The sequence below is a fragment of the Podarcis filfolensis genome (assembly GCF_964270895.1).
Source record: "Podarcis filfolensis genome assembly, chromosome: 3".
NCBI classification, from domain to species: Eukaryota; Metazoa; Chordata; class Lepidosauria; order Squamata; family Lacertidae; genus Podarcis; species Podarcis filfolensis.
The window spans coordinates 102,902,201-103,018,055 of NC_139606.1; the positions used below are offsets into that span (position 1 = coordinate 102,902,201).

The 115,855-nt window shown below is 44.3% G+C and overlaps 3 protein-coding genes and 1 long non-coding RNA gene across 11 annotated transcripts in view; 1 reads left to right on the top strand and 3 right to left on the bottom strand.

Moving 5' to 3' along the window:
* Positions 1–13,201: 13,201 nt before the first annotated feature.
* LOC310758846 lies at positions 13,202–64,127 on the bottom strand. 5 transcript variants are annotated; one of them, XR_014546001.1, is made up of 7 exons: positions 63,374–64,127; positions 60,467–60,550; positions 49,690–49,772; positions 48,101–48,277; positions 44,295–44,352; positions 16,388–16,498; positions 13,202–15,107 (listed from the first exon to the last, which is right to left on the bottom strand). It is a non-coding gene; the product is annotated as an uncharacterized lncRNA (long non-coding RNA). The 5 variants fall into 5 exon arrangements; XR_014546002.1 differs by having other exon boundaries at positions 16,377–16,498; XR_014546000.1 differs by lacking the exon at positions 60,467–60,550 and having other exon boundaries at positions 16,377–16,498.
* On the bottom strand, positions 17,498–18,241 carry LOC310759016 (putative CENPB DNA-binding domain-containing protein 1; the record flags this gene model as incomplete). Its single annotated transcript, XM_083605776.1, has 2 exons — positions 17,498–17,782; positions 17,813–18,241. 2 exons carry the CDS (start codon positions 18,239–18,241, stop codon positions 17,498–17,500), a joined length of 714 nt encoding a protein of 237 aa, XP_083461902.1.
* SOCS5 (suppressor of cytokine signaling 5) lies at positions 31,568–40,933 on the top strand (the record flags this gene model as incomplete). The annotated part of the gene is made up of 1 exon (XM_083605274.1): positions 31,568–40,933. One exon carries the CDS (start codon positions 31,568–31,570, stop codon positions 33,164–33,166), a length of 1,599 nt encoding a protein of 532 aa, XP_083461400.1. The 3' UTR covers positions 33,167–40,933.
* Positions 64,128–114,764: 50,637 nt separating the features above from the next.
* The window catches only part of MCFD2 (multiple coagulation factor deficiency 2, ER cargo receptor complex subunit), a 5,579-nt gene continuing 4,488 nt past the window's right edge, over positions 114,765–115,855 (bottom strand). For all 4 annotated transcript variants that reach the window (XM_083605627.1, XM_083605630.1, XM_083605628.1 and 1 more), the window contains exon 4: positions 114,765–115,855. This exon is cut by the window's right edge and continues 350 nt beyond it. The gene's annotated coding sequence lies outside the window, so the exon portion shown is untranslated.

Below are 115,855 nucleotides of genomic sequence, written 5' to 3' on the forward strand. Positions count from 1 at the left end.
GCTCAATTCTATACGCGCTTAGTCCTACTGAACTCAGTTGGACTTACGTCAGAGGAAAGGTGTATAGGATTGCACCGTATATGGTATTATTAAGTGTGCTGTAACAGTTTGTTGAGAAAATCACTATATAGCCTGCCTCACAGGTTCAATCCCTAGCAGGGCCGTCTTTACCCGAAGGTGCAAGGGGTGCGGGGCACCCGGGCGCCAAATTCTGGGGGGTGCCAGGAAGCCACCCAAACTCTTAACTATCTACCTGTTGTGAAATAATAATTTTAATCAAGCTAGAAAAACAAAATACATATATACCTAGGTATTACTGAAAAGTATACCTAAAGGTAAAGGTAAAGGGACCCCTGACCATTAGGTCCAGTCGTGACCGACTCTGGGGTTGTGGCGCTCATCTCACTTTATTGGCCAAGGGAGCCGGCGTACAGCTTCCGGGTCAGGTGGCCAGCATGACTAAGCCGCTTCTCGCGAACCAGAGCAGTGCACGAAAACGCTGTTTATCTTCCCGCCGGAGCGGTACTTATTTATCTACTTGCACTTTGACGTGCTTTCGAACTGCTAGGTTGGCAGGAGCAGGGACCGAGCAACGGGAGCTCACCCCGTCGCGGGGATTCGAGCCGCTGACCTTCTGATCAGCAAGTCCTAGGCTCTGTGGTTTAACCCACAGCGCCACCCGCATCCCTCAAAGTATACCTACGGTTTCAGTAAAGGACTTTCGACTTTGTGCGCTCATTTACCAAAGACGCGCCACGCCACCAGCAGCGCTAGTCATTCACAACAGCACCATGCACACGGAAATAACTCTTACATCAAAATATGATGTTACGTATTGTATTGAGCTGCTATGCGGCAGCGGGGTCAGCGGCACCTTTGACACGACTGATGTTTCTCTTAAGTAGGTGCTTAAACAACACTTATAAGTTTAAGTGTGGTGTTGTTGTATATTTAAGTGTAAGTGTATCGTAAATAAATGAGCAAATAAAAAAGTTTTTCTTTTTTCTCCCTTCTTTCATAAACAAGAGATAAGGCGTAAGCGTGGTGTCTGACATAAGCATAATAAAAGTGAATTTGGGGGCTAAACTAAATTTGGGGGCACTGGGCGGATCTTTGCACCCCGGCGGCACAATATGCTAAAGACAGCGCTGATCCCTAGCATCTCCAGGTGAACTGGGACAAGTTCCTTGCCCAAAACTCTGCAGAGCCACAACGAGTCACAGCAGTTAGTACTGAACTAGTTGGACCAACAGTCTGATTCAATATGAGGAAGCTTCTTACATTCCTATGTCCATGTTATTAAGAAAAAAGCACTAGAAGTGAAAAGGGTGAAGGCGTATTTGCTCATCATCCCTTAGTTTTCAATTCAAGACTCCAAATTAGCAGATTGATCTTCTGCAGCATCACTGCAAGTGACAAAAACGAAATGCAGTTCCCACTCAGTTTTCACTAGATGGCGCAAACAGTAGCCATCCTAATTTTTGGACAGGTTGGGTTAGAACAATGAGAGTGGAGGAATAAAAATCTATAAATCTATAAAAATCAATAGAAGACCGGCCTCTTCTTGCGTCTGTGTCGCAATGAACACAAAGCTGCTCCTTCACAGGGTGGGAGAGAAATGTGGCAAAGTCCCCAGAAACTTTGGTATAGTGAGCATCTGCAGTAGTGAGCTTTCCCCAAATGTCTATTCAGCCAATTTTTGGCCAGACACTCCTGCCAACTGCAGTCTTCCGTATTTGTCCAGGAAATTCTGGATGTATGGCAACCCTATGGGCATCTCATCATGTCTAAGGGCAGAGGCCAAAGCAATAACTTATGTGCCACTAGTCAATAAGACTTGATTTAAATCATTTTTTTACAGAAAGACTTGTTCTTCCTGGTATAATCTTAATATTTACAACCAGCTGAAGGTTTCATTTTTGGAATAATGAATTTTCAGAGTAGCTTTTACAGTTATATCAAAAGTTACTGGTATAAGCTTCCGTGTGCATGCACACTTCTTCAGATACACTGAAACAGAAGTCACCGGACCCTTATATCTAGTGGAAGGGTGGGGTTTTTGTCAGAAGGGTAGTAGGAGATAGGTGATTAACTCAATGGTTATGATAAAGCTGTTGACGACTGTTAACGACTGCAATTAGTCCTACTGGAAAAAGCAAAGGATAGTATGCAGATGACCAAAAATAGCCTTAAGAAATGTAATGAGACAAGAATGCAATATTTCTATTCAGACCAGGTTTACTCCATAGTTTTCAGTTTAGTAATACTAATGCTTGAAGAGGTTATGGCAGGCATGTCCAAAGTCCGTTTCGGGGGGCCTAATCTGGCCCCTTTGGGTAAAATCCTAAAAAAACCCTCAACAACTTTAATCCTAAAAAAGGAAAAAGGTCAACAACTTCACTTCATCAAATCTGGCCCTCTTTGGAAAAAGTTTGGACATCAGTGGGTTATGTGTCTCACCACTGTGGCAATTCGTTTGTGGCTGAATCACAGAGCCTCTCCGGCGTGACACCATCCCCACGATAAACGGGGTTGCAACGTTTTCGAAGAGAAATAGGTGTCTTTCCTTCCTGCCAACCTACAGTTCAAAAGCAAGTCAAAGTGCAAGTAGATAAATAGGTACCACTCTGGTGGGAAGGTAAACGGCATTTCGGTGTGCTGCTCTGGTTCGCCAGAAGCGGCTTAGTCATGCTGGCCACCTGACCCGGAAGCTGTACGCCGGCTCCCTCGGCCAATAAAATGAGATGAGCGCCGCAACCCCAGAGTCGGCCACGACTGGACCTAATGGTCAGGGGTTCCTTTACCTTTACCTAGTTGTCTTTTCTATTTTTCGCACCTTTAAAGCCTGCTTCCCCCGTGCGCACAGCATCATGGGGCTATGCAAATAAGCACTGAGACTCTCCTGGCAGCTACAGCAGAAGTGGAGGCGGAAAAGAGGCTTGGCGAGGGAGGAGGACCTTAGTGCTGCAGACAAGAGGAGAAACGCCACAGCGAAAAGGAGGCACTTTTGAGTAAACTCTGCCCCCACTGCCACTTCTGGTGAAATAAATTCCCATAAACTTTCAAGAGCTGTGCACTTTTAAAGAAAACAATAAACAGGGCTGCAACAACACCCAAAACTATTAAGCAGGAACAGAACTGGCTCCCTTCCTGCAGAGTTTCCAATGCGCATAGTTGTGCATCCATTTCACAATAATTCAAGGTAAGCAAGCCTTAAACTAACTCCTTCTGAGCACTGCTAACACCACGGAGACTAATAAGCTCTGCTGTACCTTTCACAACCATTGGCGGCCCGCTATTGGGCCTCCAAAAATTTAGGATAAAAGCCCATCCAAACTGGACATATCGTCCCATTCATACACCGAGAGACTTTTCTTTGCGAACATGGCTACAGAACCCGCGACTCTTCTTCATGTTATGATGACTCCTATCCCGGTTTGCCCATTGCACACTGAATCCAGGAGCCACGGAAGCAGAATATGGCCCAGCTGTTCGCAAGCGTGAAAGAAATCTCCAGAGAAATGCTGGGTTTTTATCCGGCTTCACGGGGCGCGCAAGGAATCCTGGGCAATGCAAATTAGCCTCTGCGACCCTCTGCGCAGGTCCGAGGAGACGCGCGGGTGGGATCGGGGTGAGGAAGTAAAGGCTCCTCCCTGCACTGGGCTCGACTGGCAGTTCGGTGGGTTTTAGACTTCCCGGATGTAGAGGAGCTTGTTTTAGAGCAAGCGTGCGAATTAAAACGCCGCACTCATTATTGTAGAGTTGAGACACCCCAAGCTGAATTTATTCATTTAGCTGAATCCCCTACATTTCTCTCTCTCTCTCTCTGTTCATATATATCTATATATATAGAGAGAGAGAGAGAGAGAGAAATTAATTCTGAGTGAACTGGTGCATCTTCGGGGGAGAAAGCAATCTTGGGCTGCAACACTACCCAAATTAACTTAACAGGAACCCAACTCGCTTCCTCCGTGCAAAGTTTCCAATGCACACAGGCGGAAGGAAGTCTCACACGCGGAATGTCGTTTGCAGAGCACCAAGACTGCAGGCGGGGACGATACCTTTATGCAGGCGCCCTCTCGCCACAGTTGGCGGAGGGGAAAGCGCTTTCTAAATTACAGAATTAAAGGGGTGCGCGAGGATGAACTCCGAGAAAACTGGAGAGCAGGCAATCGGGATTCTTACACTTTGACAAGAAGCATCCTGCTAAATGAATTGGAGTGTTATAAAATATAATTTCTTGCTTCCCCAACAGCCGCTAAAATCAAATTTAAGTGGAGCGGACGATCTTTCTCGAGAGCAGCAACCTTCCACTCAAATACTCAACTTTCCAACTCAGAATTTTCCAAACTTCTCATGTGGGTAACCACTTCTACTATCAATTCCAAGATTAAAGGCCCCGCCTTCTAGGCCTACTGAAAGCACGAAAATTACAAAACAGTCTACCCTATTGCTAGCCCCCCATTGGACCGCCAAAAATTGGCTAAGAGGAGAGATCCGAACCCACAGACCTCAACGTCCCAAATTCACAAATCGCAACCGTGTCGTTTGCGAACGTAACTACAAAACCGGCGACTGTTCTTCATATTATGGTGACTCAATTTTTGGGCTTTCTCATTCCACACTGACTCCAGGAGCTACGGAAGCAGAATATGGCCCAGCTGTTCGCAAACGTGAAAGAAATCTCCAGAGAAACATTACTATTGGTTCCCCCCCCCACGGGCGCGCAAGGAATCCTGGGCAATGCAAATTAGCCCCTGCGACCCTCTGCGCAGGTCCGAGGAGACACGCGGGTGGTATTGGGGTAAGGAAGTAAAGGTGCCTCCCTGCAATGGGCCCGATCCGCAGTTAGGTGGATGTTAGAGTCGCCGGATGTAGAGGAGCTTGCTTTAGAGCAAACGTGCGAATTAAAACGCCGATCGCTTCCCCGTAATCCTTGCAGGTCATTATTCCTATGTACCTTACAATCGGTGTATTTCTAATGCATGTTTTAATATTGCAACAATACTTGTTTATTCACGCACCGAGGCTGCGCTTCGCCCGCTGCCAGAAGGGGCTTTTGAGGGCTGGCCCTCTTTTGCCAGCAGAACCCGCAATGGCCACCAATTTGGATGGCTTTAAAAGAGGATTAGTCTAATTCATGGAGGAGAGAGGGATACTAGACGGACCATTGCAAGCACTTCTTACGTAGCGGGGGGGGAGGGGGCGCTTGTTCTTTCAGGGATGCCTAATTAAAAGTGCTTAGCTTCCTCGCTGTGTCCTTGTTACAATTATTGTGTTTCCAGGAGCACGGATTGATACCACCGCTTTCTTATCCCTTTTTTAAAGGGAAATTCCCTTATTCCGAATAGGATTCTTCGCAAGAGAAGGGAAAAGTTGACAACTATGCTTATATTTCATGTTAGAACAAGGCATGGCCCACACTCTGGCTTCGAAAAATTGGGCAAGTCCTACAAAGGAATGTCCTCCATCCCATTTGCCAACTAGCCAAGTAGATTTTTGCGGGTGCCTCCGAAGAATGAGGGTCGCTTGTGCAGGGTTTCAGATTTTTTTTGGGGGGGGGGGCTACAATTCCCATCATCCCTGAGCACTGGTCCTGCTAGCGAGGGATGGTGGGAGTTGTAGTCCGAAAACTGCTGGCGACCCAAGTTTGGGGCACACTGCATTATGGCAGTTTCCCCACGGTAACTGCTCGTTTACCACGTAGTCGCGCCCTTGATAAAGCAAGACCCCGTTCCCACAAAACGCGGTCTTCCCGCTGGCAAGAACGCAAAAAACTATCGCCGGAATCGTTTCATTTCACTTTCCCCGTCGCAGAGCATCATGGGATATGCCAACGATTACTGTGCAAGACTTTCCGGGCCTCTCCAAGAGGGCAGTAGTTCGCATTCAGGTCATTTACGAGGCTTACTCCTTCGTAACCATGGATAGGGATCCGTTTCTTCTTTTAAAAAATCATTTAAAAAATCGCCGTCCTTCCTGTCAGCTGTGCCCCATTCCAAAATGGGCGCTGAAGCGACACCGTCCTACTGCCCTGGCAATCTGCCCTCAGCCAAGATGGTCGCTAGGGGGGCGGAGAAGAGCGCGATTAAGAGAGAGAGAAGGGGAGGGAGGGATGGGCGTGGCTTGCATATTACTTATTCCCACGATCGGGGATTGGCTGCCTCGCTTCTAATCAGGGGGACGTCGAAGAAGGCCGCGTTGCTACGTTTCTCTCCAGGCCTGCTCCCCGCCTCAGCCGAGCTTAACGGTTGGCCGGAGGACGCGAGGCTGCCCTTTCGTTGCGATTGGCTTCGGCGCCGTCACTCCACCCTTCCGCCCGCCCCCTGTCTCCTTCGCCCCATCCTCCTCCTCCTTCTCTACAGTGTCTCTCGGCTCGCTCGCTGGCTGGGCCTGAGGCAAGAGCCGTTTCGCAGGCCGCGTGAGGGGAGGGGGCTCCGCGTTGCTGCTGCCGCCGCCGCCACCGCCGCCGCCTCTGCGACAGGCCGGGGTGATGCTGGAACCCAGGAGGGAGCCGGCGCGGCGCTGAGGAGGAGGCAGAGAGATGCGCCGGCCTTCCAGCACCGCCAGCCTCCGCGGCCGCCTCCAACGGCCCTGAGCCGCCGCTTAGTAGGTGAGCCCGGCTGGGCGGACTAGACCGAGGGGGGGGGGTTCGCCGTGAGAGGAAAAGGGGGAGCGGGGAGGCCTGGCCGGCCGGCCCAACAACCCACCCTTCCCCCCCCAGGAAGGCCCCGTCGTGGGAAGGGCGACCTGCCTGGGCTGGCACTTCCCTCCCCCGCAGGGAAATGTTAACGGGACGGGAGGGAGGCGGGCAACACCGCCCCCCCTCCAAAAAATAAAATAAAAAATGCAAAGGCTTTGCAGCTTTAAGGGGCGTAATGCTCCTGACTGTACCGTGGCCATGGAAGATAAACTTTATACTGCAGACCGCCGCCTTTCATTCATTCATTTTGCAAGTTGGAAAGGTGAGGAGGGGGCTTAATGTGCAATTGCCGCCTTGCTGCCTCTGGTCTTGAGCACGAAGGGGCTGGAGGAAGACGTAAGCTGAAATAATGTCAGCGGGGTGGGCGGAACTGCACAAATATCCTTTCCTCCGTTTTGCAGACTGGCGAGTCCGTTTTTGTATTATATTTATTGGTGGTAGGTGGGGGTGGCCGTTATTTTTGTGGCCTCTGAAGACTTGATCTGACATCTGAAGGCAGCCCTGTTTCGGGAAGTTTTTAATACTTAATGCTGTGTTGTTTTTAACACTTGATGGAGAGACTCAGCCAGATGGGCGGGATATAAATAATAAATAATAATAATAATAATTATTATTATTATTATTATTATTATTATTATTATTGATCTGCATGGTCGGTGTGGGAATGAGTTGCAGTCAGATGCATGTCAAGATTTTAGCAGGAGTCGTTAGTAGGGTTTTCTTAGGGCTCTCCTATAAATGTCCAGGTTTTCCTTGCTTTGAAATTCAATATCGGCAAGTGTGCTCCAGCCAGTTTCTTCAGAGCTGGTAGCATGCTTTCCCCAGAGGTGGTTATGGTTATTCCAGGGGTGGGTCCTGCAGTGAATGGGTGCCCATTCCATCCTTAATAGTAGCCTGCTCTTTCCTTAAAATCACCCCAAGCCTTATTGACCTGTTCAGATACTGCATTAGATGAGTTCACAATCATTGCAACTGATAACTCAATATGCAACATTGTTACCAAGTAGGGTATGTAAGAAATGGTTGTAATGAGTAGATAGTACAAAGGAATGAAAAATCCATCCGAATGTAAGAAGCTGCTTTATGCTGGTTAAAGCTATTACCCTGTCAAGCCCAGATTTCTTATTCAGCCTAGCAGCAGCTTGGAGAATTTGTCCCTTTCCCAGGTTTGCTGAGATTATTTAGCCAGCACTTTAGTACTGTACACACAAAGCATGGGCTTTGGCACTGAGATCTAGTTGCCCCCTATTGTGGTTCTGTGCTTGACAGGATTGGTCTTCTATTGTATTCTTCTCAGCCATGGATAAACTGAAGGTGACTTCAAATGTGATGGATTTTGTGCCCCTAAGCCCTGCGGTGTAGGGAGAAATGTGCATATAGCATGCATATTTTTTAATACAGTGATTAGATATAACAAACTGGATGTGTATGAACTTGAATGGGGAGGCTGCAGCCATTTTCAATGGCATGGGTCTGTGATTGTTGCACACCGCTACATGGAGTTTGTATTATAGTACTGCCTGTACAAAATTTGTCCTGCTAGAAGCAGTCTTGGATAAGTCACTTTGTTCAGTCTGTCCCATTATCTGTAAGACTGATATCACACCATACCTCAGAGCAGGGTAGTATCTTGAGAATGACAGAGTTGTTGTGTTCAAGTTCTCTGTACATGGTGCTGTATTAAAGACTGCTGTATTAATGCTTAATGCAACTTTTTTTGTACTATGCTCTTTTAATATGTGTTTTTTTTGTAGGTGGGTTACTGGGTTGTTGCTGTTTTTATTTTTATAATGTATTTCATGGTTTTATATTTTGATTTTATTCTGTAAAGCGCCTGGGACCTCCGTGTATAGGGTGGTATATAAATTAAAACATAAATAAATAACCCTACCCAGTATTATGTGAACTTTTAAACTGAGTTAGCATGTAATCTCACTTTAACATGAGCCTTAAAGTGTGATGAAATACAAATTTATAACCAGTTTACTAACTATGTGATAGGAGAATCTAATTCTTCTGTTTGATTGTAAATAAATAAAAGTTTAATCTGAAGTACTGCTATATTCTCTTGGTCATGTTGCCAGGTATGTGTATTGGATAACAGTCTTATTTTTTTAATAAAAACAAACCTTGTGAAGTAGGTATGTTCTCTCCCCCCACCCCATTTAATCAATCAGTTTTTTTTATTTATTTATAGGCCTTCTTCAAGGTATTTCAGAATGCATTAAAATGACAAAATATTGCAAACATAAAATAATGATGTACAGCACAACTAAAAATAGAATTGCAGCCTTGGGTTTGGAAACCAATTACGTATATGATTATGCCTGATGTCTAGATCTAATTGCTCAGAGCCTTATAAGCCAATATATTTACTCAGAAGCAGGTTCATTGATTTCATTGTGACACACTTGCGTATGAACACATGAACCTGCCTTAAACTATCAGAGCACTGGTCCACCTCACTGACTATTGCCTGCTGCTGACTAGCAGTGACTTTCTAGGGTTTAAGTGTACATTGGCCTTAGAAAGAAATAAGTAAAAATGTTGTGTCAGGAAATATGTTCCATTATAAAACCTTTGCCTTAAGACACAGTGCTTAGTCAAGCAAAACAGCTTTCCTAGTTCAATTTTATCTTTGTAGTGTATATGCATACAATACTGACTTTGGTTTTAGGTCTCTTTCACACAAGATGGCTTCACAGGCATAACCAGGAGGGAGCATGATGCATGATATTTCTAGGATAAAAATATCCAGGAAATGCTTTCACCCCAAGACAACCTGAACGCTTAATGAGGAGCATGAGGATTGCTTTTCTTGCAGATTACCATGCAAAATAAATTGTTCATTCTGGGTCACCTGTAGGACAGTGAAATAGAGCAATGTGGAAGTGCCCGGAGGAAATACCCATTTGTGCAAAAACACATCCGGCTTTTTAGTCACTAAGACTTCGGCCAGGAAATTCTTCATGTGAGTGCTGGAATGTTTTACAAAATTTCATAAATTGCAAACGAAAAATGTTCATAGACAGTAATATCTGTAGATTTGTGGAACACTTTTAATATCCTTAAATTTTTATATACACAAGCGTGTCACAATAAATTTAGGACATTAGATATTCTTGAATGAAGATCTCCCTGAAGAAGAGGAGGAATCTTTCACTGTGGATCTGTCATAGTGAAATATCTTGTAGATCACCTTCCTGTGTATATATTTCAGTTTGTGAGAGTTTAGTATTGACATAGTTTTTCATTAAAACTGTCAAAGGGGAACAGAGCAGGGCATTCTCTAAATTAACTAGGTTGCTGGGAGCCTTATTAATACTTAACACAGTAGAAATTGCATTGTTTCCCTTTGTTCTCTCTGTTTACCGCATGTATGTAGTTGGAGACTAGTACTGAATTAGTCCTAGAAATATTGTAGAGAATTCAGTGCAGCCATGATCTAAGATTACTGAGTTGTTTTATATAACATTGGACAAGTTGTATGCAAAGTGTTTCAGATTATTTTCCTTTCAGAATTAAAACAGTATTTCCTAGAAGGCCAGGTAATTCTGAGGAAGAGATGTGTTCAGTGGCTTGGCACTTGATATACTATATTTAAATTTATTGAGGTTAGGCAAGTAAGTCTACACTGCTGTCCTTTTATGGTCATGTAACAGATTTTCACTCCAAATACTAAAACTATTGTGTTAATACTTAGTTTTTGGTCAAGACCCTAACTGTGCTAGCTGGATAGAAACTTAAAGGACATGGGTTGTTAGTGTTTGGCTGTTCTCATCAAAACATTCTGACTGAAAGTTTCAGGCTTAGTTCAGCTGTAACATTGTAACTTTGCTATTAAATCCTTTCTATAGCTCACATAATATTTTAAGCCTAGTCAGCCTTGTAACAACATTTTATCAGTATGTGGCAAGCTAAGTTCATGTCTCTTCATGGCTGAGAATGGATTTGAACCCAAAGCCAACATACTAGCCACTGATTGGACACAAAATGTGATCCTGAGAGTAGTTACAGACTTTGATAATAGTTCTTAAAGCCAGTGTGGGATTTACATTTACATTTACCTGGTAATATTGGTCAGCAGTTTGTTATTAGCAGACGTTTGGGTTACAGAAGTTGCACCGACAGCTGACTTGGGTATACTTACTACATTTCTACTTTGCTCATTCCTAAGTCCTTCACTGCTGAATTGTCATATTTCATGATCCTTAGTTTGTCAGAAGTAGACTGTATTTTAAAAAAATACACTCTAAATCACCCTTCTCCAATGCGGTGTCTTCCAAATGTTCCAGGCTCAATTCCAGCCAGTGTGGCCAATGGCCAGGGATGATGGAAACTGTAGTTCAGAATATCTGAATGGCACTGTGTTGAGAAAGGCTTCTCTAAACTATTTACTCTGCATTGTTACTTTAAATTCTGTGTGAGTTTATGGCTCCTAACCGTACTTCTTCCTAGAAAGTTAGGCTGCAATGCTAACCCCATTTATCTGGGAGTTAGTCCTGTGGATTTCAGTAGGACTTAATTCTGAATAGATACGACTAGGACTATTCTGTTAAAGTCCTATTAAAGACAGATGTTTAGAAAACAATTTCATATTAGGTTCTAAAACATTTGTACTCATTGAGCAGGGACATATACCACACATCTTCTTGAGCTGCAGCATAAATTTCCAAACCAAAATGTTAATTTTGAAGTCCTAAGGCCAGTATTTCTGTTCATGCTCATTCTGACTTTGCATTTGGATCAAGCTGTAAGGCCTTCTAAAAAGTAAACTGCTGATCTGCTGATAGTTTAAAGCCACAAATCCAGTGTACACTTTGAAGCAAATTCCATTGAGTAAAGCATTTCCCTCTAAAACAGGTATGTGGATTTTGTGTTAATTTACCTAAAATGCCTGTTTTACAGGGCCAGATAACATGACACCATATATGTTCATATTTTTGTCCCTTGCCATGAAGCAAAGGCTCAAACCACTGCTTGTTGTCTTTTTTCATTCCTATTCTGGATTCTTTCCTCCATGTCCTTTTTTGGCTTTGGAAATGGCCCTGCAGCTTTCTCTTTTCCTACCTTTTTAAAACAAACTTTCACTATTACTTGTCCTACTTGTTTAGTTGACCTCTGTTGGCAATTCAAACAGTGTTTTATACTTTTTGGTTTGACTTACACTACTGTGTAACGAGCAGTTTGGATTATCGAAAATTCTGCCTAAAGGCAGAAACATCCAGTCATGCTTGGTTAGTGCCATTGAAATTGTTATGCCTAAATAGGTGCAACATGGCAAACCTGCATCTTTAAATTGTATTTTCCTTATTTAAAAAAGATGCTTGAAACTAATAAACATTTAGACTGCCTTGGTAATACATTTAACTATATGAAGCAGACAGCTTTTCCAGTGACTGTTGGACAACCCAAGTAGTTGGATTCATTAGGACTGGTTGTTGCAGTTCTTTCTTCTGGGTCATTCCCCGCCAAATCACCTGGTGCCATATGCTCTCACGACTCAGATTTTGCTCAAATTTTTAAATGAGATAAGCTCAAAATAATATTTTAAGATTTTTTTGCTCCATATTAAATATCTTTTGGATGATAGGTCTAATGATATTACACTGGCCGTGGCAAAGTTTCTTTCAGAAGTTATAAGAATCAAAGATCATCATGTTTGAGACAAAACAAAATGACCGCCTCGGTTTCTCTCTCTTTTGTGGTTGGCTGTCTCAATTGTATTTTGTTCTGAAATTGTTCTACGGGTCTTTGGACCGCAATAAAGATTTATATATATAGAATATGCAGAAATGGCGAAACTCACGGGAAGACTCAGAGACAATGATAATGAAGACGTTAAAAAAGACTGGGAACCGTTTATGATGTATCTACAGAAATATTGTAAAGAAATGGACTCAATAGCAGGGTTTGATTAAACACTTAAAAGTAAGAAAGTAAGTTTAAAGGTCAGGAAATAATAATATGGAATAATTCAGTGCAAGATATAATTATGAAAGAAAATTTGGTATAAAAATGATAAGAATTTAAGTATATTGAGAGGTATAAGGTCGTAAAAATAGGACAAAAATTAAGCAGAAGTAATAAATAAAGAACCAGAAGGGGAAGTTGAGGGAAGTCATGGTTTTTATTTCTTTTTTGTTTATATGACAAATGTTACATTGTGTTATTTGGTTGAATATTAAATTATAAAATCCAATATATATCCATCCAGCATCATTGACCATATTACATGTATGGGAAACAAAATAGCTTTGACCATATCATTGCAGGAGTGTTTTACACAATAAATGAACAAGGGCCCTGAGACGTATTTTGTTTTTATTAAATAATCAATAAAACTTATTTTTTAAAATATATTAGATGACATTGTAACATAAGAGGGTACAGTTTTAACTATTCTCATGAATGTGTGAGTTATTTCAGGCTCAGAGAGACATTAAACCTGTACAAAAATAAATAAAAATTGTAAAAAATTATAACTGCAAAAAACACCCTCCTTATTTTTAAAACATAACAAGTACATGGTTAGCCCATTCTACAACAAAAGTACGAAATATATGTTAGTTGTGGTTTGCGTGCTGTGGCTTATCGAACCTACCGGGAATAAAATAACAAAAATTCACTTTGAATGGTTGGTGACCCTTTTCTGTGGCACTTAAGATCATTTTTATACCTTATTTTGAAAGAGACCACAATTAGCTTTATTTTGATACCAAAATAAGCCAAATTGGTTGAAAAATAAGCGAAACAGGAGGTTTTTTCTACACTGACGCAGAAATTCCGTTAGCCTAAATTGCACAAAAATTGAAATTTTCAAAAAATTCTCCTGCGCCCAAAATTTGGTCCAAAATTTGGACCAAAAAAATCTTGAAATATTATTTTGAGCTTATCTCATAGGTATCTACAATTTTTTTAAAAATGGAGAAAATCTGAGTCGTGAGAGCACAGTCGACTATTAAAATCAGGTGATTTGGCATGGAATGACCCTTCCTATAAAAATGGAAGAGCTGGTCCAGTATTGTTGACATCTATGGGATAGTTCTTCAGTTTATTTACCCGAGTGTCTCATTCTTTATGGGTAACTGTTATGTCATCCATAGCAGACAAGTAACACCAATTAATATTTTATGTAAAGGCTTTGTTTTGGTAGTAATGGTTGAGCACTAGGCCTAAATTGAGCCACTTATAGAAAATGTATGTTCTTTAAAATGTGATTTATTTTGAATTGAATACATTTTAATTTTAGTAATGCAGTGACTGCAGCAGTATTCTGGAAGGTAGTATTCAACTTAAGTTTAGCTCAGAATAGACCATTGAAATTAATGAACATTACTAAGTTAGGTCCATTAGGTTTACTCTGATTAAAACTCAGGGTGACAAATGCTGTATTTTGGGTCAACCTGGAATTCTGGTGTGCCAAGTCCACTGCAGTTTTTAATATATCTCTTATCTGCTGATGCCAAAAAGAGGCTGTGCCACTCTATAACCTTTGGGCAATTTAGAAATTTTTGGCTCCGGCATGACCGAGAAATCTGTTCAAGCAGCAAATGTGAAAAGCTGAAAAGAAAGAAAAGGGGTGGGGAAAAAAGAAGTAAAGGGACTGAGGGGATGAGAACATAGAAGGGGAATTGAGGGAATGGAAAAATGAAACTTAAACATCCAGCTTTAATATAAGGTTTCCATTTGAGTTGCTCAGCACTTTCAAATATATTGAAATTAACTAACAATAGTGTGTACGATTACTGGTCCCAGCGTTCAAGTAAACTAAACCATTTCTAGCTACATAAGAAAACTACTCTACTTAATTGAACAGCAGCTTCAGTATTTGAATGAAACCATATAAAACTCCATCTTTCCAGGTCATCTGTTCAACTCTTTGTAATAAGAATGGAGGTTTAAGCCATACTTTAACAGATTAAAACCCAATATGCTCTTAGAAACCTCCAGAGAAAGGGCGTCTATAACTTCTCAGGGCAAATTGCTCTGGTTTGCTTGGTTTTAAATTTCCATAATGCTCCTTAGCAAAGCTTTATTATCTGCATTCTGGGCATAGATTTTTATTTTCATGTGATTATTTTTGTTACAAGCTGCCCAGAAGGTTTTGTTATAGGGAGCCATACAAACAATAAATCAGTAACAAAAATATGTCTGAGCTTTAAAAAAGAAACTTTAGGTAAATAACTCTAGTTCGATTATATTAAGAAGCGCAGCAGCTCTTTCTATACACTGAGTATGATAGAATCAGTAGCAAATTCTAATATAATCTTAGCTGGTTTAATCAAGTAAACTATGTGGGCATTCTCCCAGCAGGTGAGTTCTTCCAGCAATCTTGTCTCCATGTAGATGCTGTTGATTCACTACAGTGCCAGAATATATTCTTGAGAAGAAAATTTATCTCCTGTCAAAGTAAAATAATACAATTTTTGATGAGGAACCTCTCCTCCAAAACTATGAATTTTTTCATGATAGGGTAGTAGGTTTTTAAAAAAATGAAAATGGTTGACTGATTTGGAAGTAGCTGTTTGAAAGCTTTTCACATTTATGTGTTTGAAAAATATTTATAAGCACTAGCCTGGGAGTGGGATCCTGTCAGATTTCTCTGTAAACTTGTATAGGATGGGGATGCAAGGCTTAAACTATAAATTAGGCTTCTAAATAGGCAGTAGTCTGGCCATCATGCTGCGATAAGTAAGAATTAAGCTTTAGAAAAACATAATATTTTTTTGCTTTCAGTCCACAAATGACTAATACAGGTAAACCGTGGGCAGGTAGGCTAGTAAAAACAGTGGGCTAATATTTTTTTCCACAACTCTACGGTTTGTTTCAATCCACAAAAGCTGCTAGACTAAAAATTGTAGGCTAATTTTTTACAAGTCTTCCATATGATCACAAAAGTTGCTGGATCACCAAGTTTTACTAGTCTTTGAATACCCATACTCATTTTTTTGCATATCTAGCATCATGAAAGAGAAAATCAACTTTACAAAACCTTTCTGATTGGGTAGCAATTTTCTGTTTACTGGTGGTTATTTATATGACTTACAGCATACAATATACAATATGTAAAACATATATTAAAACATCAATAAATAGAAACATTGGGACACGGGTGGTGCTGTGGGTTAAACCACAGAGCCTAGGACTTGCCGATCAGAAGATCGGCGGTTTCGAATCCCCGCAACGGGGTGAGCTCCGTTGCTCGGTTCCTGCTCCTGCCAACCTAGCAGTTCGAAAGCACATCAAAGTGCAAGTAGATAAATAGGTACCGCTCCGGCGGGAAGGTAAATGGCGTTTCCGTGCGCTGATCTGGTTCTCCAGAAGCGGCTTAGTCATGTTGGCCACATGACCCGGAAGCTGTACGCCGGCTCCCTCGGCCAATAAAGCGAGATGAGCGCCGCAACCCCGGAGTCAGTCACGACTGGACCTAATGGTCAGGGCTCCCTTTACCTTTAAATAGAAACATTAAAACATCCTGCATAGTAAAAAGGCCTTCTGAAATAAAATGGTTTTAGCCTGATACCTGAAACTTAACCCAGACCATCTCTGCCTGATTCCTAATGGAAGGGAGTGTATAGAATTGGGTCCACTACACCTAAGGCATGACTTCTTGATGACACGAGTTGTGCGGCTGATCTACAGGGGAACTGCTGATAGGGTACTCACTCACTGGATTATCACCTTGTCGTGGTGAGTGGACTTGCATGTTCTTATGACTCTTGTGAGCGAAGCCGTCAGGAATCTCGTACTCCCAGCAGGGTCACCCAAGGCAGTAATGTCAAAGGAAAGGAGCTAGACAAAGATGTAGCCTACCTTGATCTCAGCAAGGCATTTGACAAGGTGCCCCATGATATTCTTGTAAAGAAGCTGGTAAAATGCGGTCTTGACTATGCTACCACTCAGTGGATTTGTAACTGGCTGACTGACCGAACCCAAAGGGTGCTCATCAATGGTTCCTCTTCATCCTGGAGAAGAGTGACTAGTGGGGTGCCACAGGGTTCTGTCTTGGGCCCGGTCTTATTCAACATCTTTAGCAACGATTTAGATGATGGACTCAAGGGCATCCTGATCAAATTTGCAGATGACACCAAACTGGGAGGGGTGGCTAACACCCCAGAGGACAGGATCACACTTCAAAACGACCTTGACAGATTAGAGAACTGGGCCAAAACAAACAAGATGAATTTTAACAGGGAGAAATGTAAAGTATTGCACGTGGGCAAAAAAAATGAGAGGCACAAATACAAGATGGGTGACACCTGGCTTGAGAGCAGTACATGTGAAAAGGATCTAGGAGTCTTGGTTGACCACAAACTTGACATGAGCCAACAGTGTGACGCGGCAGCTAAAAAAGCCAATGCAATTCTGGGCTACATCAATAGGAGTATAGCATCTAGATCAAGGGAAGTAATAGTGCCACTGTATTCTGCTCTGGTCAGACCTCACCTGGAGTACTGTGTCCAGTTCTGGGCACCACAGTTCAAGAAGGACACTGACAAACTGGAACGTGTCCAGAGGAGGGCAACCAAAATGGTCAAAGGCCTGGAAACGATGCCTTATGAGGAACGGCTAAGGGAGCTGGGCATGTTTAGCCTGGAGAAGAGGAGGTTAAGGGGTGATAGGATAGCCATGTTCAAATACAGTGGTACCTCGCAAGACGAAATTAATTCGTTCTGCGAGTTTTTTCGTCTTGCGAATTTTTCGTCTTGCGAATTTTTCGTCTTGCGAAGCACGGATTCCCATAGGAATGCATTGAAAATCAATTAATGCGTTCCTATGGTCAAAAAAAGTTTAAAAATCACCAAAGTGTACAGTACTGTACATACATTTTCTAAGACTCTGGGGACAACTCGAAGAAGGTTCCTCTTCCACTCTTTGCTTCTTGCTGAAGAACCTGTCCATGGTCTGCTTCTTCATCCGCCTTTTCAGCACCTCCCTGAAAGACGACATGACCCTCGTATCAAAAGTGTTCGCAAGGTCACGTGTCAGGTCCTTGTCAGGGTGGTGCCGCTGTGCAAAAGCCTGCACATCTTTCCACTTCTGGCAAATGTCCCTCAGTTCTTTGGAGGACAGCCGCTGTGGAACGTAGACCTCCGTCGTCACAACCTCCAGGAACTCCGCTGCAAAGTCTTCAGCCGCAGGAACATCAGAACTGGCAGCCTCTCCATGCCTGACCACGCTGTGGATTCCAGATCTCTTCTTGAACCGGTCAAACCAGCCTCTGCTTGCCTTGAAGACTTCTGGCTCGCCTGAGGTTCCTGGCTGTTGCTGGACGAGGTCTGCATGCAAGGCCTTGGCCTTCTCACAAATGACGGCCTCAGTCACTGTGTCCCCTGCACACTGCTTCTCTTCTAACCAGATGAGCAGCAACTTCTCCACCTCCTCCAGAACAGCTGGGCGGTTCTTCACGATCCTGGTGACTCCCTTGGCTACATCAGTCGCAAGGATCTTCTCCCTCATCTTCAGGATGGTCCCGATGGTCGATGGATTCCTCCCATACTCCCTGGCGAGGTCTGTCACGCATTCCACCGTCATGCTTCTGGATGATCTCCTTCTTCATTTCCAGTGTAACCTTCTCCTTCCTCTCGCTGGCCTCTGCAGCAGCAGTCTTCTTGGGCCCCATGGCAGCACAGCTCCTACCTTCGCAACCCCCCCCCCCCAAAAAAAATCAGTGCTTCACATCCAAAAAATTCAAAAGCACCAAACCTCCTAGAAAACACCCCAACCCAAAATCCAAAAACCCCCCAAAAAGTTTTAAAAGTTTAACTTACCAAATGGCTGCAAAAGAAGTTTTGGAAAAGCTTCAAAAATCACCAAAGTCTTCAAAAACCTCAAAAAAGGCTACCACACCGCGTGCTATGAGTTGCTCCTCGAAGTCAAGTCGCAACTGCACCTCTTCAAGCAATGCATCCTGGGTATTAACGGTTTTAAGAAAAAGGAAACAAACTTGCAAGATGTTTTTGTCTTGCGAAGCAAGCCCATAGGGAAATTCGTCTTGCGAAGCAACTCAAAAAACGAAAAACTCTTTCGTCTTGCGAGTTTTTCGTCTTACGAGGCACTCGTCTTGCGAGGTACCACTGTATATAAAAGGATGTCACATAGAGGAGGGAGAAAGGTTGTTTTCTGCTGCTCCAGAGAAGCGGACACGGAGCAATGGATCCAAACTACAAGAAAGAAGATTCCACCTAAACATTAGGAAGAACTTCCTGACAGTAAGAGCTGTTCGACAGTGGAATTTGCTGCCAAGGGGTGTGGTGGAGTCTCCTTCTTTGGAGGTCTTTAAGCAGAGGCTTGACAACCATATGTCAGGAGTGCTGATGGTGTTTCCTGCTTGGCAGGGGGTTGGACTCGATGGCCCTTGTGGTCTCTTCCAACTCTATGATTCTATGACAAATGATCCAAAAAGTCCTCAACGGCAGAACAGGCGGATAATAACAAGTGGTATGTTACAACGGCTGTGAAGGCAGATGAAGTCTGCAACAGATAGCAATCTACAGGTTGTCGTGACTACTCATGGCATCAGAACAGAACCTTACTGCTAAGACTGTGTGTTGGTCAGCGTGCACTGATCTACACACATAAATCAAATTCATGCACAGGTGTCTTCCAAAAACCAAACCTATACCCCAGAAGTCCCATGGCAATCGGCAAATGGTAACGGGGGCAGGATCGTGAAATCTGGAAGCCCCTAGTCATGAACCGGCACATGGGCGGTGGATACAGATTCAGTTGTTCTGACTCAAGGTACGAGGCAGTTGAGCAGCTCGGTAGCTGTATCCATGACTGAGCAGCCCTTTTTAGGAAATGCCGTTGGGTGGTGGAACCCTTTTTAAAAAGAGAGAGAGAGAGAAGCAGATGCCGAATGTTGAAAGTTGAGGGTGGTAAGACTGTTTAATAACTTTCCATTGCAAGTGTTTTTCTTTTCAGAATTAGTTCCATTACCCCTGTTCTCCCTGTGAGCAAAAATATTAGGGGTGTCTGTATTCTTTCTTCTCCCTCCTCCTTAAAAGTGAGGCAGAAACCAGAAGGGTAGTGATTTCTTAAAACAGCAAATATAAAAGAACTACACAGCTCCTCCCCATCCATACTCTGCTTCTAATTCCAACCTCCTCTTGCTGCTTTTTGCTTATAAAATAAATAAGTCATGAAGATGGATGTGGGGCTGCTCATCACTTGTAGTCTCAGGGCCATTTTTCAGATTGGTTGGAAAGTTATCTTAGATGGTATCTTTCCAGCTATACTCTGTCATGAAGCCACTGTGTTTTAAGTAGTTGACCTTTTCAGTAGTTAATTGATAGCTCCTTGATTTCTCCCCTGCCCGACACTAGGAGACAATGTGAGTCTGCTGCCTAAGGCAATTGGAGCAAATTTCATGTTGTTGTTTTGCCTTGATTATAAGCGTTCCCATTTTCTACTGATGTGGATGTGACCATTTTGTTTGTCTGTTTTTAAACTACAGTAGTTGGTGAATTGTATGTTATGAAGCTAGCGGACGCACTATAGGTATTTGGGAGGCTTTTTTTAAACAAAGTACTAAAATGAACATTCTTGCAGTGCAATCCTATACTTGTTTCTCAGCAGTTCAACTATTCTCAGTGGGGCTTGCTCCCAGTTAAGCATGCATAGGATTGCAGCCTGATTGCACTTTATTGTCAAGTAGTAGATGAGTGAACTAGAACATACTTGCTCTCAAATTATTGCTCTCAATAAAGAGGTCATCAAGAGTTCCGCTATGCTTTGCTTGCAGGCTGAATGACCCTCTTGACTCTGCCCACCTGTTTTTTATTTTAACCATAGCAGCTTACAAGCTAGGAAACTTAAATATAGCAGTACAAAAAACATTATTTCAGTGACTCATGCACAACTTTCTCGTCCAGAGCAGAATATATCTTGAGGTGTATGCACTTCCACGGAAGCAGAAAACCTTCAAGTGGGGGAGGGGGCAGACTGAAGATAGTTGTGTTTCTGTCAGCTACTTTCTGAATTCTTGGATTAAGAGTTTGGCTTTAAATCTTTTAGATAGATAGATAGATAGATAGATAGATAGATAGATAGATAGTTTCTGCTAGTTCTGTTATCAACATTTGTCCTGATAGCTTTTGGGAAGAGGTCACATAGGCAGTAAAAGGCTATTCACAGTTGTCAGGTTTCTATCTTGGTTGGTAGAGTTCAACCCCTAGCATAGAATTCTGAAACATTGCTTTGAGTCCACATAGCATTTACTGAGTTCTCATTCTTATAGATCGAAACAAGAGCTGTAGTTATTTCTCACTTCTGTGACATCATTGCAGCTCATCCAATAGAAACAGGCTGATAATCAGTTTTATTTAGTGGAATTCAAGGAAAACTTTCCTTATATAAATAAAAACATCACTTTTTGGAAAAGGTCCTAGAAATAATCATTTTATTATTTTCTGAAATTACATCACAGGTGAGGAACTTCGTTGAAAGATGGTATCTGGCAAAGAATTAGAACATTGTCATATTGGTGCTTACAGCTCTGATCACAGAAGACTGTGTGTGGAAAATACTGTTTTCCAAAAAAAAGTTATGCTAAATTGAAGTAAGAATATTATTGTCTGAGAGAGTTCCTCTCCTCATCCTGTGCTGGTTGCCCTTTCCTTCCCTGCTTATTCTTCATATAATAGTTGTTATGTCTCTGCAATGGTGTAATTTCAGTGATCACACATCTAGAACATTGATCGTTTTAGAAAAATGGCCACCTGTTGACTGACAGTAAACAAAGTGCTAAACTTTCAGTAGCCAAATTCTTGCCTCTCTTTTTTTTTTAAAAAAAGCCAGCAGTTCCCAATTTTTTGGTCTAAATTTCTTTTCTGATGAACATGCAGCGTCAATACTTTGTGGGACAGCAGAAGCCAGGTTGCATCTGTTCCCAGAACTGTCATGCTGGGGACAATTGATGCCTATGCATCAGGCTGATAAGATGCATATCCTTGTTTACACTACCATAGCCAATTTTATCAGGTAAGGATAGCATGTTGTAGGGTTTATATGTGCTGGCCATGATCCCTGTCTCCATGTAAGAGACAGCTATAGGGCACTTATTGGAGGGAGGTGATGAGCAGTTCTTCCCTTACCTTGTGTGGGTGTGAGCGTGTGCTTATATAAATGTGTGTATATGAGGGTGTACTTGCAGGAGACTGGCAAAAGAAAATAACTTTTTCCACTCTCTGCCCCTGTGCCTCCTGCAAATTCAGGCGCATTCTGTGCCAACTTTTAAAAGCCTGCTGAAAACTTTTATATTCTGCTATGCCTGTGCAGGCAGTTAAGAATACACCTCCTCCCACACACAATGGTCCATTTATGTTTGTTTTCAATTTCTTTTCACTTTTCACTTGTTTTTAATTTTTAATGATTTTATTATTTGGCTTTGTGTTTTTATATTGTTGCAAATCACTGTGATATATTACAGTGGTACCTCTAGATATGAACGGGATCCGTTCCGGAGCCCCGTTCGCATCTAGAGGTAAGCGTATTTAGCGATGGCACGTCTGCGCACGCGCGTGTCTCTTTTGCCACTTCTGCGCATGCGCGTGATGTCATTTTGAGCGTCTGCGCAAGCGGCGAAACCCGGAAGTAACGCGAGGTGTGATTGTATTATGATACAACGGTATATAATTTTTTTTAATAAATAAATGTGGGGCCCTATGTATATATAAAAAAATGTAATCTAAACACAGACAATTGGAAAACACTGGCCTGCAAGTGCTCCAATTGGAGAACAGCCTTTACCAAAGGTGTCTTCTTCGCCGTCGCTATTGCCACTTGGTAGGCTCAACGTTGAGCTCTAACCTGTGTCCGGTCAGATTCGGAGTGAGTTTTCTGCCACCGACGCTCTAGCCGTCTCAGCGATTGTTTCATCGCCCTCAGCTCCGAATAAAACCACGGGGCTGTCCGGGCTCCATGCAGTCGGAGAGGGCGCTTTGGAGCCAGACAGTCGATAGCCCTGGTTAACTCCGCATTCCAGCGGGCCACCAGGGAATCAGCTGAAAGGCCATCAACATGGGATAAAGCATCCCCTACCACTCTCTGGAAACCATTTGGATCCATTAAGTGGCGGGGGCGGACCATCCAAATTGGTCCCACCTCCCTGCAGAGGGGAAGGGTCGCGGAGAAGTCCAGTTGCACCAGGAAGTGATCTGACCATGGCACTTCTTTTGTTTCACGTTTACTTAGTGTCAGATCACCCACGTCACTAGAGGTGAACACCAGGTCTAAGGCATGTCCATGACTATGAGTTGGGCCAAACTTATTCAGGGGCAGCCCCATGGAGGCCATGCTTTCCACGAAGTCCTGAGCGGCCCCTTGTAAGGTCGTGTTGGCATGGATGTTAAAATCCCCTAGGACAACCAAACTAGGTGTCTCCAGGAGAACATCCACCACGACCTCAAGCAGCTCGGACAGGGAATCCTTGGTGAAGCGGGGAGGTCGGTACACCAAAAGGAATCCTGTACTGCCCCATTGCCCAACTTCCAGAACATGCACTCAGAAAACTGGGTCTTCCCAGTAGGACGCCTGATGCAAGCTAATGACTTCCTAAAAATCACTGCAACCCTCCCTCCCTGCCCACATGACCTGGGTTGCTGTGCATAAGAGAAACGTGGTGGGCAAGCAGCGGCAAGGACAGGCCCATCTGCTTCCTCTAACTAGGTCTCTGTCACACATGCCAGGTCAAATCCTCAATCCACAATCAGGTCATGGATGGCAGTGGTTTTATTCATCATTGACCTGGCATTACACAGCAACACCTTCAGGTCATGTGGGTTTCCCCTGTTGATTCCAGTATCCATCCGGTCAAGGCCAGACCCGGAGGCAGGGATAGTCCTCAAACAACGACTAAACCTGCCTCCTCGGTAATGACATGGTCTGGTCTTAGCGTAACTCCTCCTCCTGTCCATGATCACCGAGATCGGATGTCCCAGTGCTTCCCCCCCTGTGGAACTTGTCCCAGCCATCGTGTTGGCTGGGACCCCACTCCCCGGCAGCCCTGATCCCACCCCTTAAAAACAAAACACAAACTATACAGAACCAATAAAAAAACACAAAAAACAGAACAATTATACTAAAATTAATCCCCAACCAAATAGCCATCCCACCCACCCACCCCCAACAAAGGGAAAAAGGAAAAAAAGAAATAAAAATTTAAATTGCCACCGACTGCTTGAGGACATTTTAAAACACATTAACCACTTGGAACAGGGAAGCAATGGCAGAACACTTCCCACACTTCCCTAAAAGTTTGTTCCAAATAAGGGCCTGGGCCAGTTGGAAAAGGCCTTGGAAGGGAGCAGGCCCTGCAGTCCTCCCCACAGCCGATGGTCTGAGGCTTCCCCGCAGCAGGAGTCCCTTTATAGCTGGGAGAGTGAGGGCCTGGGCCATGCCCCCTGGGCCAGTTGGAAAAGGCCCTGGAAGGGAGCAGGCCCTGCAGTCCTCCCCACAGCCGATGGTCCACAGAGTATGTTCATTTGCAACACAATGCTGAGTGTCTGGGGAGGAAGGGGAAATGGAAAACCTGTGTGGGTGGGGATTCAGTGGAGTATTCTGGAAAATGACATGACTGATTAAAATCCTGCAAAGGTACCGTATTTTTCGCTCTATAGGACGCACTTTTTCCCCTCCAAAAATGAAGGGGAAATGTGTGTGCGTCCTATGGAGCGAATGCAGGCTCCCTGGCTTCAGTGATAGCAACACGAAGCCTCAGAAGCCTGCGCTCCGGAGGCTTCGCGTTGCTTCCGCTGAAGCCAGGAGAGTCTGCTCTTTGAGGCTGGCGGTGGGGAAAGCAGCGCTTCCCCCATTGCCCGCCCCAGAGGATGTGGGGCAGCAGGAAGGCGCGCGACGCCTTCCCGCTACTCTCCAACCCGGCTTCGAGGCTGGCGGTGGGGAAAGCAGCGCTTCCCCCATCGCCTGCCCCAGAGATTGGGGGGCAGCAGGAAGGCGCGCGACGCCTTCCCGCTACTCTCCAACCCGGCTTCGAGGCTGGTGGTGGGGAAAGCAGCGCTTCCCCCATCGCCAGCCCCAGAGGATGGGGGCAGCAGGAAGGCGCGCGACGCCTTCCCGCTACTCTCCAACCCGGGTTGGAGGCTGGCGGTGGGGAAAGCAGCGCTTCCCCCATCGCCTGCCCCAGAGATTGGGGGGCAGCAGGAAGGCGCGCGACGCCTTCCCGCTACTCTCCAACCCGGGTTGGAGGCTGGCGGTGGGGAAAGCAGCGCTTCCCCCATCACCAGCCCCAAAGGATGGGGGGCAGCGGGGAGGCGCGCGACGCCTTCCCGCTACTCTCCAACCCTTCTGCGGGCTTTTGCGGGAGATGGGGGAATTCCCCCACCTCCCGCAAAAGCAGGCAAAAGCCGTGCGCTCTTTAAAGGCTGCGCGGCTCTTGCAGGCTTTTCTGCGAGGTGGGGGAATTCCCCCACCTCCAGAAAAGCCTGCAAGAGCTGCGCAGCCTTTAAAGAGCGCGCCGCTCTTGGGGGCTTTTCCCCAAGGAGGGAGAAGGGACTGACTGGCCGTTTCAGTCCCTTCTCCCTCCTGGTCGAAAAGCCCGCAGGAGTCACGCGGGGCTCCTGTGGGCTTTTGCGGGAGGTGGGGGAATTCCGCCACCTCCCGCAAAAGCAGGGAGAAGGTCTTGGAGTAGCGCACAGGCTGCGTGCAGCCTGTCCACTGCTCCCAGAGCTGCGGGGGGGGGGTCATATTTTTTCCTTGATTTCCCCCCCTGAAAACTAGGTGCGTCCTATGGTCCGGTGCGTCCAATCGTGCGAAAAATACGGTACCTTCCGCACTGCAACATTAATTGCAGGTCCCACCTGCACAGTTATGTTAGTGAAAGTCACAGCTGTGAGGTCAGGGCAACTGCTCTTGTGAGAGGAATGAAAGTTGTGTTTTATTTTCCTGGTTCAGATATTTATTGACTACATTCACATAAGCAATACTAGACATTATGTTACTTTTATTTTTGTTATATTAAATGTTATTATTCCAACCACTAGATCACACTGGCTTCTAGGGTTCTTCTGCTGTGGGGCAGCTGTATAAATTAAGTAGCTAAATAAGGATGAGGAAAGCAAAATGCCACTTAGAGAAGGATCTGAAATATTTTCCTTGCAGTTTGCATTTGTTTTATTCTGGATTGTTTTATTTGATGTTCTGATGTTTTGTAAACCACTTTGAATTTTTTTCTTTAAAATATAAAGCAGTACAGAAAAGAATTAAATAATAATAATAAATGCCACTGCAAAAAAAAGGGTGCCTAGACATATCATTGTGGCAAACATAATATGGGTTTAAGGTGCCATTTGGCGATTAGCTTATATATCTGAGTTTCTAACAGTGCTCGAAATTATGAAATATAATGAGTGAATTGGTCTACTACTGAACTACTAGTGTAGTGGCAAAGAAACTGAGCTTTAATCAAGACTCATACTTGAATTTTGCTTCTGCCATGAACTTACTAGGTGGCCATAGGCACGTTCTCAGCCTTATTTCCCCCATATACAGTGGGGGCAGGGGATGTTTCATAATATTGAAAGCCAAATTGTCTGCTCTAGAGTCCTTTAGGGTAGAGGTTAACATTTTATATCTAAACCAAAAATACTGTGACTTTGGAAACAAAAACTCTAAAATGCAAGCCGATCGAATTTTTAGAAAGGTTGCCCATAGAAGAGTGCAACACAAATATTTTGGCATTTTTAAATACAAAGAAAAAGACAAATGTGAATTATTTAAGACATCTTATTTGGACTTATACAGTTCGCTGTCAACGTCTTTGTTTGCTATCAATGAATATTAAAATAAACTTCGTCTACTACAGTTAGAAATGCAGTCTTTGAATAAATCAATTGAACTGGAGGAAGTGCAAATGACTATTTAAAAAAACTAAAAGGATACAAAGTACTGGGAGGGGACGGTTTTACAGGAGCATTCTTTAAACATTTTTACAATGAATTATATCCCCATCTAGCCAGTTGTTGAATGAAGTTCTTTCAGGGGAACTTCCAGGCATCAATCTATAACAGTACTACTGAAAGTTGGAGAAAAACCTTGACCTAGTGGAATCATCTTGTCCAATTAGCCTGTTAAACCAGGATGCTAAGCTATACTGTATACAGTGGTACCTCAGGTTAAGTACTTAATTCGTTCCGGAGGTCCGTTCTTAACCTGAAACTGTTCTTAACCTGAAGCACCACTTTAGCTAATGGGGCCTCCTGCTGCCGCTGCACCGCCGGAGCACGATTTCTGTTCTCATCCTGAAGCAAAGTTCTTAACCTGAAGCACTATTTCTGGGTTAGCAGAGTCTGTAACCTGAAGCGTATGTAACCTGAAGCGTATGTAACCTGAAGCGTATGTAACCTGAGGTACCACTGTACAGGCATTTTAACAAATTGGTTAAATACGTTTATTACAGGTTATATCTCCCCAGACCAGATGAGCTTTATGCCTTGCTGGCAGATAGTGGTTCCAAAGTGACACCTATTGAATGTCATTCATTATAGTAAAAAGAAAGGTAACACGCTTGCAGTAACCAGCTGTTTACAAGGCCTTTGGAAAGGCCGAGTTCGACATTTTTAAAAGCACTGATACATAGACTTAACATGGGAGAGTGATTTATTAATTCAATTTTTGAAGTATACATTTTTTGAAGTTCTTATGCTACTGTCAGTGTAATTTTTCTCGACTCAGAAACCCCTATAAAAAGAGGAGTAAAACAAGGGTGCTCTTTGTCCCCACTTTCATTTGCCTTGTCTATTGAACCATTGGTAATAGTAATTAGAAACAATGTGAATGTAGAAAGTGTAGAAAAAATAAAAGTAAAATGCATACTATTATCCTTTTTTTGCCAGTGACATAGCTCTCATGTTATCAAAACCAGAATTGGCATTACCTGAAATTATCTAAGAATTGAATAATTTTGACAGTGGCAGGCCTACACATAATGAAACCAGATATGAAATTATGTATATTGGGGTCCTCACACAGTCTCAAGTTTTCATACAAAGCATTGTGGGAGCTCAAAAGCTGAAATACCTGGGAATATTCATAACAGAAAACTTGTACTCTTTAAGTAAAGCAAATTTTGAGCCCTTGTTAGGCAAGGAACTGAAATCCTGGGAGGGTCTAAACCTTTCTTGGTTGGGCCACATTGTGGCTGTGAAGATTTTAATCCTCCCACGTTTCACTATTTCAGGTCCTGCAAATAACTATAATAGGAACGCGGGTGGCACTGTGGTCTAAACCACTGAGCCTTTTGGGCTTGCTGATCGGAAGGTCAGCAGTTCAGATCCGCACAATGGGGTGAGCTTCCACTGCTCTGTCCCAGCTTTTGCCAATCTAGCAGTTCAAAAGCACGCCAGTGCAAGTAGATAAATAGGTACCGTTGCGGCGGGAAGGTAAATGGTGTTTCTGTGAGCTCTGGCACTTGTCACGGTGTCCCATTACACCAGAAGCGGTTTAGACATGCTGGCCACATGATCCGGAAAGCTGTTTGTGGACAAACGTTGGCTCCCTCGGCCTGAAAATGAGATGAATGCCGCATCCCCATAGTCGCCTTAGACTGGACTTAACCGTCCAGGGGTCCTTTACCTTTCGCCTTTCACCTTAATAAGTATAATGCTTTAACAACATTTTATGGGGTAAATTCATTCATAGTTGAAAGAAAGCTTAGTTATGGGTAGTGGCTTGTTTCTGTGTTTTGCTTCATAGACTCTTAGAGCTCCTTAGAAACAGAAGAGAAATTCCAGGGTCCTGCAGGACCTTTCTTTTTAACTTTGGAGTAAGACAGTTTGGCCCCATAATGACTGTGCTGTACTTCCAATGCACAGTACAGTTATGTGAATAACCCCTAGCTCCAAGGTTAGGTGGAAGACTAGGGCTTACGTTTGTGGTTGGTGGCCAGTGGCCCCTGTGAATTGTGGACCCCTGCCAGTTGACATAGCATATTGGGCACTAATATCTCTTTTCAAGCCGTGCTCTGTCAAAGTATATTACGCCTTTACAGTTTCACATTTATTTCAAATTCATTGTTTCTAAGCTGAACCCATAATATCCATTTTCTTCCTGTGTTTTCCTATTGGGCTGAATTCTCTGAACTTGGGAAATCTATGTTCACTTTACAGCCATCATTATCTCAGTCATCAAATAACTACTCTTAGTGTGCTGTCAAAGCCTAATGTGGTTGGGTTGTAGTGGGGAACCATTTTTGTCTGTCTGTGTGTGTATTCTAGGTGTTTGTATGATAATCTTAATCTATTATATACTTTTTTTAATAGTTTAATGTATTTATAATTATTGTTTTAAATTTAAGTTGCTTGGAGACCTTTTAGGGAACAGGCATCTAATAAATCACAACGTATGCACTACTCACAAGTAACAAGGAAAAACTGACTAAGTGCTGGGGAGGGAGGATGAATGGTGAATCACACAATGGTATTGATTAGACTGACTCAATAAAGAGTTTGTCTTTGAAATGGCCCTGTTGCTAGGGGGATGCTGCCTGCTCAGCCAATACCTTAATGGAAGGTTGATCACAATTTACAGTTGCAGAAACTAGAAACGTTCAGCTCTAGTTTTCATTTTAAGAGCAAGTATTGGGGTAGATAGAAAACCCTGTCAAAGCAGCAGCAAGTTTGTGCCATCTGCCCATCCAATGTGGCTCCCCGGTTAATTTGTGTTTTGTGGGCCCCAACCATACAAAAATGGCATGCATGATACACTGATGCAGATATCTGGCTGACACACTGTGCTCCTCCACCTTCTGTAAGCAACTTTGACATGTTGGCAGGGCTGCCTACCTGTGAATTCCCTGACATCACCACCACCATTTTGTGTACGCTGCCTTTCCATAGTTATAACAATGCCCAAGGCTGCTTACAACATGAAAAGATTTACATAATCACAAACACAACAAAAGTCATTTATAAATAAAACACATCAAAAAGTACACAACCAGGCAATTTTCACATAAATCATAAAAGATCTGAAAATAAAGATACAAAGAATTAATACCCATAACAGTGACACAAGTCCCCAAGCAATACCCCAAACCAAGAGTCTGTTCAGCAGCCTCAGCTTTTGTGACTGGAATCAGTCCGGGCCCCACCCTGTCAGGCTAGGTGGGAGAAGTCCAGCAAGACGACAGGGATCAGGAATCCCAGGACTGGCAAGGCACCAGGTGATCAATTTTACCTTTGCAGTGCAGCTTGCATTCAAGCAGCTTTGCAAAGGAAGGTCCCAGCCAATAAAAGCGGTGCTTGGAAGTTACAGCTGATCAGCACTGTCCTTCAAGCTCCATTTTTGGCAAGGCTTGGCTGCACTCAAGAGTTTCTGATCAGGAACCCTGGAGTGTAGCCAATCGCAGTGGGACATGAAGTCACTAGTGATCAGCCTGCGATTAGTACTGACTTCAAGTCCCCCTTTCAACATGGCTCTGATTGGGGGCTTCCGAGTGGAACCAATGCCACCCAAAAGGGGTTTGCATTTGGTGGCAGATCTAAAAAGTACCAAATACAAGACTTGCTTGCCAAGGAGCAATTGGGAGCACATTTTCAGGCTCCCCGTGGTTCCTTTGCACCACCCGTGTCTTTATCTTTACATATATGATGTCATGTGGGGTTGATGGATGTGACTTAGGGAAAATAGGATTGTGGCCCAAATTAGGATGCCTGCTGGGCCTAATTAGGCTGAAGGCTCCCCGCTACTGCTCTAATGCATAAAGTGACTATAAACAGATACTAGATGAGCATCTGTCAAATAACAGTGTTAAGCGTGGGACAACCTGATGGTGTAGTGGGTTGAGAACAAAATCTGCTGTATTACAATGTTATATCATTTTAATGGCAACTACAAAAATTGCTTACCTGGAAAACTAATCTTAGAAAAGGGGTGTATATTTAGTAGTATTTTGATGTTGAGCAGCAGCTGGGGGAGAAGCAGGCAGCCAGCTCAAATGATCAGCCAACTCAGATCACCAACTGCTTTGTGGGTCATCGTTCAGAATTGTTGCTTCAATGTACTTGCAGATTGACAGGAATCTTTTCGCAGAGTTTGCTAATACTTTCAAGAATATTATGGATCCTGTTGTTTTTAGCTCTGCCATTGCATTCTTCTAGCTTTGATATTTTCTACTCAAAAGTCCAGTGTTGCAGAAAGATTATCATTTTTTAAAACATAATTTTTTGTGGTACATTAGTATGAAACTTTCTGTTAGTGAACACCTAAAAAGCTAGTAAACTGAATTTTAAAAAGTACTAGTCACAGATGATCCAAAAATCTTCCTCTTGTTCTATAACTTTATCCTTTACTAAAGATGGGAAATCTAAATGAATATGAATGCTCAGTTTAATTGGGAACAGTAGCTGAATAACATCACCATGGAGGTTATATGAGCATGCATGTTATCCTACATTTTGTAGCATTTCTATCTATTTGCAGAAAAGAAGGCCTATGAAATGAATATTTTAATAAGGAAAGGGTGACACTAATGTTTCTTCCTCAGTTTCAACCTTATACATACACCTGTCCAAAGCCTATCCTATTTCTAAAATTATAACTGAAACCTCTGCACTCCATTGCATAGAATCTCATAAAAGCTGAAGTGTTCATTATAAATAGAAAATCCTAAATATTTTGGGTGTAGAGTATTTAAACAATTTGTTTTATTGTAAGCTACCATGAGGGCTCCATTGGGGTATATAAGGGGGAGCGATAAAAATATAAACTTTCCCCCTTAGCTTCTCATTTTGTTAATGAGTTGTCTTAATAAGTGTTCAGAAACTCATTTTGAGTCTCTCTATTCAGCAGATGACTTGACTAAAATATTGTCTTCCTGTGTTTGAAATTTAGGTAACCTAATCCATGGGTAAAGTTGGGAACATGTGGAACAGCTTCAAGTACAGATGCCAGAATCTCTTCAACTCTGAAGGTGGAAACAGAAGTGAAAATGTAGATGTAAACTCGAATTGTTCTTCTGTTAGAGATAAAAGTGTGTTTGTTCCTGATCCAACTGCGCAACGACCCAGCAGCCCTTTAAGAGATGTTTCTTTACAACTGAGTCTAAACCCTTCAAGAAGCTCTGCAAGGAAAAATCAAAACTGTGCCGCAGAAATCCCACAAATTGTGGAAATAAGCATTGAGAGAGAGAGTGACTTGGGTGTTGGCACAGGAGCTAGACTTGCCCGAAGAGATTCCTACTCAAGGCATGCACCATGGGGTGGGAAAAAGAAACATTCCTGCTCGACAAAAACCCAGAGCTCTTTGGATAGTGATAAAAGATTTGGCCGTTCTCGCTTGCAAAGGAGAGAGAGAAGATACGGCGTGAGCTCTGTTCATGACACGGACAGTGTCTCAAGCAGGACCATTGGGAGTCGCTCTCTGCGACAAAGACTTCAGGATACTGTTGGCTTGTGTTTTCCTATGAGAACGTACTGCAAACCATCCAAACCTCTCTTTTCTAACAAAAGGAAGATCCATCTCTCTGAACTAATGCTAGAGAAATGTCCTTTCCCTCCTGGGTCAGATCTGGCTCAAAAATGGCATCTAATTAAGCAGCACACAGCCCCAGTGAGCCCCCACTCAACTCTCTTTGATGCATTTGATCCTTCTGTGGCTTCTACAGAGGATGAAGAGGACAGGCTCAGAGAAAGACGAAGGCTCAGTATCGAAGAAGGGGTTGACCCCCCTCCCAATGCTCAGATACATACTTTTGAAGCTACTGCACAAGTTAACCCGCTATATAAACTGGGACCAAAGTTGGCCCCTGGCATGTCTGAGCTGACGGGAGACGGGAGTTCAACGCCACAGGGAAGTTGCGACCTGGAGGAAGACACGACTACTCTCTGCTTGCAGTCGCGTAGGCAAAAGCAGCGCCAGGTATCTGGAGAGAGCCATAGCCACACCAGCAGACAAGGAGCTTGGAAAGTACATACTCAGATTGATTATATACACTGCCTCGTCCCAGACTTACTGCAAATTACTGGCAATCCTTGTTACTGGGGAGTGATGGACCGCTACGAAGCAGAAGCACTTCTGGAAGGAAAACCCGAAGGCACTTTTTTGCTCAGGGATTCTGCTCAAGAAGACTACCTCTTCTCTGTGAGCTTCCGCCGTTACAACCGGTCTCTGCATGCACGCATTGAACAGTGGAACCACAACTTTAGTTTCGATGCTCATGACCCCTGTGTGTTTCACTCCTCCACTGTTACAGGGCTTCTAGAACACTACAAAGATCCTAGTTCTTGCATGTTTTTTGAACCTTTGCTTACAGTCTCCCTAAACAGAACTTTCCCTTTCAGCTTGCAATATATCTGCCGGGCAGTAATCTGTAGGTACACTTCGTATGATGGGATTGATTGTCTCCCTTTGCCATCAATGTTGCAGGACTTTCTAAAGGAATATCACTATAAGCAAAAGGTCCGAGTGCGATGGTTGGAGCGGGAACCAATAAAGGCAAAGTGAACAGAGTTCAGAGTCCCCAGTAAGCTCACTAGAAATATGTGCTTTTTTGTGCAAATACAGTATAACTGTGGTTAGCACATCAGTGTCCAGCTGCTTCTTCATCTTCTTTTGCAATATGGTACTTTAAGCTTAATGTGTTTCTGAGTGTGTTCAGATGCTGCCTGCTATTAATCAAGCTTAGTTGTGAATATCTCTTGAAACAATATGTTGAACACAGATTCACACGTTTTTAAACGTGGGCTTGCAGATTATAATTGTCTGGTTCTGAAATACACTATTTTCTTTCCGCATTTCCTATAGTTATTATGCAAAGCAGCCATTGAGTATTTTCTAAGTTCCATTCAATTTCAGGAGTCAGAACAAAGTGAGTTGCTGACCTTTTTTTTTCTTCATTTTTGAACATTTGAACACCAGCAGTTGTGTTCCAGTGTAGTTGCTTTCTTAGTACATTTTAAAGTTCAGTTTTTCCCCATGACAATTTTCACATTAAAGCTATTCTAAAATGAAATATCATGAGCAACTAGGGAAACTGCTGTCACCTAGCACTTCTAAGAATTGATCACGTACATTAATGAGCACTTATATGCATCTACTCGGCACCAAACTCTGGTTTTTAAAAGGACTGTATCCTAATTAAGTATACTTTAGTGTATGATTGTTTGAGTGCTAATAGATTAATCAGCCAACTAAGTTTGCATAAATTTGCATATCACTAAAATAGTAATCATATGCAGGAAAAGGAAACACATACTTTATTTTATAATGATGCTTACATGTGCCTGCTGTGATACCTTGAAAGAGGCATCTCTTATAGCAGTGGTCACCAACCTTTTTGGATCTGAGGGCACATTCTGAATTTTGAGAAGATACCAAGGGTACCAGTTAGAAAATGGCTGCCACTGGGGGTGTAGCCTAACACATAATGGCTGCCACCTTCAAAAGAGAAGAAAAAGAAAAGAAATGGGAACATAAAATAGTTCGAATATGGGGAAATCAGTTCAGGTTTTAAATATATATATATATATATATATATATATATATATATATGCGTAATCAGAGATAAAAAGACATAAAGCTGACTCACGAGTATTTTTCCCTATCTTTTGGAGAAGAAAATAATAGAAAAACACAGAAAATACAGAAAGGACTCACCAGAGAAGTAGATGAACAATACTGTTGCAGAGTAGTGTGATTTTAAGGCTGACTCATCTACAAGCATCTCAAAACTAGGGGTGTATGAGGATACGATGATAATGATTTTTCTGCCTTTGCACTGAGCCCTCCTCTCTCCAGACAACCTGGGAGCAATCCCTGTGGGCCAGGCAGGAGGGAAAAGTGATAACACTGATTTCTCTGAAATGACTCCCTCCCCAAAAACAACAACTTGGAAACAATAAGGAATAATGTGGTGAGGATGGTGATGTTGATCATAATGATGCCTCTGCATTACCCCACCCCCACCATTATGATGTCTCTGTACTGGGCTCCCCCCTTCAAACAACTTTGGGACAATCCTTGCTGTAGGGCATGTAGCAGGGAGGAAAAGGGTTGCCATATCCTTACCCCCTCCCCGAGTTCAACAGAGGCTTCTCTCAAGCAGCTGTGTGGTCCACATGCCGGCAGGCAGCAAACAAGTATAGCAACAATGGGAGGCTTGCCATCTTGCTCCCCCCACCCCACATTTTCAAAAAGTTTCTTAAGCATCTATCCGCAGACTGCTTCATGTGGCCAGCAGGCAGCAAAACTATTAATTCCTGGGCTGCTTCCCCTATTCCAAACATATTTTTAAAAGCCTCTCAAGTAGCAGCCTGTCAACTGCTCTATGTGGCTGGCAGGCACCAAGGTAAATGTAGCTGCAAACCTTCCAGGGACTAGGAAACAAGACAGTAACAGGAAAAGTGCAGGAACCAGGAAACGGCACCTCTTTGGGACCCTTTGCCTGCTGTCCAAACAACTCATTTATCAGGCACAGCTCTGGCTACACGCATTGACTAAAAACACTGGCAGGTGGGAGCAGCCAGGCTGGTTCATTTCACGTCGGTTGCTTAGAAGAGCACCTGCACCTTCTGCTTCATAACTTCTTTTCTAGGATGGCTAGAGTCCTGTAAAAGAAAGAAAGAGTTGTGGGTAGGGGCAGCCTGGAGGCACCAGTGAAGACCATCTCAGGCACCCAGTTAGCAACACCCCTCCCCCAAAAATTCTACAATATGACTCAGAAGGATGAGTTCCTCTTCTAAGATGTTGCACAGTTTGTGGAAGTGCTTAAAACTTGCACATTTTCTAAAAGTCTGCTATACAGTTAATCGGGGTCACCTTAATCAGATGGATTGTAGTCAGTTGTATTAAGCAATGCAGCCCTAGTTCAAAAGCAACTTTTAAAGTAAAGTTTAGTACACACAGCGTTTCAGTAACTTCTATCTAACACTGCAAGCCTTCACAGAAGTAAGATTCATTAAATTCAGTGGGACTAAACTCCTAGATAAGTGTACGTAGGATTGCAGTTTAAGTCAACCGCTGCTGGTAAGTCGTGATGATGAACTTGACTCAACTGTAAGAAACCTTACAAGTAGTAATTGGAGCTTTGCATTAACTGATTTTTGAATGGTTCAAAGCAGTATTTTTAACTGTCTGCTAAAAACTAATGGCCATCTAGCTTAGTTATGACTTAAAAGCTGATCCAGAAAAGATAATGTTCTGTTCTGCTTCTTTCCCTCCACCCTACTCAACGCATCATATGTAAAGTTTCAGGCTTCATATAGGTACTGTTGTATTTGTGAATGGTGTAGCACCTTCTTTTGGTAAGTTGTAGATTGTGTTCTCCTTGAGCAAAAAACTTTTGAAACTTGCTCTTTTGCTTCTGGTTCTCCCTGCCCCCCCCCCCTTTGTGGACAGAACATAACCTGTTTTGTCCTAGTTGTGTTTGCACTAAAATTTGTGTTGGAGTACAGAGTCCCTTGTTTTTTGCTTGTGTATCAATGTACCAATGACTAGTGCTCCCTAGGTTCTTAACCAGTTGACAGTGACTGTGAGGTAGGAAAACTTCAAAGCTGAGTATACAAGAAGAGTTATACTTGTATGCCAACACTAACCAGTTTATCAATGTGTGTTTTTCCTCCGCTTGCTGTGCCTTGTTACAGCTTTTTTGTGCTAATAAAGTACAGTATTTTCAGTGTTATACTTGTATATTTGCTCTTTTATATTTGCAGAGCTTCTCTTGTAGCAGTTAACCTTTTTTTAAAAAAAAGCTTTATCTTGCGTTTAGTTTAGCTTGCACAAATGTACAATTGAATGATTACTTGACATGTCACCAAATTTAAGCATAAATGAAATTCTCTAGAACACCCAAATACAGATGTTTCCAAGCATTTGGGGCCATTTCACACATTGCATGGAGGCAACTGTGGGTTTTCCATGGGATACACTTGACAACTGGCGCAAATCCCAGCTCTCTAGTGTGGATCTGAATGGGGTGTGCTTTTTACACCTACACATTTCATTTTTCGATGTGTGCTTCTATTGAAGGTGTGTATCTTAAAAACAACAATGTAATGCTTGAAGTGGCCTTTGGTTTTCATTGCAAAACCATAGAATAGTGGGTCTGCAGTTTGCAGTATCTGGCCACTTCAAAAAGGCAATTATATATAGAAAACCCTTCTAGGTAAGAAGTATAAACACTATGTGTACATCATCTCTTGTACACAAGCACAGGTTTTGCCTGTTACACTTGTGTTTGTCCATACATTTCTTAAGCTAAATATAGATTCTTCACAAGATGCATTCATTCAAAGGCTTTTTGGCACCTTGGAATGAAATGCAATTCATTTTTTATTTTTGCTTTCTTTTATTATATAAAAGAGTCATAAGTTATTGTGCATTATATTTGAAGTTTGACATAATAGCTTATCATTTTTGAAGTGGACCTAAGATCAGGTGATGTTTCTGGATATAATTGGTTAGCTATTTGCCATGTGTGGCGGTGGTAAAGGGCATTATTTATACCCTTCCTCAGCGCCTGGCAAAACAATTGCATTTTTATTTTTGCACTAATGAGTTTGCAAGGAATGGATTGAATAGATGCTACAGACTCAGTGGTTAAAAAAGGGTTTTGAATGCTGTTCCAGACATCTTTTATGGTAGATGGCTAGGCTACAATTCTCTAATGTCCTTCCTGGGAGTCCAACAGAACTTGGTGAGTTTTACTTTTGAGGGATCATATATAGGATTGCACTGTAAATTGAGTTAATATTTCAGTATTGTCCACCTGCGAGACAAGTAATCCATATAGAAACTTTTGCCTGGTATCCTATTTTGTGTAATTTTTCTTTCAGAGAAGAACAGAGAGGAAAGAAAGCGTGCATCAGGCCGCTGCATAGATAAGATTCGCATGTCAAGTGCCCCCTGTATTTTAGATATTGGGATGGCAAAACGTGTGTAGCTCACAAGGATTGCTGCTTGTAAGTGTCTGAACCTGGCCAGATTCTTTTTACCAAAGAGGTTGAAGGAACATGTTGCTGCTTATAATCCAAACTAAAACAATTGAACCAAAGTATCTTCAGCATAAGCTATTTGGGTATAATATGCAATGCCAGAGATCATGAAAATGTATATAATTTAGCAGCAGTTACTCATAATTTTTTTAATGCAGTGTAGTTTCAATATACAGAATTGTCCAAAGTCTGTCTACTTCAACACCAGAAGATCTATATACACCAGAAAGCTATTGAAAGGAGTTTATTTAGACTCCCAAAGAGCACTTTAAATGGGCTAGTTTGGAAAACTCTCATTAGGCTAGGGCTGAGGAGAACACAAAAATGTATAGGAGCCAGCATCAAATTTGAAGTTTCCGGGCATTTAGGATTATCCAACTTTGCATTAATTGTATCAAATGTGCTTTCAAATGTCAGATTTCCAATGTGGAATTTCTTTTTGCTCTGAACATGTAAGTACTTTTCACTAATGTTAAATGTAAGCATGTTATAACTGTTGGGTTTGTGTGTGGGTCTGTATTACTGAATATGCAAACTTTTGGTTTATGAACTGCTCTAAAACTAGCTGCTTACATTAAAATGGAAAAAAAGTAACCAGCATGAAATTGTGCCCAAGTGTACTTTCCCTGCTTTTTCACGCTCCGTCAATTTCTGTTAAATTCTACAATGGTTGGGTTTTTTCCCCTGTTGGTGAATGTGTGTTTAGTGTGAATTCCTTCAAAACGATTCAAATCAGGGACTTGGTTTTTGTACTACAAGAAACATGTTAAAAGTGTCATTCACATTCAGTGGAAATAATTGCACTTATTTTGTGTAGGAATTTGTTGCTATTTTACTTGCTGCAGTACCCTTCTTGTGCTTAGCCCAGTGGCTCACAAACTGTGGGGAGAGGGCCCCCTGGTGGTGGGAGGGCAGAATTCATGGCGGGGGGAGGATCTTGCAGAATGCAGAGCAACAGACAGAGGTCTTCTTCCAGGCAACAGGTTTTAGCATCTCAGCTGCTGCCAAAACTGTCATGCAAACTCTGGAAGCTACAGAGAGATGGGAAACAAAGGAATGCTTCTGACCATAGCAACTGCTCTGCCTCCTTTCCTGGCTGGCTAACTTTTATGTGTGAGTCTTGAGATGCCTTGTTTAGTTCTCTAATAATGGACCAGTGCCCTGACCAAAAATCCTTTTTATTTTATTTTATTGAAAATACTCATGCACCACCTCTCTGCTATCTCCAACTCTCCCCACCCTCCAGGTAGCTTTCAGTCACACTTAAAAACAGCTGTCATAATAAACAAAATGGACGCGGGTGGCGCTGTGGTCTAAACCACAGAGCCCAGGACTTGCTGATCAGAAGGTTGGCGGTTTGAATCCCCACGACGGGGAGAGCTCCCGTTGCTCGGTCCCTGCTCCTGCCAAGCTAGCAGTTCGAAAGCACGTCAAGTGCAAGTAGATAAATAGGTACTGCTCTGGCGGGAAGGTAAACGGTGTTTCCGTGCGCTGCTCTGGTTCGCCAGAAGCGGCTTAGTCATGCTGGCCACATGACCTGGAAGCTGTCTGTGGACAAACACTAGTTCCCTCGGCCAGTAAAGTGAGATGAGCGTCGCAACCCCAGAGTCGTCTGCGACTGGACTTAACAGTCAGGGGTCCCTTTACCTTTAATAAACATAAAACAGTGAATATAAAGCTAAAAAGTCCAAACAGCCAATAAAATTAATAAATAATGTCACCAAACATCTCAAATGGTGCCAAAAGCCCTGGTGAATCAAAAGAGTTTTAACAAGCACCCGAACATCAGTTGTGTGGGTACCTGACAGATTTTTCTGGAGAGAGAAACCTGACTGACGCATGAAATCAGACATTGGTAGGGGAAAGGAGGAGAGCTCAGCAGTTGCAGCTGTATGCAAAGATAGCATTTGCTTAGCTGTGGGATGTGTGTGTGCACTCATTGGTCGGGATTTAGAAGGGGGGCCCCGTGTCCAGAAAGTTTGAGAAACACTGGCTTAGCTGTATACAAGCCCAGCTGCATTTTGATTGACTTTATTTCTGGTGCTGCACTGTAAATTTTGAATAACAAGAAAACGATTAAGGCAGTGCTCAGAAGGCTGTCCCATCTTGTGAGAAGGAATCTAAAGTCGAGGCCTCTTCTGTATATGCAGTGCTTCAAAGTTGGTTTTGGTCTGCTATGTACACTTTTTTTTTCTACAAGTAGTTAATGTTTTCTTCTGTGGTCTTGAAGCAGATCACACCTCACCTTGTTAATCAGGACAAATTGGGCATTACTATTTAGTCTCTAGTAAATTAGGGGCCAGGATGAATTGTTCCTTCTGGAACAATAAACCATTAGCAAAACTTTTCCTCAGATTTTTGGAAGGAGGTTTTCTGCTCCCTCTCTCTGTGCTGTGTCAGAAAGAGGTAGAAACAAGTGTGGCCTAACTCCTGAGAAGTCTTTAAGAATACCACAAAGTAGGAAGTCTCACTGAACTGCAGATACCGTATTTAAAAAACAAAATACAATTTGAGGCTAATGTAACATTCTGTTGATTCTTTTTGATAAATATGTACAATATGCACAATGGTGTTTTTTTAAAAAATGCAGACCTACTTTGGCTTCTTGCTGCAGGTAAGAATTTGGGCTCAGATTAATAGAAACCCCTTCATTTCTGCAGAGATCTGATTCCTTCCCCTATAAGGTTATGGTGCTCTAGAGGTGTGGAATCATTATTCCTTCAGATAAGTTAAGTATGGATAATAGGTCTGGCAAAAGCTGACTTCCCTGCCCCACTTCTTCCTGTTGGAAGTCCCCTCCCAATCAATAATTTTTGGGGGGGAGGGATGCTACCATCGGAGGAAGGGAGGAAGTTCTGCCAGTCTGCTTATGCAAATTTAACTCTGTTTATAACATGATGGGTTTTTAACAGCATCGTGCCTGGTGTTTGAACTAGATTGGTACAGTTTTACCACATGGGAATTGCAATCTCAGGCTGGTTTTGAGGTGTGTAAGATGTGCATTATTGTGGATGAACTGTGATCTTTATTGTACATGATGTCAGAAAAGGGGATTTTACACTGTTGCATTGGAATGCTAGCCTTATGAAAGCGTAATTGCTAAAGGACAATGCATATTTTTTTCTATCTATAAAAGCAAAACTTCAGAACATGCACTCACTCACCCACCCAGACTATGCAGTTCTATTGTGAAGTTCTGGCAATAACGTCGTTATGAAATCGTCAGCAGCTCTGATAAGCTACTTATGCATTGAAACTCATTTCCTAATAAACAAATAAATGAAAATAATTAAAGTTGTTTGAACCTCTATCACAACGACAATTTTACTATCAGTATGCTTTATTCGAGTGTGCAGGTAGATGCAGTAATTGTGGTTTTTATATTGCTCCTGTATTTATTTATTTATTTTTCTTTTGGTCAAAGGTAAATTTTGAACGGTGACATTTTCCTCTTTCTCCATTTCATAGCTACAGCTTGTATTAAGTCTAAACTTTTGCCAGACATGGCATTGGCCTCCAAGCAATATCATGGATTGCATTGCTCTTTATTTTTGAATACATAGTTCCATCTAGCACATTTTTAAAAGTCTATGCAAACCACACATACATTGTGTTATTTCCGTAGTGCAGATTTGGGAAAGGATGGCATGGAGGGATTTCCAAAGACTACCAAGTTCATGATGTTAGATGGATTCCAAACTTAATTCCTAGTTCATCACTCTCTGAGACAGTATACTACACTAGCACAGTATGGAAGCTAGGCTCTAGGATGGGGAAGTATTTTGCGGGAGGAGATTTCCATTCCATGAATAGTAGAATTGTGGGCAAGGCCACCTAATGATTTGGTGACTGAGGTGAGCTTCAAGCTAAGGCCTTTTTGGCTCACACTCTCAGTCGCTCCTTTCTGGCAGTGTTTTATGCCAAAATGACATTGGTAGAGAGAGAGCCACTTTATTGTGTACGGTATAAACAATAAAAATATCAAAACACAACTTTGGAGAGAGAATTCTTACCGCGTTGTAGTAATTGTCTAAGATTACATTGGTGTGAAGACCTTAACACAGTAGCAAAGTGGCTTGAGAGTTCACGGTATTATTTAATAGGGTAATTAAAAGTTGGATAATCGCATGGTTGCGGGTAGAGAGGGCATTTTGCTCTGCTACCGCTACCATCGGCAGCAGCTGAACTTTACAATTGGTAGGTGATATTTAGTGATTCCATCTGGACGCAGGAACTTCTTGGCAATAAGCAACTGGTCCTTTCGTTCAGCATCTTTCTGTTTACTTCATGTCATTTTTAACAAGTTCATTTAATCAACTTTTGTTGCCTGGATATATTAAGGTGCATAACAAGTTTTAAAACAAAGTGATCTCTAGCCCTTAAAAAAATTGGGATCTGATCGTAAAACGCCGTATTTCCTGAAAATTAATCAAGTTATTACTAACAAGTTTTCTGAATGGTAGAGCTGCTGCTGTTGCTGTCCCTTTTAAGTTAAGCTGAGCCTGCAATCATCATCATGAAAAAGCCCCACTGAACCCAATAAAACTATTTTGCAGCGAACATAACAAAGGATTTCATTGCAAAATAAGTGTGAGGTGATGCACTGATTGAGCCTGCTATTTCTGTTTGGAAGAATTAACTTTAGTTGCTGGCCTACTTTGATTGCCAAAGTGATCTAGGAAAAAATAATATCCTGCTTTATCATTAACAACCGATTATGAGCCCTACTCATAAAAATAAACTATGGGGAAGCAGATGCATTAACTGCTTTGCTCAGTACGAGATGACGGAAGAGCTGGTGACTGGTGTACATGGCTGCCAAGTTGGTAGAGCCAACTTAAAAGATGCTGGAAAATGAACATAAGAATAGCACTGCAAGATCAGGCCAAAGGCCTGTCTGTTCTCACAGTGGCCAACCATAGATCCCTGTGGAAAAGCCCACAAGCAGGACTCGAGGGCAACGGTGCTCCCTGCAGTTTCCAGCAACTGGTATTTATTAGATTTACATTTCAGGATCACAGGGCGCTTTACAGTAGAAACAAAAAACAAACCCACAAAATACGTAACATCCTCCCACCATTCCTCTTCCGTGAATTCCTCTAATCCCCGCTTCAAAGCCAATTGAACTTTGCCACAAGCTGACTGGGATGGCTTTAAAAGGGACCGAGCATATTTATGGAGGAAAATAGGGCTATCGATCTTGGCTAGCCGTGAACGCCAGTTTCTGGGAGAGTTCTGTTGTGTTCTTGGCAGCAGCAGCAGCTGCCAATTGGTACTAGTAGGGCAAGTGGCATTTGACCCTTGAGATGGAGCACAAAGCATTGTGGCATGTAGCCATTAATTTCTCTTAATTCTCAAGTTGGGAGCAACGATTACATCTTGTGGAAGCCATTTCCGTGAGCTATGTAAAAAAAAGATACTTCTCCCTAATCTCCCAACAGTCAGCTTTGCTGCATGGCCCTGAATTCTCATATTAATGAGGGAAATAGAAAAACTTTCTATCTACTCTTCCCCATGCCATGCTTCAGCCTTTGCATAAATGCACTTACAAGTGGAGGTGGGCGTTCAGTCTGCAGGCAGGTATACAAGATAGTAGGAACTTCAGACCACTGTGTTTCCCTGATTATTGGCTGGTTTTCTATTTGTTGGAGGCAGAGGCAGCGAAAAGTCTATGCCATCATCAATAACGATGGTCAATCAGCTTCTCTAGTGCACTTCCTGATTGGTTTATCTGCAAGTGCTTCAGTTTGATATTATATATAGTGAGAGCTGGACCATAAAGGCTGATCGCCGAAGAATTGATGCTTTTGAATTATGGTGCTGGAGGAGACTCTTGAGAGTCCCATGGACTGTAAGAAGATCAAACCTCTCCATTCTTAAGGAAATCAGCCCTGAGTGCTTACTGGAAGGACAGATCCTGAAGCTGAGGCTCCAATACTTTGGCCATCTCATGAGAAGAGAAGACCCCCTGAAAAAGACCCTGATGTTGGGAAAGATTGAGGGCACAAGGAGAAGGGGACAACAGAGGATGATATGGTTAGATAGTGTTCTCGAAGCTACCAGCATGAGTTTGACCAAACTGCGGGAGGCAGTGGAAGACAGGAGTGCCTGGCGTGCTCTGGTCCATGGGGTCACGAAGAGTCGGACACGACTAAAAGACTAAACAACAACAACACACACTGTAATGGGAATTGGGGTTGCTTGTGCGTAAATTCCAAACTGCTCCCAGCTGTTGGGGTAGCTAAACCTTTCCCTGATTTGACAGCCCTTACAAGCCGACTGTCTCAGTCACTGGCAGAATCCGTCAGTGGGCGTTCCCTGAACTTCTTCCAACATAAAAGCTGTTTGACGCCAAGTCTCCGCCTAGCCTCCCTGCGCGGAAGTCTCCTGCGCAGAGTGGGCGTGGCCAGCGGAGGTCCTGGGCTCTCCCCGCTGGACCCTGTGGAAGGGTCTTGGAGCCCTCTCTCTGAAGACCTTCCCTGCTCCCCTTCCTTCCTGGTGTCACGCCGATTTCCTTCCCCAAGGGAAGTGTTCTCCCTCTCCCTGCTGGTCCCTTCTCCTGCATCGTTGGAGAGCCCTACCTCCACTCTTGGCTCCGATGTCAGTTCCCTGACACACACCTATCATAGTTTGCAACATACCTCCTGTCTTTCTGGCAATGGTGTATATTCCACCTTCATTTTTCTCCCTCAGGAGCTGCTGCTTTTTTTAAAAAAAAAAATCCTCACTTTTCACCATAATTGGGGAAGGAATACATATTTCACCCCAAGGTCAAGATTAGCTAGCAATCAGTGGGTGGGTTGGGCCTTAATTATGAAATATATTCCTGAGTAATGTGCTTTGCAGCACATTCACTATGGCACAAATCTGTCGCTTCTGCTTTCTGTGGCCTGAAGTGTCGACTCAGTTTAGGGAGAGGTATGAATTATGCACTTTGCAGAAGCAAGGAGATGCGGGCTTGGATCTTTTTAGCTTTCTCGTGCAAAATCATTTGAACTTCGATTTTGTACTTTTGTAATTTAGATAGTAGTTATAAACTCATTTTGCTAATGGCTGCTTCAAGTCCTAGATTATGTAAGTAAGCATTACTTTTACTTCTTCACAAAACAATGTGTTTGTAATTGTTATTTTTAAGGGGGGATTGGTAATGCCAGGGAAAATTCAGTCTGCCTTAAAGCATCCTAGTTTATTGTTTCTAGAAGGTTAACCCAGCCTTGTCTTAGTTTCCAAGTTTAAAGCTGCAAAGTATGGTATTCTGCCGATCTCACGAGGGATAAATAACAACAATATAACCTCTCCTTGTGCCTAAATCCATTCCTACAAAGAGCACATTCCAGCAAGGCAAAAACACGGGGGTTGAAGCAGGCGCCAGTGACGTTGTGGCCTTGGGAAGGAGATGTTTCCTGGAGATAATTCTGAAGGCCAGACAGAGAAATCTGCAGGCTTGGGGTTCCCCATCCCTGAAGTCCATAATATCTACACATTTCATACGAGATCATCTGCCGAAGCTACACATGCTTTTGTAGCCTCTACGTAGTTTGGTTTTTCAGTTTGCTTCATTTCAAAAAGAAGAAGCTTTCATCTTTGGTCTCTCCCCCGCACCCCAACCCAGCCTTAGACAAAGATTGCAGTGTTCCTTCAAAGTCTGAACATGAATCTACATCTGGAAACACTTAACTGTAGTTTTTTTAAAAAGAGCCTTATTCCAGAGAGTCAACATTGAAAATGTGCTTGGTGCTTAAAATGCAAACTAATAAACTGAGATTTCCAGTTAGCCTCCTTGAGCAGAGCTGCAAGCCAGGAGCTTTCTAGGGAGGTGGGTACAAAGTCTGCCTTGAAAACCAAACCACTCCAAGCTACTTCCTCGGGAGACTAATAACCCGCCGTTGATTAAAACTGCATGTCTGGCAATAACTTTATTCTTGTCCTTATAGAAAGCAAATAATGTGCTGTTTTAAGCTGGCTTGAGAGATATGTCTATCATCAGAAAGTAAACTTTGTCCTTTAGGATGCACAGTGACTTTTGTGCCCTAGTGGTCAGTTTCTGCCCTGGTCACTGACACCGTATAACATTTGCACAGCGCAGAAACAGGCATTTGGGTTGAACCAAATAGGGTGCTGATTACAAGAGATTACTAGTTTCATCCCAGCAGGCTTGCAGCTGTATGACCCGAGTTCAAATCCTGACACGTCCCGTAAGCGAGTGGACAGTGTGCAGGTTGTCAGCTTTCAGCCTCTCTTTCCACTTGACACCATTCTCCAAGGAACTTGGCAAGCTTTTCCCTAGATGGCTGAGACTCCCCACCTTAATAATAATAATAATAATAATATTTTATTTATATCCCGCCCTCCCCAGCCAAAGCCGGGCTCAGAGCGGCTAACAGCAATAAAATAATACAGCATTCTAAAATCAATTCATTTTAAAATCAGTTCAAATCAAATTAATGGCAACCACTGAGCTAGAGTTCTGTGAAGAATTACCAAAGTAGGGGGTCAGGCTGTGCCTTGGCCAAAGGTCTGATGGAACAGCTCCATCTTGCAGGCTCTGCGGAAAGATGTCAGGTCCTGCAGGGCCCTAGTCTCTTGTGGCAAAGCGTTCCACCAGATCGGAGCCACAGCCGAAAAAGCCCTGGCTCTGGTTGAGGCCAGCCTAACCTCCCTGTGGCCCGGGACCTCCAAGATGTTTTTGTTTGAAGACCATAAGGCTTCTGCACTCTCATTTAGCCAAGCGCTGCTCAGGAACCCTGGGAGGCAAGTTATAAAAGTCTCTGCCAAGTCACTGTGTTCAGGCAGCAGTGACGAAGCAAGTAAGCCCATGGGATGGAGAACCGGTTCTTTTGCAAGAATGACAAAGGCCCACACTGAAGTCTGGAGGGTCTGAAAGAGCCGGTCAGATTGTATTAGGTTCAAGGGGCTTGGTAAAGGGTAAGATCACGAGGGAGGTGCAGACATTTCTTGGAGACTATTTACATTTTAAAATAAGGCTCCAGCTACTTTTAATGGGGGGCGGGGTATATGGAGCTGCTTTGGGAAAATATTCAGAAGTGGCAACTGGTGGGAAATGCAGTATCAGACCTCCTGTAGAATATTGGGCCAAGAAAGCAAGCTGGGCAGGCACAGTGTGTTGCCAATCTCTGTCCCCCCTCGCCCTACCCTTTCTCCATTTATTTGCCTTTAGCCGCGCTGGGATTTGCAGCTGTTTGCAAAAGTTACAGCTTATCTCTGCGCTGTTGGGAAACTTCCTGTGCCGGTTTTGCAGACCTCTGGAAGAGCTGTGAAAGGCAGAGGAATGGGTCGAGCTGTTCTTCCACACCCGACAGCTCTCCTGTTTTTGCTTTGGATTAATTTCAAGAAGGCTAGGCATGTCAATCTGTTGCAGTAGAAGAAACAAAGGGGCTCACTGATGTCTTTTTGTGAGTTCAGCTGTGGTGGGCAGGGGAGATTGGATTGGATGAGCTTTCAGAGTCCCTAAAGGTAAAAGTAAAGGGACCCCTGATCATTAGGTCCAGTCGTGATCGACTCTGGGGTTGCGGCGCTCATCTCGCTTTATTGGCCGAGGGAGCCGGCATACAGCTTCTGGGTCATGTGGCCAGCATGACTAAGCCGCTTCTGGCGAGCCAGAGCAGCACACGGAAACGCCATTTACCTTCCCACCAGAGCGGTACTTATTTATCTACTTGGTGTGCTTTCGAACTGCTAGATTGGCAGGAGCTGGGACTGAGCAACGGGAGCTCACCCCGTCACGGGGATTTGAACCGCCGACCTTCTGATTGGCAAGCCCTAGGCTCTGTGGTTTAACCCACAGCACCACCCGTGTCCCTTCAGAGTCCCTACAACCATCTGATTCTTTGATTGCAATGGTGGGATTTACAAACCTGGTTGAACCAGTAGGCCTGCTGGGGGATAAGGCTTTCAGCGGCTACAAGCTATAATGGCTCCATGGTCAGAGTGACATAACACCCCAGAAGTCCACATTTCCATCAAGTGTAGAAGTGAACATGGAAAAAAACCAAACTTTTACCATAGCACATTACTTTGTTTTATTCAAAACTAAATATATATTTTATGCAGTGCTTTTTTTCTTTAAAAATGTTTAGTGGGTACTCTCATTTTGTCTCAAGAAAACCACCATTTTATAGTTTAAATCGGGGAAAATAAATACAGTAAATTGACAAAAGTACAAAGATTCACAAAATGTTTTGGGGTATGCGTCCCCCCAGAAAAAAAACACTGTCTTTATGGCTTTTCTTCTTAAAAATTGAACAACTAATATGAAACAAAAGAAACACTCCCTCTTCGTAACTATGACACACCACGGAATGCAGCCGTTATATAGCACATCAGAGAAAAGGGAGAATCCAGATGATCCAGCACAAGAAAAGAAAAATAACAACACAATGTCAGAAATCAAAGCAGCCAAAATATTTTATATGCTTTAGGAACCCACCTGTGGTTTGCCTGGTTCAAATGTGAAATAAAACAGTTCAGTTCCACCATAAATTTGTCCGTGGATGTATTTTGGATTCATCTTCATCTCTGGGTTTCCAAGAAGAATTCAATTTGGAGCCACCACAGTACTTTGGAGGTGGTAAAAATCCATTGGAAACTTGGTTGTTTGACAAAGCTATAAAAAACAGATTATGAAGTACTCAGAGGAAATAAAAATGGAGTACATGATTGCCTCATGTATTTTAATTTTAATTTTTTGGATGATTTCCCCTAGATTTTTGTGTGGTTAAATCTCATCTTGCCGTTTACTGGAGACAGCCGTTGCTATCTTTGTCCAGCATGTGTCTCTTGATTTGCCGGTAGCATTTAAATCAACGGCACTGATGAGCTGAACTCTTGAATTGAAGTTGCTCCTTTTGGAACACCTGAGCAACCTGCTGTAACAAAAGCACCAAATATCTTAATTCATAGAATTGTAGAGATGGAAGGGTTCCCAAGAATCATCTAGCCCAACCTCCTGTGGTGGGGAGGAGTGTGAGGTGCTCTCTTTGCTGCAAAAGGTAACAGGCAGCTCAGAGCATCTGGGATTAGCTGAGGCTGTGCCATCAGCTCTGTGCGTACCCCAAATTACAAAGGCAAATTGGGGTGATTCAGAGCAGGTTCCTGGTTTTCTAAGCCAGATCTTGCCATTAGCAAGGCATCTCAAGGCAGATCAGGGGCTTCTGCACTTTGGAGTGGCTCTGTGCCTTTAGATTTACCCAAAAATGCATGGCTGTCTTTGACCCTTTAAGCAGCAAAACCACAACTGGCGAAGGAAATGCTTAGAGGTCAGAGAGGCGGTAGGGATCTTGCATAGTTAGAGGAAGGTCTAACTTCCTTAATCGCTGTAAATTACTTTCCGATACCACTCCAGTTGCTGCAATTAGGGGCAGGGATGTTGAAATGAACATAACCCAAGTTGTTCTTCCCATGGGTTCACATGTGACTTCACCAGTTGTGTACTAACCAGGGTTAAAATCACCTAGCACAATAGCTGCTGGCCTATTTGTCTGAAGTTTGGCAGGTTTCTCATCCGGGGTCCACCTCCCCTTATGTCTATGTTTCAAACTGATTGCGCACAAAGAACTAAGGGAGGGAACGAGATGCTTGCTAGGGCTGATGGGAGTTGTAGTTCAGCAACAAGGGGAGGTCCAAAGCACCCACACCCACAACCTGCTCCATTGGAACATCAGATCTCCCTGCAAAAGACTTTTGGTACTGTGGCTGCATCCTCTGATAAGCTGCAGGATGGGCTTTCGGCGACAGGTGACTTGGCTTTCCTATTTATTTTGCAAACTCACTTTTTCTATTTTGGTATAAATATTTTGCAGACACACTTCACTAAACATACTCTTTACTGTTTGAACAAGCTAGTCTTGGAGAGGCAGCTTGTTTCTACCCAATGAGCAGGTCTCATCCGTCCTCCTGTTAAGGTTACCAGACGTCCCCATTTCCCGGGGACAGTCCCCGGATTTACAAATCAGTCTACATACAAAATCAATTGAAGTTGAAGAGTGTCCCCGGATTCATTGAAAAAAATCTGGTAACCTTATATTAAGTGCCCGTTTCCTCTTCTTACATATTAGGTGGATCTTATATATTTTCTCTGCTGCTGCAGTGTGGAGGCCAGGCTGCATAACAAGCCAACAAACAACATGTGAGTCCGATGCTCTTAGTTCTCAGCAAGACCGGGAAAGTTCCCAGAGCTACCCACCCACCACCTTGGTTTTATGCTCACTGTTCAGGTTCCCTCCGTAAGTATAAGAAGAAAAGCACAGGAAACAGCCTTACACTGAGTAAGACCATTGACCCTTCAAGGATTGTCTACACTTGACTAGCAGTGGCTCTTTTGCAGTAGATCTGATGACCCATCTGTTTTTCCCCGATTTTTTTTTTAAAGAATAGGAAATAACAATCTTTGAAAAAGACAGTCCTTATAGACTTTAAAAAAAAATCTTTATTGATTTGCACTTTGCTTTGTATATCCAAGAAGATGCATATTAAAAAAACAGAGAAAACAAACAACTCCCTATGAAAAAAGGAAAGCTCTGTGATATCAAAAATGGAAACCACATCCCATACAGCTTAGAGAGACAAGCAGTAGTGGTGTTAGTAGTGATACATAAATCCAGTAGCCTCCTAAAAGTCACTATTAATCCATATGTAATCAGAATTGGAATCACTGGAATTATTATTCATTTCAAATCCTTGCTTAATTTGATGGGAAGGGGTTTCTATTATTTTCTTTTTCTTTTATTGATGCAAGTACAGTGATACCTCGGGTTAAGAACTTAATTCATTCTGGAGGTCCGTTCTTAACCTGAAACTGTTCATGACCTGAGGTACCACTTTAGCTAATGGGGCCTCCTGCTGCCGCTGCACGATTTCTGTTCTCATCCTGTAGCAAAGTTCTTAACCCAAGGTACTATTTCTGGGTTAGCGGAGTCTGTAACCTGAAGCGTATGTGTCAGGGGTTCAGGAGCAGAGGGAACGGATGGCGAGGAATCGGAAGGAGAGGTTAGCGATGATAGCCGTCCGAGATCTCTAAGTCTGTCCAGCGAATCGGAGGATTCACAGAAAGGGGCTCCCGTGGGCAGAGCTGGGGGGTTACCAAGAGGGGCACCCCAGGAAGAAGGGACCAGAGGGGATTCAGAGAGCAGCAGCTGGAAATCCGGACCAGCTACTCCACCAGAGAGCAGCAGGGGGGAGGAGTTCCAGGCACCAGCGACAGGCAGCTCTCCGGCAGCAGCCACGCCTGCGTCAGAGAGCGAGGAAACGGTAGAGAGGAGGGTCGGAGACAGCGCGCGCGCGCCAAGTTCAAATGTACCAGAGGGAGGCGCAATGAGCAGCCCGGAAAGGGAGCCAGGTCCTAAAGCCCGCCGAAGGGAGGGGGAGGAATCCGAAGGGTCCGCATCCGAGGCATCCAGGAAGGAAGGAACCCCGGGGGGTGGTAGGACCCAGAGGCGAAAGGAGAGACGCAAAAGGTGGAGCAAGGCTAGGGTCTTGAACTGGTGTACAGGAGGCGGAGATTCAGATGGGACTTCGCCGATCTAGGGAATAGACGTAGAGACGCACGCTAAGATGTGGAAATGGAAACTATACTTCAATAAAGACTTTATTCTGTTCTACCGGCTAGCGTTGGTCCTTTGTGAGCCGGGACCTAGAGGCAGTCTCTGACAGTAAGTCCCATCTCTGTGAAGTTTTCATCAGTTCTCTTTGACTCAAGCGGCGTGTGGGGAGCGAAGCAGGGAGGAAAGAGGACTGGTGCCTTTGGAGCTCACAAAAGTCAAGCGACATGTCTACTGAAGAGCAAATTGCTTCCCTGCGAGAAGCGGTAACGCAGCTCAGCGCAGAGATAATCGCCTCCAGGAAAAGAGAGGATGAAGCGGCTGCTGCATGCCGAGATTTCCAAGCCAGGTTGGAAGTGCTTACTAAGCAGGCACAAACGGGTTCCAGATCCGAGGGAATCGGGTTGGGAAGGACTGGAGGCAGCATTGTATCTCACTTTGATGGGAATTTGCAGCAGTACCCCAATTTCCGAGCAGACGTGCAGTTTGCGCTGAAACTGCTGGAGAAAGAGTTTAGAGATGAGCAAGAAAAAGTGGGGTTTATCTTGTCTCATTTGCATGGAGACGCGAAAGCATGTCTGCGCAATCTGTGGAGAGATATGGACCCAGCGCTCCAGAGTTCAGCTGCATTCATTAAAGCGATGGATTCTTGCTTTCTATCGAAAATAGACATTGACATTGCCCGTAAGGACATATTTGAGCTGAGACAAGGGAAAGCCAGCGTGAGGCAGTATCACTCCCGCTTTTTTGCATTGGTCAATGCCTTGGGGTGGGACAAGGATTCCCCCCCCGTTAGAGATCTTTATTGGGAAGGATTGAACCCCCAAATCAAGGATGAGATTGCGCGGGGGGAGAGACCCAAAAGCACCCAGGAAGTGGTGGACAGATCGCTTGCAGTGGGGGTGAGGCTGGAGGACCGCCCTTGGGACAGAGGAGAAGGGCGTTGGGGACGCACACCAGCCAGAGTGCCCTCCCTCTTGCCCAGGGATGTCGCGCGTGCGCAATCAACGCCTCCGCAAGCAGGGGGGGAGGAGCCAATGGAGATCGGCGGTGCTAGAGCTCAATCAGCCACCAGAGCCTTAACACCGGGAGCAGTCAAAACAAAGCAGCCTAGAGGGAACAGGAAGTGTTACATCTGTGACAGTTCGAAGCACATGGCGAAAGAGTGTCCCCAGAGGCTCCACAAGCACACTGCAGCTTCGATGACAGTAATGGGAGCAACTCAGCAAAGTGAACCACGGCAGGGAAACGGAAGCACTGGGGGCCAGCCAGGCGAGTCAGTGAAGAAGTCCCCAGAGATTTTGAAGCCCACGGATCCCCTCCCGCCCAAACCAGTGGTGCAGCTCACCGCAGCGCTCCAGCTGCCCAGTGGTCTCACTTTAGAAGTGCCGATTACGATTGACTCTGGCAGTAATGCGGACTTTATCGCACTGGAATTCCTTCAACAACACAACATAGCGCTACTGCCAGCCACACTGCCCCTGAACGTGGTCACAGTGGATGGCAGGGAACTGCTAGGGGGGCAGGTGGTGCAGCAGACACCACCTATGGTGATGCAAATTGGGAATCACCGAGAAGTCATCAGCTTCAACGTCACCCAATTGTCGGACACGCCCATAGTGTTGGGCATGAGTTGGCTGGATAGGCACAGCCCGGCATTAGCGTGGTACCAGCGGCAATTGACCTTCTGCTCTTCCTACTGCGCAGCGCACTGCATCCAGACCTGCCAGGAAGGAGAGGGGCGAGAGGATGCACCGCAGCTACACCTAGGCATGGTGCAAGCGGTGCCCAACAAGTACAAGGAGTTTTTGGAGGTCTTCTGCGAGAAGGAGGCGGACAAACTGCCCCCCCACAGACCCTATGACTGCAAGATTGATCTCCTGCCGGGGGCAACGCTGCCAACAGGGAAACTGTATTCCATGTCTGAGGACGAACTGCAGGAACTTAGGGAGTTCATAGACCACAATTTGAAGCGCGGGTTCATTCGGGAGTCGAAAGCTGTAGGGGGCAGCCCAGTATTCTTTGTGAAGAAGCGAGACACGCCCCAGAAGAGGCTTGTAGTTGACTTTCGAATTTTGAACTCGAAAACCAAGCCCTCGTCCTTCCCCATGCCCAAAATAGACGACCTGCTCGCGACGGTAAGGAAAGGACGCGTTTTCACCAAGTTGGATCTGCGAGGCGCGTACAACCTGATTCGTGTGCGGGAGGGCGACGAGTGGAAGACGGCCATGTTCACACCACTGGGCACCTACGAATACAGAGTTATGCCCTTCGGATTACAAAATGGCTCTCACTGTTTTCAAGCCTTTATGCATCACGTGTTGGCGGGACTCCTTTACAAGAAATGCGTATGCTTCCTGGACGACATCCTGATATTTTCTGAGTCGCGAGAAGCGCACGAGAGGGATGTCAGGGAAGTTCTGCGGAGACTAAAGGAGCACAGGCTGTACGCCAAGCTGGAGAAGTGCCAGTTCGACGTGACGGAGGTGGATTTCCTGGGCTATAAACTGTCGGACAAGGGGCTCGCCATGGACAGCGCCAAGGTTCGCTCAGTATTGGACTGGAAAAGCCCGCGCAATAGGAAGGAAGTCCAGCGGTTTGTCGGCTTTGCCAACTTTTATCGCAAGTTCATCAAGGGGTTCGCTATGCAAACGGCGGCCATCACCGACACGCTCAGCTCCAAGAAGAAGAAGTTTATCTGGACGGAGGAAGCGGAGCAGTCCTTTCAGAAACTCAAGCGTCTCTTCGCTTCTGAGGAGCAGCTGCTGCATGTGAATCCCAGCAGACCGATGAGGGTGGAGACGGACGCCTCAGACAGAGCCGTGGGAGCTGTACTGTTGCAACAAGACCAGCAGGGGGACTGGAGGCCGTGCGCCTTCTACTCAAGGAAGCTCAGCAAGTCGGAGCAGAATTACACCATCTGGGACAGGGAGTTGCTAGCCATCCATGCAGCGTTCAAAGCGTGGCGGCACTTCCTTATCGGAGCCAGACACACAGTGCAGGTCCGCACGGACCACAAGAATCTAGAGTACTGGCGCACGGCGAGGTTCCTGAATCAGAGGCACATTAGATGGGCAGAGTTCTTCGCGGACTTCGACTTCAAGATAGAGTACATCCCGGGTGACAACAACATCATGGCGGATGCCTTGTCCAGAAAGCCGCAATACCTCGAGGAGGAGGCACCGTCGGCAGCCAAGCACATTTTCGCACCGGAAGCGTGGGCTTGCGCCTCGGCGACCGTGGATCTGGACGCCGTACGTCGAGCGTTGCAGGAGGACCCCTTCGCGCTAGCCAAGATGGAGGAGGTGCACAAGGGCACGGTGAAGGACGACGAGTTCCAGATCAGAGACGGTTTGCTCATCCGCAAGGGAGCACTCTACGTGCCGGGGAATGACCTCCGCGCAAGGGTGCTGCAGCAGCTACACGACGCCCCCACTGCCGGGCACTTTGGCAGAGAAAAGACTGTAGAACTAGTGACCAGAGACTTTTGGTGGCCCAAGATGCGGGGGGAAGTAGCGGATTACGTCTCGAGATGCGACACCTGCCAAAGGGCCAAGTCAGTACACAAACCGCCGGCGGGATTGCTGGAACCGTTGCAGACGCCGTCTGAGCCGTGGGAACGGGTGGCCCTGGACTTTGTCACGGATCTGCCCAGTTCGAGGGGAAAGACGGCAGTGCTTGTGGTGGTGGACATGTTTACCAAGATGGCACACTTCATTCCGTGTGCGAAGGTGGCCACGGCAGAACAGACCGCCAAACTGTTCATAGACCACGTGTTTAAGGTCCACGGTCTGCCACGATCTATTCTATCCGACCGGGGGCGGCAGTTCATCTCGAACTTCTGGCAAAAGTTGATGGGCATCCTGAACGTCAAGATCAATCTAGCGTCGGCGAGACACCCGCAGACCAACGGACAAGCGGAGAGGGTCAACGCCATCATGCAGCAGTACCTGAGATGCTACGCCAATCAGCAGCCTAACACGTGGGTGGACTACCTGCCCCTCGCAGAGTTCGCTTACAACAATACGAAGCACGTGTCGACGGGGGTGACGCCGTTCTTCGCCAACAACGGGAGGCATCCCAGAACCTTCCCAGGTTTAGAGAGAGTGGGGGAGGGGGAGCCGCAGGCAGCGGAAGAATTAGCGTCAGAGTTGCAGGAAGTCCACGAACAGCTTAGGAGGCAGTTGGAACTGGCAAAGCACGCATACAAACTGCAGGCTGACAGACACAGGAGAGTAGGGGAAGACATACAGGTGGGAGACTGGGTTTGGTTAGCAGCGCAAGCAGTGCCGACCAGATCGTTGGCCAAGAAGAAGCTAGGCCATAAGCAGCTAGGGCCTTACCAAGTCCAGGCACAGGTCAATCCAGTGGCCTTCCGGTTAGCGCTTCCGGAGGGTTCCAGAATGCATCCGGTCTTCCATAGATCGGTACTCACGCCCTACAAAGCACCGCATAGATTTCACGAGCCAGGCACAGCACCAGATCCGCCCAGAGAAGGACCCAGGGAAAGGGGGTCGCCAAGAGGGGAGCGCATCAACGAAGCCACAGAGATTTTAGACTCGAGATGGGGGGAAGAGGGAGTAGAATACCTTCTTGCCAGAGAGGATACCCCGGCCAGCGCCAACAGTTGGGTGCCGGGCTATGCCTTGGACGAGCCTCTTCTCAAGGAAGAGTTCCATGCCATTTTCCCACACAGGCCCATGCCAGCCGAGTATTTCGACGACTGGCTCTTCACACCCACACTTTCAGGCAGCACGTTCCAGGGGTTCGACTCGGACGAGGAGACGGCACCACACATACGCTCTCCGGAAGGTTCACCCTCGGGTTCTGCCTCAGACCGCTCCTATTGGTGGGATAATCAACCAGAGGAGCAGTGGCGCAGGAAGTGGCTGGGGGGTCCCTGGCAGGCATCACCCTCAGAGGGGAACGGGGGAGAGATGGACATGGACGTGTTGGGGGAGGACGTGGGATTTGAACACGAAGGCAGGGAGATGGAAGCAGAGGAGATCGACGTCGACGAGCGCACGGAGGACGAGCCAGACCTGCCCGATGTGATGTACGACACGAGGGAAGAACTGTATCCGGCACTCACCCCTGCCACGACGGAGCACCCAGAACCCACACCGGAAGGAGGGGAGGGGGGAAGGGGGGGCTTCGAGGGGGGGATGGATGTCAGGGGTTCAGGAGCAGAGGGAACGGATGGCGAGGAATCGGAAGGAGAGGTTAGCGATGATAGCCGTCCGAGATCTCTAAGTCTGTCCAGCGAATCGGAGGATTCACAGAAAGGGGCTCCCGTGGGCAGAGCTGGGGGGTTACCAAGAGGGGCACCCCAGGAAGAAGGGACCAGAGGGGATTCAGAGAGCAGCAGCTGGAAATCCGGACCAGCTACTCCACCAGAGAGCAGCAGGGGGGAGGAGTTCCAGGCACCAGCGACAGGCAGCTCTCCGGCAGCAGCCACGCCTGCGTCAGAGAGCGAGGAAACGGTAGAGAGGAGGGTCGGAGACAGCGCGCGCGCGCCAAGTTCAAATGTACCAGAGGGAGGCGCAATGAGCAGCCCGGAAAGGGAGCCAGGTCCTAAAGCCCGCCGAAGGGAGGGGGAGGAATCCGAAGGGTCCGCATCCGAGGCATCCAGGAAGGAAGGAACCCCGGGGGGTGGTAGGACCCAGAGGCGAAAGGAGAGACGCAAAAGGTGGAGCAAGGCTAGGGTCTTGAACTGGTGTACAGGAGGCGGAGATTCAGATGGGACTTCGCCGATCTAGGGAATAGACGTAGAGACGCACGCTAAGATGTGGAAATGGAAACTATACTTCAATAAAGACTTTATTCTGTTCTACCGGCTAGCGTTGGTCCTTTGTGAGCCGGGACCTAGAGGCAGTCTCTGACAGTATGTAACCTGAAGCGTCTGTAACCCGAGGTACCACTGTAATAAAGCCATGCCACACATTTAAACATTTTCAGCTATCGAAAGGCTTTTTAATACCCTAAGCAAAATGTGTCTTCCACACCATGAATAATTTTATAAACTTATCAGGTCTTCTCCTTGAAGTTCTCTCTCCCCCCCCCCTTAAAACTATCCCTTTATTTATTACATTTTCCTCCAAGTTGCTCAAAGTGGCATCCATGATTCTCCCTGTTCTCCTTTTTATCCTCACAACAGCCCTGTAAGGTAGGTTGGGCTGAGAGACAGCCTGAGGTCACCCAGTATACTTCATGGCTGAATTTGGCCTAGAACCATATAATTGTAGAGTTGGAAGGGACCCCAAGGGTCTAATAATAATAATAATAATAATAATAATAATAATAATAATAATTTTTATTTATACCCCGCCCTCCCCAGCCAAGGCCGGGCTCAGAGCGGCTTACATGCAATAATAAAAACAAATTATAATATAATAATAATAACACACACACACACACACACATACACTGCAGTGCTGGAATCTTTGGCCCAACATGGGGCTCAAACCCAAAAAGTCTCATCTGGCTGCCCTTCAGATAAACTTGGAAAAGATATGCCTTCTATTTTTTGAACAGAAAGACAATAGAGCGATTGTCATGTGATAAGAATGCACATCATCTAAACTGTCTCTGAACAAGGCCTCCTTTTGGGTGATGGGCAGCAGAAGCCTGAATCTAAATTTAAGCCTTCCCCGCCCCCTTTCATTTCTATCTGCCCCAGAGGAGTGAAAAAATGGACACAGATTGGAGGGGGTGGGATGACCGAAGGCCTTGGCACAAAAGCGACGTGGCTTATTTATGAGAAAACAGTGAGTTGTCTTCCTGAAGCCCAAATTTTCTTGGAATTAAACCCGCAAAGCAGGACTGCTTTAATGGACTACACACATGGCTGGCTTCCCCCCCCCCCGCCCCCATGAAGGATTGATGGCTAGAAGATCATTGTCCTTGTTGCTGTGCAAAATACAGGAACTTGGAAGCCGACATTCCCTGCTGTTGGTGAAGAAATGAGCTGAGTAAAACAAGTGGAAGATGCAGTAGGGTGACACTGTGGTCTAAACCACTGAGCCTCTTGGACTTGCCAATCAGAAGGTCAGTGGTTCGAATCCCCGCGACGGGGTGAGCTCCTGTTGCTCCATCCCAGCTCCTGCCAACCTAACAGTTCAAAAGCACACCAGTGCAAGTAGATAAAGAGGTACCGTTGCGGTGGGAAGGTAAACGGCGTTTCCGTGCGCTGCTCTGGTTCGCCAGAAGTGGCTTAGTCATGCTGGCCACATGTCCCGGAAAGCTGTCTGTGGACAAACACCAGCTCCCTCGGCCTGAAAGCTAGATGAGCGCCACAACCCCATAGTCGCCTTTGGGTGGACTTAACCAACCAGGGGTCCTTTCCCTTTCCCTTTACCACCCTCTACTTTGAAGGGCTGTCAGAGGACTGCCTTTACTTTGAGCGTGTCCTCTTGTTTGAAGAGCTCTCCATAGAGAAAGGACTCTAAGAAAGGAGAACAAGAAGGGCTTAGAAATTGCCCATCAGCACATAGCACCTAGGGAGCAGACTGAGCAGGTGGGCAGGTCAGTGGCAGCTCACAGTCTTCACCAATAAGGAGAGATGTACAGTGGTACCTCTGGTTACGTACTTAATTTGTTCCGGAGGTCCGTTCTTAACCTGAAACTGTTCTTAACCTGAAGACCACTTTAGCTAATGGGGCCTCCCGCCGCCTCGCGATTTCTGTTCTCATCCTGAAGCAAAGTTCTTAACCCGAGGTACTATTTCTGGGTTAGTGGAGTCTGTAACCTGAAGCAACTGTAACCTGAAGTGTATGTAACCCGAGGTACTACTGTATTGTTTTGGGCAGCATATGACAAGGTAGAATCCCCAACAAAGATGTGCTTTCCCAAGCCCTCATTCCTCGCGTGTTCGCACTCCTGTCTCAGCGACATCTACGCTGCCTTGGTCATGTCCACAGAATGGAAGATGGCAAGATCTCCAAGGATGTGCTTTACAGAGAGCTGGCTTCAAGCACCAGGCCCCTTTGCAGACCAACTCTGCGTTACAAAGATGTCCGCAGACGTGACACGAAGGCTCGCAACATCAGCCCCGTCGTGTGGGAATCCCTTGCAGACGACTGCAGTGCCTGGAGACAGGCAGTCAAGTCATGTATCCATAGCAGTGACCAGAGGGAGAATGATGGCTGCGAGGAGCGCAGAGACAAAAACACCATGGGGCATCCACAGCAGCACAACCAGACGCCTTCATCTGCCCCAGCTGCAAGAAAGCAGCAACAGGAAGTTCCTGACTCCACCCAATGCAGCTAAGTCCAGTGCCACCTAGTGACTAAACTATATAATGTCATTATCCACACAAATTAAAGAAATTGGAGTTGATTAATTGCACAAGTTTTTCGTTGATTAATCTGTTTTAAATTTGCACACAGGCAAATGAGCAAAGCATGAGACATATTTTTTTAATATATATAATACATGTATGTGTTATAACAGCCAACTTAGAAGAGGCATTCTCTGCTATATGAGAGAAGGGGTAATTCCTTTTTAATATGGTCATTACCATCTGTAGTTTTTTTATAAGTAGCTGCATTAAAAACAACTTTTTAATGTGAAATCTGCTGCCTTAATTAAATTGGTGTACTATTTTAATCAGTTAAAGCTTCTTTAAGACTGCACACTTATTCCCACTAAGAAAGCCTCACTGAATTCCACGACACTTGCTTCTGAGTAAATACACACAGTATATTGGCTAATATAACTTTTAATGATTATTTGCCATAGCCTTGCAACGAAGTTAATTTACATTTGATAGCCACGTGTGTGTATTTTATGTTTTTAGACAAATGGAATCATGGTTTTAATCACTAGTTTGCTTTTAAGTATATCTCCAGGATGATGTGAATAATTTTAACAGGGCTCCTGTCTCTTTAATTGCTAAAACCCCATCTGCTCCAAGACACACCTGTCCACCTGTGCCAAAGTGAATGAATCATGATGCATTTCAGAAGACATGCTGGGCTACATCTGCAGACTGATGCTGCTGGAAATAGTTTTGATAGCAGTTCTGAGCCTTTTGCTCTGCAAGAGAAGTGCAACGGTTATACTCCTGTGGCTATGAAACCTAAATGTAAAACTTGCTCCGCTCCTATTTATTTTATAGCAACCTGGTGTCCTGAAACCAGCACATCGAGCTCTCCAAGCTGCAGAGATAAGTGTTATGACTTGCTAGCATCTGATGATCAAGCTGCTCCTAAAGGCCCAATAATTAAGTTATTTTCAGGTGGGATTTACTCACATACCTGAAAATTCAGGTTGTGCAGTTATAGTCAGTTGGGTGGTCTTGCACTACTCCTGTTTCCCCAAAATATCAGACATTTTGTGACCTGGAAAGTGACAAGAATATGCAGTGGAAACTGTGGGATAACACTTGGGGTTTGACACAGTGTCATCTAACCTCCCCAAAAGCATATCAGAATAAATTACAATTAAATAGCCAACACCATCTAATCTCCCTGCAAATGGATCAAGAAACAGGTTGTCTGGAAAGCACCCTGGATGTCCCTATAAGAACATAAGAACCCTATAAGAAGCTTGTATTGATCTTATAGGGACATCTTCCTGAAACCAAACTTTGGTTCAGACAATAAATGGGTCTGCTCCTTCCATACAGCACCCTGAAACCCAGAAAATAAATCTAAAAAGGACACAGTGAACACATCTTCTAAACAGCCACCAAAGAGGTTACTTCAATCCAAGCAGTAATTCTGAATGTCCGTTCTGCGCTAGAAGTTAAACTAACTCCTGTTCCTACAACAGAGTGAGCTTTTCATGCCGCTGGTGTGTTTCTTTAAAGGTCAAGAGATCTCCAAATACTTGTCTCTTTTCCTTCTTGGTCTGACCTAATTTCCTCTCTACTTGACTGGCAGACTCAACAAAGAGGAAGAGTCATTTCCTTTCCAATCACTGGTGGCGCGGTATTTTGTTTCATCACTGAAAGTGCTGGATGATTTCACACTCAGAATTTTCCACCTCCACTGCAAAAGCCCTTTGAGCACAGGTAGGCAAGCTAAGGCCCAGGAGCTGGATCCGGCCCAATCGCCTTCTAAATCCAGCCCGCAGATGGTCTGGGAATCAGCATGTTTTTACATGAGTAGAAGGTGTCCTTTTATTTAAAATGCACCTCTGGGTTATTTGTGGGGCATAGGAATTTGTTCTTCCCCCCCGCCAAAAAAAATATAGTCCGGCCCCCCACATAGTCTGAGGGACAGTGGACTGGCCCCCTGCTGAAAAAGTTTGCTGACCCCTGCCTTGGAACTTTCCAGGCAGGTGTGCTCTGTAAGTTTCTTAGCTGGTATCCCAAAAGGTAATAGGAAAAAGGTGAAACTATATTTGTTTCACCAGGTGCTGGTAGGTGACTGAGATGGTACCCGACTGCCCTATGAAGACATCAGACATCTAGACATGCTTGGGCTATAACTCCCACTATCCCTGACCATTGGCAATGTTGGCTGGAGGTGATGGGGATTGTAGTTCACAGGTCTCCAACCCCAGATTTAATTTGTGTCCTGCTAAATATATGACCTACCTCTCTGATATCCCAGTCTAGATGCAACGCTGCTTGAAATTTATGGCCCAAAGTCGAAAGAAAGTTAGTTATGCTAAAGCAGGCACCCCCAAACTCAGCCCTCTGGATGGTTTGGGTCTACAACTCCCATTATCCCTAGCTAACAGGACCAGTGGTCAGGGATAATGGGAATTGTAGTCCCAAAACATCTGGAGGGCCGAGTTTGGAGATGCCTGTGCTAAAGTCACTCCAAAATTGGTTACTACCAACTGGCCCTCTGGAACTTAAGTGTGGCTTATTTTTCTCTGGATTGCGGCCTGCAATGTCAAGTAACCTTGTGAAATCATCGCAATTCTTTTTCACATACTTGTTGTGGGTTGGGGTGGGGTTTGTGACTAGATAGGGCTGCCACCTTTGGTCAGGCAAATTATAAGACAGGTTGGCAGGGTGGGGACTGGAGGACACACACACTCCCATGACACCATGGGAGGGGGGTTTCCCACATTCAGCCTCTCACCACCCCAGCCCCACTTTTCCCCTCTACTCACATAGATGGGCAGGGGCCAGGGGTAGACGGCCAGTTCTCATGGGCAATTTGAGCTGCTGCTCCAGCCTCTTGCCGATGCTGGTGGTGAAAGAGACTTGAGCATGGACAAAGAAGAGGGAGGAGGAGATGTCAGATTGGGGCAGCAGAGGGGGCAAAGCAGCGCTGGGCCTGCACCATGCTAACCTGGCAGGTAGCAGCTGTGGAGGAGCACCAGTGAGAGGGAAGGAAAGAGAGAGAGGAGGTCTCTGCTGTCGCTCACACTGGTCCAGGCTCCTCATCAGCTGCACCAACAGCAACGCAGCCCTAGGCAGAGGGCCTTCTTGGTAGTGGCACCCGCCCTGTGGAATGCCCTCCCACCAGATGTCAAAGAAATAAACAACTATCTGACTTTTAGAAGACATCTGAAGGCAGCCCTGTTTAGGACAGTTTTTAATGTTTGATATATTTATTGTGTTTTCAATATTCTATTGGGAGCTGCCCAGAGTGACTGGGGAAACCCAGCCAGATGGGTGGGGTATAAATAAATTATTATTATTATTATTATTTATTACTACAGCCATTTTGGGCTGGCTGAGCTGGAATATGGGAAGAAAGGCATCCAGTTTGAAGTCTAAACGGTACCGGGAACACTTTTGTCCCAAAACGGGGCGATCCCATTTTTCTAGGGACGGGTGGCAACCCTAGATCCAGGTAGATAGCCATGTTGGTCTGATGCAGTAGAAATATATAAAAAAAAATAAAATTGTGCAGTAGCAAGCTCATACCAAGAACAAACTTAGTTGATCTCTAAGGTGCTACTGGACAATTATTTATTATTTTTTATATATATTTCGGGTGGCAACCCTTATGACCTCAAGATCCCACACAACTCTGTATATCTATTCTTGTAAGAGTTTGAGCTGGGCAAAGGGAAGACAATCTGGACAAGTATGGTCTAAGGTAGCCACTGACACATTGCCAATAAAGTGGAAATGCATCACTGAAAAAAAGACAAGGGGACATTGGTTACATAACAGTTGCGCATGCTGAGTTATATGTCCACATGCAACCTTGTATTGTAATATTACATGCCGTTAGAGTGGAGGAAGCTGTTACCTGGTGAGCTGTGTGGCTGCTCAGCTGGTGTCCAGTTGTGGTAATAGTTGATGTGCAGCGTAAAGGCCTCTGCTCTCCCTTTGCACTATTCTTCATCTTTAAACGGAGCTTGGACCCACCAGCCCTTAAAATGGAGAACTGGCAACCCTTCAAACAGAGGACTGTAAACTAAGATACATGACTAACCTAGTCTGGCCTGTTCCATTTCTTTCTTAGGCAAAGGCCAGTGATACGTTGCCATGGGAACCAATAGGGCCTATGAAACCCTAGTTGGTAGACAGGGCCTTGGAAACATCTTAGGGTACTGGCCGCCTCCTCGGAGATTGATGCGAGGGAAATGGACTTTGGATGCCTGTTGGCGTGTTCCAGCTGTTATGATTAATTAGAGGAATCTTAATTTTATATAGCTAGATCCTAGAAAGTTGGGTATGGATGAAAACCCCCATTCAGTTGGCAGGAGAATGCTGATTCCCTCCCCACCTTCTGCATTTGCCTGCCAAAACGAAGGATCGGTTTCATGAAAGCATAAATCTCATTTTCCTGCTTTGTGTGTGTTGAACTTATTCCCAGTCGTGGAAAAGATGTGGCTTCTTGTAACCCCAGCTGGTGTTTTATTTTTAAAGTGGTGCATTGATTTTTTTATTTTTTTGTTTTTTGTTTAATTGTGGTTTTAATTTGGTGCTGTTGTGTTTTGAGTATGTCTCGAACGTGCCTTATGCCTTTTGTAAGATGCTTTGAGATCAGATAAATAAAAAAATATCTTAACCAGCCAAATCTGTGCTTGGTTGCAATCTCCAAAAACTGTTTGTAAGTTGCGATTCATCTCAAGCATGTGTAATTATTTGTTTTGTTCCTCAGTAATAATGATCATAATGTAGCACGCTACCCCAATGCCTGACTGATGCTGTCTAGCCTCCCTGCAAAAATTGTGCAAACAAATCAGGATGAATACTTTATAAACAGGTCATCTGGAAGTGACCTTACTTAAAAAGTACATAACCTATGGGGGCCGTGGTTGGTGCGATGGTTGATCTCAGTGTTTCACTCATGCCCTCAGGTTCCCCAGGTTGGTGGTGGTGGTGGTGGTTAATAGCCTAATACAGTTTAATAATAATAATAAATTTTATTTATACCCCGCCCTCCCCGGCCAGAGCCGGGCTCAGGGCGGCTAACACCAGTAAAATTACAGTAAAAACATAATGGGGGGGGACCATTTAAAATACGGGTTAAAATGCAATTTAAAATGCAGCCTCATTTTAAAAGTAGCCCATAGATCAAAACCATAAGGGGAGGGAAACATAAGGGTCAGACTGAGTCCAAACCAAAGGCCAGGCAGAACAGCTCTGTCTTGCAGGCCCTGTGGAAAGTTGTCAAGTCCTGCAGGGCCCTAGTCTCTTGTGACGGAGCGTTCCACCAAGTTGGGGCCAGTACTGAAAAGGCCCTGGCCCTAGTTGAGACCAATCTAACCACCTTGCAACTTGGGACCTCCAAAATGTTGTCATTTGTGGACCTTAAGGTCCTCCACGGGGCATACCAGGAGAGGCGGTCCCGTAGGTATGTGGGTCCTAGGCCGCATAGGGCTTTAAAGGTTAAAACCAGCACCTTAAACCTGACCCTGTACTCCACCGGGAGCCACTGCAGTTGGTAAAGCACTGGATGAATGTGATCCCGCGGCAAGGACCCCGTAAGGAACCTCGCCGCAGCATTCTGCACCCGCTGGAGTTTCTGGGTCAGTTTCAAGGGCAGCCCTGCGTAGAGCGAGTTACAATAATCAAGCCTGGAGGTGACCGTCGCATGGATCACTGTGGCCAAATCAGGGCAAGAAAGGTAAGGGACCAACTGTTTAATACGGTAGAAGGAGCCATATTAAGCCATTTACAGAAGGAGCTCATGCTCATTCCTCCTTTCCTACCCTATGTAATTCAGGGTGGTCCTCTGACTCCACAGAGTGAATAAAAGTTTGTGGGGCTTCTTTCTTGTAGCAATTAGCGAGCCTCCGGCCAGTGAACAATACAACCATTGTGTCCTCATTTGGGAGTCAAACTTGACAGTGACTCATCTCCCTCTTCTTAATTGGTTGCATTTGCCAAGGAATGTAGCTCTTCATCTGCCTCAACGCGACATTTGGGCAGGTCTCTCACACATCCGTAATTAAAGACATTGCAGGAATAAAAGCCGCGCTTCATGCGTCAAAATCATTTACATGTGTTTATGTTCTTAGACATGCATGAGTTTCGTTTTCATGTTGCTCCACACAGGACAAACAGTTCTCATGCGAAGGTTGATGATGAGCCTGATGAGTTTTGAATAACTCCTTGAACCGGCTGCCGAAGTCTGATGGTCTCAGATAAAGCAGCTGCTAAATGAACGCTTGCATTTTGCTTTGTTGGGTGCCTTAACCTTAACCAGAGAGTTTTCCAAGAAAATTCCTATGAATAGTAGCAGGCCAAGCTCCAAGGGTGCATGAACAGAAGAAGATTCCTGTGGCCTCGTTCATACACATAACTGGCAGCGTAGGAGGCACGGCTGCGGAAAGGGAATCAAGATGCAATCCCGCAGGGGGCGGGGATTGCTCATTCTTACAATGCGCTGCCTCATGTGTTGACTGCCATTCCCATGTGCAGCCCAGGATTCTCCACAGCTGCTGTGGAGATGGGAGGGGGGATCTGAGTGGGCTGTGCCACAGTGGGCCACATCTGCCACATTGTACACTTGAAGTGCTCTTCACACTGCTTTTAACAGTCATAAACAGCAGATTGAGGTTGAATCCTGACAAGACAGAAGTACTGTTTTGGGGGACAGGAGGCAGGCGGGTGTGGAGGACTCCATGGTCCTGAATGGGGTAACTGTGCCCCTGAAGGACCAGGTACGCAGCCTGGGAGTCATTTTGGACTCACAGCTGTCCATGGAGGCACAGGTCAAATCTGAGTCCAGGGCAGCTGTTTACCAGCTCCATCTGGTACACAGGCTGAGACCCTACCTGCCCACAGACTGCCTCGCCATAGTAGTGCATGCTCTGGTTATCTCTTGCTTGGACTACTGCAATGCGCTCTATGTGGGGCTACCTTTGAAGGTGACCCGGAAACTACAAGTAATCCAGAATGCGGTAGAAAGACAGGTGACTGGGAGCGGCCGCCGAGACCACATAACACCGGTCTTGAAAGACCTACATTGGCTCCCAGTACGTTTCCAAGCACAATTCAAAGTGTTGGTGCTGACCTTTAAAGCCCTAAACGGCCTCCGTCCAGTATACCTGAAGGAGCATCTCCACCCCCATCGTTTAGCCCAGACACTGAGATCCAGTGCCGAGGGCTTTCTGGCGGTTCCCTCATTGCGAGAAGCCAAATTACAGGGAACCAGGCAGAGGGCCTTCTCGGTAGTGGCACCCGCCCTGTGGAATGCCCTCCCACCAGATGTCAAAGAGAACAACAACTACCAGACTTTTAGAAGACATCTGAAGGCAGAATCTGCCAACTTCATTGGATGACCCCAGGCTGTAGTGTAACAAGAGAGGGAGAAAAACGTCTCCCTGGTCACTTTCTAAACATCATGCATAATTCTATACACCTCAATCACAATTTTATACACCTTACTTATCTCCACTGTCCCACCCATTCAACTAAAATATCTCAAATGCTGTCATGTTTCCTCATAGCTAGAGTTGCTCCAGCCTCTTGATCATTTTGGTCAGTCAAGAGCTCGGGGAAAAGAGAAAGTGGGGTTTTCTTTTTTGTCCAAATCTGGTGCCTTTGTCTCAAAGGAATTAGTAGGGTACTAAACGTGAGGAAGAGAATGATTTAATTTGCCAAAGGTGACACGGGAAGGAGGTTAGCCATGTTACAGAGGACTGTCCTCTATTAGAAAGTGCCCTTTATTCTAAAGGAGTCAAGGTTCTGGAAGATGCAAGCAATTTTATCCTCAAAACGCTTTGCAAACAAGTCACAGAGAGTTACCATCGGTTCTGTCAATAACCGCACATACATTGTATGAGAATCAGTCTCGTCTCCTTTTTAGTGACATGTTTCCTCTTTGTGGGCGATGCAAAACTGACCGCCACCTAACTGGAAGTCTGTTTCATCATTTCGCAAGGGAACAGTGGGTGGTGGGTTATTCCTACCCTTTAGGAAGGGGAGAGGGAGTGTCCCTGATCCCCTCTGTCGTGTTTCGAATCTCATGCAAGCAAGCTTGAGGAGAAGCAAGATAGAGATAGGTTTTCCTGCTGGTTCTGCAGCTCCAGAGAGAGTAAGTGGCATCTCTGTCACACTTGCCATTGCACCCCAGTGGAATGTGAAATTGAGTAAAGTTTGCCATAATTATGGGCATTTTTTTAATGTAAGTAATTTTATTGGGCACAAGTGACTGTGATCAGGACAGAATGGGTTTCTTTCTGCGCATCCCCCACAGATGGCAGAGGTGACACTGCTGATTAAGACAAGAGATCCAGCCGTGCTATATTTTTACATTCGTTCACTTTAAATGTCTTAAGAGCAGACACAGCGAGGGACTCTTCTGAGAGTCTATGGTCGAATCCACTTTTCTTTTCTTGCTTAGCTTGACTGCGAGTGCTCCGTTCAATTTAAGGGTGGGGCACATCAGGCCTCAGTATCTAATGCAAACCTCCATGGCTCCATTCACACTATGCATTTAAAGGACTATGATAGCTTCCCCCAAAGAATTCTGGGGAATGTAGTTTGTTAAGGGTGCAGAGAGTTGATAGGAGGTCCTATGCCCCTCACAGTGCTACAATTTCCAGAGTGATGGGCAATAATAATAATAATAATAATAATAATAATAATAATAATAATAATATGCCGCTCATCTGACTGGGTTGCCCCAACCACTCTGGGGGGCTTCCAACAAACTGAAACATCAAATGCAGTAAAACATCGCACATTTAAAACTTCCCTATCCAAGGCTGCCTTCAGATGTCTTCTGAAAATCAGAAAGTTGATTGTTTCCTTGACATCTGACGGGAGAGTGTTCCATAGGGCAGGTTCCACTACCAAGAAGGCCCTCTGCCTGGTTCCCTGTAACCTCACCAGTGAGGGAACCACCAGAAGGCCCTTGGAGCTGGACCTCACTGTCCAGGCTGAACGATGGGGATGCAGACGCACCTTCAGGGCCTCTGGGGACTGTAGCTCTGGGAGGAGAATAGGGGTTTCCTAACAATGCTCAGCACTCTTCACAAACTACCGCTGCCAGAATTCCTTGGGGGAAGCCATGGCTGTTGCTTTAATTGTGCTTTAAACTCTCCCATGGCCACATGCCTCGCCAACCTAGATTCACACCTCAAGTGTTTCTGCCTGGCTGGAACATGTCCCCATACTCTGACAATGGAGAATACAGAAGTGTTTGTGCATAGAAACTAGCCTACTGTACAAAGTGCAAGTGTGCATTTGTTGCTCCACCCACTTTGCCTCTGGCCCCGCCCACCAATGGCATGTGGTTGTCGGAAGCTTGCCCAGAAGGAAATGCGACTCTCCGGCTGAAAAAACGTTCCCCACCCTTGGTTTAATTGAACACACACCCAGATCCATGTCCTCTTTTCACTCTTGGTTCTCCACAAGACTCTGGGGGATTCTTGCCTTCTTGCAACGTTGCCATGGGCACAAAACAAAAGAGCTTTTAAACAACAATCAGATCTTCTGAGAAAATAAAAGCCAGCTCTGGTACAGTCTCTGGAGGAGCCTCTCATGGTGCCTTAATAATTTTCTATAAGTTTTGCAGGGTAATGCTTGCAAGGATATGGAGAGCTGGTGTTATGTACTGAGTTGAATAGGATCCAAAAGGCAGCAGTCTGATTGGTCCTAGAACAATAGGATTCAGAATGCAGCAGTCTGATTGGTCCTAGAACAATAGGGTCCAGAATGCAGCAGTCTGATTGGTCCACAGGAGCCACCCAATCCAGCTTCAGGTGGAAGTGAATCTGCAACCTGACTGGCCTACAGGTGAATCCCGGAATTAGCCAATCGCGTGGGGCCCATTGTGTAAATAATGTATATAAAGCAGACATTCTGGGGGAACTTCCATTCCTCCTCACCACTATGAGCTGAATAAAGAGCATGAAATCCACTCTTGACTCTGAGTATATTTCAGCCAGTGTGCTGCAGTGTTTAGAGTGCTTGACTCGAATCTGTGAGACCTGGGTTCAAATGTGAACTCAGCCACGAAGCTCACTGGGTGACCCAGAGTCAGCCATTGTCTCTCAGTCTATTTCACAGGGTTGTTGTGAGGATAAAATGGGGAGGAACAGAACCAGGCATACCACAATGAGCTCCTGGGTAGGATATAAGTGGAACAACAACAACAACAACAACAACTTATTCCCCAGCAATCACTAATGCCTCTGAACTAATTTGTTCACATGTCTATGTTGGCGAAGTTAACACAATGTGCAGGGCAGGAGGAGTTACACCTCAATGACTACTATTTGGCTATATTCTATTCTCAATGCTGGCTATGCTCTACCTACGCACTAGTCAGCTTGACACTGATACCAGGAAAGGTCCTAGAACAGATAATGAAACAGTCTGTCTGTGAGCACTTAGAAAAGGATGCAGAGATTACAAATACCCAGGACGGGTTTCCCAAAAACAAGAAATGTCAGACAAACCTCATTTCTTTTTTTGGTAGTGACAAGCTTGGTGGATCAGGGGGATGCTGTGGGCATAGTGGATCTTGATTTCAGTAAGGCTTTTGGCAAAGTCTCCATGATATTCTTGTGGAGAAGCTGGTAAACTGTAGGCTAAATAATGTTATTAAGTGGGTTTGAAACTGGTCAACTGACCAAACTGAATGAGTGCTCACCAGTGGTTTCTCATCACTCTGGGGGAAAGTGGCAAGTGAGGTGCCACAGGCTGCAGAGAGCCAGTGTGGTGTAGTGGTTAAGAGCGGCAGTCTCGTACTCTGGGGAACCGGGTTCGTGTCTCCGCTCCTCCACCTGCAGCTGCTGGGTGACCTTGGGCCAGTCACACTTCTCTGAAGTCTCTCAGCCCCACTCACCTCACAGAGTGTTTGTTGTGGGGGAGGAAGGGAAAGGAGAATGTTAGCCGCTTTGAGACTCCTGAAGGGGAGTGAAAGGCGGGATATCAAATCCAAACTACTTCTTCTTCTTCTTCTTCTTCTTCTTCTTCTTCTTCTTCTTCTTCTTCTTCTTCTTCTTCTTACTGGAGAACCCTTCCAGGGCACCTCAGAGTCTTTTAGAACAGTCTGAAAACTAGTCTGAACAGTCTGAAAACTCTTCTTCTTTTATAGCAAAAGAATGAAAAATTGACAACCTTAGAATGTGTGGCAGTTGCCCACAGGAATATGACAAGGAATGCCCACAGAATGATCCCAAACAATGCTGGCTTCAAGGTTTTGACCTCCTTGACCAAGGCAATATCACTTGTCCCTCTTAATCTGGATACGGTTGGGTGTGTGAACTGAAAGTTATCTCGCATCACTCTGCTCAGTGCAAAGTGAGCTCCATTGGTGGAATGGGTCTTTGGAGCCTGGGCAAATGCCCAAATTTACCTTCCCCTGATTCAATCTAGGCAGCAACATAAAACATACAGTTGTAGCCTTAGCCTTCAGGGCCTTCTCTGTGGTGGTTCCCAGGTTATAGAATGTTCTCCTCTCCGTGGTACATCTTGGGCAATTATTGAAAAGCATATGATGATAGCGCAAGACACACTATCTTTGGATAAGTGGCTGTTTTCCATCCTCCTGCTCTGTGTTACTATATTCTGTAAGTTTTATTTTGGCTGGTTCTGCAGTTTTTAATTGTCCTATTCTAACGATACTTTATCTTGCTTTTAATAGTGATGTTTTTCTAACCTGCCCTGGGACTATTCAGTGCAGGCTACCCGTATAAATAAAGGAATAATATCCACAAAACTTGTAAAAAGTGTTGGTCAGGGCGGTTTTCTTCGCATCCTTTGTTTGCACATCAGAGGCTTGAAATGAAGCCCAGATTTCTTGAGATTGTTAACAGTGAGATTCTTAACAGGCAGAGCACCATCCGAAGACAAACCAACCTTTGCTCTTACGCCCACCAATTCAGCATATCCTCATTCCATTCGCCTTTCCCGTTTGCAAAAATTCTTAAAATGCATCTTGAAGCTCCATCTCTGTCTCCCTTTAACTGAGAAACCACACCAGATATGGAAACAGCTCATCCACTTGCTCAGCTCTAAGCAGAGGTTAGATGGCCGTCTGTCATGGATGCTTTACCTGAGATTCCTGCATTGCAGGGGGTTGGACTAGATGACCCATGGGGTCCCTACAATTCTATGGTTCTATGAGGCATGGGGCCTGTTTTTTTCAGAGCAGATGGAGTACACATGGGTGAGTGTGATAAAAACCTTCCCCTGCCTGTTGCTCACCTCCTTACAGGCCATCTGTGGTCCCTTCCCCATACACTTTTCTCCTCTGCTAGGCTCCACTGCCAGACGTTGACTCAACTGAGAGAAAAGCAGTTTGGGGAAGAGGCTACAGGACCCTTCCTCAACCTGGTGCCCTCAGATGCTTCAGACTGCAACTCCCATCAGCTGCAGCCAGCCTGGTCAATGGTCAGGGATGATGGGAGCACAGGGCAGGATGAACCATTAAGCAAAATAAGCACATCAAGGGAAGGAGGGCACCACAGAAAATTTCCATTGCCAGATTTTTAACATTCATGGTCACAAATTGCTCAGCTGAGCATTCATCTTCTCAGCTGAAGCATATTAAAAATCCCAACAGAACAAATGTGCAACAAGGCAGGGCTGGGTGACTTATTTCTCCTAAGTACAGAAGCAGATATGTTACGTAAGATTCATTTTGAGGATCAGATCAAAGACCTTGCAATTAGAAAAAGTCGGAGAAAATTTTTCAAATATAGTGGAAGCATACAAAAATAGATATTATTTTTCCATCCTACTTTAGGTTTCGTTTCATTTCGAAAAATTAAATTTTATTTTACGATTTATTATTGTTTATACAGTGGTACCTCGGTTTTCAAGCGTCTCGGAAGCCGAATGTTTCGGTTTTCGAATGCTGAAAACCCGGAAGTAATTGCTTTCATTTTTTAACACTTTTCAGAAGTCAAATGGCTTCCGCTGATGGTTCCCCCCGAGGTTGACAACCAGGTTGACAACCGAGGTACCACAGTATTTTGAATTACAGTGGTACCTTGGTTTGCAACCATTTTGGATTGCAACCACGTCAAACCCTGAAGTGTGTGTCCCTTTTTTTGGATTAAAACCCTTTTTTTTCCTTTTCCTTTTTTTTTTTTTTGGGGGGGCCCCAATGGTGAAAGTGCGCCTTGGGTTACAACCTGTTTTGGTTTACAACCAGACCTCCGGAACGGATTATGGTTGTAAACCAAGGTATCACTGTATATATATCTATGAGGGGCACCAAAATCTTTTAAGTGCTTAGGGCTTCTAAAAGTCTTAATCTGGCCCTGTGAGAGTAGCAATCCAAAACTTAGGGAGGCCACCAATTTGGGAAATGTTGGGTTATGAGGAAGGGGCATGTGGGGAGGTTGCAGCTGCCCTCACCTTTGAGCTTCTGGTCTTTTGCTCCAAAAATCATATTCATACATCTCTTCTTCTTATGCTCTTGGAGCATACCCAGTTTTAAACCAATGGGTTTGCTGCTGTCATGCCTAGTTTGGAAAAGAGCTTGAAATCTGGCTTGCAGCCAACCACAGTCGGTTGATTGCCATCCTGGCCGGCATACAGCCCTGGTCTGCCTGCCCCATCTGCTTCTCATAAGCTTCCTGAATCCTCTTTGCAGCAAAGACAGCTCTGCACCTGAAGTTCTGGACCGTCTTCAGTCGCATGGCTGTTCCAACCGTCCGGTATTTTATTAGCCTTATTAAAGCATGAATGTCAATTAGGTTTGTCTTTTCTTTTCTTTTCTTTTCACTTTCTCCCATCCATCAGGAAACTATCGCAAGAGAAGGAGAGGGATGAAGTAGTCGAAGGACTTCAAATACATGTGTCCTAGTTAAACAAGACTTCCACTGTGATCTAATCAACTGCTCCAAAATGAAAATCATTTAAAAAAAAAAAAAAGCCAAGTTGCTAAAAGCCAGCTAAGTGTGGTGGCTAAGAAGGAGGGTAGCATTGAAAACAAACAAACAAACAAACAAACAAACAAAAACAAGTTCCATTTCTGAGTTTGGCCAAGGCTTTTGAACTTTTAGAATAAGACATTGAAAACATTTTTTGTCTTTGCTTGTGTTTTCTCTTAACAACATTGAAAAGCAGTCTGTCAGACAGAATGCTAGAAAACTGTAATTAAAGCCATGAATAAATATGAGCTTGTGTTCCCTTCTTCCCCCGCAAATTATTTCCAAGAATGTGAGCACAATTTGACTTAATAATTCAGAAGTACAATCTTCCATGTACATAGCATGTGGCATGTATGTGACGGAAAGGTGAAGACAGACCAACTTCTTAAATGAGATGGAAGTAGTCTGAGCACATTCATTTTCTGCCCTGAACAAAACTCTTTGAAGTTTCAAACTCAGAACCACATCAACAACCCTGTAGAATGTCTGCCGGTCTTCACTCACAAGCCTGATATATATTAATAGGGACATATCCAATCAGAGGAAGGCTCTTATTTTTTCAGTTTTACGAAGAACACAGAGATGGCCCTCAACAGGTGGGCAATTTTTAAAGAAACACATTTTGGTCCAAGCACACCTTAGAACAAAGTAACATGATTGGCAATCACCAATCATTAATCACACATTTGTGAGGATCATGAGCTGTAGGTTCTGCACATGTTTGCTGATGTTCTTTTAATGTAAAGGTAACAAGCAGAAAGTTCACATTTGCAGGGAAATCAAACTGCTTGTTTGTACTACCAACCTTACTGTATGCTTGTGAAACATGGACCATTTATAAACGCCATTTCCAACTCCTCAAAAGATTCCATCAACCGTGTCTACAAAATTTTTTACATATCACTTGGGAAGGCAGGCAAACTAATATCAGTGTACTGGAAGAAGCAAAGATCACCAGTGTCAAAGCAATGGTTCTTCAACATCTACTTCGTTAGACTGATCATGTTGTTTGGATGCCTGATTATCGTCTTCCAAAGCATCTACTCTATTCCCAACTTAAGAATAGAAAGCAAAATACCGGTGGACAACAAAAGAAGTTTAAAGATGTTCTCAAGGCAAATCTTTTAAAAATGTAGTTTTATGCACTGATAACTGGGAAACACTAGCCTGCAAGCGCTCCAACTGGAGAACAGCCCTTACCAAAGGTGTCATGGACTTTGAAGAAGCAGGAACTCAGGGCGAAAAGGAGAAACAAGCTAAGACGAAGGCGCATTTGGCTAAACCTCACTGTGATCAACTCCCGCCCGGAAACCTATGTCCCCACTGTGGAAGGACGTGTGGATTCAGAATGGCCTCCACAGTCAGTTATGGACTCACTGTTAAGACTGCGTTCATTAAAGACAATCTTACTCAGCTACAAGTGGTCGCCAAAGAAGAAGAAGGCAAGCAGAAAATTCTCCAGATGTTATTGGAGTCCAACTCCTACTAGGCAGAGCCAGCATAACAAATGGTGTTATGACTCTGGACCAGGACTTGTCAGAGACAGAGTCTTCAAGCAACTGCAGCCCAAGAAAGAGATGGATCTACTCCCCAGTCTGTCCCTTGTGGGTCTGCAGACCCCTGAGTCTCCCTTACTCGCTTGATCTCTGACTCATGGGAAGCTGTCTTACATCTGTTGAGGCTACATACCCATCTTCCCCAGTATTGTCATCTTGGACTGGCAGTGGCTGTCCAGGGTCTCAGGCAGACTCTACCCCATCGCTTGCTACCTGTTCCTTTAACAGAAGGTGCCTACATGGAACATGGAATCTTCTGCATACAAAGTATGCGCTCTACCATTGAAATGTGGCTGCTCATCATGGAAGGCCTTTACTCAAATGAAGCTCCAGGACTTACTCCTTGCAGGTGACTTCTGTGAAACCACTCATGTGGCTGAAAACTACATCATGAGATGTTGCACAGTGGCTGAACATGCTGCCAGCCCAGCCACCCTTGCAAATTATTATTATTATTATTATTTACCGCTTTATCTGCTTAGGTTCCCGATTTAAGTAACTCACAGGGATGGGGGTTGGGTTGTAAGATATCAGTGGTGTCCAGTTAAAAATGGGATATATGAACTGTCTCCCTCATTTTTTAAAAGAAAGTTCATCTGTAGTTTCAAAGGCATATTCATCTTCTGTAACTAAGACTCAGCTCCCATTGGAAGTGATGCAGTCCTAAAATAGACGTGGAGCAAAAGTTTTGCCATTTGAGATTTTTGCAAGGATAATATGCCTTCTGGAACATCTTCTGGCAGAAAGCCTCTCACAGCAAGGCCTTCACTAGCACGGGGGGGTGGGGGGGGAGCATGTGCGCATTTCCTGAGGAGAAAATGTCATCTTTTCCCTGGAGGGACCGGTGCCATTTTTCATCGCGAAAAACAACTCTTGCCTTTTTTCATTTTGTAAAAAATGTTAAGTTTTAACTTGCAGGTGTCTGCCAAAATGGAGTCTTACATTCATGTGTGTCAGGCAGGATGTGAAGGGCTCTGTGTTAGTGGAGAGTTTTTAAATATATAGATGCAATCACAACCAGATTTTTTTAAAAAATTGTAAACCTTGTTGAAGGTTCGACAGAATGAAGAACGAGGACAGAGGGTGGGGTGGCAGGAATTGGTTGCCGACACAGGCGTTGGTTTGGCTACGGGAGCAAATCGTGGCAGGAAGCCTGCTGTGAAAAGGCACTCGCTGTGGCCCCATCTGCACTAAACACTGAAAGCAGTATCACACCACTTTAAACAGACATGGCTTGCCCCAAAGGAGCATGGGAGCTCTGTTTTGTTAAGGGTGTTGAGATTTGGTTGGAGACACCCCTATTCCCTTCACACAGCTGCAATTCTCCGTGGTTTAACGGTCAATACCTCTTCCCAGGGAGCACTGAGTATTGTAGCTCTCTGAGCGGAATAGAAACCTCCCAACAACTCTCAGTTTACATAGAATTGTAGTAGTTGGAAGGGATCCCCAGGGTCATCTAGACTTGTCCGTGCTATGCAGGAATCACAGCTGAAGAATCCCTGACAGATGGTCATCCAACCTCTGCTGAGAAACCTCCAATGAAGGAGAGTCCATCACTTCCCAAGGGAGTCTGTTCCATTATCAAACAGCTCTTACCGTCAGAAAGGTCTTACTGATGTTTAGTCAGAATATCCTTTCTTGTGATTTAAATGCAGTAGTTCAGGTCCTACCCTCTGGAGCAGCTATAAACAAGCTTACTGCATCTTCCTTGTTACAGCCCTTTAGATCTTTGAAGATGGCATCATATCTTCTCTCAGTCTTCTCTTTCCCAGATTAAACATACCCAGCTCCCTCAACCATTCCTCATAAGGCTTGCTTTCCAGACCCTTTATCATCTCCAGCTTATCAATATCCTTCTTGAACTATGGAGCCCAGAACTGGACACAGTAGTCCAGATGGGATCTGACCAAGGCAGAGTACAATAGTACTATTACTTTCCTTGAACTGGATACTACACTTCTGTTGATGTAGCCTAGAATTGCATTACCTTCCTGCTCCGCCTGCTGCATCACACTGTTGACTCATGTCAAGATTGTGGTTTACTAAGACACCTAGATCCTTTTCAGATGTACTGCTGTTAAGCCCGTGTGTTCCCCATCCTATATTTGTGCATCTCATTATTCCTACCCAAGTGCAGAAGCTTACATTTGTCCCAATTGAAATTCATTTTGTTAGTTTGGGCCCAGCTCTCTAATCTACCAAGGTCATTTTGAATCCTGATTCTATCTTCTGCATTACTAGCTACCCCTTGCAATTTGGTGTCATCTGCAAATTTGATCATTTGCAAATTTCCTTCATCCAAGTCAGTTATAAAGATGTTGAATAGCACCAGGCTCAGGACAGGAAGAAGAAGAAGAGTTTGGATTTGATATCCCGCTTTATCACTACCCGAAGGAGTCTCAAAGCGGCTAACATTCTCCTTTCCCTTCCTCCCCCACAACAAACACTCTGTGAGGTGAGTGGGGCTGAGAGACTTCAAAGAAGTGTGACTGGCCCAAGGTCACCCAGGAGCTGCAGGTGGAGGAGCAGAGATGCGAACCCGGTTCACCAGATAATGAGTCTACCGCTCTTAACCACTACACCACACTGGCTCCTAGTAAGCTCTCATGGTCCAGGACACTTTCAGAGGAGAGGGTCTGATGATACAGAGAGTAGGGAAAGCTACATTCAGGATCCATCCTTGGAGATCATCCCTGAAGCAAATACTCTGGCAAGTGCCTCTCACAGAAGGGAATGTGCTGCAGCCAGTGTTGCCTGCATACTCTCTGCTTGAGGAAGTAACTCTGCCCTGCTACTCTGACCCACAGAACTTATCACCTGAACTAACGTGCCCAGAGGCAGCAGGAAGCTTTCCAACTCCACTGAAACATGCTCCTGAAAAATTAAGCACCAGCGGTTTCCCTTTGAGGAGGAAAGAGATAAATTACTTATTTCTCTGTGCCACTACACGAGCTCACGGCTGACTCCAGACTATTGCTGGAGCACCACTTCAAAGCTCTGTGTCTGGCCTTCCCCTCAACTTGACCTTGAAACCAGGTGTCATAGTGATCTGTCCATGGTCCTGAACGTCTCCAGTCGATCCTGGACAGCTGCCATCCTTAGCTGGTAAATTCCCATGGGCTCCAGTCTGGTATAGAACAGAACATCAGCAGATGCTCAAAACAATGACAACAGACAGGTAGCTTATATGCACAGGCACACACTACTGACTTTCCTCTACACGAAGGGGTTCAGGGGAGAGTTTTATAATAATAATAATAATAATTTTTTATTCATTTAGTCGTGTCCGAGTCTTCGTGACCCCATGGACCAGAGCACACCAGGCACTCCTGCCTTCCACTGCCTCCTGCAGTTTGGTCAAACTCATGTTGGTAGCTTCTAGAACACTGTCCAGCCATCTCGTCCTCTGTCATCCCCTTCTCCTTGTGCCCTCCATCTTTCCCAACATCAGGGTCTTTTCCAGGGAGTCTTCTCTTCTCATGAGGTGGCCAAAGTATTGGAGCCTCAGCTTCAGGATCTGTCCTTCCAGTGAGCACTCAGGGCTGATTTCCTTAAGAATGGAGAGGTTTGATCTTCTTGCAGTCTATGGGACTCTCAAGAGTCTCCTCCAGCACCATAATTCAAAAGCATCCATTCTTCGGCGATCAGCCTTCTTTATGGTCCAGCTCTCACTTCCATACATCACTACTGGGAAAACCATAGCTTTAACTATAGGGACCTTTGTTGGCAAGGTGATGTCTCTGGTTTTTTTTTAAAAAAAGCAGAGATAATGATGATGATGATATTTTTTATTTATACCCAACCATCTGGCTGGGTTTCCTGGGTTTTGCATGTTTCTCGGTTAGATTCACACAGGTCTCAAGTGGGGCCCAGAACAAACTAAGTGTATGGCCCAGAACAGGGGTAGGGAACCTGTGGCCCTCCAGATATCGATGCGCTTCAAAGTCCAGCATCCCTGACTACTGTCTATGCTGGTTGGGGCTGATGGGAGTTGGAGCCCAACACCATTTGTAAGGGCATAAGCTTGTCATCCCTGGTCTAGGACAAGCCCTGGAATGCTCTGCAACAGCAAAGGATTGCTTGACAGCCGAGCTGATGTGGGAAGTGTTCCCTGAAAGCTGACAGTCCGGTTTAAAGACAAAGAGCCACAAGAAAGCAGAGGAGGAAGTTGAGGTTGACCATCAATGGTGAGCACCGTGCAGCAGACTGAGCAGGCACAGAGCTCACTGGGTCACAGTCTCCCCCTCACACCATAGCAAGATGTGTCATATTTATATTCAAATTAAAGCGATTCTCTAAAAAAATATATCTATACAAATAAATTGGCTTGTGCATTTTTATTTTTGTAAACTCTGTCCTCTTTTAATTGCTATTCCCCGCTTTCTTCCAAGGAGCTCAATCTTGTATGCATAGTTTTCATCCTCCACAAGTAGATAGGTTAGGCTGAGAGATGGTTAACTGGACCAAGGTCACCAAGTGAGCTTCATGGCTGAGTGGGGATTTGAACCCTGGCCTTGCATGTCTAACCACTGCACCACACTGCATCATTAGCCTCCCTACCTCAGAGGTGAAATGCTGTAGTTGCAATGAACTTAAGATCTCAGTTTGGGACTGGTGAATAGCAGTCTACCTATTGATGTGAATTTCCCCTCAGTTTCTTTCTCTCCTTGTGGCTCAAACTCACGCTTTTTTCTCTGTCCCTGAAAACTGTACGAGGAAGTGCTTTGCTCCCTTTGCAGAGAAACTACTTAGTACAGTGGTACCTTGGGTTAAGAACTTAATTCGTTCTGGAGGTCCGTTCTTAACCTGATGTACCACTTTAGCTAATGGGGCCTCCCACTGCCGCTGTGCCGCCACCGCGCGATTTCTGTTCTCATCCTGAAGCAAAGTTCTTATCCTGAGGTACTATTTCTGGGTTAGTGGAGTCTGTAACCTGATGCGTTTGTAACCTGAAGCGTCTGTAACCCGAGGTACCACTGTACTTGTCTAGCTGGAGGAAACCATCTTGCTTGGATTGGACTCAGACAGAAAGTCCCAATGGGAGCAGGGGACCTTTCTTCACAAGCCCATTTAGTAATGTTGTTGTTGTTGTTTAGTCGTTTAGTCGTGTCTGACACTTCGTGACCCCATGGACCAGAGCACACCAGGCACTTCTGTCTTCCACTGCCTCCCGCAGTTTGGTCAAATTCATGCTGGTAGCTTCGAGAACACTGTCCAACCATCTCATCCTCTGTTGTCCCCTTCTCCTTGTGCCCTCCATCATTCCCAACATCAGGGTCTTTTCCAGGGAGTCTTCTCTTCTCATGAGGTGGCCAAAGTAGTGGAGCCTCAGCTTCAGGATCTGTCCTTCCAGTGAGCACTCAGGGCTGATTTCCTTAAGAATGGATAGGTTTGATTTTCTTGCAGTCCATGGGACTCTCAAGAGTCTCCTCCAGCACCATAATTCAAAAGCATCAATTCTTCGGCGATCAGCCTTTATGGGCCAGCTCTCACTTCCATACAGTACATCACTCATTTAATACTACATCCCATCCAACTGGGCAAAGGGGGAGAGATCCAGTTTTCAAGAAAGGGTGGCATTTGTGTGACATCAGTCTGGGCACGACACTGACAACACTGCCGCCTGTCACAATGATCAACAGTCAGGGGTAACGGAGGCTGGAGTCTAATATCTGGAAGGCCACAGGTTCCCCATCCTTGATACAACATGTAGTTCAGTGGGCATAATCCAGCAAAAGGCAGGTACATTTAAGTAATATTTGTTCCAATGGGAGGGTTAAAAAATGCAGGCTTGAATCAAGGCAGGCTGAATATGCTTCACTTTGGCTGGATATCACGTGGCCAGTCATTGGGTCACAACCCAGCCCAACTAAGCCATCACATCTGCAGCTGCTCTGGTTTCCTCCTTTTCATTCACCATTTCTTTGAGATCAAATGATCAGAAATTGCACAGAGAGGTATTAAGTCCATGCTATGCCTTGCCTGGCACAAACCTGCAGCTCCTTTACAGAGCTAGCTGTCATATATGCAGGAGGCAGGGGGCCAATCAGAAAGAACAATGCCTATATTCATAAGGAAAACATGTGACCCGAGTAATTACTTTGCGAGTGTAAAGTCACTCTCGGCAACTGCAGCTGGCTTGTGTTATTCCAGGAGTCCTCATGAAGTCAATTAGCCACTGGAAAAGTTGTCTCATTTCGTGGCACTGCTCCAAGTTCAACAAGGATGATACAGCAACGTTTTAGACCACAGAAAGAGCACACTTCTTTCATCATGGCTCTTGGCCTGGAGAGGTAGCCGTTTGTCAGCAAAGACTCCCAGCAGCCTTTGCTAAAGACGTTGACTATAGCTGTGAGCTCGTTGACGCTCCTTGCCATCTCAGGCTCTCTACACCAGTGAAAAGAGACCCAGCGTGGTGTGGTGGCCAGAGGGGCAGACGAGGACCTGGGAGACCAGGGTCCACATCCCTACTCATCCATGAAGTTCAGTGGGTGAACCTTAGGCCAGCAACTGTCTCCCACCCAAGCCTACTTTGCAGGACTGTTGTGTGGATAATTGAAAAGGGTAAGAACCATATACACCGTCTTGAGTTTCTTGGACAAAAGCTAGAAAGAAATGTAATAAACAAGTAAATAAGAAAGAGGCGCACACTGTAAACAGAAACACATCACAGGAAGTTGGGCAGCCATCAGGCAATAAGTGATGGAACGAAGGAGACAAGAGGCACTTCATCAGTAGAAGCAGAATTGTATATTAAACAGGCTCCGTCTCTGTTATCCTTTTGGCACCAACTGAAGACCTTCCTTTCCCAATGTTTTTTTTTTTAAAAAAAGTTGAGATCTTTCCCAATCTGCATCTGCACTGGAATTGTTTTAAGATGTTTTAAATAGTTTTGTTGTTGTTTCAGCCCTTGCTGTTGCTGCCCTGGGCTTCTTTGGGAGAAATGGCAGAATATACATTTAACAGATATAAATGAATAAATGTTGTCAAATTCAGGCTCTGTCATTTCCGTGTATACCCTTACTGTCATGCAACTGGCTCTCTTCCGCCTTTGGAATGTAATATCCATCAGCGGTGAGGAAGGGACAGAGAGAAAATGAGAAGCAATGTGTTTGCATTATACGGTAGTTTAAATTGTTAGAGGACTGTGAGTGAGTTTAGGTGGTCGGGAAGCAACCTGAAGGGCTGTAGAGGTTGAATCAGTTGTTTCTTCAGAATCCTGATGCAGGGCCTGTGATTTTAACTGCTTCTGGAAGGTGTTTACTGGTTTCCATTATGCTCTGCTTGTATATTTGTAAATACAGTGGTACCTCGGGTTAAGAACTTAATTTGTTCTGGAGGTATGTTTGTAACCTGAAACTGTTCTTAACCTGAAGCACCACTTTAGCTAATGGGGCCTCCCGCTGCTGCCGCGCGATTTCTGTTCTCATCCTGAAGCAAAGTTCTTAACCTGAGGTATTATTTCTGGATTAGCGAAGTCTGTAACCTGAAGCGTACGTAACCTGAAGTATCTGTAACCTGAGGTACCACTGTAATAAAGTACCACTGTATAAGTTATTGCAAAGACACCTTAACTCTTCTGGTATTTCCAAAGGAAACTGTACGTATTAGGAACACAGAGCTACAGTGCCTAGGACCCTTAACAAACTACAGTTCCCAGGATACTTTGGGTGGAAAGTCACGTGATTTAAGTGTGTGGTGTGTGCACTTAGCCACTGTGTGTGTGTGTGTGTGTGTGTGTGTGTGTGTGTGCAGCTACGTCAAACAGCAGTTTTCTGTTTCAGCATCAGAGTGAGGATGTCACAGAAAAAGCAGTGCAAACAAAACAGTCCTAAGCAAAGCCAGAATCCGGTCCATTTCCAAATGCAGAGCCAGCAGCCGTACATGGTGCAATCAGTATTATTTTACTGATCTGTTTTCCACCGCCCTTCCCCTTCCTTTGCCTCCCTCCCCACCGGAAAGTTATCCAAACTCAAGAATTTGCTGCACCCTTGGTAATTTTCCATATGCATTAACAAACCTGGCGCTTATCATAATTTGTCAGAGTGACACTCTGGCCTTTCCGTTTGGCAGCCCCCGCTATTCAGTCGAACGCTGAGAAGTTTCACCCAGTGTCACCAATACAAACAAGAGGATTAGTTTTGTCTGGGGAGAAATATGTGCGCTTTCTTCTGATCCTTATAGCTAAATATGCCCTTTTGACTTTGGCAGTAAAATGCAGGACATCCGTAAAAACAAAACAAAACAAAAATGGGAAAAGTGATGCTGGTGCAAAATGGCTGCAATGCCCTCAATTAAATCCTCACACAAGAGATGAAGGAGAACTGTAAGTGAGAGTGATGGGGATTTGAGGTTTTCCATTTGTGCATCTATGGAGATAAAAATCCGGTTCCTAACCTTCCAAATGTGTTCTAAGAACCAGCACCTGCATTGTATGCAGAAGATCCTAAGTTTCATTTATTTCAGTGGTTTCCAAACTTTTTTCAAGGAGGGCCAGATTTGATGAAGTGAAGGGCCGTGGGGGCCGACCAAAGTTGTTGAGCTTCTTTTAGGATTGAAGTTGTTGAGGGTTTTTTAGGATTTTACCCCAGGAAATAAACTGCCACAGGGGCCGGATTAAACTGACCGGCAGGCTGGATTAGGCCCCCCAAACGGACTTTGGACATGCCTGATTTATTTGATTCATTCATTCATAAAATTTCTATATGGCTGGATTGTGGAAGAACAACAAAAACTCTCAAACCCAGCCATTTCCAAGTAGGGCTGGGCAAGACTCTAAATCTGGCCCTCCAGATCTCTCTGTCCTGGCCCTCCAAGCTTTCCCCAGGCCACCCCACCTCACCAGACCCCCTTGCTATTCACCCTGCTTTGCAGTCTCCTTGAATGATTTTGCACTTCTGGAACGTGTCATTAAACTCTGACTCTTGCTACCCCGGATAGAGGAGAGGGAGGGGTGTTTAACTAGAAGCTTGCCTACTGTAGAGAGGTAAAATTTACTGCTCCACCCACTTTTGACTCTGGTCCCGCCCACCACCAGTGCATCACCCACTCGCTCCCAGAAGGTTGCCATAATTAGGCATAGGTGTTTTCCTTCTGTCTGCACAACACAATAAGTTTTTCCCAGAAGCACAGGCTATGGGATGCTGCAGAGCAACACAACGGGGCACAACAATGTGGAGAGGCATATTCAATGCCTTCTATATTGCTTCCCTTCCCTCCTCTCCAAAAACATAAGCTCCGGAGTGACTCAGGATTGCATAAGTAATCAAAACATGCATGGATGGAACCTCAAGCTGCATTAGTTACCATCAATTTGCAGTGCCCTGTTATTCAGAAGATGAAGACAGACACACAAAACCATAAGCAGGGGCACAAATATGGTTTCTGTTGTTGCAACTATAGGATGGAGGATCAGTGGGACTGGATGTCACCTTTGGGTCTCCTCCAAGCCTCCATGATGGATTCCGCAGAAGGAAAGGAATATAAGGAGGTCAAACCAGTCTCTCTGTTAAAAGTTAATGGCTCTAGCCAAGTCTGTTAAGGATCTCATTGCATGACTAATCAGCTGGCTGGTTGCCATGGAAACTACTAAGCTGGAGATTCTTCCCAAAGGGGGCAGGCCTCCCCACCACTTGGGGTGGTAATTGGGAAATCTAAAGAGAATAGACCTGTGCCAGTATCGTCCAAGGATGGGAAGACACAGAGGTTGGACTTTCTCTCTGAGATGCACCTCAAAAAGGATATTGGCAAAGGTTGAGAAAATGGCCTCCAAGATGATTGAGGGGATGGAACGACTCCCCTAGGAAGAAAGGTTACGGCATTTTGGTTTAGAGAAGAGGCAAGCAAGAGCTGGCATGAGAAGGGGTTTATAAAATGATACACAGCATGAGGAAAGTGGATGGAGAAAAAGTTTTCCCCCTCTTTCGTTACACTAGAACTCATGGACAGCCAATGAAGTGGAATGTTGGAAGACTCAGGAGGGATAAAAGAAAGGACACAGCACATAGTTAAAAAGGAAATTCAACGGGAGGCAGAGATGGCCACCAACTGAGATGGTTTCAAAGAGGATTGGACCAATTCATGGAGGAGAAGCTGTCAATGGCTAATAATAATAATAATAATAATAATTTATACCCCGCCCATCTGGCTGGGTTTCCCCAGCCACTCTGGTCAGCTTTCAACAAAATATTAAAATACAGTAATGCATCAAACATTAAAAGCTTCCCTAAACAGGGCTGCCTTCAGATGTCTTTTAAAAGTCTGGTAGTTGTTGTTCTCTTTGACATCTGGTGGGAGGGCGTTCCACAGGGCGGGTGCCACTACCGAGAAGGCCCTCTGTCTGGTTCCCTGTAACTTGGCTTCTCGCAGTGAGGGAACCGCCAGAAGGCCCTCGGCGCTATGCTCTGCCTCAATGACTGCAGTCAACAATGCTTCTGAATACCAGTCACTGGAAACCACAGAAGGGGAGAATGTTCTTGTCGTCAGGTTCCGCTTGCAAGTTTCCCACAGGCAAATGGTTGGCTACTGTGAGAAAAGGATGCTGGACTGGATGGGTCATTGGCCTGATCCAGCAGGTTCTTCTTATGTTATCAGGAATGGATTTGGGGTGGAAGCGATTGATAACCTTATCCTCCATGAATTTCTTGTAACTTTCCAACTTACTTTGTTGTTGTTTAGTCGTTTAGTCATGTCCAACTCTTTGTGACCCCATGGACCAGAGCACGCCAGGCACTCCTGTCTTCCACTGCCTCCCGCAGTTTGGTCAAACTCATGCTGGTAGCTTTGAGAACACTATCCAACCATCTCGTCCTCTGTCGTCCCCTTCTCCTTGTGCCCTCAATCTTTCCCAACACCAGGGTCTTTTCCAGAGAGTCTTCTCTTCTCATGAGGTGGCCAAAGTATTGGAGCCTCAGCTTCACGATCTGTCCTTCCAGTGAGCACTTAGGGCTGATTTCTTTCAGAATGGATAGGGTTGATCTTCTTGCAGTCCATGGGACTCTCAAGAGTCTCCTCCAGCACCAGAATTCAAAAGCATCAATTCTTCGGCGATCAGCCTTCTTTATGGTCCAGCTCTCACTTCCATACATCACTACTGGGAAAACCATAACTTTAACTATATGGACCTTTGTTGGCAAGGTGATGTCTCTGCTTTCTAACTTACTTACTTACTTTTCTCAAAGGAGCTGAAGGTGGCATGCATGGCTCTCCCCCTCAACATCTCCACAGCATCTCCCCTCAACATCTCCACAACAACCCTGTGAGGTAGGCTTGGCTGACAGACAGTGAGTGGCCCATGGTCACCCAAAGAGCTTCATCATCAAGTGGGGATCTGAACCCTGGTCTTCCAGGTCCTATTCCGACACTACACCAGGGTTGTCCTACTCCTGGGCCTTAAGCCTCTAAGGCCCTCATAAAATGAGCACGGGAAGCTTTTCCTGACACGCGGCTAAAACGGCGAAGAATCTTCCACCCGCTTCGTTTCTGAAAGCCCAGCTGCTGTTGAGGGCAGAGTACTGCCAGTTCAACCAAGTGGCCACCTCAGATTGACTGACGGGAAGAGATTGCTCTGGCTTTTGCTTGGCGGCGGCACGCTGCATAGTTTTCATTTTCTTTCTGTCTGCTGAACTTCTTTTTCCTTCAGAAATCTTGGCTACTGCAGTGGGAACCACACAGAGAGGCTAAGTGAACAGAAAGCTTTTTTTTGTTTTGCTTTGTATCGGAATGCTGTGTCACCATTTCCTGTGACCCGAAGCACAGATTTATATATCTCGCAGTCTTCTGTGTGAAAGGCCTCAACCAACGTTCACCAACCGGGTGCCCTCCAGATCTTTTGGACTACAGCTCCCAGAATCCGGTTGGTGAAGTCTGGCCTAAAGTATCCCACCATTTCTGGAAACGGTGGAATATACAACATAAACTTCTGCCATGGCCACGGTCTCCCTCATTCTGTTGTTTGCTGTTCTAGCACTCTGCAGTCCCATTCACTCCTTGAAGCCGGATATGGTAATACTCTCCTTTTTTGGTTGCTATTTGGGGTCCATGTTGCCAACATTTAAATTAGCCAGTGTCCGGCATCAGAAAAAGCCCCACACATGGGCGACTGTCTTTATCACTCACAAAGGAATGCACTCCTACACATGCCGGCATGCTCATACTTTCTAGGTGCTGTCACATGTGTGAGGCAGAAACGGCCTTTGTTTTCAATCACTCTAATGCAAATGGAAAACCTGCTTTGGCAGCAAAGCCCTTCTGATTAATCTTCAAAGACACTTTTTTTTTAGCATCGCAGAACATGTTGTCTCCCTCCCTCTCCTTGCTCTCTCACTCCTAAGATCATGAGACAAACCTGCCGGATCAGGCCCATGGCACATCTAGTCCCGCTTCCTGTTCTCACAGATGCCTGTGGGAAGCCTGAGAGATGGACACTAAAGCAACAACAACAACAACACAGTGAGACACTGTAGGGTTGCCATATTTCAAAAAGTAAAAACCAGGACACCCCAAAATTGTTGAGCTTTTCTTTCGGATGACCCCCAAAAAGTTGAGCTTTCCATTCTGTGTTATGAACATTAAGTAAAAACATACATTTGAAAGACAAATTACAGTCTAAAAGAATAGGGTTTCTCACCCCATTATGAGGAGATGTGTGGGGAAATCCCCATCTCTATCCACCCTTTGCAACTGAAATTTTAGGGGAGGTGTGGCATCTTTTTAGGGTCTTCTTGTTCTCTCTCTCTTTGGCCACATCCACACCTTCCATTTAAAGCAGTACCATGCCTCTTTAAACCGTCATGGCTTCCTCCAAAGAATTCTGGGAGCTGTAGTTTGTTAAGGGTTCTGAGCTTTTGTCAGGAGACCCTCGTACAATACCCAGAGGTCCCTGTGATTGACAGTTAAATTGTACATCTGAAAATTGTACCTCTGGGCAGGGAACAGGGGCCTTTAAACAGTCATGGCTTCCCCCAAAGAGTCCTGGGAGCTGTAAAAACTCTCAGCACCCTTTAACAAACCATAGCTCCCAGGATTCTTTGGGGGAAGCCATGACAGTTTAAGCAGCAGTCAGCAAACTTTTTCAGCAGCGGGCCGGTCCACTGTCCCTCAGACCTTGTGGGGGGCCGGACTATATTTTGGAAAAAAATAAAAATGAACAAATTCCTATGCCCCACAAATAACCCAGAGATGCATTTTAAAGAAAAGCACACATTCTGCTCATGTAAAAACACCGGGCAGGCCCCACGAATAACACAGAAATGCATTTTAAATAAAAGGACACATTCTACTCATGTAAAAACATGCCGATTCCCGGACCGTCCACAGGCCAGATTTAGAAGGCGACTGGGCCAGATCCGGCCCCAGGCCTTAGTTTGCCTACCCAAGGTTTAAAGTGATATGCTACTTCTTTAGCTTTTTGGTGTGAATGTGGCCCCTCTCTTGGAGCGAAGACGAGAGATAAGGGTGCCCTTATATTTTAAACGGCCAAGCCATTCAAGCAGGAAAGCGTATTGCGTAAGCAGGTAGGTCAGAAAGTTACACAGATGGGTGTTATGCAAAGTGCTGAAAAGGGAAGGGGAAAACAATGGTTTCCTTGAGAGCTTAAACCCCAGCAGCGTCATGAGTTCTGAAAAGCACACTTCTGTGATCTCACACTAATAAGAACATCCTGCACTGTTTGAAAAGCGATTGGATGAGGCCTGGGAACAGGGTAGATTTGATTTAAATCAAGTCAATTTAAATCACGATTTGAATCACTAGTCAGTAAGACTTGATTTAAATCACTAGTCAGTAAGACTTGATTTAAATCATTTTTTTACAGAAAGACTCATTCTTGCTGGTATAATCTTAATATTTACAACCAGGAAGGTTTCATTTTTGGAATAATAAATTTTCAGAGTAGTTTTTACAGTTATATCAAAAATTACTGATTTGGTTATACTATTAAAAATACATAGACCAATAATTATGAAATTATTGTGAGGTTTAATAAGTTAACTGTTTATATTTGGACAACTTTTCTGCTGTACTTTATTGGAAGGAGAAAAATAATCATTTCCTTAATAACAATTTTTAAAAAAATAACTAAAGCAATAGCATTATAGCATACGTATCCATGTTTGTTAACTGAAGTGGTTAAACGGGTTTTTTTTAAAAAAATCTTAGACTGAATTTTAGCACACATGAAAAACTTAAATCAAATCCTTATTTCCTGATGAATAGCCTTTGGACTATAATGTAACTTAAATAGAAAACTATCTTTAGAAAGATTTTTCCTCCAAAAGCATTTAATTTTAAAAATCCAATTTAAATTTTAAAAAATCTGATTTAAATAAAAAAATCTGTTTTATTTTTTAATCATTTATTTTTATCCACCCTGCCTGGGAAGCTGACAGTTCAAACTTAGAGTTTGCGGTGCAGGAAAAGAGTGGCAATGATGATACAGACCACATGTTTCTGGTTCCCTGCGGTCTAGCTCCCAAAATTCCAAACTGCGGCAATCGATGCTGTCATGCCTTTTCAGCGGTTCTCAACCTGTGGGTTCTCAGATGTTGTTGGACTACAACTCCCATCATCCCTGAGCTCTGGCCTTGCTAGCTAGGGGTGATGGGAGTTGTAGTTCAACAACAGCTGGGGACCCACAGGTTGAGAAAGGCTATGCTATAGGGTCATAGGAAGCTCAGTACTTGCCTACACAAACTGGCAGGATTTGAGACACAGGACATTCCCAGCCCTACTGAGCAGATGTTGCGCTGCTAAGCTACAGCCCAGTTTCCTATAGTTGCTATGAGTCAACTATCACACATCAGGAAAACCTTGTGGTTTTTGACCACAGGGATATCCCTTGGGTGGAGGTTCTGATGCCTATGTCCCAGTTCCTGTTCCATGTCAGGAATGCCTCCTCCTCAGTTGCTCCATGACCTTGAATGAGACACAACACTTAGAACTGCTTTTGTAGCCTTGACCCCGGTGCCTCAAGTCTCGCTGCAGGGGGAAGCCAGATGGCAGCAATCGTCATGTGGAAAAGGCAGGGCGGTCGGTCAGACCAAGACATTTTGCTGCCTGAAAGGGCAGACGAGAGAGAGAGAGAGATACAGAATGTGTCTTTTACAAATTAGTCGTGTGCATTCATGACTGGTGTCTTGCTTAATATTCACAAAAGCAAAATTCATTGGTGCTGCAGAGTAATTTAGGCCATGCCATTTTAGGGGGTGAAACTTAATTTTTGCAAATTTATTCAGTGAGGGGGTCTTAAAAATGTCTTTTGCGGTGTGAAGAATTTGAATCTGCTATTCATTTTGTGTCCGGACATTTATCTTGGTAAGTCAGTGTTTGATGAAGAAGCATATAAACTGTTTTTTGTTTTTGAAAACCAAAGAATTTTGATTTTACCTTCTGAAAATAGCAATATATAATATAACTGCAAGTCCTTGGCAATCATTTTTAAGGATGCCATTTTATACACATGTTACTTGCCAAGCAAAACTAAATTATATTAATTTAACCAAACTATCTTTTCAATTCCCAAGCCCTGATACAACTTCTTAGCACCCCTCATTTCTGGAATTTGAAAGCTGAAAAATTCAACGTGGCGTATTATCTTTTCCTGTGCCAAGGAACTGTTTTCCAAAGTTCGTAATTCATATAAACTTATGGTCAAGCCTACAACATGCTTCCCATTTTGAGGGGAGTCACTGAAGGAGATTTGAAGGTTAACAGCCAAACCCTCTGTGCTGTTTCGCTGGTAGTGGGATCCATTTGCATAGCCATCTTTGAGCTGGAAGAGTCACCCGAAAGGTAACTTTTCCATTCAGTGTTTCCGTGATAAAATGGTCTTGTGAAAGAGGCCTGAAGGCTAATAATAATAATAATAATAATAATAATAATAATAATAATGTGCTCGAATCCTCCTCAGTGAAATTGGGGGAGATCTTAAAATGCTATGCTTTGTGGGCACATTGTCCAGTAACTTTGAAATTATTTCAGATTCACAAAAGATTGGAACAGAACAATTATGTTGCCATTTTGAATTCCCCAAACTCTGAAAACATTCTCTCTCTCTCTCTCTCTCTCTCTCTCTCTCTCTCTCTTTTTAAAAAAGCACAAGGCAGAGAAGAGTCATAGCTCAGGAACAACTGCATCATCACCCCAGCTGTTGGCAATGATGGGAGTTGGAGTCCAATGATATTTGGAGAGCACCGCATTGGGTACCCCTGCTCCACGTTCTCCTTATTTCCGTTCTGTCCCTGTCGCCGTTAACTCCAACAGCACAGAAGTAAATTTTTGTTGACGAAGAGCAGCCATCGCAGATTGCACAGCAAGACCCCGTGAATTCGGCTTATCTTTGTTTATTAGACTCAGGCAGTAAAATCAAGCACAGACGCTTGCATGAAGTATTTATACCTTCCAGCTGAGCTGAGAAAGGAGAGCAGCTTGGAAGCACAGCAGCAGCATGTAAAGGCTGTAGTCCTAGGCGCACCGACACCCAAGAGTAGATCCCATTATACCAAGTTCTACTCAGGTATTTACTTATTGAAATATTTATGCCCCTTGGTTCCTGAAATATACTCAGAGTCGCAAAGTGATTTCATGCTCTTTATTCAGCTCATATAGGTGAGGAGGAATGAATGAATGTCCCCTCAAAGTATCTGCTTTATATACATTATTTACACAATGGGCTGCACATGATTGGCTAATTCCGGAATTCTACTGTAAGCCAATCAGGTTGTGGATTCACTTCTATCTGGAGCATGATTGGGTGGTTCCTGCCAACCAATCATACTGCTGCCTTGTTCTAGGACCAATCAGACTGCTGCATTCTGAATCCTATTGTTCTAGGACCAATCAGACTGCTGCCTTTTGGATCCTATTGTTCTAGGACCAATCAGACTGCTGCAGTTTGGATCCTATTCAACTCAGTACATAACAGTTCCCATTTGGAAGAAATCTCAAGGTGACTTAACAGCATGAAGTTTTTTAAAAAAAAAACAAGCCACAATCTTATTTCACTAAAAATAAATTTTAAAATCAAAAGGAAAGAAAAAAAACCCAGAGACTTCCAACTGCAGGTTGGAAAGCCCCTGCAGAAGAAGTATTATCCGGTACCAGTGGCGTAGCGTGGGTTGTCAGCACCCGGGGCAAGGCAAGTAATTTACGCCCCCTAACCCGTGGATTTGCGCCCCCTAACCCGTGGATTTGCGCCCCCTAACCCATTGATTTGCCCTAACCCCAGATGTTGCGCCCGGTGCGGTCCGCCCCCCCTGCACCCCCCACGCTACGCCACTGTCCGGTACTGAAACTTCATTTAAAAATGGACCATGCCCTCCAACATTCCTCATATGAAAATAGGGACCACTACACCTCTCCCCTTCTTCGCCTGCTCTCCAGCAACCACTATGAGCTGCCCAAGGCAGGAGTCCCTCAGCGCTGTGGCAGCCATGAAGAGGAAACTGTACCAAAAGTCCCTTCGTGCGTCGCCATCTGTTGTAAACAAAATCTGCCCTTTTCCCCTTATGGGGTATCCAAGAGCCTATATAGAGTCCTTACGTGGGCTCCCTATTGGTAGGAGAAAATAACAGAGGCCAACCAGTGAATATTGAGAAGCAAAGCAGCTAGTAAGCCTGATCTTTATTGATCTGTTGCAACAGGGTGCTCCCCTCACACGCAGAAAGGAGGAGGACATCGAACAGTGGCGCACAAGGCCTTATATAGACATTTTAAATTCCCTGCCCTGGAGCTCAAGACCACCCCTCCATATATCATACGTACATCACAGAAGGGGTGTAACCCAAGGTCACCCCCCACAAACATCATACCTACATCACAGAAAAGGTGTTGTTGTTTTTCCTGTATGCCAGGTTATCTGATAATGCCTTATCTGATTGCCTTTCCTGGTAGTTTGTCACCCTTTGAGATGGTGATTTCCCAATTCCTGAGACAATGGGAAGGATCCCTCACCCCCTTCCCTCCTTGCAGAGAAAACATTTGGTCAGTCTGGGAGTCAAAATGGTTTCAGGTCGGTCTTCCTGTGCTGTACGTGCTTGGCTGGTACATTTATAAACATTTATTATATATCTAGAGGGACGCGGGTGGCGCTGTGGGTTAAACCACTGAGCCTAGGACTTGCCGATCAGCAGGTCAGCGGTTCGAATCCCCGTGACGGGGCGAGCTCCCGTTGCTCGGTCCCTGCTCCTGCCAACCTAGCAGTTCGAAAGCACGTCAAAGTGCAAGTAGATAAATAGGTACCGCTCTGGCGGGAAGGTAAACGGTGTTTCCGTGTGCTGCTCTGGTTCGCCAGAAGTGGCTTAGTCATGCTGGCCACATGACCCGGAAGCTGTACGCCGGCTCCCTTGGCCAATAAAGCGAGATGAGCGCCGCAACCCCAGAGTCAGTCACAACTGGACCTAATGGTCAGCGGTCCCTTTACCTTTACCTATTATATATCTAAGACCTTAAATTTTATTATTACAACAGGATGCTCCTTCACAGCTGCCATTGCTGCCACTGCTGCCACTCAGGAAAAGCGCCGGTACCTCCGACCACCCACTCCCATCCCACAACTCGAGCTCAGCGAGGAAATAGGTACATTCTAGGATGGCTTTTATATTTCCAGGACTGCCCCTGGAAAACAGGGACACTTGGTGGGTATGTTAGAGGGAGCCCCAGAGTACCTGACCTGTGTTGTAGAGATGTTTTGGGGGGAGGTCAAGGCATTTAGGGTGCATATCACATGGCTCCTTGCATTGGTGCACACAGAGTTGCCCGCTTAACATCTTCAGCTTCATTTCATAGAATCATAGAATCATAGAATCATAGAATCATAGAGTTGGAAGAGACCACAAGGGCCATCAAGTCCAACCCCCTGCCAAGCAGGAAACACCATCAGAGCACTCCTGACATATGGTTGTCAAGCCTCTGCTTAAAGACCTCCAAAGAAGGAGACTCCACCACACTCCTTGGCAGCAAATTCCACTGTCGAACAGCTCTTACTGTCAGGAAGTTCTTCCTAATGTTTAGGTGGAATCTTCTTTCTTGTAGTTTGGAACCATTGCTCCGTGTCCGCTTCTCTGGAGCAGCAGAAAACAACCTTTCTCCCTCCTCTATGTGACATCCTTTTATATATTTGAACATGGCTATCATATCACCCCTTAACCTCCTCTTCTCCAGGCTAAACATGCCCAGCTCCCTTAGCCGTTCCTCATAAGGCATCGTTTCCAGGCCTTTGACCATTTTGGTTGCCCTCCTCTGGACACGTTCCAGTTTGTCAGTGTCCTTCTTGAACTGTGGTGCCCAGAACTGGACACAGTACTCCAGGTGAGGTCTGACCAGAGCAGAATACAGTGGCACTATTACTTCCCTTGATCTAGATGCTATACTCCTATTGATGTAGCCCAGAATTGCATTGGCTTTTTTAGCTGCCGCGTCACACTGTTGGCTCATGTCAAGTTTGTGGTCAACCAAGACTCCTAGATCCTTTTCACATGTACTGCTCTCAAGCCAGGTGTCACCCATCTTGTATTTGTGCCTCTCATTTTTTTTGCCCAAGTGCAATACTTTACATTTCTCCCTGTTAAAATTCATCTTGTTTGTTTTGGCCCAGTTCTCTAATCTGTCAAGGTCGTTTTGAAGTGTGATCCTGTCCTCTGGGGTGTTAGCCACCCCTCCCAGTTTGGTGTCATCTGCAAATTTGATCAGGATGCCCTTGAGTCCATCATCCAAGTCGTTGATAAAGATGTTGAATAAGACCAGGCCCAAGACAGAACCCTGTGGCACCCCACTAGTCACTCTTCTCCAGGATGAAGAGGAACCGTTGATGAGCACCCTTTGGGTTCGGTCAGTCAGCCAGTTACAAATCCACTGAGTGGTAGCATAGTCAAGACCGCATTTTACCAGCTTCTTTACAAGAATATCATGGGGCACCTTGTCAAATGCCTTGCTGAAATCAAGGTAGGCTACATCCACTGCGTTCCCTTCATCTACCAGGCTTGTAATTCTGTCAAAAAACGAGATCAGGTTAGTCTGACATGACTTATTTTTCAGAAATCCATGCTGACTATTGGTGATCACAGCATTCCTTTCTAGGTGCTCACAGACTGTTTGCTTAATGATCTGCTCCAGAATCTTCCCTGGTATTGATGTCAGACTGACTGGGCGGTAATTATTTGGGTCCTCTCTTTTCCCCTTTTTGAAAATAGGGCCAACATTTGCCCTCCTCCAGTCTGCCGGGACTTCGCCTGTTCTCCAGGAATTCTCAAAGATGACTGCCAGTGGTTCTGAGATCACATCTGCCAGTTCTTTTAATACTCTTGGATGCAGTTCATCTGGCCCTGGAGACTTGAATACATCTAGACTAGCCAAGTATTCTTGTACTATCTCCTTAGTTATTCTGGGCTGTGTTTCCTCTGCTGAATCATTTGCTCCAAATTCTTCAGGTTGGGCATTGTTTTCTTTATCGGAGAAGACTGAGGCAAAGAAGGCATTGAGGAGTTCAGCCCTTTCTGTGTCCCCTGTTTGCATTTCACCATCTTCTCCTCTGAGTGACCCCACTGTTTCTTTGTTCTTCCTTTTGCTACGAACATACCCATAAAAGCCTTTTTTGTTGCTTTTAACCTCTCTAGCAAGCCTGAGTTCATTCTGTGCTTTAGCTTTTCTGACTTTGTGTCTACACGTGCTGGCTATTTGTTTGAATTCCTCTTTGGTGGTTTCCCCCCTTTTCCATTTTTTGTACACATCCTTTTTTAATCTTAACTCAGTTAAAAGTTCTTTAGATAGCCACCCTGGTTTCTTTAGGTACCTTCCATGTTTCCGTCTCATTGGTATTGCCTGAAATTGTGCTTTTACTATCTCCCTCTTAACAAACTCCCAGCCATCATGAACTCCCTTTCCTTTCCTTTCCTTTCTGCAGCAGACAAAGGCTCACCCCACTCTTAGCTATGAAAGCACACATACGGGCCCCAAGGCAGCTCTGCAAACAAATCCTGTTATTTGTTAACAGGATTAGTGTAAGAAAGGGCCGGTTGACTACACCGAATATCCCCTGGTGGAGCAGTTTGTCAGGTCAAACTTTCCAATCTGCAGTGACTGCTCTTGTTAGGTCCGTTCTCTCAGAAATGGCGCCTTTGATGCGAGATCCGCTCTCCTGACATCTTTCTAATTGAAGAGGCTGGCTGGGATTCAAAGAAGGATCTTTTAAAAGGCAGTGCAGAATGCACATCTCATTGCTTTGAGGCTATGGCTTTCATGTTGACCCATATCTAGATTGCCCTATCGGGTGCCTTCCTTTGGAATAACTCAAAGATCGTTGCAGACTTAAAGACAAATGACTTACTGTGGATAGCAGCAGGGCCAGATTTAGGTTTGATGAGGCCCTAAGCTACTGAAGGTGATGGGGCCCTTTATATGTCCAGCTGTCCTTTGTCAACAACAAATTGTCACTGTTAGAAATGAGCAAACCAGTGATATTTTAGGGAGCAGGCTAGCAGGTGGGGCCCATTACTTACACCATAGGAGCCTACACAACACAAAACACTGTTGCTGTATGTAGGTTTTATTTTATTTGTTTTTTATTTTATATTTTGGAAATGTACATCCAGTTTTTTCCCTTTAAATTTTTTTGGGGGCCCAAGATAGTGGGGCCCTAAGCTATAGCTTGTTTAGCTTATATGTAAATCCCGCACTGGAAGGACAGATCACTGGAAGGACAGATCCTGAAGCTGAGGCTCCAATACTTTGGCCACCTCATGAGAAGAGAAGACTCCCTGGAAAAGTCCCTGATGTTGGGAAAGATTGAGGGCACAAGGAGAAGGGGACGACAGAGGATGAGATGGTTGGACAGTGTTCTCGAAGCTACAAACATGAGTCTGAGCAAACTGCGGGAGGCAGTGGAAGACAGGAGTGCCTGGCGTGCTCTGGTCCATGGGGTCACGAAGAGTCGGACACGACTAAACGACTAAACAACAACAACAACAAATCCCGCACTGGATAGCAGCCAAGCCATGTTTTGCAGTTCAGTGGTGCGAATAGAGTGGTCAAATGCAGCAGAAATAGTTACACCTGCTGAACCTCTCTTTTCTGCAACTACTGAAGGTTCAAGAGTCTCACACTCTTTTGAATGTGCTTTAGATATATGGCAAGGCCATGGCACTCCTATTTCTGTTTAGAACCTGGATGGTGTGGACTGTAACGCTTCTATTCATCCTTTTTCCGCCACAAATTTGTCTAATTCTCCTTTAAAGCCATCAAAGTTGGTGGCTGCAGCTTGTTAAGGTTGCGGGGGATTGCAGCTCTGCGAGGGGTAAACTACTGTTAAGTTGTGGGTGAATATATCAGACGACACAGTGATTCTTCAGACAGCTCTTGATTATTCACAGGCCTGAACAGAACTGAACTGAAGGGTTCAGCCAGCCTGTTTATATAGAGCTCAACTACAAAGCAACAGTAACAACTTTCTGTAACTATCCAATCACTGAACGTCACTTTCAATTCCTTATTTGCATATGCGGACCTGAGTGAAAACTATTTACAGTATCCCCCTGCTGGCCCAGGGTGAGAACAACTACAATTCCCAGGATTCTTTGCGGGGGAAGCCATTCGCTTTAAATGTATGGTGTTACACAGGCTAAGGCACGCAACGAATGTGTTTGTCCTGCAATGTCATTTAGTGGCAGCTATTAAATACTGTCATGGACTAAATGCTATTCAGTGTCTTTGGCAAATACTGTAAAATATCCACTACTGAAATGAAACATCATACCGTGTCAAATAATGAGGAAATGCATGGAAAGTCTGGGCGATATTCAGCACCTAATATTGCAAAGGAGAATTTTGAAGAGAATGTTTGCAAGTAAGTTCATTTAAGCTATAAATCTATTCAGGACCAATTTTTAAATAGAATTTCCCATGTTCATGAGAGTCTGGCCTAGCATTACCTTTACAGTGCTTTATGGCTGGAACAGCAGCAGCAACAACAACAACAGTATTATTTAGTTGTGTGTCTCTCCCCCCCCCAGAAAGGTAAACTCAAAGCAACGAGTGCCAAAGCTTTAAAAGCAAAAATAAAATAATTGAAAATACACCAATAATATATATGAAAGAGTAGATACAACTTAACCCCACCTCACTGGAAGATAAGCAGAAAATTACAATACAAAAACCTGGGAACAATAATGTTTCTGCCTGGTGCCTCCTGGGGAACAGTATTCCATAAATGGGGAGCCACCACTCAAAAGGCCTGTTTTTGTGTTGCCACCCTCCACACATCCCTTCAAAGGGGCACACAGAGTGCTGGAGTGGCATACAAAGGATGAACAAGTTAAATCTGTGATGATAGATTGGGCAAGAGATGTTGGACATAACATAATGTTTGAAGACTGGGAAAGGTTGTGGAGGAAAGGGGTCAAGTTCACTGCACGTACGGTGTTAAAGGAAAATGTTATGAAAATGATGTATAGATGGTACTTAACCCCTGTAAAACTAGCAAAGATTTACCACAAGAGTGATAATCTGTGTTGGAAATGTAAAGAAAAAGAAGGTACCTTTTACCATATGTGGTGGACACGTCCCAAGGTGAAAGACTTCTGGGAAAAGATTTATAATGAATTGAAAAAAATGTTGAAATATACATTTATTAAGAAACCAGAAGCCTTTCTACTTGGACTAACAGGTCTGGAATTGCCCAAGAACTATGTTAGATTGTTTTTGTATGCAACAACTGCAGCTAGAATATTGTTGGCCAAAAATTGGAAATCACAAGAAGTACCAACAGTGGAGGAATGGCCGATGAAGATGATGGACTTTTGGGAGCTAGCTGCCCTGACCGGAAGAGTCCGTGACCAGAAGGAGGAGGAGTACCAAGATGAATGGATGAAATTCAAAGAATATTTAGCTAAATATCTTAAGATAACTTAAATGGAATTACTTGTGAGTACCAGATAGGCCTAGGATTTAACTATATGATATTTTAGAATACTATGTTAAAAGTTAAAATGAAAAGAAAGAAAGATGTTAATAGACTAAGTAAATTTTATGTGCAACTAGTTTTGGAAAACTGCTACAAAGATTTATATGGAAACTCAGCCAGGGGGATTCGAGAAAGTCACCCCACAATGTTACAAAATTGGAATTTTTACAGTCAGGATAAATGTTTGTATGTATGTTTGTTTGTTTTCAATGTCATTTGTTATAAATTTTGGGGGGGGGAATCAGGGGGGATCAAAGGGGCACACAGAGATGGGCCTCAGATGAAGAACACAGTGTCTGGGTTGGTTCATGTGGGGGGAGGTGTTCCATAGGGTATTGTGATTCCAAGCTGCATAATGTTTTATAGGTCAAAACCAGCACTTTGAACTGGGCCTGGAAACTCACTGGCAATAGGCAGAATAGCTTGCCTTTCCTTCCCTAATTTTTCCATATCTATCTATCTATCTATCTATCTATCTATCTATCTATCATCTATCTATCTATCTATCTATCTATCTATCTATCTATCTATCTCCCAAGCAAGGTCTCTTCATTTAAAAAACAAAAACAGCACAGTCAGTCGTGACATTTTCTGTAGCCCAAGCCATTTCGTAAGTGCTAAAAGGAGTTCAAAGCAAATCAAAACCAGAGATTGGGAAAGAACCCGCCAAGAAAATATCTCCTTTCTGTGTCATAGAGATTCTTGACTCTCCTCAGACAAGGCCCAAAGGGATGTGGGTGCAACAGCTCAGTGCACTGCCGGTTCCAAGCATCAGACTTCATTTGGCTGAAGTGGTGACGATCATGGTCTGGCCCCTTCCCAGCTGCCATTCCACAACCAATACTATTTGGAGGAAGAGGCTGGTTTGCTTTCCATGCCCCGGGTCTGCGTTTCGGAGCAGGAGTTAGTGAGCAAGCTCTGACACACGAACAGACCGTACATTTTAAAGCACATCCTTCCCCACAAGAACAAACCGAGATTGGCTGTGGAAGGTACAGTGTACAAAAAGATTCCTGTCACTCCTCAGAGGAGGAAGAAACGTGTGGTGGTGGTAACAGGGTGTTCTGGGAGGTGTGCTGTTTTCCAGGTGCAAAGATTCACAATGTGACGGAGAAGTTGCCAAGTCCTATGACCTGCCATGGATGCCTTAGCCAAGATTCCTGCATTTTAGGGGGTTGGACTAGATGAACCTTGGGTCCCTTCCACCTCTAAGATTCTATGATTCTGTGACCTGGAAAGCATAAGTAAGCTGACCCTTAAAGTTACAGAGCAGATCAGCATTATGTTAGAATATTCCGTTCCACCTTAAGGGACAGGCATGAGACTGTTGTATGTCACATGTCTGTTTACACTCCAGCACAGCTTGCTGGGAACTTCCCTTTGTGTATAGCTTTTGCTTATGCTATCTTGCTTTGGACACGAAAGGGATCAGACACGTTTCCTTTTCTCCTGATGTATGCTGACATAGGTGGCGCTGTGGGTTAAACCACAGAGCCTAGGACTTGCCGATCAGAAGGTTGGCGGTTCGAATCCCCACGACGGGGTTAGCTCCCGTTGCTCAGTCCCAGCTCCTGCCCACCTAGCAGTTCGAAAGCACCTCAAAGTGCAAGTAGATAAATAGGTACCGCTCTGGCGGGAAGGTAAATGGCGTTTCTGTGCGCTGCTCTGGTTCACCAGAAGCGGCTTAGTCATGCTGGCCACATGACCCGGAAGCTGTACGCCGGCTCCCTCGAACAATAAAGCAAGATGAGCGCTGCAACCCCAGAGTTGGCCACGAGTGGACCTAATGGTCAGGGGTCCCTTTACCTTTATGCTGAATAAACTGCTTGTAAATATGCTTACACAACCTCTCCTGCCACTTCTGTTTGCGCGTTGTCTCTGCTGAGTTGCATGCCCCGGCTTCTGAAGCTGTGGGTCGCAGATGCTGCAACAAGGACTGGAGATCGCCTGGCACACCGGCCGGTGGGCTGGAGCCAGCTGGGGGCCTGCCAATTGCCCCCGTTTCCTTGGTTGTATGCCAACACATATGACCTTAATCTCAGGGTTGTGAGTGTTATATACTGAAGTTCTCACCCTGGGCCAGCAGGGGGATACTGTAGATAGTTTTCACTCAAGTCTGCATATGCAAATAAGGAATGGAAAGTGACGTTCAGTGATTGGATAGTTACAGAAAGTTGTTACTGTTGCTTTGTAGTTGAGCTCTATATAAACAGGCTGGCTGAACCCTTCCCTTCAGTTCAGTTCTGTTCTGGCCTGTGAATAAACAAGAGCTGTCTGAAGAATCACTATGTCGTCTGATATGTTCACCCACAACTTAACAGTGAGCTCCACGTTGGGCAAAAGATTCCTCAATTGCAGGGGGTTGGACTAGATGACCCTCATGGTCCCTTCCAACTCTACAATCCTATGATTCTTTTAATCTATGTATTTCCCAGGAGACTTAACCATCACCTTCCTTGATGCGGGACCCAGACTTCACACAGACAATGAAAATCAACTTCCGGAGTCGGCGCCATCGGCAATGGCGGATTCCCTCTAATTTGGAGGGAGTTTGCTCCGCGGAAATCGGGTCTTGCCGCTACGGCGAAGCGGGGACCCTTCAAAAAACCACAGGCGGGTGAAGCCTGTGACCGTGAGACTCGGCGGGCACCTTCAGTGCCCCCCCAATTTGCGAAGGAACCCGGTTACGGGCTCCGGAGCGAAACGGGGAAGCGGCGTGGTGCTGAGAGTCAATTGCTTCTTCCGTGGAGTGAAGCCGCACAGCTGTTGTCGGAGAGCACTGACTTTTTTCCTGTGACAATTCGGCTATCAAAACAACTACCGTGACTAGGTTGAATTTAAAGATTTGAAAATAAGGGAAGAAAAAGTATTAATTTGGCACCGAAAACGGGAAGGTGTAAACAGGAAGTCCGCCTTCCATTTTTTGTAAACAGATCAAAGCAAAGACTATTTAAACTAAGACCTGGAAAACTACTTCAAAAGGACTTAAATCCTAACATCAAGACAAAAGATTTCCCTCCTTGAATTGCAGGAGAGGGGAGGGAAGAGTGAAAAGTGTTTTCACCTGCAAAGAGAGAGGAAAAAGAAACAAAGACCACCGCTTAATGCCTGGGACGGGCTGTCAAGTGCTAATAAGATTGCCGTACTGGGGATCGCGCTGTTTATGGACATTGTAACTTTTTCACAGTTAACTCTGCAAGAGAGATACTTTTGATTCTGACTGGCTTCTCCGGACTTTAAGTTTTTTTATGGAACTGTAAAGTAGCTGAAATTGAAATTGAAACGGTTGTTTACTTTGTTAATGGGGGATTTGGAAAAGTTACTTTAATGCAACAAGAATTAACTGTTACTGTGTCCCCCTAGAGGAACTTTGTGATTGCTACAACAGGCTAGGGAATTTTCCACTTCAAATTGGCCAGGGGAATTTCCCACAGTAAAACAAACTCCGGCCGTGAGACTGACCTTGAGCTTCAGATAAAGTGTTATGGCAAACTTGCCGCAGGAAAAAACAACAAGATCTGGGAAAATTCAGCAGCAGCGAAGAGCATCAGCATCTGGCCCTTCTGTACCATTAGGGGCAGTACCTGTTCAAACTGATCCAAAAGGAATGGCATCTGAAGATGTTCTAGCTGTGGCATTAGGAAAAATTAGTGAATCTCTGGAAAAACTGAGTAAACAAGTAGCTGAAGCATCAACCAAAATTGATCAGAATACTACAAGCATCAATAATTTGGGACAGAAGGTGAATTCTAACACAGAATCTATTGAGAAATTGCTGCAGGAATCTACCTTGACCCGAAAGACAGCTGAAGAAGCAAAGGAAAAAGCACTGGCCGTAGAGGAAAAGATACCACCGATATGTAAGCAACTTGAGGATCACAAGTCAATGTTATCTATGACTGAACTGAAGGAAAGACAGACAAATTTAAGGATCAGGGCGGTACCTGAACTTGAGAAAGATAACCTAAGTGACTTTCTTATGAATGAATTTGCAGACTTCTGGAACTTAGATTCAGAGAAGCAAGATATCAAGATAGTAAGTGCTTTTAGGCTTGGAAGAGGGGGGAGAAAGAACAGAGTGAGAGACTGTTTGATTACCCTCCGAACAAAAGAGGAGAGAGACAAAATACTGAGTCTGCATTTTCAGAAGACTTTGGAAATACATCAATCAAGAGTGGAGATATTCAAAGACATTCCGAAATATCTTTTGGATCTTAGGTTTAATTACGGAGACTTGGTGAACCTGTTGAGAAGTAATAGTATTGTCTTCAGGTGGGAATTCCCCCAGGGCCTATCTTTTACTTTTAAAGGAAGAAAGTTTAAAATAAGATCAGTGGAAGATAAAGAAAGATTTCTGAAAGATCACGGAGAAGACCTGCAGAAAGGATTCGAAGAAGAGCTAAGAGCACTAAAACCAGGAGTATTAGACATATCATCACTATCCTTTGGATTGGAAAACTTAAGAAAGTGATACCACCGACTGACCAAGAACAACTGCTGGGTACAGTTGGAGGAAAAGTAAAGTAACCACGCCATGGCTCTGCAACTATTAAGCTGGAATATTAATGGCTTTAACTCCACGGAGAATAGGAAAAAAGTCTTTCATTTATTGAAAAAGGAACAATTGGACTTGATTTGTTTACAGGAAACACATGTGATATGGCTGCACAGGAAAGTATTGATTAACAAAAGATTGGGTCAAGAGTTTATTTCATCGGATAAGGTAAAAAAAAGGGGAGTTGTGATTTATGCAAAAGAGAGCCTATCACCGAAATTTATGTTTAAAGATGAACAAAGAAGATTTGTGGCAATTGAAATACAAGCACAAGGAGAAAAATTTCTGATAGTAGGAGTTTACGCACCAAATGAGGGGAAATCGGAATTCTTCAAAAAGTTGCATGAGACATTGCTGGACTATATGGATTACAACATTATCATGATGGGAGATATGAATGGAGTGGTATCCACAAATATGGACAAGGCACAGAAACAGGTAGTTACTAAAGATGGCAGACTACCAAAAACCTTTTTTGAGATGACTGACAATATGGACTTAATGGACATTTGGAGAACAAAGAATCCCTTGGGTAGAGAGGGAACTTTCTTCTCTGAAGCCAAAATGACATGGACAAGAATTGACCAAATTTGGATAACTAGAGGACTGGCACCTAAGACTCGAAAAGTGGAAATTTGCCCTAAAACTTGCTCCGACCATAATGCTGTGAAAATGGAGATGAAATTAACACCAACCGGTTCCTTCAGATGGAGGATGAATGACACCTTGTTTAGAGATCAAGAGGTTACCAAGAAGGCCCAAAAAACCTTGAGAGACTATTTTGAGATAAATATGAACACCACCATTGAAAAAAGAGTAATCTGGGACGCAAGCAAAGCAGTCATGAGGGGGTTTCTAATTCAACAGAATGCAATAAAGAAGAGAACTCAAAATGAGAAAAAAGACAAAATCTTGGAAAAAATAAAAGAGGGTGAGAAGGAACTGAGAGCGAAACCAAAGTCATAAGAGATTCTGAGAGAAATAAAGTTATATCAGGTTCAATATATGAAGATGATGAATCAGGAAATAGAATGGAAAATTAAACAGATGAGACAAAGGACATTTGAATCGGCCAATAAATGTGGGAAATTGTTAGCTTGGCAAATGAAAAAAAGACAAAAACTTAACACCATTACCAACTTGGAAGTGGAAGGAAAGAATATTCAGAATCCAGTGGAAATTAGAAAATGTTTCCAGAGGTACTTTAAACAGTTATATACACAAGGGCCACAGAAAGACCAATTCTTAAAAACAATGGACTACAAAAAATCTCTCAAGAAAACAAGTTAATGTTGAACTATAAAATTACAGAACAGGAGGTGGAAGGTGCCATCCAGAATATGCAGTTGGGCAAATCTCCAGGGCCGGACGGTTTAACCTCAAAATACTATAGATCTCTGAAAGATTGGATAATTCAACCACTAAAGGAGGTTTGTAATGAAATTTTGGAGGGGGAAAAAGCGCCAGAGTCGTGGAAAGAAGCTTATATTACACTTATACCGAAAACTGAGTCTGAAAAGACACAACTTAAGAACTACCGCCCCATATCCCTGCTTAACGTGGATTACAAAATTTTTGCAGACATTTTGGCTAAAAGACTAAAAAAAGTATTAGTGGAGGAGATACATAAAGACCAAGCTGGCTTTCTCCCGGGCAGACACTTGTCTGACAACACGAGAAATATAATTAATATTTTGGAAAAACTGCAAGTGAATATTAATACTAAAGCAGTCTTAATATTTGTAGATGCGGAGAAAGCATCTGGAAGTCAACCCATCCGGTCCCGGAACAAGATGTTGGACATAACATTATGTTTGCTGACTGGGAACAGCTGTGGACCACAGGTATGAAATTCACGGCATGCGATGCCTTAAGAGAGAATATTATGAAAATGATATACAGGTGGTACATGACACCAGTCAAGCTTGCAAAAATCTATCATTTGCCCGATAATAAATGTTGGAAATGTAAAGAGACTGAAGGTACATTCTTTCACCTTTGGTGGATGTGCCCAAGGATTAAGGCCTTCTGGGAGATGATATATAATGAAATGAAAAAGGTATTTAAATATACCTTCTTGGGGGGGGCCACTAGGTGGCGCATTGGAAGATGGATGACAATAACATCTCTCCGACCCACACGAGGTAATTTGGAGGCTATGATGGGGGTAATTAGCCTCCTTAACCCCCCCAGGATTGTGGGGGGGACGGCCCTTGCCTGCTGTGCCCTATACCACCCCCGAATTTGTGGGGGTGGGGGCACTAGGCACAAAGCCCTCCTGTGGGATTCCGGCACTCCTGGACGCCGTCCCTGATTCGCGCCGCTAGTTGCAAGCATCTTCAAAAGAAACAATTTGGACGAGATAAATTGCACATGCTTCAAGGAAAAAGGGGAGTAAAGACTGCTGACAGAAGAGATCTCTGATAACAAGACAAGAATAAAATATGAGAAGATACATCAAGATACGGTATGACAAATGACTGAGGGGGGAGGGGGGAAAAAACCTGCCTTCCATTTTCTTATGTGATTTAACAAGAATCCCCTCCCCTAATGAGTCAGAAACTAAGGACTTAAGCTGTGGATTTAAGGCTGTGTGGAGATAAACTTTCGAACCAAAGCAATGTTTCAAGATGAAGCTGGAAAGCTAAGAGTTTTGGAATGACGCAGTTAAAAATGCCGTCGCCATTTTGGGAGGCATTGTTGGAGCTCTTGGGTCTGGGAGGAGAAAGAGAGAAATAGAGTTGTTTATATATCGTGGATCAACTTCTCGGTGGGACTTAAGAGCGACAAATGCCAAATTTATGATGGAAAGAGCGATGCTATCTACGAAGGAGATATATGGAAACCATCTGGACTTAGTGGAGGAACGGGAAATCCACACAGGATTATTATTTTGCTTATCGGCTTAAGGAGACTAACAGAAGAGATTGTAAAGGAAAAATAGAAATTATATGAACAAGATATGATGTGAAAACACCAAGATAAGACTGGATAGAATTATGAATTTTGTTTGGACTGATTGGGACTGATTTGGACATTAACGCAGTAATAAGAAGATGATCTGAATCCCCCTTTGGATCTTGAAGTATGGGTTCCCCCAACAAAATTTATAAATTTGGCTTTGTAATTTGGAATTTATGTGATGTGATTTAATTTGATGTGATTGGCCAGTTAATAAAAATTATTTTAAAAATAAAATAAATATACCTTCTTGAAGAAACCAGAGGCCTTTCTCCTGGGCATGGTCGGCCAATTGGTGTTAAAGAAGGATAGAACATTTTTTATGTACGCCACAACAGCAGCAAGAATACTTATTGCAAAGTATTGGAAGACACAAGAGTTACCCACTCTGGAAGAATGGCAGATGAAAGTGATGGACTATATGGAATTGGCGGAAATGACTGGCAGAATCCGAGACCTGGGAGAAGAGTCGGTGGAAGAAGATTGGAAGAAATTTAAGGACTATTTACAGAAACATTGTAAAATCAATGAATGTTAAAATGATGTCGGAATGAAATGAAGTGGTTTTAGTAACAATGTTAAAAAGGAGTATGTAAAAATGGCTTGTTAATAGATGAAAATATAAGGCTATAATATGTTAAGACAAAGAACCAAGATAAAAACAAAGAGGGAAAGGATTTGCTGAATTAACCATTCGAAGTGGAATACAAAAAAGGGAGGTGTGAGGAGGTCAGGGAAACAAGTAAATGAAAAGTAAGAAATTGAAAGATGGACTTATTTTTCTTTTTCTCTTTTTACTGTCCTTTCTATTATCTTTTTTTTATTCTGTATTTTTTATTGTTTGTCTTCTTTTTTATTATCTTATTACTTTTGTAATCTGTATTGGAAATTTGAATAAAATATCATAAAAAAAAACAGACAATGAAAATCAACAAGGAAAGTGTCAGGGAAAATACGCTGGGAAGTTCTGGACAACGCTTGCTTTGACACAACATCATCTAAACTCCTTCCAAACAGAACAGGATGCATGCTTGATAAACGGGTCTTCTGGAAGTCTTGTCTTTGAACAAAACCAGCCCCAGTGCTTGAGTTCACCTCTGCACAATGCATAGAATTTGATTGTCTTTTTTGCAGCTCTCTTTTTGGAAGGCGTTACTGGATGAGGGTGCAACTCTTTTTTTTTTTTTTTTTTTTTTTTGAGGAGAAGGTGGTAAATGTCAGAAGATTAGATTTCACAGTTTTGATCCAAACGCTTCTGATAGACTGGCAGGTCAGCGTTAGTTCAAGTATTATAAATAGCACCAAGGTAGTTGCACCAGATCCTAGCCTTGGTGGTCTCCACTTGGGAAGTTTTCTAGCAGGCCGAGGGCCAAATATTTCTCAGCCCTGTTAATTCAGTAAAGAAGAAATGATCACCAAGAATGACTCAGAGCCACTAAATCAAGTGAGCTTGCACTGTAAGCCCTTTAAATGCGGGAGTTCACATTTTACAAGCAGATGGGTATGTGTTGGATTGAACAGCTATTTCCAGGCAGGCCACTGACATGACGGATGGAGGAAACGCTTGGAGGCCAGGCTCATGATGTGCAACAGGCCATGCCAGAATAAAGCCTAGAAAATGATGTGTTCCTTATGCATGAAATCCCAGGGAAAAGGTGGGCGAACGATGAACTCTTGCAGCTCCTTGTTGCGGCTTATTGGGAAAAGAGCACCCAGTTCCTGCTTGGTGGTAACGCGGGTGGCGCTGTGGTCTAAACCACTGAGCCTCTTGGGCTTGCCAATTGGAAAGTCGGCGGTTTGAATCCACACAACACAGTGAGCTCTGTTGCTCCTTCCCAGCTCCTGCCAACCTAGCAGTTTGAAAGCATGCCAGTGCAAGTGGATAAATAGGTACCACTGCGGCAGGAAGGGACATGGTGTTTTTGTGTGCTCTGGTTTCCATCACAGTGTTCCATTCTGCCAGAAGCAGTTAAGTCATACTGGCTACATGACCCGGAAAGCTGTCTGTGGACAAACGCCAGCTCCCTCGGCCTGAAAGCGAGATGAGCGCCGCAACCCCGTAGTCGCCTTCGACTGGACTTAACTGCCCAGTGGTCCTTTTAGCTTTGGGCTATGCTAGCATCTACCTACAAAGCTTCAGGTGGGAATTTTGCATGCAGAGGACTGAGGTTATAACTGATGGGAGTGTTTAGGAAAGACCTTGACTTCTCCCGGGCTCGCAGTTGTAACCAGTCATATTTTGTTCATTATCGATCAAATTCTGTGCAGGAATCGCATGGTATCTTAGGCTAAGAGATGGCGAGTCACTGGCCTAAGGTCACCCATTGGACTTCATGGAAGATCAGGGCTTTGGATACATAGCCAGGTAAGCAGGAAAGAGGATCAGAGTTCAAGGACACGTTCCAGCCAGGCAAAGCCGACTTGAGGATATTTCGGAACAGGATCAGTGAGGGCTGTGGCTTGGGGAGAGGGAAAGTCCCAAGGGACGGATGGAGACGCCTGGAAAACTGAATTCAGTCCCTGAGACTGAGACCTCCTTTCAGCCAGATCCTCAGCTAGCTGAAATGCAACATTTGGCTTTTAATTAGAAACGCAAGCAATCTCACAAAGAAAAGTTAGACTGCTAGCCTGAAGAAGAATCTCTGTTAAAGAAAATGGAAGACGTCTCTCTCCAGCTTCTATGTGAGTATTTTCCTTCCTCATTCTATGGACTTCCTCTATGCCAGCTTTTCTCAACCTGTGGGTCCCCAGATGTTGTTGGACTACAACTCCCATCATCCCTGAGCTCTGGCCTTGCTAGCTAGGGGTGATGGGAGTTGTAGTTCAACAACATCTGGGGACCCACAGGTTGAGAACCGCTGCGTATGCTAATCTGTTGTAAACTATTTTTAAACTTGAAGGCCTCGTTATTACCGTACTCACTTTCCGGACCAACGAGGGCCAGTCGGTAACCCTGGTGCTCAAGACAGATAATGCCATTGCTCTATCTCTACACCAGTAGCCACCAGCTCTATAGTCTGACTTTGTTGTCAGTGGTGCCTGGCATCCGTTGTGTTAGCAAAGTCACTGAAATAATGCGGACAGAGAAAATAAATCCAGAAAACACTTTACTGAGGAAAACTGGACAAAAGCAGCATATAATTTGAGGAGAAAGTTTTGTCCTTCTTTTACATCAGGCCTTGTACACAGCAGGAAAGCATCCAAACAAATGCACAGAGGAAAACTCCCTCAGAACTACACAGTCATTCAGAGCACATGCTACCTCAGCAAACATTGTGCAACTCTGCCTACACCCATCACCCACTTGGCTAGCTGAATTTAACAGAATTAACCCTTACAATGCACAGGAAAGAAATCTCTGCTTTTGCCTTTTCGGCACATTGGGACTGGTAGGGCAGAAGACTAGGAGTCCAACACTAGGTGGAACCAGAGCCAATGGCAGGCTGAGATAGCTAAGTCTAGTTTTGATCCCCCTGCTCCATGGGTGCTTTGGCTGAGATTCCTACATTGCAGGGGGTTGGACTAGATGACCCACAGGGTCCCTTCATGAAGGCAAGAGGCACTACCACCCCCGGATTCATGGTTAGTAAGAAGGCAGAGCAGCCGAGGGAAGGCTGAGGTTGGTGGGGCAGTGCCCTCTTTGGCCTAATGGACCCAACTCCTCTTATTGTTGTTGGGTTGCGAGGGGTGAGAACTCCTCCCGCCCTTCGCACAAGTCTCTTTTTAAGCATTCCTGCAGCCGAGAACATCATGTCTTTTCTCTCATTACAAGACAGACAGGGAGGAGCAGCCGTTCAAGTTTCCAGATGCAGAGAGATTTAGCACAACTGCTGGCCGTCCTGCCAAAACGAAGAAGAGAGGAAGCAAAAATAATAACTCTGTACTGCCAAAGATTTTCAGGGGCAGAGGGAGGTCTGCAGCTGCACCTATACCCGCTTCTCCTTTGGCAGCAGATATACATACATACATACATACATACATACATACCAGTACATACATACATGCATACACAGGAATGACATGAGAAAGGACCTTTAATATGGCTCAGGAGTGAGCATGAATTCAGTTTCCTGCACACATCTCTGAAACTGAACATATTTTTTTCCACCACCCCGATGGAAATTTCGGCAGACTTATTTATTTGTTTTACACCCCTCCCTTCCTCCCGAAGGAGCCCAGGGCAGCAAACCAATCATTAAACAATTTTTAAAAACCACTTTAAAACAATTCCAATAGAGATGCAGGCTGTGAAAGATCTCAGCTTAAAAGGCTTGCTTATTGATTATTACTTATCATTAAAAAGGCCTGTCTATTTCTGGCAACGACTCACCTTGAGAGTCGCGCAATCATCTGGCCTGTGTATTTTACTTGCTTGTCTGTGCAATATGTTTTCTTATTAATGGCAGTTAAAAAAAAACAACAACCTCTGAAATTGGCTTCAGTTCTCAACAGACACTGGCTTCCAGTAGGAGAAAGCAGCCAAGCTAATAAATACAAACAGTCAGGTGTCAACCCCTGGCTGAGCCCTTTGACAATCTTCCAAAGGTGGCTAAATGTCTTCCTCTAAAGTCTAGCTTTAAGTCAGACTCTAACGGAGGCATGGATAAGATCTCCATTGGTATAATCAAGGTGTTGTTGTTTTGTTTTAAAACAAAGGTGGATTGCCAGAATCACATCAAAGCAAGAGTCCCAGATAAAGACCTTGGTCATGATCCAACATTAAGAAGATTTAAGCCTGTTGGTTTCAATGTTATTTGGATGCACTATATTTCACTCTGGGTTGCGATCTTTGCTTATTTTCCCCAGGGGTTGGGGGCTTTCCCCCCACTAGTGTGGGGGCCAAATTCCCTTCTGGTCTACTTTCTGAGTGCCGTGGGAACCCTGAACTACACAATGCAACATTTTGCTGAAGGTCTCACTTGTCGTTTTGTACGGTTATTGCATCCGATCCTCATTCCATCCGTCCTTTTAATTTGTGGCCCACATCAAATATGAAAATATCCCAGCACACCACTCACTGATGCATGCGTTACTTGTAGTGAAAGGCCAGTAGCAATGTGGTGAATTGTGTGTGTGTAGGGGAACAGTTAAGGACAGAGGTATCATCTTGCAAGGGCAATTGGAGGCCTCCCTGTTGTGTGCATAGCTGGGCAGAAGCTAAATACTTTAATTTACCAGTAATATTTTAAGGACTACTAGCCTAATCCCCCTAGTCCACTGACCGCACGTCCCTGTGAGAGACCATTGGTGTGTAAGTTTAAAGGTACCTTCACTTGTTTCTGCTGAAATGGATCCTTCTTTTTTTCCCTTTGAGGAGGAACATTTCAAGAATGGAAAATGTGAATATGGCAACAGGCCTTAATGGAAAGACTGACAAAGCAAGTACAAAGAGACAAACAAACATGGGAGATGATGTCATATGACCGTGGGGCGGGGTCATTCTGTGGGCAGCTAGTAAAACTGGGACCTCAACACTCGCTTCAGGTCAGAACTTCCCTGGAGGGGCTTGATAGGCTGAGATGAAACAATGCATTGCTCTTCCCTGTTCTTTCTCCCTACATATTATGAAATACAGTGGTACCTTGGGTTAAGTACTTAATTCATTCCAGAGGTCCGTTCTTAACCTGAAACGGTTCTTAACCTGAAGCACCACTTTAGCTAATGGGGCCTCCTGCTGCTGCTGCGCCGCTGGAGCACGATTTCTGTTCTCATCCTGAAGCAAAGTTCTTAACCTGAAGCACTATTTCTGGGTTAGCGGAGTCTGTAACCTGCAGCGTATGTAACCTGCAGCGTATGTAACCTGAAGTGTATGTAACCTGAAGCGTATGTAACCTGAAGCATATGTAACCCGAGGTACCACTGTAATAACATAAAAGGTATGTGTTGTATACCAACCAAACCAAACCAAACATTACTTTAATGCATTGTATTTTTTTATTACATGTTCTTGATATATATGAAAACATTTTTTGAAAGTTGTTTAAAAATAAAATTATTATGGTAATTAATGTTCGGGGTCCTGAACATCCTCAAAGTGCAATGCATTTTATGGAGAAGTGAAAGATTCCGCACACTCACATCCGAGTGGCTTCGTTGAAGCAAGCCTCATTCATAAGCTTGTAAAATGTCACCTTGGAAATGTTGCTAATAGGATCGTATTCCAGAGAATGGAGTAGGAGGCAGAGAGGGAGATGAGGCGCAGAAACTTGGACAAGGTGTTTAAGAGATGCAAGGGAAGGAAAAAATGAGGTCACCTCGTGCATTTTTTCAAAAAAGCATATTTGGCTTGTCATAGCTCAAGCGCTTTGGACTCCATGCAAAACTTTTGGCTTCATCTATTGGTCTTGGCAAGGACAGGTGATTTTGAAGAGCCTTGGCCTGTTTAATGACAGAATTACTGAGAGAGGGGTGTGTGATGCAGTGATTTCGATGCAACGTTCTGAATGCCTTTTGTTGGCGTCAGCTGCGTTTTCATAATACAGCAAGTGTTGAGAGCGCATAGACCGGGGTAACCTTGCCTTGTTAACAATAGTAACAGGTGATGAACCTGGGGCCTTCTTAAGGCCAATAAAAAACAGAGTTTTTTGTTCTCTTCCTTTCAACAATTCCAATTTACAAACCCTAAAAGCAGCAAATGTAATCTGCCGTGCCATCTAGTGGCTACTGCATGCATTCCCTTAGCACTGAATCCTCTCACGAGAAGGAAAACTCTGATCCTAAATCTGTGGCTATGATCATTCGTGAGAAAGGCTTTGGGAGTAAACCCCAAGGAAAATTCCATACCTGATGCCTCGCAGGACATCCTGGGGAGAAGAAAAGGCAAGGGAGTAAACCCTACACAAATCCGGAGTGGGGTCTCCAAGATGGATGACGCCTTGTAGGCCTCATTCTGGCAACCCCTGCAGCCAAGCTGGTGCCCAAATCATTGCTCTGCTTTCCTTCGGACCACATCAGCGAGGTCCAGAGGGTAGTCTTGTTGTCTGGGTAGCTCAGGACCTTCATACACACTGCCCAGGGTTCTGCACTTTGGTGCTGTTAAGGCAGGGGGAAAAAATGATGTGGGAGGCTGCAGTTACAGATGAAACTCGAAAAATTAGAATATTGTGGAAAAGTTCATTTCAGTAATTCAACTTAAAAGGTGAAACTAATATATGAGATAGACTCATGACATGACATGCAAAGCGAGATATGTCAAGCCTTTACTGCCGCATTGAGGCAGTAATTGATGCAAAAGGGGCCCAAACCAAGTACTGGGTACATATGCATGCTTCTACTTCTCCGAAGTCCAATATTGCTGTATTTGCAATCCTTGTTTTGCTGATTTCATTTAATATTCTAATTTTCTGAGACTGTTAATGTGGGGTTTTCATCAGCTGTATGCCATGATCATCACAATTATAACAAATAAAGGCTTGACATACAGTGGTACCTTGGGTTAAGAACTTAATTCGTTCTGGAGGTTCGTTCTTAACCTGAAACTGTTCTTAACCTGAAGCACCACTTTAGGTAATGGGGCCTCCTGCTGCCGGAGCCCGATTTCTGTTCTCATCCTGAAGCAAAGTTCTTAACCTGAAACACTATTTCTGGGTTAGCGGAGTCTGTAACCTGAAGCGTATGTAACCTGAAGCGTATGTAACCCGAGGTACCACTGTATCTCACTTTGCATGTCATGAGTCTATCTCATATATTAGTTTCACCTTTTAAGTTGAATTACTGAAATAAATGAACTTTTCCATGATATTCTAATTTTTCGAGTTTCACCTGTATGTGTTACTGGTCTCTGCAGCCACAGTGATTCTGCAGCCGTTTGGCTTCATCCCCAGAGGAACACTCCACTGTCTTTCGAGACAGACGGGTACCAAATGCCCAAGAGAGTAAATGAAGGAATGGCTTGGTAGGGAGAAAATGATTTAGCACTTATCTTTTTACTTCTAGGACCTGAAGAACCAAGCGGGTACTTGTGGCTTTCTGAATGCTGCTGAACTTTCTCATCAACCGCAGCAACCTTGGGATGGTCAAAAGTGGGAGCCCAACAAAGTCTGAAGACACAGGTTGCTCCCCCTCCCCCCCATTTTAAAGAAAACAGTTTGAAACACAAAAGTTAGAGCTCTGCAAACTTTCTAGCATGGTCTCGTTCAAACGGTATTAGCACGAAAAGATGTGTGAGAAGGAAGACCGGTATAGGAAGTAAGTACATTGGCAGAATTTATGCATATTTCCCATGTTCGAGGGGGTAAAAGCTTCCAGCACATCGGATTTTATTGCTTTTGTATTTATCGCATGAACTATGCTAAAAACCTAACAATTTTGACATTAGACGAACATAGTACAATCCACATTTTTATTACACAGTTAACAAAGGAAGCAATTTTTACAAATGCACTTCATATAAGAATATTTTTTATACAGAAAATAGGTCTCTTAAGCAATTTACAGAGGAGCATTTTGGCTTTCTGTTTCTGAATATAGTTCGCTTGATTAAATGTATGCTTCCGTTTTATACAACAGGACAAACAACAGGGCAGTTTAGATTATCACTGTAGATCTGCACAAGGCTGTTAAGACAACATAGATGTATATAGTTTTAGAACCCTTTAGAATAAGCAGACCATTCAAGTATTTAAACACTCGTTATAGAGTTTCTTTTAGGAAAAAAATGAGAAAGTCTTTTCATAGCTCACACCATGAATTTGTGTCAAGGTACACTGGCAAGAACCTTAACATGGCAGCATTTCAGTGTGATTATAAACTTTCATTAGCTAACATAGTTCTTGGCATTAAGACCTCATTGAATGAAAGTATTTAACCTACACTTTCTGAAAACGAACTCCGAAGTAAAATACTGTACTGATGGTGTATAATACACATAACACTAAAGATATTAAGTATATAATATATATATATATATACTTAATTTAAATTCAACAACCAGTTTTCTTATAAGGTTATAATTTAAGGAACGGCAAAACCCAGTAAGGTAGTGACAGAACATGAGACAACTGAAAGACAAAAGATGAGACGACTGAAAGACAGACATATGTCTACAATGACAAACATCTATTTAGAGATTTAGGGTACAGTGCAAAGACTAAGCATTTTTAAACTCATCCATTTTAATGGAGATTTAATTAGCTACTTAATTCTCCTGCTGATAGATCTTGAAAGAGTTTAAACTTGCATCATGCCTATACTCCCAATTTTTGCAAAATAATAATAATAATGGTGAACTCAAAGCACAAACACAAAATCATACTGTTGGTTTTAGGATATAATAATGGCATTTAAGACTCTGTAGTGCTATGACCTTTATAATTAATGCCTTTTTGAGTCCTCCAGAAGTTATTCTGGAGTACAGTGACTTAGATGATAGCTCATTGAAGCAAGTTTTTAAGACAACTGCCAAATAATTTGCTAACAC